Source organism: Staurois parvus, unplaced genomic scaffold (genome assembly GCF_062004578.1).
Source record: "Staurois parvus isolate SC_StPar_1 unplaced genomic scaffold, SC_StPar_1.0 ptg002327l, whole genome shotgun sequence".
Taxonomy (NCBI): domain Eukaryota; kingdom Metazoa; phylum Chordata; class Amphibia; order Anura; family Ranidae; genus Staurois; species Staurois parvus.
The window spans coordinates 2,399-134,822 of NW_028320123.1; the positions used below are offsets into that span (position 1 = coordinate 2,399).

At 55.8% G+C, this 132,424-nt stretch overlaps 3 protein-coding genes across 5 annotated transcripts; 2 read left to right on the forward strand and 1 right to left on the reverse strand.

Moving 5' to 3' along the window:
- Window positions 1-11,090: 11,090 nt before the first annotated feature.
- Window positions 11,091-21,467, reverse strand: AUP1 (AUP1 lipid droplet regulating VLDL assembly factor; the record flags this gene model as incomplete). The annotated part of the gene is made up of 4 exons (XM_089665756.1): window positions 21,386-21,467; window positions 16,542-16,644; window positions 11,733-11,870; window positions 11,091-11,235 (listed from the first exon to the last, which is right to left on the reverse strand). Coding segments are annotated over exons 1-4 (453 nt in total), but the record flags the coding sequence as incomplete, so codon positions are not given.
- A 40,420-nt stretch (window positions 21,468-61,887) lies between these two features.
- On the forward strand, window positions 61,888-96,684 carry DQX1 (DEAQ-box RNA dependent ATPase 1). 2 transcript variants are annotated; one of them, XR_016309343.1, is made up of 13 exons: window positions 61,888-62,088; window positions 62,765-63,045; window positions 64,228-64,421; window positions 67,261-67,639; window positions 67,722-67,964; window positions 68,557-68,653; window positions 75,005-75,163; window positions 75,267-75,458; window positions 76,729-76,851; window positions 83,510-83,694; window positions 85,658-85,839; window positions 89,223-94,327; window positions 94,396-96,684. XR_016309343.1 is itself a non-coding variant. In XM_089665757.1 (12 exons), the coding sequence occupies exons 2-12, from the start codon at window positions 62,770-62,772 to the stop codon at window positions 89,398-89,400; spliced, it is 2,208 nt and encodes a 735-aa protein (XP_089521883.1). In that variant the 5' UTR covers window positions 61,888-62,088; window positions 62,765-62,769; the 3' UTR covers window positions 89,401-96,684. The 2 variants fall into 2 exon arrangements, 1 of the variants encoding a protein (XP_089521883.1); XM_089665757.1 differs by having other exon boundaries at window positions 89,223-96,684.
- A 13,065-nt stretch (window positions 96,685-109,749) lies between these two features.
- Window positions 109,750-119,136, forward strand: LOC149431249 (uncharacterized). 2 transcript variants are annotated; one of them, XM_089665758.1, is made up of 7 exons: window positions 109,750-109,858; window positions 112,283-112,477; window positions 113,594-113,708; window positions 114,144-114,334; window positions 115,151-115,287; window positions 116,364-116,499; window positions 119,046-119,136. In XM_089665758.1, the coding sequence occupies exons 1-7, from the start codon at window positions 109,771-109,773 to the stop codon at window positions 119,054-119,056; spliced, it is 873 nt and encodes a 290-aa protein (XP_089521884.1). In that variant the 5' UTR covers window positions 109,750-109,770; the 3' UTR covers window positions 119,057-119,136. The 2 variants fall into 2 exon arrangements, with proteins under 2 accessions (XP_089521884.1, XP_089521885.1); XM_089665759.1 differs by lacking the exon at window positions 109,750-109,858 and adding an exon at window positions 111,825-112,179.
- The last annotated feature ends 13,288 nt before the right edge of the window (window positions 119,137-132,424 follow it).

Here is a 132,424-nt window from a genome sequence, read left to right on the forward strand (position 1 = left end):
CCAATGACATTTACCACTGAGATCCCAGGGGGCGGACCAAGTACATGAGATCCCAGGGGGCGGGACAAGTACATGAGTTCCCAGGGGGCGGGCCAAGTACATGAGATCCCAGGGGGCGGGCCAAGTACATGAGATCCCATTGTATCCAAGATGGTGTCCGGAGCGGCCACATGATCGCCACCTCTGGCGCCCCTGCTAAATCCAACGCCATCCGGGCGGTAGCGGGCCCCGAAGCCGGAGGTCCTGCCAACACCCTGAAGGGGTGCTGGGCGCCCTCTCCCTCCGGCGGAGCTCCGGCGGCTCGTGGCCTACTGCAGCACCTAAAGCCGCGGTCTTTCCTGCAGGCTGCGACGTACTGAGTCGCCTCCGAAACGCCGCCGCCCCAGTAAGAGGGACGCTACCACCACCCCAGTCGGTACCTACAAATGCCGCAATGACCCGTGACGCCGCCGTTCCGGAGGTCCTGCCGTCACCCAGGAGGGGTACTGGGCCTACCGCGGTCCTCCTTGCCGACCCAAGACGCCACCGTCCCGCGCCAGAAAAAGGGGAACCTACCACCACCCCTACCGGTACCTACAGCCTCCGCCACCACCGCTGAGAGAGCCCCTCCTTCCTACTCCTGTACCGTGAGGAGCCACCACCGCTGAGAGAGCCCCTCCTACTCCTGTACCGTGAGGAGCCACCACCGCTGAGAGAGCCCCTCCTACTCCTGTACCGTGAGGAGCCACCACCGCTGAGAGAGCCCCTCCCTCCTACTCCTGTACCGTGAGGAGCCACCACCGCTGAGAGAGCCCCTCCCTCCTACTCCTGTACCGTGAGGAGCCACCACCGCTGAGAGAGCCCCTCCCTCCTACTCCTGTACCATGAGGAGCCACCACCGCTGAGAGAGCCCCTCCCTCCTACTCCTGTACCATGAGGAGCCACCACCGCTGAGAGAGCCCCTCCCTCCTACTCCTGTACCATGAGGAGCCACCACCGCTGAGAGAGCCCCTCCTTCCTACTCCTGTACCGTGAGGAGCCACCACCGCTGAGAGAGCCCCTCCTACTCCTGTACCGTGAGGAGCCACCACCGCTGAGAGAGCCCCTCCTACTCCTGTACCGTGAGGAGCCACCACCGCTGAGAGAGCCCCTCCCTCCTACTCCTGTACCGTGAGGAGCCACCACCGCTGAGAGAGCCCCTCCCTCCTACTCCTGTACCGTGAGGAGCCACCACCGCTGAGAGAGCCCCTCCCTCCTACTCCTGTACCGTGAGGAGCCACCACCGCTGAGAGAGCCCCTCCCTCCTACTCCTGTACCATGAGGAGCCACCACCGCTGAGAGAGAGCCCCTCCCTCCTACTCCTGTACCGTGAGGAGCCACCACCGCTGAGAGAGAGCCCCTCCCTCCTACTCCTGTACCATGAGGAGCCACCACCGCTGAGAGAGCCCCTCCCTCCTACTCCTGTACCATGAGGAGCCACCACCGCTGAGAGAGCCCCTGCCTCCTACTCCTGTACCGTGAGGAGCCACCACCGCTGAGAGAGCCCCTCCCTCCTACTCCTGTACCATGAGGAGCCACCACCGCTGAGAGAGCCCCTCCCTCCTACTCCTGTACCATGAGGAGCCACCACCGCTGAGAGAGCCCCTCCCTCCTACTCCTGTACCATGAGGAGCCACCACCGCTGAGAGAGCCCCTGCCTCCTACTCCTGTACCGTGAGGAGCCACCACCGCTGAGAGAGCCCCTCCCTCCTACTCCTGTACCGTGAGGAGCCACCACCGCCGGCACTGAGAGGGTACGCCACCAACACGGCTCCCCTGCTCCCCACCGTGCCACACAGCCGCCCCCCCGTGCCCCCCACCACTCAGCCCATCACGTGAGCCTGCCTAGCGGCCTACAACACCCACAGACGCCGGGCCCTACAACACTCACAGACGCCGGGCCCTACAACACCCACAGACGCCGGGCCCTACAACACCCACAGACGCCGGGCCCTACAACACCCACAGACGCCGGGCCCTACAACACCCACAGACGCCGGGCCCTACAACACCCTCAGGCGCCGGACCCTACAACACCCACAGACGCCGGGCCCTACAACACCCTCAGGCGCCGGACCCTACAACACCCACAGACGCCGGGCCCTACAACACCCACAGACGCCGGGCCCTACAACACCCACAGACGCCGGGCCCTACCGCTCCCACGGACGCCGGGCCTCACGGCACCCACAAGCACTGGCCTGCAACACCTACAAGCGCCAGCCCACAGCACCCGCAGATGCCGGGCCCTACTGCACCTACTGACGCCAGCCTACAGACACCGGGCCCTACAGCACCTCCAGACGCCGGCCTACAGACACCGGGCCCTACAGCACCTCCAGACGCCCGGCCCTACAGCACCTCCAGACGCGGGCCCTACAGCACCTCCGACGCCGGGCCCCACAGCACCTCCAGACGCCGGGCCCCACAGCACCTCCAGACGCCAGCCTACAGACACCGGGCCCTACAGCAGCTCCAGACGCCAGCCTACAGACACCGGGCCCTACAACACCTCCAGACGCCCGGCCCTACAGCACCTCCAGACGCGGGCCCTACAGCACCTCCGACGCCGGGCCCCACAGCACCTCCAGACGCCCGGCCCTACAGCACCTCCGACGCCGGGCCCTACAGCACCTCCGACGCCGGGCCCTACAGCACCTCCAGACGTCAGCCTACAGCACCCACAGACTGCTGTGACTAGCCAGCAGCAGATCCAGCTGCCCACCACTCTCCCTCTCCTCCCACAGATGAACTCCTCCGTCACTGCCCCTCCGCATCTATGCACCCCGATGTCAAACCTTTCACCTCCCTCACTTGACCAGCACTCCGCCCACCCTCCTAATATGCCACCTGTACTCCTCTCCTCGTACTCCTCTCCTCCATTCACAAAATCTCCTCCCTCTACCCCCCTACAACAACTATACATCTCCCCCTCACTGCTTCCATCTCCCCACTACACCTCTCACCACCTCCTCCTGATACTCCACTCTCCCACCGACCCACACGCCACCACCAACAGACCCACACGCCACCACCAACAGACCCACACGCTACCACCAACAGACCCACACGCCACCACCAACAGACCCACACGCCCCTGCACATCCCGCTCCCATGCCACCTTCCTCACCCTTCTCCTCCTCCTCACCACCGGGGACATCTCCCCAAACCCTGGTCCTGCACCACCTCACTCACCCACTAGGCACCCTCCTACTCCCACAAACCACCAACCCCCTCAACCCTATACCTGTCCCCCTCCTCCCCGCATCCACCCCTCCTCTCTCGGTTGCACTCCTGAACGCCCGATCGGTTTGCAAGAAGCTCACCGCCATCCATGACCTCTCTATCCCCCACTCCCTCAACCTCCTAGTGGTCACCAAAACCTGGATCCAGCCCACTGACTCCGCCTCCCCTGCGGCACTCTCCTATGGAGGTCTAGTCTGGTCCCATTCACCCAGACCGAGTGGCTGCAGAGGGGGTGGAGTCGGCGTGCTCTTGTCACCGCTGACCACCTTCCAGGTCCTCCCAAACCCCCCCTCTATCCTTCTCCTCCTTTGAGGCCCACTGCATCCGGATCTTCTCCCCCACCCCTCTGAGGATTGCAGTGATCTATCGGCCTCCTGGACCCGTATCCCACTTCCTGGATGACATTCCCGCCTGGCTGCCCTTCTTCCTCTCCTCTGAGCTACCCACCATCATCCTTCAATATCCCCATCAATATCAACAACCCGGCTACATCCCAACTCCTCCTCCTAACCTCTTCTTCTGCCCTCACACAGTCCTCCACCCACACCAATGGGAACCCCCTGGACCTCCTCTCCTGCCCTCACACAGTGCACAGTCCTCCACCCACACCAATTGGAACCCCCTGGACCTCCTCTCCTGCCCTCACACAGTGCACACAGTCCTCCACCCACACCAATGGGAACCCCCTGGACCTCCTCTCTGCCCTCACACAGTGCACACAGTCCTCCACCCACACCAATGGGAACCCCCTGGACCTCCTCTCCTGCCCTCACACAGTGCACAGTCCTCCACCCACACCAATTGGAACCCCCTGGACCTCCTCTCCTGCCCTCACACAGTCCTCCACCCACACCAATGGGAACCCCCTGGACCTCCTCTCCTGCCCTCACACAGTGCACAGTCCTCCACCCACACCAATTGGAACCCCCTGGACCTCGTCTTCTCCCATCTCTGCACCCCCCACAACCACACAAACACCCCTTTCCCTCTCTCTGACCACAACCTCATCACGTTCTCCATCTCCCCGTCCTATAACGCCTCCCCCCCAAACGTCCAACCATCACCAGCCATAACCTCCGCAACCTGAACCCGGCCCCCCTCCACTCTGCAGCTGACCGTCTGTATGACAGTATCCTTCCCCTGTCCTGCCCTGACCTGACCTGACCTGACCTGGCCTGACCTGACCTGGCCTGACCTGACCTGACCTGTCCTGCCCTGACCTGCCCTGCCCTGACCTGACCTGACCTGACCTGCCCTGTCCTGCCCTGACCTGCCCCGACCTGCCCCGACCTGGCCACTACTGTGTGCAATGACTCTGTCAGCTGCCTTAGACTCCCTGGCACCCCTAACCACACGTAGCATCAGACCCCGACCACTCCAACCCTGGCAGACTGACCACACTAAACATCAGACCCCGACCACTCCAACCCTGGCAGACTGACCCCACTAAACATCAGACCCCGACCACTCCAACCCTGGCAGACTGACCCCACTAAACATCAGACCCCGACCGCTTCAACCCTGGCAGACTGACCACACTAAACATCTTACATGACGCAGTCGTGCACTGGAGCGATTATGGCGCAAAACCAGATCGCCTCGAGTGTTCTCCCTCTACAAATCCGCCTTCCTCACCTCCTCCTCCTCCCTCCACACAGCCAAACAAGCCGACTTTGTAACCCTCATCAACACCCTCCCCACCTGTCCCCGCCGGCTCTTCTCCACCTTCAACTCCCTACTCCCCCCCCCCCCACCCCCACCCAGCACCTCACTCACCGCTCCCCCACCCAGCACCTCACTTACCGCTCTCCCCCCCTCACCCCCACCCAGTACCTCACTCACCGCTTCCCGCCCCCACCCCCACCCAGCACCTCACTCACCACTCCCCCACCCAGCACCTCACTTACCGCTCTCCCCCCCCCTCACCCCCACCCAGTACCTCACTCACCACTCCCCCCCCCCTCACCCCCACCCAGCACCTCACTCACCGCCCACGAGATTGCCGATCACTTCCAATATAAGATCGACGCAATCCATAAGGACATCGCCAATGCTCAGCCCACCTCCCCACCTGCCCCCCCCCCCCACCATAACCCCCCCAACACTCTCCTCCTTCAGCCTCGCTACCACTGAGGAGGTCACTAAGGTCTTCTCAGAAGTCCGCCTCACCACCTGCCCCCTGGATCCTGTCCCCTCACAACTCCTCCGGTCACCCTCCCCCTCCATCCTACGCTCCCTCACCCACATCTTCAATCTCTCCCTCTCCACTGGCGCCTTCCCCTCCCCCCTAAAGCACATCACCCCCATACTCAAAAAGCCCTCCCTGGACCCCACCGACCTGAACAACCTCAGACCCATCTCCCTGCCGCCATTTACATCCAAACTCCTCGAGCGCCTCGTCTACAATCACCTGAGCTCCTCCCTCACCGACAACAACCTCCTCGATCCCCTACAGTCCGGCTTCTGTCCCCTACACTCCACCGAAACCGCCCTACACTCCACCGAAACCGCCCTACGCTCCACCGAAACCGCCCTACGCTCCACCGAAACCGCCCTACGCTCCACCGAACCCGCCCTACGCTCCACCGAAACCCCCCTACGCTCCACCGAAACCGCCCTACGCTCCACCGAAACCTCCCTACGCTCCACCGAAACCTCCCTACGCTCCACCAACACCCCCCTACACTCCACCGAAACCCCCCTACACTCCACCGACACCGCCCTACGCTCCACCGACACCGCCCTACGCTCCACCGAAACCGCCCTACGCTCCACCGAAACCGCCCTACGCTCCACCGAACCCTCCCTACGCTCCACCGAAACCTCCCTACGCTCCACCGACACCGCCCTACACTCCACCGAAACCCCCCTACACTCCACCGAAACCCCCCTACACTCCACCGACACCGCCCTACGCTCCACCGACACCGCCCTACGCTCCACCGAAACCGCCCTACGCTCCACCGAAACCGCCCTACGCTCCACCGAAACCGCCCTACGCTCCACCGAAACCGCCCTACGCTCCACCGAAACCGCCCTACGCTCCACCGAACCCTCCCTACGCTCCACCGAACCCTCCCTACGCTCCACCGAACCCGCCCTACGCTCCACCGAAACTGCCCTACGCTCCACCAAACCCCCCCTACGCTCCACCGAACCCCCCCTACGCTCCACCGAAACCGCCCTACGCTCCACCAAACCCCCCCTACGCTCCACCGAACCCCCCCTACGCTTCACCGACACCGCCCTACGCTCCACCGAAACCGCCCTACGCTCCACCGAAACCCCCCTACGCTCCACCGAAACCCCCCTACGCTCCACCGAAACCTCCCTACGCTCCACCGAAACCGCCCCACGCTCCACCGAACCCCCCCTACGCTCCACCGAAACCTCCCTACGCTCCACCGAACCCCCCCTACGCTCCACCGAAACCGCCCTACGCTCCACCGAAACCGCCCTACGCTCCACCGAAACCGCCCTACGCTCCACCGAAACCGCCCTACGCTCCACCGAAACCTCCCTACGCTCCACCGAAACCCCCCTACACTCCACCGACACCGCCCTACGCTCCACCGACACCGCCCTACGCTCCACCGAAACCGCCCTACGCTCCACCGAAACCGCCCTACGCTCCACCGAACCCTCCCTACGCTCCACCGAAACCTCCCTACGCTCCACCGACACCGCCCTACACTCCACCGAAACCCCCCTACACTCCACCGAAACCCCCCTACACTCCACCGAAACCCCCCTACACTCCACCGACACCGCCCTACGCTCCACCGACACCGCCCTACGCTCCACCGAAACCGCCCTACGCTCCACCGAAACCGCCCTACGCTCCACCGAAACCGCCCTACGCTCCACCGAAACCGCCCTACGCTCCACCGAAACCGCCCTACGCTCCACCGAACCCTCCCTACGCTCCACCGAACCCTCCCTACGCTCCACCGAACCCGCCCTACGCTCCACCGAAACTGCCCTACGCTCCACCAAACCCCCCCTACGCTCCACCGAACCCCCCCTACGCTCCACCGAAACCGCCCTACGCTCCACCAAACCCCCCCTACGCTCCACCGAACCCCCCCTACGCTTCACCGACACCGCCCTACGCTCCACCGAAACCGCCCTACGCTCCACCGAAACCCCCCTACGCTCCACCGAAACCCCCCTACGCTCCACCGAAACCTCCCTACGCTCCACCGAAACCGCCCCACGCTCCACCGAACCCCCCCTACGCTCCACCGAAACCTCCCTACGCTCCACCGAACCCCCCCTACGCTCCACCGAAACCGCCCTACGCTCCACCGAAACCGCCCTACGCTCCACCGAAACCTCCCTACGCTCCACCGAAACCTCCCTACGCTCCACCGAACCCGCCCTACGCTCCACCGAACCCGCCCTACGCTCCACCGAAACCGCCCTACGCTCCACCGAAACCGCCCTACGCTCCACCGAAACCGCCCTACGCTCCACCGAAACCGCCCTACGCTCCACCGAAACCGCCCTACGCTCCACCGAAACCGCCCTACGCTCCACCGAAACCGCCCTACGCTCCACCGAAACCTCCCTACGCTCCACCGAAACCGCCCTACGCTCCACCGAAACCGCCCTACGCTCCACCGAAACCTCCCTACGCTCCACCGAAACCTCCCTACGCTCCACCGAAACCGCCCTACGCTCCACCGAAACCGCCCTACGCTCCACCGAAACCGCCCTACGCTCCACCGAAACCTCCCTACGCTCCACCGAAACCTCCCTACGCTCCACCGAAACCGCCCTACGCTCCACCGAAACCGCCCTACGCTCCACCGAAACTGCCCTACGCTCCACCGAACCCGCCCTACGCTCCACCGAAACCGCCCTACGCTCCACCGAAACCTCCCTACGCTCCACCGAAACCCCCCTACGCTCCACCGAAACCTCCCTACGCTCCACCGAAACCGCCCCACGCTCCACCGAACCCCCCCTACGCTCCACCGAAACCTCCCTACGCTCCACCGAACCCCCCCTACGCTCCACCGAAACCGCCCTACGCTTCACTGACACCGCCCTACACTCCACCGACACCGCCCTACGCTCCACCGAAACAGCCCTACACTCCACCGAAACCGCCCTACACTCCACCGAAACTTCCTTACTCAAACTCTCCAACGACCTGCTAACCGCCAAAGCTAATGGCCACTACTCAGTGCTCCTACTCCTTGACCTCTCTGCGGCCTTCCACACAGTCGACCACCCCCTCCTCCTCAAAATACTACACTCCCTCGGAATCAGAGACTCCGCCCTCTCCTGGCTCTCATCCTACCTGTCACAGCGCTCCTCCAGCGTTACCTAAAACACTACCACCTCCCCCTCACTCCCCCTCTCTGTTGGGGTCCCCCAAGGCTCGGTCCTCGGGCCCCTTCTCTTCATCTATACCTCCTCCCTTGGCCAACTCATACACTCTCACGGCTTCAACTACCACCTCTATGCCGACGACACACAAATCTATCTCTCTACCCCCCACCTCACCCCCTCAGTCTCAACCCCCCACCTCACCCCCTCAGTCTCAACCCCCCACCTCACCCCCTCAGTCTCAACCCCCCACCTCACCCCCTCAGTCTCAACCCCCCACCTCACCCCCTCAGTCTCAACCCCCCACCTCACCCCCTCAGTCTCCACCCGAATCACACACCTACTGAGCGACATAGAGTGGATGTCACTCCACTTCCTTAAACTGAACCTTTCCAAAACCGAGCTCCTGGTCTTCCCCCCAGCCTGGACACCACCCCCCCCCCAATCTTTCCATCACGACCAACAACTCCACCATCACTCCCACCCCGCAAGCCAAAGTCCTGGGTGTCACTCTAGACTCAAACCTGTCCTTCCAACCCCATGTCCAATCGTTGGCAAACTCATGCAGGCTCCGCCTCACCCCAGACACCACCAAACAACTCGTACACACCCTCATCATCTCACGCCTGGACTACTGCAACTCCCTCCTCACCGGCCTCCCTCATCGCAGACTATCCCCGCTTCAGTCTATCCTGAACTCAGCGGCCAGACTCATCCACCTCACCAACCGCTCCACTTCTGCCACCCCCCTCCGTCATTCCCTCCACTGGCCTCCACCCCTCTCTGCCAATCTTTCCACTGACCTCCACTCAGTGTCCTCCACCCCCCTCTGCCAATCCCTCCACTGGCCTCCATTCAGTGTCCTCCACCCCCCTCTGCCAATCCCTCCACTGGCCTCCATTCAGTGTCCTCCACCCCCCTCTGCCAATCCCTCCACTGGCCTCCACTCAGTGTCCTCCACCCCCCTCTGTCATTCCCTCCACTGGCCTCCACCCCCCTCTGCCAATCCCTCCACTGGCCTCCACTCAGTGTCCTCCACCCCTCTCTGTCATTCCCTCCACTGACCTCCACTCAGTGTCCTCCACCCCCCTCTGCCAATCCCTCCACTGGCTCCCGATTGCCCAACGCATTAAATTCAAACTACTGACTCTGACCTACAAAGCCATTCATAACTCCGCCCCAAACTACATAACTGACCTGATACCCAAATACCACCCAACCCGTAATCTTCGCTCCTCACAAGACCTCCTTCTCTCTAGTTCCCTGGTCTCCTCCTCCCACGCCCGACTGCAGGACTTCTCCAGGACTTCCCCCATCCTCTGGAACTCCCTACCCCAACCCATCAGATTATCACCTACCCTCCTCTCCTTTAGGCGCACCCTGAAAACCCATCTCTTCAGGGAAGTCTACCCCACCCCCACCTAACAGCCGATCTCCTCCACTCCATCCCCCACAGCCACTTCCTCCTGTACCTCTTCCCCCTCCCTCCTAGATTGTAAGCTCCCAGGATCAGGGCCCTCCCCCCCTCGTGTATTGTATTGTTACTGTATTGTCTCGTGTTCTGTCCCCACTATAATGTACAGCGCTGAGCAAACCTTCTGCCGCCATATAAATCCTGTATAATAATAATCCCAGGGGGCGGGCCAAGTACATGAGATCCCAGGGGGCGGGCCAAGTACATGAGATCCCAGGGGGGCGGCCAAGTACATGAGATCCAAGGGGGCGGACCAAATACATGAGATACCAGGGGGGCGGACCAAATACATGAGATCCCAGGGGGGTGGGCCAAGTACATGAGATCCAAGGGGGCGGAACAAATACATGAGATCCCAGGGGGTGGGCCAAGTACATGAGATCCAAGGGGGCGGACCAAATACATGAGATACCAGGGGGCGGACCAAGTACATGAGATCCCAGGGGGGTGGGCCAAGTACATGAGATCCCAGGGGGGTGGGCCAAGTACATGAGATCCCAGGGGGCGGGCCAAGTACATGAGATCCCAGGGGGCGGGCCAAGTACATGAGATCCCAGGGGGCGGGCCAAGTACATGAGATCCCAGGGGGGCGGACCAAGTACATGAGATCCCAGGGGGGCGGGCCAAGTACATGAGATCCCAGGGGGGCGGGCCAAGTACATGAGATCCCAGGGGGGCGGACCAAGTACATGAGATCCCAGGGGGGTGGGCCAAGTACCTGAGATCCCAGGGGGCGGGCCAAGTACATGAGATCCCAGGGGGCGGGCCAAGTACATGAGATCCCAGGGGGGCGGACCAAGTACATGAGATCCCAGGGGGGCGGGCCAAGTACATGAGATCCCAGGGGGGCGGACCAAGTACATGAGATCCCAGGGGGCGGGCCAAGTACATGAGATCCCAGGGGGCGGGCCAAGTACATGAGATCCCAGGGGGCGGGCCAAGTACATGAGATCCCAGGGGGGCGGGCCAAGTACATGACATCCAATCTTCTATCGCCATCTACAGGAGAACTCACCGAACTGCAGGAGGCCACCAGGCTGAGGGCGTTGTGATCGAAGTGAGTCCTGTGATTGGATACGTATATCTTCACCGACCAATCCGGAGCTCCGTACTGACTGACCACCAATCCCAGCACCGAGCTCATCACCCGGAGGAGGAACCTACAGAGGAGACCAGAGCATCAAGCGGGGAGTCTGAGGGGCGATGGAGAAGCGGGGAGTCTGAGGGGCGATGGAGAAGCGGGGAGTCTGAGGGGCGATGGAGAAGAGGGGAGTCTGAGGGGCGATGGAGAAGCGGGGAGTCTGAGGGGCGATGGAGAAGAGGGGAGTCTGAGGGGAGATGGAGAAGAGGGGAGTCTGGGGGGAGATGGAGAAGCGGGGAGTCTGAGGGGCGATGGAGAAGCGGGGAGTCTGAGGGGCGATGGAGAAGCGGGGAGTCTGAGGGGCGATGGAGAAGCGGGGAGTCTGAGGGGCGATGGAGAAGCGGGGCGATGGAGAAGAGGGGAGTCTGAGGGGAGATGGAGAAGAGGGGAGTCTGGGGGGAGATGGAGAAGCGGGGAGTCTGAGGGGCGATGGAGAAGAGGGGAGTCTGAGGGGCGATGGAGAAGCGGGGAGTCTGAGGGGTGACTTAGTGACCCCCCCCAGAGCGGGCGACTTACCTGCGTATGAGGGACTCCGGGAGGACGCAGCTCACCAAGAAGACATGAGCGCCAATGAAGAGGCGGAGCAAGAAGAGACACAGACCAATGGGAGTGTAGAGGAGGAGGAGAATGCACATCACGGGGTCAGTCGGGAACCTATCAGACAAATGTGGGCGTTACTTCTGTCACCTGACACCTCCCCTCCATATCCACCAATGACTAACACCCCCCATTACGCCACACCCCCTTCTACACCTCCCAAATTACACCACGCCCCCCAACACTACACAACGCCCCTCACTACACCCCCCAAAAACCAAACCCCCCAAATTACACCACGCCCCCCCACACTACACCCCCCCAAATTACACCACGCCCCCCACCCCCACACTACTCCCTCCAAATTACACCACGAACCCCACACTACACCCCCCCCCAAATTACACCACACCCCCCACTACAACCCCCAAATTACACTATGCCCCCCCACACTACACCCCCCAATTTACTTCACGCCCCATTATCACGGATCCCCCACATGCCACGCCCACAGCGACTAGCTAACCGAGGTGCACACGTGGGGCGGTGACTTGGGGGACGAGGGACTAAAGGGGACTGAACTCTGATATATAATCCGTATATAAGATCAGCCGTGATAACCTTCCACAGCTGCACTACCTCTGCCCACCACCGGGGGGAGACTCCACTCCAATCCAGAGGGCTGACCACACCCCGCACTACCTCTGCCCACCACCGGGGGAGACTCCACTCCAATCCAGAGGGCTGACCACACCCCGCACTACCTCTGCCCACCACCGGGGGGAGACTCCACTCCAATCCAGAGGGCTGACCACACCCCGCACTACCTCTGCCCACCACCGGGGGGAGACTCCACTCCAATCCAGAGGGCTGACCACACCCCGCACTACCTCTGCCCACCACCGGGGGGAGACTCCACTCCAATCCAGAGGGCTGACCACACCCCGCACTACCTCTGCCCACCACCGGGGGGAGACTCCACTACAATCCAGAGGGCTGACCACACCCCGCACTACCTCTGCCCACCACCGGGGGGAGACTCCACTCCAATCCAGAGGGCTGACCACACCCCGCACTACCTCTGCCCACCACCGGGGGGAGACTCCACTACAATCCAGAGGGCTGACCACACCCCGCACTACCTCTGCCCACCACCGGGGGGAGACTCCACTACAATCCAGAGGGCTGACCACACCCCGCACTACCTCTGCACACCACCGGGGGGAGACTCCACTACAATCCAGAGGGCTGACCACACCCCGCACTACCTCTGCACACCACCGGGGGGGAGACTCCACTACAATCCAGAGGGCTGACCACACCCCGCACTACCTCTGCCCACCACCGGGGGAGACTCCACTCCAATCCAGCTGGCTGACCACACCCCGCACTACCTCTGCCCACCACCGGGGGGAGACTCCACTACAATCCAGCTGGCTGACCACACACTGGCAGATACAAATCTTACATACAATCTGGTGCACTGATTAGAGGGGAGGAGCAGCTTAGTAATCACACCCTTCTAGGGCCCCTCCAGTTACCTACAGCCAGAACCCCGATGTTATATTATAATACGATCCAATCTAATCTCTCCAATCCAATCCCTCCGATCCAATCCCTCCGATCCAATCCCTCCGGAGATCTGAGCCCGAGCTTAGATACACAGAAGTCACTAATTAATTTTAAGATTTAATTTCCCGAAAGTGGGCGGGGCACAAAATATGTACAAAGTATAGAAAGTTACAGAAATACAAGAAGACACACAAATGACGTCACTATAAAATAAAAGGGAATAAAACGTTTACCGAGATCTATCCTGCGACTGGAGCCAGTCAGAGTCAGCAATCTGTTGGTCGATCGAACCGGCTCCGTACGAATCACAATGTCCGGGTCCTCAATTTATGGGGATATGGACGTAGGCGGGACATTAGTCCTCAACCAATTGACCCTGGGGGGTGTTCCTGTACCCGCCCACAGGATGTTCTGGGTGCTGACCTGCCCAAGTTCAATTGGGCCAAGACTGGCTTGAAATACCAAGTCGGGGATTGGATTTCCGACACCAGTGCATTGGCCCGATCGTGACAGTACCAAACACCATCCGACTGTCGCCACCCAGCGCCACCTAACCATTCCCTGCATTTTCCTGGCCTTCTACCTAACCCACAAATATGGTTTTTATATACAGATGTGACCCACAGAGTGCCCTATCAGAAGGAAGTATTCTCATCTCTCTGCAACTCATATTTTAGCTTTTATGAGGGAAGAAACATTCCCCTCTGATGTCTGGAGACACTTCCTTTAAACCGAAGGTGACAAAACCTCATTAGCACTTCGATGTCACATCCAGGAAGCCGGGCTTTTCAGCTGCTAATTGATGCCTCTGTGTCTGAGCACCTCTGACTCAATACATCCCTAATGACAATGGAATGTCCCTCCAGTTACCATTACATATTGCTACTGATCACATCTTATCTACTCAAATCTGTACATGTATGTCACATGTATGTTACACCCACCCCCACTACACCACACCACAACACCATACTACCACTACACCACAACCCCACTACACCACACCCCCACTACACCACAACACCATACTACACCCCCACTACACCACAACACCACTACACCACACCACAACACCATACTACCACTACACCACACCCCCACTACACCACAACCCCACTACACCACACCCCCACTACACCACAACACCATACTACACCCCCACTACACCACAACACCACTACACCACACCCCCACTACACACTACACCACACCCCCACTACACCACAAGCCCACTACACCACACCCCCACTACACCACAACACCAAACTACACCACACCCCCACTACACCACAACACCAAACTACACCACACCCCCACTACACCACAACACCATACTACCACAACACTATACTACCACTACACCACACCCCCACTACACCACACCACACCCCCACTACACCACAACCCCACTACACCACACCCCCACTACACCACACCCCCACTACACACTACACCACACCCCCACTACACCACACCACAACACCATACTACCACTACACCACACCCCCACTACACACTACACCACACCCCCACTACACCACAACCCCACTACACCACACCCCCACTACACCACACCTCCACTACACACTACACCACACCCCAACTACACCACACCCCCACTACACACTACACCACACCCCCACTACACCACACCCCCACTACACCACACCCCCACTACACACTACACCACACCCCCACTACACCACAACCCCACTACACCACACCCCCACTACACCACACCTCCACTACACACTACACCACACCCCCACTACACCACACCCCCACTACACACTACACCACACCCCCACTACACCACACCCCCACTACACCCTACACCACACCCCCACTACACCACAACCCCACTACACCACACCACAACACCATACTACCACAACACTATACTACCACTACACCACACCCCCACTACACCACACCCCCACTACACCCCCACTACACCACACCCCCACTACACCCCCACTACACCACACCCCCACTACACCACACCCCCACTACACCCCCCCTACACACTACACCACACCCCCTCTACACCACAACCCCACTACACAACACCCCCACTACACCACACCCCCACGACACCACACCCCCACTACACCCCCCCTACACACTACACCACACCCCCTCTACACCACAACCCCACTACACCACACCCCCACTACACCACACCCCCACGACACCCCTCCTACACACTACACCACACCCCCTCTACACCACAACCCCACTACACCACACCCCCACTACACCACACCCCCACTACACCACACCCCCACTACACACTACACCACACCCCCACTACACACTACACCATACTACACCCCCACTACACCACACCCCCACTACACCACACCCCCACTACACACTACACCATACTACACCCCCACTACACACTACACCATACTACACCCCCACTACACACTACACCATACTACACCCCCACTACACACTACACCATACTACACCCCCACTACACACTACACCATACTACACCCCCACTACACACTACACCATACTACACCCCCACTACACCACACCCCCACTACACCACACCCCCTCTACACCACACCCCCTCTACACCACACCCCCTCTACACCACACCCCCTCTACACACTACACCACACCCCCACTACACCACACCCCCACTACACACTACACCATACTACACCCCCACTACACACTACACCATACTACACCCCCACTACACCAGACCCCCACTACACCACACCCCCACTACACCACACCCCCACTACACCACACCCCCTCTACACACTACACCACACCCCCACTACACCACACCCCCACTACACCACACCCCCACTACACACTACACCATACTACACCCCCACTACACACTACACCATACTACACCCCCACTACACCACACCCCCACTACACCACACCCCCACTACACCACACCCCCACTACACCACACCCCCACTACACCCCCACTACACACTACACCACACCATACTACACCCCCACTACACCACACCCCCACTACACCACACCCCCACTACACACTACACCACACCCCCACTACACCCCCACTACACACTACACCACACCATACTACACCCCCCACTACACCACAACCCCACTACACCACACCCCCACTACACCACAACCCCACTACACACTACACCACACCCCCACTACACCACACCCCCACTACACCCCCCCCCATACCCCCGCAGCACTCACCTGTGCAAGTCCAGCATGGTATCCAGGTTGGGTTGCTCCATCCTGACAACACTGACGATGGGGGATGGGATGACGTTCCCAGCGACTACAACCCGGCCGTTATCTGCTCTGTGATAGAGACCAATGAGATGTCAGCTCTGCTTAACCCCGCCCCCTCACCACCTTCCACATCACCATCTTCATCCCCACCCACTACGTCCTCACCCCTCCAATCATGTCCTTCCATCCTCCGCCCCCTACCTCCTTACCCCTCCAATCATGTCCCCCCATCCTCCGCCCACTACCTCCTCACCCCTCCAATCATGTCCCTCCATCCTCCGCCCACTACGTCCTCACCCCTCCAATCATGTCCCTCCATCCTCCGCCCACTACGTCCTCACCCCTCCAATCATGTCCCTCCATCCTCCGCCCACTACCTCCTCACCCCTCCAATCGTGTCCTTCCATCCTCCGCCCACTACCTCCTCACCCCTCCAATCGTGTCCTTCCATCCTCCGCCCACTACCTCCTCACCCCTCCAATCGTGTCCTTCCATCCTCCGCCCACTACGTCCTCACCCCTCCAATCGTGTCCCTCCATCCTCCGCCCACTACGTCCTCACCCCTCCAATCATGTCCCTCCATCCTCCGCCCACTACCTCCTCACCCCTCCAATCATGTCCCTCCATCCTCCGCCCACTACCTCCTCACCCCTCCAATCATGTCCCTCCATCCTCCGCCCACTACCTCCTCACCCCTCCAATCATGTCCCTCCATCCTCCGCCCACTACGTCCTCACCCCTCCAATCGTGTCCCTCCATCCTCCGCCCACTACCTCCTCACCCCTCCAATCATGTCCTTCCATCCTCCGCCCACTACCTCCTCACCCCTCCAATCATGTCCTTCCATCCTCCGCCCACTACCTTCTCACCCCTCCAATCATGTCCTTCCATCCTCCGCCCACTACGTCCTCACCCCTCCAATCATGTCCCTCCATCCTCCGCCCACTACGTCCTCACCCCTCCAATCATGTCCCTCCATCCTCCGCCCACTACGTCCTCACCCCTCCAATCATGTCCTTCCATCCTCCGCCCACTACCTTCTCACCCCTCCAATCATGTCCTTCCATCCTCCGCCCACTACCTTCTCACCCCTCCAATCATGTCCCTCCATCCTCCGCCCACTACCTCCTCACCCCTCCAATCATGTCCCTCCATCCTCCGCCCACTACCTCCTCACCCCTCCAATCATGTCCCTCCATCCTCCGCCCACTACCTCCTCACCCCTCCAATCATGTCCCTCCATCCTCCGCCCACTACGTCCTCACCCCTCCAATCGTGTCCCTCCATCCTCCGCCCACTACCTCCTCACCCCTCCAATCGTGTCCTTCCATCCTCCGCCCACTACCTCCTCACCCCTCCAATCATGTCCTTCCATCCTCCGCCCACTACCTCCTCACCCCTCCAATCATGTCCTTCCATCCTCCGCCCCCTACCTCCTTACCCCTCCAATCATGTCCCTCCATCCTCCGCCCACTACGTCCTCACCCCTCCAATCATGTCCCTCCATCCTCCGCCCACTACGTCCTCACCCCTCCAATCATGTCCCTCCATCCTCCGCCCACTACGTCCTCACCCCTCCAATCGTGTCCTTCCATCCTCCGCCCACTACGTCCTCACCCCTCCAATCATGTCCTTCCATCCTCCGCCCACTACCTCCTCACCCCTCCAATCGTGTCCTTCCATCCTCCGCCCACTACCTCCTCACCCCTCCAATCGTGTCCTTCCATCCTCCGCCCACTACCTCCTCACCCCTCCAATCGTGTCCTTCCATCCTCCGCCCACTACCTCCTCACCCCTCCAATCATGTCCCCCCATCCTCCGCCCACTACCTCCTCACCCCTCCAATCATGTCCCTGCATCCTCCGCCCACTACCTCCTCACCCCTCCAATCATGTCCCTGCATCCTCCGCCCACTACGTCCTCAACCCTCCAATCATGTCCTTCCATCCTCCGCCCACTACGTCCTCACCCCTCCAATCATGTCCCTCCATCCTCCTCCCACTACCTCCTCACCCCTCCAATCATGTCCCTCCATCCTCCGCCCACTACGTCCTCACCCCTCCAATCATGTCCCTCCATCCTCCGCCCACTACGTCCTCACCCCTCCAATCATGTCCCTCCATCCTCCGCCCACTACGTCCTCACCCCTCCAATCGTGTCCCTCCATCCTCCGCCCACTACCTCCTCACCCCTCCAATCGTGTCCTTCCATCCTCAGCCCACTACCTCCTCACCCCTCCAATCGTGTCCTTCCATCCTCCGCCCACTACCTCCTCACCCCTCCAATCATGTCCTTCCATCCTCCGCCCACTACCTCCTCACCCCTCCAATCATGTCCTTCCATCCTCCGCCCACTACCTTCTCACCCCTCCAATCATGTCCTTCCATCCTCCGCCCACTACGTCCTCACCCCTCCAATCATGTCCTTCCATCCTCAGCCCACTACCTCCTCACCCCTCCAATCATGTCCTTCCATCCTCCGCCCACTACCTTCTCACCCCTCCAATCATGTCCTTCCATCCTCCGCCCACTACCTCCTCACCCCTCCAATCATGTCCCTCCATCCTCCGCCCACTACCTCCTCACCCCTCCAATCATGTCCCTCCATCCTCCGCCCACTACCTCCTCACCCCTCCAATCATGTCCCTCCATCCTCCGCCCACTACGTCCTCACCCCTCCAATCATGTCCCTCCATCCTCCGCCCACTACGTCCTCACCCCTCCAATCATGTCCCTCCATCCTCCGCCCACTACGTCCTCACCCCTCCAATCATGTCCCTCCATCCTCCGCCCACTACGTCCTCACCCCTCCAATCATGTCCCTCCATCCTCCGCCCACTACCTCCTCACCCCTCCAATCATGTCCCTCCATCCTCCGCCCACTACCTCCTCACCCCTCCAATCATGTCCCTCCATCCTCCGCCCACTACCTCCTCACCCCTCCAATCATGTCCTTCCATCCTCCTCCCACTACCTCCTCACCCCTCCAATCATGTCCCTCCATCCTCCGCCCACTACGTCCTCACCCCTCCAATCATGTCCCTCCATCCTCCGCCCACTACGTCCTCACCCCTCCAATCGTGTCCTTCCATCCTCCGCCCACTACCTTCTCACCCCTCCAATCGTGTCCTTCCATCCTCCGCCCACTACCTTCTCACCCCTCCAATCATGTCCTTCCATCCTCCGCCCACTACGTCCTCACCCCTCCAATCATGTCCCTCCATCCTCCGCCCACTACCTCCTCACCCCTCCAATCATGTCCCCCCATCCTCCGCCCACTACGTCCTCACCCCTCCAATCATGTCCCTCCGCCCACTACGTCCTCACCCCTCCAATCATGTCCTTCCATCCTCCGCCCACTACCTCCTCACCCCTCCAATCATGTCCTTCCATCCTCCGCCCACTACCTCCTCACCCCTCCAATCATGTCCCCCCATCCTCCGCCCACTACGTCCTCACCCCTCCAATCATGTCCCTCCGCCCACTACGTCCTCACCCCTCCAATCATGTCCCTCCATCCTCCGCCCACTACGTCCTCACCCCTCCAATCATGTCCCTCCATCCTCCGCCCACTACCTCCTCACCCCTCCAATCATGTCCCTCCATCCTCCGCCCACTACCTCCTCACCCCTCCAATCATGTCCCTCCATCCTCCGCCCACTACCTCCTCACCCCTCCAATCGTGTCCTTCCATCCTCCGCCCACTACGTCCTCACCCCTCCAATCATGTCCCTCCATCCTCCGCCCACTACGTCCTCACCCCTCCAATCATGTCCCTCCATCCTCCGCCCACTACGTCCTCACCCCTCCAATCATGTCCTTCCATCCTCCGCCCACTACCTTCTCACCCCTCCAATCATGTCCTTCCATCCTCCGCCCACTACCTTCTCACCCCTCCAATCATGTCCCTCCATCCTCCGCCCACTACCTTCTCACCCCTCCAATCATGTCCTTCCATCCTCCGCCCACTACCTCCTCACCCCTCCAATCATGTCCTTCCATCCTCCGCCCACTACCTTCTCACCCCTCCAATCATGTCCCTCCATCCTCCGCCCACTACGTCCTCACCCCTCCAATCATGTCCCTCCATCCTCCGCCCACTACGTCCTCACCCCTCCAATCATGTCCCTCCATCCTCCGCCCACTACCTCCTCACCCCTCCAATCATGTCCCTCCATCCTCCGCCCACTACGTCCTCACCCCTCCAATCATGTCCCTCCATCCTCCTCCCACTACGTCCTCACCCCTCCAATCATGTCCCTCCATCCTCCGCCCACTACGTCCTCACCCCTCCAATCATGTCCCTCCATCCTCCGCCCACTACGTCCTCACCCCTCCAATCATGTCCCTCCATCCTCCGCCCACTACCTCCTCACCCCTCCAATCATGTCCCTCCCACCTCCTCTCATTGGCTGTCTGCTCTCTCATGTCCCTCCCACCTCCTCTCATTGGCTGTCTGCTCTCTCATGTCCCTCCCACCTCCTCTCATTGGCTGTCTGCTCTCTCATGTCCCTCCCACCTCCTCATTGCCCGGCCCTGAGGGCGGGGTGCAGTGATTACAGTGATATCAGAGCTCCGCTTATAGGTGATCATTTCCCAGCATTCCTCCTGGGTTTCTGGTCAGTCTGTGTGTAGCTCCGCCCATTGGGAGGAGTCATGTGACCAGAGGCTGCACTGCCACACACAGAACAGGGAAGGACTCCGGAGAGAGTGAGACTGTGAGAGAGACACCCCTCCCCCTCCGCACACTGACCGGCCTACCCCTATCCCCCCCTCGGACACCGCTCCTCTCCCCCCCGAGCTCACCTCTCTCCGCTCCGCCATTCTCCTCACTGACGGGACACCCGACGATTGGTTCATCGCACAGCATCATGGGGGCGGAGACCGCCGGCCGCCACTAGAGGCCCAACCCGCCGCCATCTTCTTGGAGACTTTAGATCCGCCCACATCCGTCCTCCGTGAGACACGCCGAGCTCCGCCCTCTGCGCCGCCATCTTCCCGGAGCCTCAGTCTTTGGTATTCCGAGGAGGCGGGGCGATATTGTTGGCGGGAGAGTCTCCTGTGATAGAAGTGATGAGGTTCGGGGCGTACAGGGCTCCTCCCCACGGCGGGTGTGGGGCGTACAGGGCTCCTCCCAACGGCGGGTGGGGTGTACAGGGCTCCTCCCAACGGCGGGTGTGGGGCGTACAGGGCTCCTCCCCACGGCGGGTGTGGGGTTTACAGGGCTCCTCCCAACGGCGGGTGGGGTGTACAGGGCTCCTCCCAGCGGCGGGTGGGGCGTACAGGGCTCCTCCCCATGGCGGGTGTGGGGCGTACAGGGCTCCTCCCCATGACGGGTGTGGGGCGTACAGGACTCTTCATGGCGGGTGTGGGGCGTACAGGACTCCTCATGGTGGGTGTGGGGCGTACAGGGCTCCTCCCCATGGCGTGTGTGTGGCGTACAGGGCTCCTCCCCATGACGGGTGTGGGGCGTACAGGACTCCTCATGGCGGGTGTGGGGCGTACAGGGCTCCTCCCCACGGCAGGTGTGGGGCGTACAGGACTCCTCATGGCGGGTGGGGCGTACAGGGCTCCTCCCCATGGCGGGTGTGGGGCGTACAGGACTCCTCATGGCGGGTGTGGGGCGTACAGGACTCCTCATGGCGGGTGTGGGGCGTACAGGGCTCCCCATGGCTGGTGTGGGGCGTACAGGGCTCCTCCCCACGGTGGGTGTGGTTGTCGGTGAGTTCCTCAGGGATCCCAGATGGACACATAGCGACCTACCTGACGACTTCTGTCACTGGGTGCAAGGGGGTCACCCCAATACTGATCACGGGGGAGGGGGGTAACCTCAATATGATCACGGGGGGAGGGGTCACCCCAATACTGATCATGGGGGGAAGGTTGTCACCCCAATATAGGTCACAGGGAAGGGGGTCACCTCAATACTGATCACGGGGGAGGGGGGTAACCTCAATACTGATCACGGGGGGAGGGGTCACCCCAATACTGATCACGGGGGGAGGGGGGTCACCCCAATACTGATCACGGGGGGAGGGGTCACCGCAATACTGATCACGGGGAGGGGAACACAGTCCTTCGGGACTCCAGCTGCTTCCACCGCCTGGTTTCTCTGGTGACCCCAAAGCTTGTCGGGGTTTCATCAATCACTTTGGACCAGCAGCCCCCCATTTCCCTACTGACCCTTCCAAGGTGGTGTACATGATTTCCCTCCTGGAGAAGCACTTGGGCCTCACCACTGTGGGAGCGACAGGATCCAACTGCAGCCCCTCAGCCTTCCTGCAAGCCTTCCATAAAACCTCCGATGTGCCCGGCAGGACTTCATCTGCAGCAGGAGCTCCTCCGCCTTCGTCAGGGTGGCAGGACTTCATCTGCTGCAGGAGCTCCTCCGCCTTCGTCAGGGTGGCAGGACTTCATCTGCAGCAGGAGCTCCTCCGCCTTCGTCAGGGTGGCAGGACTTCATCTGCTGCAGGAGCTCCTCCGCCTTCGTCAGGGTGGCAGGACTTCATCTGCAGCAGGAGCTCCTCCGCCTTCGTCAGGGTGGCAGGACTTCATCTGCTGCAGGAGCTCCTCCGCCTTCGTCAGGGTGGCAGGACTTCATCTGCTGCAGGAGCTCCTCCGCCTTCGTCAGGGTGGCAGGACTTCATCTGCTGCAGGAGCTCCTCCGCCTTCGTCAGGGTGGCAGGACTTCATCTGCTGCAGGAGCTCCTCCGCCTTCGTCAGGGTGGCAGGACTTCATCTGCTGCAGGAGCTCCTCCGCCTTCGTCAGGGTGGCAGGACTTCATCTGCTGCAGGAGCTCCTCCGCCTTCGTCAGGGTGGCAGGACTTCATCTGCTGCAGGAGCTCCTCTGCTGCAGGACTGTTGGACAATATGCAGTTCAGTTTTGTACCTTGGCTTCAGGACTGGCATGGAATAATGAGGCCCTTTCTGCAACCTACTGGCAGGGTCTAGCAGACCGTATTAAGGACGCACTAGCTGGAAGAACCATACCCACCACCCTGGATGACTTGAATGTCTTAGTATCCAAATCGATGTCCACTTCCAGGAGCGAGATCTGGAAAGGGCTGGTCCACGTCGGCCCCAGTGGGTTCATTTGTTCCTGTTTTCCATAAAGTCCCTGATGAACTTACCTCTGCTACGGTACCGGCATCTGAAGAGCCATCAGTTAGGCCGAACACACCACTCCACAAGAGCCATCAGGTCGCCTAAGATTGGGTCTATGCCTGTGGGGCTGAAGGTCATATAATTAAGTCCTGTTCTGTCCACTCCGGGAAATTCTTGGGTCTAGGTCACTCTGAGGGAGGTGATCTAGACCAGAACCTGAATTCCGTCACCTTCCCTCAATTTATCATACCTGTCTCCATTCATTGGGCCCTGAACTTGTACCAGGTTTCTGCTTATGTGGACTCTGGGGCAGCCGAGAACTTCATTGACCAATCATTGGCTGTTCCTCTTGTCCCCTTGATGCCCCTGTCAGTATCTGCAGTTGATGGCTCCACCTTGGCCTTAGGACCTCTACGGTTCCGGACCTCCTCCATGACTATGCATGTTGGCGCTCTTCATTGTGAGGAAATCTCCTTCCTGATCCTCCATAAGTCTTCTAGTCCCATCATTCTTGGACTTCCATGGTTGCAGAAACACCCAATCTTTGGTTTTCATATTATAGCTACTGTCCCTATGCACCCTACTGTGTCCTCTGTTCCCTGCCCTGCCCCCGTACACCCTACTGTGTCCTCTGTCCTGTCCCCGTACACCCTACTGTGTTCTCTGTTCCCTGCCCTGCCCCCGTACACCCTACTGTGTCCTCTGTCCTGTCCCCGTACACCCTACTGTGTCCCCTGTCCTGTCCCTGTACACCCTACTCTGTCCCCTGTCCTGTCCCCGTACACCCTACTGTGTCCCCTGTCCTGTCCCTGTACACCCTACTGTGTCCTCTGTCCTGTCCCTGTACACCCTACTGTGTCCCCTGTCCTGTCCCTGTACACCCTACTGTGTCCCCTGTCCTGTCCCTGTACACCCTACTGTGTCCCCTGTCCTGTCCCTGTACACCCTACTGTGTCCTCTGTCCTGTCCCTGTACACCCTAATGTGTCCTCTGTCCTGTCCCTGTACACCCTACTGTGTCCTATGTCCCCTGTACTGCCCCTACACACCCTACAGTGCCCTCTGTCCCCTGTACTGCCCCCACCCTACGTGTCCTCTGTCCCCTGTACTGCCCCCATACACCCTACAGTGCCCTCTGTCCCCTGTACTGCCCCCGTACACCCTACAGTGCCCTCTGTCCCCTGTACTGCCCCCATACACCCTACTGTATCCTCTGTCCCCTGTACTGCCCCCATACACCCTAATGTGCCCTCTGTCCCCTGTACTGCCCCCATACACCCTACAGTGCCCTCTGTCCCCTGTACTGCCCCCATACACCCTACAGTGCCCTCTGTCCCCTGTACTGCCCCCATACACCCTACAGTGCCCTCTGTCCCCTGTACTGCCCCCATACACCCTACAGTGCCCTCTGTCCCCTGTACTGCCCCCATACACCCTACAGTGCCCTCTGTCCCCTGTATTACCCCCGTACACCCTACAGTGCCCTCTGTTCCCTGTACTGCCCCCGTACACCCTACAGTGCCCTCTGTCCCCTGTACTGCCCCCGTACACCCTACAGTGCCCTCTGTCCCCTGTACTGCCCCCATACACCCTACAGTGCCCTCTGTCCCCTGTACTGCCCCCATACACCCTACAGTGCCCTCTGTCCCCTGTATTACCCCCGTACACCCTACAGTGCCCTCTGTCCCCTGTACTGCCCCCGTACACCCTACAGTGCCCTCTGTCCCCTGTACTGCCCCCATACACCCTACAGTGCCCTCTGTCCCCTGTACTGCCCCCATACACCCTACAGTGCCCTCTGTCCCCTGTACTGCCCCCATACACCCTACAGTGCCCTCTGTCCCCTGTACTGCCCCCGTACACCCTAATGTGCCCTCTGTCCCCTGTACTGCCCCCGTACACCCTACAGTGCCCTCTGTCCCCTGTACTGCCCCCGTACACCCTACAGTGCCCTCTGTCCCCTGTACTGCCCCCATACACCCTACAGTGCCCTCTGTCCCCTGTACTGCCCCCATACACCCTACAGTGCCCTCTGTCCCCTGTACTGCCCCCATACACCCTACAGTGCCCTCTGTCCCCTGTACTGCCCCCATACACCCTACAGTGCCCTCTGTCCCCTGTACTGCCCCCGTACACCCTACAGTGCCCTCTGTCCCCTGTATTACCCCAGGTTCCTGTTCTGTACAGCCTGTCTTGCCCACCCCTGTGGCTCTCACCAGACCCTTCATCCCGGAGTTTGGTGTTGGCTCCAGCCCAGCCTCCTGTCTTATGTTCTCCTATTACCCTTCTGAGGCAAATGTTTCCAAGAACTTACATCTGGCAGCTTCCAAGTACAAAGTAGCTGCATATTGTGATCACCGGATGAGACCCAAATTCCTCCGGGTGACAAGGCTTGGCTCTCTACCAAGAATATCCATCTATGGGTACCCTCTATGAAATGTGCTCCTCGGTTCATTGGTCCCTTTACCATCCTCCGCCAGGTCAATCCTGTCACTTTCAATCTTCGCCTCCCTTCACATCTGAGAATCCCTAATGTTTCCATGTTTCTCTTCTGAGACCGTATATCATCAACAGGTTTTCCCGTCCTCATCGTCATCCTTCCCCAATGGCGAGTACCAAGGATCAGTATGAAGTCAAGCAAATCTTGGATTCTAAGTTCATCCGAGGGAAGCTCTTGTATCTAATTGACTGGAAGGGATATGGTCCTGAGGACAGGTGTTGGATTCCTCCTACTGATGGTTCTGCACCCTGTCGGGTGGAATTTTTTCATCAGAAGTTTCCCCCTAAGCCTGGTCCTAAACAAGTGGGGAGACCTTGTAAGAGGGGGGGGCGGTACTGTCACAAGTTGGCCTGAAGCCTCCTGTTTGTATTCTTACCTCCTTGCTGCAGGGCTGCTCCTGATCCCTTTCACGTGTGTGGACTGTCTGTGCTCACCTATGGGCGTCATCTGCTGTTCTCTGGGTTTTATATCCTTCCCTTCCATCACTTCCTGTCCCGCCTCCTTGTCTTCCTGCCTATATAAGACATGCTCAGTCTGGCCCACGTTGTCTGAGGAATGTCCTCGTTGTTGGAGGTCCTGTGTGTTGCTACTGCCTGAATCCTACATTGACTACTTGTGTACCGAACCCGGCTTCATTCTCTGACCTTGTTTGTTTTCCACCTGTCCTAGTCTATCGGATTTCCATTTGTCTCCTCCCATTGTACCCTGCTCCTGCAAATGGTTTCCTCATCCTCAGCTGGGTGTACCTAGGGGCCGCGACCTGGTCCCAGCTTGCTGCAAGTCCATCCCCACCATCAGAGGCTCTGGTGAAGAAGCAGACTGGGGCTTAGACTCCGCACCTTGGGGAACCCTGAGTTGGCGGTCTACAAGGGCTCACTACCACAGGTTCATGACATAATGTACAGCAGAGAAAGAGGGATGGCCACAGGACCAATGGGCCAGCCTCTTTGCCCCTTCTCTGTTGGGGGGGCAGGTCTATCACAGTGTGCCAGTGGCTGATGCCAAAAACTAAGCTACACTTAAGGGGGAGCTCTTGGCCTGTCTTGGGGTGACTGTTGCCATGGGGTGACTGTTGCCTTGGAGTGACTTGCTGCCCAGGCACATTGAATGTATGGTTGGAAATACTGGGCTGGCCAGTCCCAAAGGCATGACCTATTACAGCTGGGCTACAAAATGGAAGGGTTATCTCAGACCATTAGGGTGCTAACCACTGAGCTTTGGACTGGGGGGGGGGCGCTACATGGTAGTGGAGGATCTACTTGGACTAAGGATAGTCTACTCCCAAGTCAGAACTGATGGAGAGGCAGGAATAAGACATCTGGGTGAACCACCTTCATACATGGGCTCTGCTGGCAGTATGGTGACCCCTCTCCATACCAGGGTAGCTGGGAGAGATGGCCCCGTACACAAGACCCTTAAAGTGCTATGCATCCATTGGGATGTGAGGTTGGTGACGGCAACCATTGCCTGGAAAGGACCGCCCTCTGTTCGTGGGTAGAGGATTGGCTGGACAGAATCCATGAGAGATGGCCCCGTACACAAGACCCTTAAAGTGCTATGCATCCATTGGGATGTGAGGTTGGTGACGGCAACCATTGCCTGGAAAGGACCGCCCTCTGTGAGTAGAGGATTGCCTGACCAATTTGACATTTTGGGCCACGTGAGTTGGCTGGACAGAATCCATGAGAGATGCACCGTGGTGTGGAACCCGCTCCCAACATGCCGTGGTAAGACTTGTGATCGGACTGACCCAATGGTGGTGGAAGTCTTATCCCCGATCCAACCAATCAGAACTAGCTGCTCCATATAACCCAGGGCTGAAGGTGAAAGGTGGAACCATTGTGCCTGTAAGAGGGTGAGGGGTGGATGTGCATTGTGAGCCCCCATATGTATCTACAACAGCTCCTTCTATACACCCCAATATCTAGAGCAGCTCGCTCTGTACACCCCATATGTATACCAAGTCCCTCCATACACCCCCGTATGTATACCAAGTCCCTCCATACACCCCCGTATGTATACCAAGTCCCTCCATACACCCCCGTATGTATACCAAGTCCCTCCATACACCCCCGTATGTATACCAAGTCTCTCCATACACCCCATATGTATACCAAGTCCCTCCATACACCCCCGTATGTATACCAAGTCCCTCCATACACCCCCGTATGTATACCAAGTCCCTCCATACAACCCCGTATGTATACCAAGTCCCTCCATACACCCCCGTATGTATACCAAGTTCCTCTATACACCCCCGTATGTATACCAAGTCCCTCCATACACCCCATATGTATACCAAGTCCCTCCATACACCCCATATGTATACCAAGTCCCTCCATACACCCCATATGTATACCAAGTCCCTCCATACACCCCATATGTATACCAAGTTCCTCCATACACCCCCGTATGTATACCAAGTCCCTCCATACACCCCCGTATGTATACCAAGTCCCTCCATACACCCCATATGTATACCAAGTCCCTCCATACACCCCATATGTATACCAAGTTCCTCCATACACCCCCGTATCTATACCAAGTCCCTCCATACACCCCATATGTATACCAAGTCCCTCCATACACCCCCGTATGTATACCAAGTCCCTCCATACACCCCCGTATGTATACCAAGTCCCTCCATACACCCCCGTATGTATACCAAGTCCCTCCATACAACCCCGTATCTATACCAAGTCCCTCCATACACCCCCGTATCTATACCAAGTCCCTCCATACACCCCCGTATGTATACCAAGTCCCTCCATACTACCCCGTATGTATACCAAGTCCCTCCATACACCCCCGTATGTATACCAAGTCCCTCCATACTACCCCGTATGTATACCAAGTTCCTCCATACACCCCCGTATGTATACCAAGTCCCTCCATACACCCCATATGTATACCAAGTCCCTCCATACACCCCATATGTATACCAAGTCCCTCCATACACCCCCGTATGTATACCAAGTCTCTCCATACACCCCCGTATCTATACCAAGTCCCTCCATACTACCCCGTATGTATACCAAGTCCCTCCATACTACCCCGTATGTATACCAAGTCCCTCCATACCCCCCCGTATCTATACCAAGTCCCTCCATACACCCCCGTATGTATACCAAGTTCCTCCATACACCCCCGTATGTATACCAAGTCCCTCCATACACCCCCGTATGTATACCAAGTCCCTCCATACACCCCCGTATGTATACCAAGTCCCTCCATACACCCCCGTATGTATACCAAGTCCCTCCATACAACCCCGTATGTATACCAAGTCCCTCCATACACCCCTATATGTATACCAAGTCCCTCCATACACCCCCGTATGTATACCAAGTCCCTCTATACACCCCCGTATGTATACCAAGTCCCTCCATACACCCCCGTATGTATACCAAGTCCCTCTATACACCCCCGTATGTATACCAAGTCTCTCCATACACCCCCGTATCTATACCAAGTCCCTCCATACTACCCCGTATGTATACCAAGTCCCTCCATACTACCCCGTATGTATACCAAGTCCCTCCATACCCCCCCGTATCTATACCAAGTCCCTCCATACACCCCCGTATGTATACCAAGTTCCTCCATACACCCCCGTATGTATACCAAGTCCCTCCATACAACCCCGTATGTATACCAAGTCCCTCCATACACCCCCATATCTATACCAAGTCCCTCCATACTACCCCGTATGTATACCAAGTCCCTCCATACACCCCCGTATGTATACCAAGTCCCTCCATACACCCCGTATGTATACCAAGTCCCTCCATACACCCCGTATGTATACCAAGTCCCTCCATACAACCCTGTATCTATACCAAGTCCCTCCATACAACCCTGTATCTATACCAAGTCCCTCCATACACCCCGTATGTATACCAAGTCCCTCCATACACCCCCGTATCTATACCAAGTCCCTCCATACCCCCCCGTATGTATACCAAGTCCCTCCATACACCCCCGTATGTATACCAAGTCCCTCCATACACCCCCGTATGTATACCAAGTCCCTCCATACACCCCCGTATGTATACCAAGTCCCTCCATACACCCCCGTATGTATACCAAGTCCCTCCATACACCCCCGTATCTATACCAAGTCCCTCCATACACCCCCGTATCTATACCAAGTCCCTCTATACAACCCCGTATGTATACCAAGTCCCTCTATACATCCCAATATCTACAGCAGCGCCCCCCGTACATTCCCATATCTACAGCAGCTCCCTCTGTACACCCCCATATCTATAGCAGCTCCCTCCATACACCCCCATATCTATACCTCTCTGTATTAGGAGGAGAGGTCGGTGTGGGTCTCGATCTCGGTGTATTAGGAGGAGAGGTCGGTGTGGGTCTCGATCTCGGTGTGTCGGGAGGAGAGGTCGGTGTGAGTCTCGATCTCGGTGTGTCGGGAGGAGAGGTCGGTGTGGGTCTCGATCTCTGTGTATTAGGAGGAGAGGTTGGTGTGGGTCTGGATCTCGGTGAGTTTTGAGGAGAAGTCGTGTGGGTCTCGATGTATTAGGAGGAGAGGTCGGTATGGGTCTCGGTGTTTAGGAGGAGAGGTCGGTGTGGGTCTCCATCTCGGTGTAGGAGGAGGAGAGGTCGGTGTGGGTCTCCATCTCGGTGTAGGAGGAGGAGAGGTCGGTGTGGGTCTCCATCTCGGTGTAGGAGGAGGAGAGGTCGGTGTGGGTCTCCATCTCGGTGTGTCAGGAGAGGGTGGTGTGGGTCTCCATCTCGGTGTAGGAGGAGAGGTCGGTGTGGGTCTCCATCTCGGTGTGTCAGGAGAGGTCGGTGTGGGTCTCCGTCTCGGTGTGTCAGGAGAGGGCGGTGTGGGTCTCCATCTCGGTGTTTCAGGAGAGGTCGGTGTGGGTCTCCGTCTCGGTGTGTTAGGAGAGGTCGGTGTGGGTCTCCATCTCGGTGTAGGAGGAGGAGAGGGCGGTGTGGGTCTCCGTCTCGGTGTGTCAGGAGAGGGCGGTGTGGGTCTCCATCTCGGTGTGTTAGGAGAGGTCGGTGTGGGTCTCCATCTCGGTGTGTCAGGAGAGGTCGGTGTGGGTCTCCATCTCGGTGTGTCAGGAGAGGTCGGTGTGGGTCTCCATCTCGGTGTGTCAGGAGAGGTCGGTGTGGGTCTCCATCTCGGTGTGTCAGGAGAGGTCGGTGTGGGTCTCCATCTCGGTGTGTCAGGAGAGGGCGGTGTGGGTCTCCATCTCGGTGTGACAGGAGAGGTCGGTGTGGGTCTCCATCTCGGTGTGTCAGGAGAGGTCGGTGTGGGTCTCCATCTCGGTGTGTCAGGAGAGGTCGGTGTGGGTCTCCATCTCGGTGTGTCAGGAGAGGTCGGTGTGGGTCTCCATCTCGGTGTGACAGGAGAGGTCGGTGTGGGTCTCCATCTCGGTGTAGGAGGAGGAGAGGTCGGTGTGGGTCTCCATCTCGGTGTGACAGGAGAGGGCGGTGTGGGTCTCCATCTCGGTGTAGGAGGAGGAGAGGTCGGTGTGGGTCTCCATCTCGGTGTGTCAGGAGAGGTCGGTGTGGGTCTCCATCTCGGTGTGTCAGGAGAGGTCGGTGTGGGTCTCCATCTCGGTGTGTCAGGAGAGGGCGGTGTGGGTCTCCATCTCGGTGTGTCAGGAGAGGTCGGTGTGGGTCTCCATCTCGGTGTGTCAGGAGAGGTCGGTGTGGGTCTCCATCTCGGTGTGTCAGGAGAGGTCGGTGTGGGTCTCCATCTCGGTGTGTCAGGAGAGGTCGGTGTGGGTCTCCATCTCGGTGTGTCAGGAGAGGTCGGTGTGGGTCTCCATCTCGGTGTGTCAGGAGAGGTCGGTGTGGGTCTCCATCTCGGTGTGTCAGGAGAGGTCGGTGTGGGTCTCCATCTCGGTGTGTCAGGAGAGGTCGGTGTGGGTCTCCATCTCGGTGTGTCAGGAGAGGGCGGTGTGGGTCTCCATCTCGGTGTAGGAGAGGTCGGTGTGGGTCTCCATCTCGGTGTGTCAGGAGAGGTCGGTGTGGGTCTCCATCTCGGTGTGTCAGGAGAGGTCGGTGTGGGTCTCCATCTCGGTGTGTCAGGAGAGGTCGGTGTGGGTCTCCATCTCGGTGTGTCAGGAGAGGTCGGTGTGGGTCTCCATCTCGGTGTGTCAGGAGAGGTCGGTGTGGGTCTCCATCTCGGTGTGTCAGGAGAGGTCGGTGTGGGTCTCCATCTCGGTGTGTCAGGAGAGGTGGGTGGTCTCAGTGCGTAGTCTTTTGTCGCAGAGGATGATAAAGAGATGATTGGTTAGCAGATGAAGTGATCGGGAGATTTCTCGTGTGTTTCGGTTCTTTGGTGGCCATCATTGCAATGTTCTGGATCAGCCTGAAATGAGGAAACAGAATGTCAGAGACATCAGAAACAACATGGGGAGACAGAGAGGCTGATGGGAGTTTTACTCACATGATGGCAGCACATCTGGTGGAGATTCTATGGAACAAAATGAGGAAAATTCAGTCATTGCTTGAAGCTTCCTGTGTATTGTGTATATTCTGGGTTACAAAGTGTGTTTGAGGTCATATTGTGAGGTCACAGAGGAACTTCTGGGATGTAGAATGGTGTGGTCCTCACCTGATGGAATACCTTTACAGTTCTGAGGGAAGCCAGACACAACCCCCGCTGCAGATTTTATGATCTGGGGTAACGGGATGGACAACAGACTCTTCAGATAGCCTGCCAGGAAATCAGACATGAGACATCAGAAGACATTTCTCTAAAGAAGGATTGTTGCCTATTATAAACCTTCTTCTGACCTGACTGAATCGTGAGGTCAATACGAAAGAGACTGAGAAGTCACCCAGTTTAATTGGATAACGGAATTCGCACGGAGCTCATCCCCAATAATGCTGCTCAAATGGACCACTTGAGTCTCACTCAGGGCCACTAAAGAAGTCATGGATTAATCAGATAATGGCATTGACAGAAGTCACCTAGGTCACACCTGGGGTCACCAGAGAAGGCACCTGGGTCACACCTAGGGTCACCAGAGAAGGCACCTGGGTCACATCTAGCTTCACCAGAGAAGGTACCTGGGTCACACCTGGGGTCACCAGAGAAGGCACCTGGGTCACACCTAGCTTCACCAGAGAAGGTACCTGGGTCACACCTAGGGTCACCAGAGAAGGCACCTGGGTCACACCTAGCTTCACCAGAGAAGGCACCTGGGTCACACCTGGGGTCACCAGAGAAGGCACCTGGGTCACACCTAGCTTCACCAGAGAAGGCACCTGGGTCACACCTGGGGTCACCAGAGAAGGCACCTGGGTCACACCTAGCTTCACCAGAGAAGGCACCTGGGTCACACCTGGGGTCACCAGAGAAGGCACCTGGGTCACCAGAGAAGGCACCTGGGTCACACCTAGCTTCACCAGAGAAGGCACCTGGGTCACACCTGGGGTCACCAGAGAAGGCACCTGGGTCACCAGAGAAGGCACCTGGGTCACACCTAGGGTCACCAGAGAAGGCACCTGGGTCACACCTAGGGTCACCAGAGAAGGCACCTGGGTCACACCTAGGGTCACCAGAGAAGGCACCTGGGTCACACCTAGGGTCACCAGAGAAGGCACCTGGGTCACACCTAGCTTCACCAGAGAAGGCACCTGGGTCACACCTAGGGTCACCAGAGAAGGCACCTGGGTCACACCTAGGGTCACCAGAGAAGGCACCTGGGTCACAGCTAGGGTCACCAGAGAAGGCACCTGGGTCACACCTAGCTTCACCAGAGAAGGCACCTGGGTCACACCTAGGGTCACCAGAGAAGGCACCTGGGTCACACTCCATGTTGTACCCATATATTACACCCCATGTTGTACCCATATATTACACCCCATGTTGTACCCATATATTACACCCCATGTTATGTCCATATATTACACCCAGGGGCGGACTGACCATTTGGAAACTCTGGCACTGCCCCCCAAGGGCCCGGGGTCAGTAGGGGGCCCCATGAGATGCCCCTGGTACCTTTTTCTTAGGCTTTTATGAGTTTGGGCAAGGACACAGGGGCCCCCTGATTGCCTATTGCCTGGGGACCCCATGAGTTGTCAGTCCACCCCTGATTACACCCCATGTTATACCCGTATATTACACCCCATCTGTATATTACACACTAGCACTGGTGGTTCTTCCTATGTTACCCCATCCTCACTACAGCTCGCTGGGTAGACCTGGAATTACAACTGCTTTTTACATTGGTGGTCAGTAGCCCTCATTACATTGGTGGTCAGTAGACAGCCCCCATTACATTGCTGGTCAGTAGACAGCCCCCTTTACATTGGTGGTCAGTAGCCCTCATTACATTGCTGGTCAGTAGATAGCCCCCATTACATTGCTGGTCAGTAGACAGCCCCCTTTACATTGGTGGTCAGTAGACAGCCCCCTTTACATTGCTGGTCAGTAGACAGCCCCCATTACATTGGTGGTCAGTAGCCCCCATTACATTGCTGGTCAGTAGACAGCCCCCTTTACATTGGTGGTCAGTAGACAGCCCCCTTTACATTGCTGGTCAGTAGACAGCCCCCTTTACATTGCTGGTCAGTAGACAGCCCCCTTTACATTGCTGGTCAGTAGATAGCCCCCATTACATTGCTGGTCAGTAGACAGCCCCCATTACATTGGTGGTCAGTAGACAGCCATTACATTAGTGGTCAGTAGACAGCCCCCATTACAATGGTGGTCGGCAGACAGCCCCCATTACAATGGTGGTCAGAAGACAGCCCCCATTACAATGGTGGTCAGAAGACAGCCTCCATTACAATGGTGGTCGGCAGACAGCCCTCATTACAATGGTGGTCAGCAGACAGCCCCCATTACAAAGGTGGTCAGTAGACAGCCCCCATTACAAAGGTGGTCAGCAGACAGCCCCCATTACAAAGGTGGTCAGTAGACAGCCCCCATTACAATGGTGGTCAGTAGAGAGCCCCCATTACAAAGGTGGTCAGCAGATAGCCCCCATTACAATGGTGGTCAGTAGGTGGACCCAAATTCCAATGGTGGTCAGTAGATAACCCCAAACTCCAATGGTGGTTAGTAGACAATCCGAAACTCCAATGGTGGTCAGTTGACAGCCCCCATTACACATGTGGTCAGTAGGTAGCCCCAAATTCCAATGCGTGTCAGTAGGTAGCCCCTAGTAAAGACAAGCAACCCTGATGTTGACCAGATCTGTATCCAGTATTCGTGGTACATCATGCTCACACATTGTGTATATCTCTTCCTGAACTCAGTACAATGTCCAGAGATTTGTAACTCACACTCAGTGCCGGTGCAGCAATCCCTCTGTGTCCCTCAATCCCGACTGTGCTCCATCTGTGAGGGTGATATTGGGAGGTGATGGGAGAGACCTGGAGTACTGGAGATAACAGTGCTGTCTGTGGGGAGAAAGAATGAATGGAACAGGTCACCAGTCAACTGATCCCACCCCTGACATTGTACACCTCTGACCTTGGCCATCAGTCACAGAGACCCTGTTGAGGGCACTCTTCCATCCCCCATCTCTCCCCTTCCTGCTCACATCATACACCTCTGACCTTGGCCATCAGTCACAGAGACCCTGTTGAGGGCACTCTTCCATCCCCCATCTTCCCTCTTCTTGGTCACATTGTACACCTCTGACCTTGGCCATCAGTCACAGAAACCCTGTTGAGGGCACTCTTCCATCCCCCATCTCTCCTCTTCCTGGTCACATTGTACACCTCTGACCTTGGCCATCAGTCACAGAAACCCTGTTGAGGACACTCTTCCATCCCCCATCTCTCCTCTTCCTGGTCACATTGTACACCTCTGACCTTGGCCATCAGTCACAGAAACCCTGTTGAGGGCACTCTTCCATCCCCCATCTTCCCTCTTCCTGGTCACATTGTACACCTCTGACCTTGGCCATCAGTCACAGAAACCCTGTTGAGGACACTCTTCCATCCCCCATCTCTCCTCTTCCTGGTCACATTGTACACCTCTGACCTTGGCCATCAGTCACAGAAACCCTGTTGAGGACACTCTTCCATCCCCCATCTCTCCTCTTCCTGGTCACATTGTACACCTCTGACCTTGGCCATCAGTCACAGAAACCCTGTTGAGGGCACTCTTCCATCCCCCATCTTCCCTCTTCTTGGTCACATTGTACACCTCTGACCTTGGCCATCAGTCACAGAAACCCTGTTGAGGACACTCTTCCATCCCCCATCTTCCCCCTTCCTGGTCACATTGTACACCTCTGACCTTGGCCATCAGTCACAGAAACCCTGTTGAGGGCACTCTTCCATCCCCCATCTTCCCTCTTCTTGGTCACATTGTACACCTCTGACCTTGGCCATCAGTCACAGAAACCCTGTTGAGGACACTCTTCCATCCCCCATCTTCCCCCTTCCTGGTCACATTGTACACCTCTGACCTTGGCCATCAGTCACAGAAACCCTGTTGAGGGCACTCTTCCATCCCCCATCTTCCCTCTTCTTGGTCACATTGTACACCTCTGACCTTGGCCATCAGTCACAGAAACCCTGTTGAGGACACTCTTCCATCCCCCATCTTCCCCCTTCCTGGTCACATTGTACACCTCTGACCTTGGCCATCAGTCACAGAAACCCTGTTGAGGACACTCTTCCATCCCCCATCTTCCCCCTTCCTGGTCACATTGTACACCTCTGACCTTGGCCATCAGTCACAGAAACCCTGTTGAGGACACTCTTCCATCCCCCATCTTCCCCCTTCCTGGTCACATTGTACACCTCTGACCTTGGCCATCCTTCACAGAAACTCTGTTGAGGACACTCTTCCATCCCCCATCTTCCTCCTTCCCTTCCTGTTCACATTGTACACCTCTAACTTTGGCCATCCTTCATAGAACCCAGATGGATCGTACTGCAGCTCCTCCCTGACAATCCTTAAAGTCTCAGTAATAAGAACGGTTTCCTCACCACCACCAATCAGATCCAGATATTCCCTGGAAGGTAACAGGTGAAGTCTGAAAGATTTAATCTGGTTGGTGGACAGTTCTTAGAAATTACACTGATATGTGAGGCCAAGGAAATGGTCCAATGAAGGATGATGATGACTGTTAGGACTGACACTTGGATACATAAGCATGCCCATTGGGTCTCCAGGAACTGAAGGGAATGGAGGCAGAAGAAGCCATTGTTTGGATACTTACTGTGACCTAAGGTCTTCCAGGGTCATGGAAGGGTAGTAGGTGTAGAACTGACATCCTGGGTTGCGGGTACAAGAAGCCTCACAATCCTCCCGGCTGCTGACATTGCCAAAGAACAAGACATTTCCTAGAAACTCCACATCATTGTAGTACTGGCTCAAACACCCTTCAGAGAGACAGAGAAGAATAAAAGATGGCCTCCTAGAATCCCCAATCCTTCCCAAACACACCAATACTGGAGTATCTTACAACCCCACAAACATGGAGGTGCTGTCTGGAGGGGTTTGATCCCCTTTTTTTTTATTTGGTCCCAGCTGGGGAGATTCCCTCTCACTTCCTGTCCTGGTGACCACTATCGATGGGGCACATCCTGCCACCAATTTAATTTAAGAAGTAGGAGGAATCTTCCTACTGGGGAGACAGACAAAAGCCTGGGAGAGGACCCAACCATTCCCCTCCCCCGTACGGATGTCCACTTTGAGGTTTCTTTTATCATTACACAACCTTTAGCTCTCGTATTATTTATGAATATAAAACAAAGTTGGGAATTCCACAGAATATTTCAATTGTGATATTTTCATTTTTAAAGCTGGTGAAAGGATTGAAGGTGAGGGACCTGTGAGAGATACCAGCTGGGATAAATGATGGTGAACTTTGGAGGACAGAAGACCTGGGAGACTCTGAAGGATACAGACTCATCCTTACCCCAGATGGAATTCATGAGGGGCCTTGGATCTTTCCTCTGACTACAGCAGATGATGGAGATCCAGGGAAGGGCTTTCTTACGTTTCACATTTTCTGGAGTCTTTGGAATAGAATATCCTGATGTCACCCCCGGAACGGGCTCTGAGTTCGGTGGAGTATCGGTGGTTGAGTTCTTCAGGTAGCAGTCAAAGCTGCAGGAAGAACAGGAAGGAGGTATCAGGAGATTGGTATGAATGTTATTAGGGCAGTCTTCAAGCCAATGTACCCAATGAGATCCTGAAATAGGGAATTTACCCAGAAAGGGGTGAACACCACAACATGAGGGAACTGCTGACCTGGACTGAATGGTCCATGTATAGGCTAAAGGGGAATAAAGGACCTAGCCAAATATAATCATTTCAGGTAATAAGGACATGCCAGCACTGGCCTTCTTCTGACCAATGGAAGCTGCTGGCTATCATGCTGTTCCTCTGGCTTTAGTTTCATCGAATTCACCATCCAAGAACAGGGCTACAGCAGTAAATTCCTATTTATTAGTTCTGGTCAGAACTGAAGATAGAGGACCAGCATGACAACCAGGAAAACAACGTTAGAAGTTATGGCAGCCTACGTATGTATCTAATGGCTGGTTTCCGTTACATGGGACAACAATGTTGGGGTTTCAGAATGAAATGGAGATGACAGAGGACCTCTTTCTGTTGAATGCACATCTGGAGCTCCTTTCTTCCTCCAATTCATGGGTCTCACCTCCGTTCTCCGGTGCTGGAGTCAGTAGAGTGATAGGAGAAGAAGCTGCAATGTGGGTGGTTGGTGCACGCCAGCTGGCAGGAGGTCTCATCTGGAGTCAATATCTCCTCCTGGGAAATCCACCAATGGCAGGAGTGGAGGATCTGCGCCTTGGGGTCCCAAGGACAGGTTAGCCTCATCTACTTACAACACACTACAATGTTCTCTCATACATCAGAGGATGAACATGGCATATATATCTGGAAACAGCCAAATGTCAATCAATTCTCCTGGACATCCACCAGCTATGCTGGGTGCCATGTTGTATGACCCACATTTCTGGTGTAGAGATCCAGAGGTAGGAGAACATTCTAGAAGCCACCTAACTGTGAAATATTGATATCCCACAAGTCACCAGCACTTTGGACGCTCGGTGCGCTCAGCAACCAGCTGGAACTCTTTGTTCTGAAGGTGAACGGATTGTGGTGACAGATGTTCGTGTATCGGCTCTATTTATAGCGTGCGACCGAGCGTGACCGAGCATGACTGAGCACACAGGAAACATGGAGGGTGCAAAGACACTTGGCTACATCTCAACTACCTTCAATCACCTCATCTGAGAAAACACAACTTCCATCTGCTGATGACCACAAAATGTCTCTCGTGGCTATACAGCACCTATAGACGCCTTCACGTCGAATGTTCCAGAATTCCGTCTATGGCACCCTATTCTCCAACGTTCCCTCTATAATGATCACTGTCTGCACCTTATTCTCCAACGTTCCCTCTATAATGATCGCTGTCTGCACCTTATTCTCCAACGTTCCCTCTATAATGATCGATGTCTGCACCTTATTCTCCAACGTTCCCCCTATAATGATCGATGTCTGCACCTTATTCTCCAACGTTCCCTCTATAATGATCGATGTCTGCACCTTATTCTCCAACGTTCCCTCTATAATGATCGCTGTCTGCACCTTATTCTCCAACGTTCCCTCTATAATGATCACTGTCTGCACCTTATTCTCCAACGTTCCCTCTATAATGATCGCTGTCTGCACCTTATTCTCCAACGTTCCCCCTATAATGATCGATGTCTGCACCTTATTCTCCAACGTTCCCTCTATAATGATCACTGTCTGCACCTTATTCTCCAACGTTCCCTCTATAATGATCACTGTCTGCACCTTATTCTCCAACGTTCCCTCTATAATGATGGATGTCTGCACCTTATTCTCCAACGTTCCCCCTATAATGATCGATGTCTGCACCTTATTCTCCAACGTTCCCCCTATAATGATCGATGTCTGCACCTTATTCTCCAACGTTCCCTCTATAATGATATAGTGACCTACACGAAGTTCCGACATTCATTCATTCACCCTACACGAAGTTCCGACATTCATTCACCCTACACGAAGTTCCGACATTCATTCATTCACCCTACACGAAGTTCCGACATTCAATCATTCACCCTACACGAAGTTCCGACATTCATTCATTCACCCTACACGAAGTTTCGACATTCATTCACCCTACACGAAGTTCCAACATTCATTCACCCTACACGAAGTTCCGACATTCATTCATTCACCCTACACGAAGTTCCGACAATCACCCTACATGAAGTTCCGACTCGTGGTTTGGGATATCGGGAAGGATTGTCTTTGAGCTCTAATACCCGCCTTGGCAGAGCGCTGGAAGACTTGCCAGAAAAGGGGACCATTGGCTGAGACACATCTCTCCGCACGAGGAAGCCCAGAGGGAACGGTTCCACCACAACATCACAGAGTCTCCCCAGGAAAGGTAAAGGCTGGACATTGTATGCTGTCCATAGAAGGTCCCTATATAGTAAATAGATGGGACCCATATGAATATACTAGGGGCCCCATGACTGGCCCTTCTCATCATCTCATATTCCCCCCACAGGTCTGCTGAGATCTCCATGACCCTTCATAAGGTGGCCCCAAAATGTGACTTACCGCAGGGCCTCTGTGGTGGGCAGCTCCAGGCAAGGAGGAGGAGGAGAATCAGGAGGAGCATGTTTCTAGAATAGAAAGAGAACCAATCAGGAGACACATAGGGGGTCACCAGAGTCCCATTCTCTGTCTTCACTTTGGCGCCTTGAAAATCGCATGACCTAGCCACATCCGCCATGATGAGAGAGACCACCTCAGCTGGGGCTATGAAATAACGAAGCCCCCTCCATGGTGCTGACCACCTATGGTGCATGGCAGCATTTCTAAACCTTTCATCATTCGGGGCAACCTTTCAGAGTATTCGGAATCTGGGGACCCCCCCCGTGCAACCCCCAAAAGTGTAACCCCCCCATTGTAACCCCTCCATGGAGCTGACCACCTATGGTGCATGGCAGCATTTCTAAACCTTTCATCATTCGGGGCAACCTTTCAGAGTATTCGGAATCTGGGGACCCCCCCGTGCAACCCCCAAAAGTGTAACCCCCCCATTGTAACTCCTCCATGGAGCTGACCACCTATGGTGCATGGCAGCATTTCTAAACCTTTCATCATTCGGGGCAACCTTTCAGAGTATTTGGAATCTGGGGACCCCCCCCCAGTGTAACCCCTCCCCCTCCATGGAGCTGACCACCTATGGTGCATGGCAGCATTTCTAAACCTTTCATCATTTGGGGCAACCTTTCAGAGTATTCTGAATCTGGGGACGCCCCCATGCAACCCCCCCAGTGTAACCCCTCCCCAGTGTAAGATGTAATAAATGTGATAGTGACCTGGCAACGGGAATTCTGAGATGAAGACCAGGAACACAACCAGATGGTGATAGGAACCCCATCACATCAAAGGACCCCCCATCACATCAGAGGTCCTCCCCTGTCACGGATCCCCCACACACCACGCCCACAGCGTCTAGCGAACCGAGGAGCACACGTGCAGCCGTGACTTGGGGTAAGAGGGAATAAAGGGGACTGAACTCTGAATATATAAAACCGTATATAAGATCAGCCGTGATATCCTTCCACAGCCGCACTACCTCTGCCCACCACCGGGGGGAGACTCCACTCCAATCCAGATGGCTGACCACACACTGCAGATACAAATCTTACATACAATCTGGTGCACTGATTAGAGGGGAGGAGCAGCTTAGTAATCACACCCTTCTAGATTCCCTCCAGCTACCTACAGCCAGAACCCTTCCACTGTCCACACCCCCCACACCAGACACAAGTGCAAAGACACTTGGCTACATCTCAACTACCTTCAATCACCTCATCTGAGAAAACACAACTTCCATCTGCTGATGACCACAAAATGTCTCTCGTGGCTATACAGCACCTATAGACGCCTTCACGTCGAATGTTCCAGAATTCCGTCTATGGCACCCTATTCTCCAACGTTCCCTCTATAATGATCGCTGTCTGCACCTTATTCTCCAACGTTCCCTCTATAATGATCGCTGTCTGCACCTTATTCTCCAACGTTCCCTCTATAATGATCGATGTCTGTACCTTATTCTCCAACGTTCCCTCTATAATGATCGATGTCTGCACCTTATTCTCCAACGTTCCCCCTATAATGATCGCTGTCTGCACCTTATTCTCCAACGTTCCCTCTATAATGATCGATGTCTGCACCTTATTCTCCAACGTTCCCTCTATAATGATCGCTGTCTGCACCTTATTCTCCAACGTTCCCTCTATAATGATCGATGTCTGCACCCTATTCTCCAACGTTCCCTCTATAATGATCGATGTCTGCACCTTATTCTCCAACGTTCCCTCTATAATGATCGATGTCTGCACCCTATTCTCCAACGTTCCCTCTATAATGATCGATGTCTGCACCTTATTCTCCAACGTTCCCTCTATAATGATCGATGTCTGCTATCTCTAGGCTCCTCCTACCGATCTCTTCTCTGACTGTCCACCACAAAGTATCATATCTGTCCCCAATGTTCCATATACAGTCCCCTTCCCCCAGTACATGCCCCATGTAGACCCCACCCCCAGTGTCCCAGTATCCAGCCTCTGTCTTCTGGTATCCAATAACCTTGTCCTTTATATCACCCCCCAGTGACCCATCTTCTGTGGGTGTATTCAGTGCCCACTCTCTCACCCCCCAGTGACCCGTCTTCTGTGGGTGTATTCAGTGCCCACTCTCTCACCCCCCAGTGACCCGTCTTCTGTGGGTGTATTCAGTGCCCACTCTCTCACCCCCCAGTGACCCGTCTTCTGTGGGTGTATTCAGTGCCCACTCTCACCCCCAAGTGACCCGTCTTCTGTGGGTGTATTCAGTGCCCACTCTCACCCCCAAGTGACCCGTCTTCTGTGGGTGTATTTAGTGCCCACTTTTTCAGTATATATCCCCCACACAATGTATATATTAAACAAGAGTAGAACCTGAGAAGAGTGACAATGGTTCCTTCATTTTGGGGTTTCTGGCTGAGTGGTCATCACATCTGTGACGAACCGTCCCTTTGTGATGACATTTTGCCCTTTCTGCTCCGGTTTTCTCCCCTCGGTAAGCCGCCTCCCTGTTCTCTCCTCGGTAAGAGGTCTCCCTGTTCTCCCCTCGGTAAGAGGTCTCCCCGTTCTCCCCTCGGTAAGCCGCCTCCCTGTTCTCCCCTCAGTAAGAGGTCTTCCCGTTCTTCCCTCGGTAAGCGGTCTTCCCGTTCTCCCCTCGGTAAGAGGTCTCCCTGTTCTCCCCTCGGTAAGAAGTCTCCCCGTTCTCCCTTCGGTAAGCGGTCTTCCCGTTCTCCCCTCGGTAAGCTGTCTTCCCGTTCTCCCCTCGGTAAGAGGTCTCCCCGTTCTCCCATTGTTAGGTGGTCTTCCCATTCTCCCCTCGGTAAGCGGTCTTCCCATTCTCCCTTCGGTAAGCGGTCTCCCCGTTCTCCCCTCGGTAAGAGGTCTCCCCGTTCTCCCATTGTTAGGTGGTCTTCCCATTCTCCCTTCGGTAAGCGGTCTTCCCGTTCTCCCCTCGGTAAGCGGTCTTCCCGTTCTCCCCTCGGTAAGCGGTCTCCCCGTTCTCCCCTCGGTAAGCCGTCTTCCCGTTCTCCCCTCAGTAAGCCGTCTCCCCGTTCTCCCCTCGGTAAGCGGTCTCCCCATTCTCCCCTCGGTAAGCGGTCTTCCCGTTCTCCCCTCGGTAAGCTGTCTTCCCGTTCTCCCCTCGGTAAGCGGTCTTCCCGTTCTCCCCTCGGTAAGAGGTCTCCCCGTTCTCCCCTCGGTAAGCGGTCTCCCCGTTCTCCCCTCGGTAAGCGGTCTCCCCGTTCTCCCCTCGGTAAGAGGTCTCCCCGTTCTCCCCTCGGTAAGCGGTCTTCCCATTCTCCCCTCGGTAAGCGGTCTCCCCGTTCTCCCCTCGGTAAGCGGTCTTCCCGTTCTCCCCTCGGTAAGCGGCCTTCCCGTTCTCCCCTCGGTAAGCGGCCTTCCCGTTCTCCTCTTGGTAAGCGGCCTTCCCGTTCTCCCCTTGGTAAGCGGCCTTCCCGTTCTCCCCTTGGTAAGCGGCCTTCCCGTTCTCCCCTTGGTAAGCGGTCTTCCCGTTCTCCTCTTGGTAAGCGGTCTTCCCGTTCTCCTCTTGGTAAGCGGTCTTCTCGTTCTCCCCTCGGTAAGCGGTCTCCCCGTTCTCCCCTCAGAAAGCGGTCTTCCCGTTCTCCTCTTGGTAAGCGGTCTTCTCGTTCTCCCCTCGGTAAGCGCTCTACCCGTTCTCCGCTCGGTAAGCGGTCTTCCCGTTCTCCCCTCGGTAAGCGGTCTTCTCGTTCTCCCCTCGGTAAGCGCTCTACCCGTTATCCCCTCGGTAAGCGGTCTTCCCGTTCTCCCCTCGGTAAGCGATCTTCCCGTTCTCCCCTCGGTAAGAGGTCTTCCCGTTCTCCCCTTGGTAAGCGGTCTTCCTGTTCTCCTCTTGGTAAGAGGTCTCCCCGTTCTCCCCTCGGTAAGCGGTCTCCCCGTTCTCCCTTCGGTAAGCGGTCTTCCCATTCTCCCCTCGGTAAGCGTTCTCCCCTTGGTAAGCGGTCTTCCCGTTCTCCTCTTGGTAAGCGGTCTTCCCGTTCTCCTCTTGGTAAGCAGTCTCCCCGTTCTCCCCTCGGTAAGCGGTCTTCCCGTTCTCCCCTCGGTAAGCGGTCTTCTCGTTCTCCCCTCGGTAAGCGGTCTCCCCGTTCTCCCCTCGGTAAGCGGTCTCCCCGTTCTCCCCTCGGTAAGCGGTCTCCCCGTTCTCCCCTCGGTAAGCGGTCTCCCCGTTCTCCCCTCGGTAAAGCTGTATATATTTAGCAGCTGTTATGTAGACAGACATTCTACACTGTTTAGGATAATGGGGATTTGTAGTCTTTCACTTCTATAGAGTTCATACTGTGCTGATTACTGTTGTGTTGTAGAGTTTTGTTGTGGGTGGGGAACCAGGAGCCAGACTGTCTGGTGGGGGTGAAGGGGGCGGGGATCACTGCCAGCATGTGCTGTATATACTGAGCTATGTTCAATAAAGATTCTTTCATTCACCCTACACGAAGTTCCGACATTCATTCACCCTACACGAAGTTCCGACATTCATTCATTCACCCTACACGAAGTTCCGACATTCATTCATCCTACACGAAGTTCCGAATTCATTCACCCTACACGAAGTTCCGACATTCATTCACCCTACACGAAGTTCCGACATTCAATCATTCACCCTACACGAAGTTCCGACATTCATTCACCCTACACGAAGTTCCGACATTCATTCACCCTACACGAAGTTCCGACATTCAATCATTCACCCTACACGAAGTTCCGACATTCATTCACCCTACACGAAGTTCCGACATTCAATCATTCACCCTACACGAAGTTCCGACATTCATTCACCCTACACGAAGTTCCGACATTCACTCACCCTACACGAAGTTCCGACATTCATTCATTCACCCTACACGAAGTTCCGACATTCAATCATTCATCCTACACGAAGTTCCGACATTCATTCATTCACCCTACACGAAGTTCCGACATTCATTCACCCTACACGAAGTTCCGACATTCAATCATTCACCCTACACGAAGTTCCAACATTCATTCATTCACCCTACACGAAGTTCCGACATTCATTCACCCTACACGAAGTTCCGACATTCATTCATTCACCCTACACGAAGTTCCGACATTCATTCACCCTACACGAAGTTCCGACATTCATTCACCCTACACGAAGTTCCGACAATCACCCTACACGAAGTTCCGACATTCATTCACCCTACACGAAGTTCCGACATTCATTCATTCACCCTACATGAAGTTCCGACTCGTGGTTTGGGATATCGGGAAGGATTGTCTTTGAGCTCTAATACCCGCCTTGGCAGAGCGCTGGAAGACTTGCCAGAAAAGGGGACCATTGGCTGAGACACATCTCTCCGCACGAGGAAGCCCAGAGGGAACGGTTCCACCACAACATCACAGAGTCTCCCCAGGAAAGGTAAAGGCTGGACATTGTATGCTGTCCATAGAAGGTCCCTATATAGTAAATAGATGGGACCCATATGAATATACTAGGGGCCCCATGACTGGCCCTTCTCATCATCTCATATTCCCCCCACAGGTCTGCTGAGATCTCCATGACCCTTCATAAGGTGGCCCCAAAATGTGACTTACCGGAGGGCCTCTGTGGTGGGCAGCTCCAGGCAACGAGGAGGAGGAGAATCAGGAGGAGCATGTTTCTAGAATAGAGAGAGAACCAATCAGGAGACACATAGGGGGTCACCAGAGTCCCATTCTCTGTCTTCACTTTGGCGCCTTGAAAATCGCATGACCTAGCCACATCCGCCATGATGAGAGAGACCACCTCAGCTGGGGCTATGAAATAACGAAGCCCCCTCCATGGTGCTGACCACCTATGGTGCATGGCAGCATTTCTAAACCTTTCATCATTCGGGGCAACCTTTCAGAGTATTCGGAATCTGGGGACCCCCCCGTGCAACCCCCAAAAGTGTAACCCCCCCATTGTAACCCCTCCATGGAGCTGACCAGCTATGGTGCATGGCAGCATTTCTAAACCTTTCATCATTCGGGGCAACCTTTCAGAGTATTTGGAATCTGGGGACCCCCCCCAGTGTAACCCCTCCCCCTCCATGGAGCTGACCACCTATGGTGCATGGCAGCATTTCTAAACCTTTCATCACTTGGGGCAACCTTTCAGAGTATTCTGAATCTGGGGACGCCCCCATGCAACCCCCCCAGTGTAACCCCTCCTCAGTGTAAGATGTAATAAATGTGATAGTGACCTGGCAACAAGAATTCTGAGATGAAGACCAGGAACACAACCAGATGGTGATAGGAACCCCATCACATCAAAGGACCCCCCATCACATCAGAGGTCCTCCCCTGTCACGGATCCCCCACACACCACGCCCACAGCGTCTAGCGAACCGAGGAGCACACGTGCAGCCGTGACTTGGGGTAAGAGGGAATAAAGGGGACTGAACTCTGAATATATAAAACCGTATATAAGATCAGCCGTGATATCCTTCCACACCCCGCACTACCTCTGCCCACCACCGGGGGAGACTCCACTCCAATCCAGATGGCTGACCACACCCCGCACTACCTCTGCCCACCACCGGGGGAGACTCCACTCCAATCCAGATGGCTGACCACACCCCGCACTACCTCTGCCCACCACCGGGGGGAGACTCCACTACAATCCAGATGGCTGACCACACACTGCAGATACAAATCTTACATACAATCTGGTGCACTGATTAGAGGGGAGGAGCAGCTTAGTAATCACACCCTTCTAGATTCCCTCCAGCTACCTACAGCCAGAACCCTTCCACTGTCCACACCCCCCACACCAGACACACCCCTCCCCCACACCAGACACACCCCTCCTCCACGCACCCCTCCCCCACACACCACACCCCCGCACCAGACATACCCCTCTCCCACACCAGACACACTACAAAAGGAGAAGTTGTGAAAAGAGATTCACAGGAAAGCGGCTACATTTTGGACAGAATACGATACTCAGAATAATTTCCAAAAATGCTGCTTTATTACACAGTAATAGTAGACAATTCGGGTAATTACCCGGCTCACCATCACCTCAGTATGAGATATCACTGTCACCCCGAAAACCACATCAAGACCGCTCTAAATATGGATGTGCTGCATAGATGACAAATACCCGTCTAATGCATTTGCAGCACCACCACATTGGTTACACTACCAGTAGGAGGGATTTCACAAAATTGTACCATCGTGTATTATGACAACACGCTATGCAAACGGATAATATAGTCACATAATTATTATTATTATTATACAGTATTTATAAAGCCCCCATAGTTGGCTCAGCGCTGTACATTACAGAGGGGGGCAGAACATGTGACAGAACAATACCAATACAATGTGATACATGAGGGGATCGAGGGCCCTGATCCTTGGAGCTTACAATCTAGGAGGGAGGGGATGGTGGTACAGGAGGAGATAGCTGTGGGGGATGGAGTGGTAGGAAGAGTGGAGGAGATCGGTAATTAGCAGGGGGTGGGGTAGGCTTCCCTGAAGAGATGGGTTTTCAGGGTGCGCCTAAAGGAGAGGAGAGTAGGTGATAATCTGATGGGTTGGGGCAGGGAGTTCCAGAGGATGGGTGACACCCTGGAGAAGTCCTGGAGGCGGGCATGGGAGGAGGAGACCAGGGAACTAGAGAGAAGGAGGTCTTGTGAGGAGCGGAGTGTGCGTGTTGGGTGGTACTTGGATATTAGGTCAGTGATGTAGTTCGGGGCAGTATGGTGGACGGCTTTGTACGTCAGTGTTAGGATTTTGAATTTGATCCGTTGTGTAATCGGAAGCCAGTGGAGGGATTGGCAGAGGGGGGTGGAGGACACTGAGTGGAGGCCAGTGGAGGGATTGGCAGAGGGGGGTGGAGGACACTGAATGGAGGCCAGTGGAGGGATTGGCAGAGGGGGGTGGAGGACACTGAGTGGAGGCCAGTGGAGGGATTGGCAGAGGGGGAGGCGGAGATGGAGCGGTTGGAAAGGTGAATGAGTCTGGCAGCCGTATTCAGGATGGACTGAAGCGGGGATAGCCAGCGGCGAGGCAGACCAGTGAGGAGGGAGTTGCAGTAGTCGAGTCGTGATATGATGAGGGAGTGGATGAGCTGTTTAGTGGTTTCTGGGGTTAGGAACGTGCGGATTTTGGCAATGTTGCGGAGGTGGACTCTGCATGTTGCGGAGGCGGAGTCTGCATGTTGCGGAGGCGGAGTCTGCATGTTGTGGAGGTGGAGTCTGCACGAGTTTGTTAGTGATTGGACTTGGGGCTGGAAGGATAGGTTGGAGTCCAGAATGACACCAAGTACTCTGGCCTGCGGGGCGGGTTTGATGGTGGCATTGTTGGATGTGATGGAGAAGTCAATGGGGGGGGGGGTCCGGGCTGGGGGGGGGAAGACAAGAAACTTGGTTTTGGAGAGGTTCAGCTTAAGGAAGTGGAGCGACATCCAGTCTGATATGTCGCTCAGTAGGTTTGTGATTCGGGCGGAGACCGAGGGGGTGAGGTGGGGGGTGGAGACCGAGGAGGTGAGGTGGGGGGCGGAGACCGAGGGGGTGAGGTGGGGGGTGGAGACCGAGGGGGTGAGGTGGGGGGTTGAGAGATAGATTTGTGTGTCGTCGGCATAGAGGTGGTAGTTGAAGCCGTGAGAGTGTATGAGTTGGCCAAGGGAGGAGGTGTAGATGGAGAAGAGAAGAGGCCCGAGGACAGAGCCTTGGGGGACCCCAACAGAGAGGGGGAGTGAGGGGGAGGTGGTAGCATTATAGGTAACGCTGAAAGAGCGTTGTGACAGGTAGGATCAGAGCCGGGGAGGGCGGAGTCTCTGAGGCCGAGGGAGTGTAGTTTTTTGAGGAGGAGGGGGTGGTGGACTGTGTCGAAGGCCGCAGAGAGGTCAAGGAGTAGGAGGACTGAATAGTGGCCATTAGCTTTGGCGGTTAGCAGGTCGTTGGAGAGTTTGAGTCAGGCGGTTTCGGTGGAGTGTAGGGTGGTTTCGGTGGAGTGTAGGGCGGTTTCGGTGGAGTGTATTGCGGTTTCGGTGGAGTGTAGGGCGGTTTCGGTGGAGTGTTGGGCGGTTTTGGTGGAGTGTAGGGCGGTTTCGGTGGAGTGTAGGGCGGTTTCGGTGGAGTGTAGGGCGGTTTCGGTGGAGTGTAGGGGACGGAAGCCGGACTGTAGGGGATCGAGGAGGCTGTTGTCGTTGAGGTGAGAGCATAGGCGGGTGTAGACGAGGCGCTCGGGGAGTTTGGATGTAAATGGGAGCAGGGAGATGGGTCTGAGGTTGTTCGGGTCATTGGGGTCCAGGGAGGGCTTTTTAAGTATGGGGGTGATGTGTGCATGTTTCAGAGGGGAGGGGAAAGTGCCGGAGGAGAGGGAGAGATTGAAGATGTGGGTGAGGGAGCGTAGGATGGAGGGGGAGGGAGGTCGTAGGAGTTGTGAGGGGGCAGGTGATGGGGCGGTCATCAGAGAAGATCTTGGAGACTTCCTCGATGGTAGTAAGGTCAAAGGTGCGGAGTGTTGGGGGGGCTTCAGTATGAGGAATGTAGGGTGGGGTGGAAGTGGAGGTCAGAGCAGTGGTGGGGCTGTGGGAGAGGGGTGATGAGGGGGTAGCTGCGTGAGGGGGAGGGGGGGTTGGAGGGAGTTTGAGCAGCGACGAAGTCCCTGCAGGTTATGTCGAGGGGGAGGGGGGATGAGGGGGTAGCTGTGTGAGAGGGGACGGGTTGAGAGGGCGTGTGAGTTGCGGCAATGTCCTTGCGAATTGTGTCAATCTTGTTTTTGAAGTGATTGGCAATCTCAAGGGCGGTGAGTGAGGTGCTGGGTGGAGGTGGGGGGGGGGGGAGAGCGGTGAGTGAGGTGCTGGGTGGGGGTGGGGAGCAGCGAGTGAGGTGCTGGGTGGAGGTGGGGGTGGAGAGAGTAGAGAGTTGAAGGTGGAGAAGAGTCGGCGAGGATTGGAGGAGAGGGCCTTGATGAGGGTCAGGAAGTAGGCTTGTTTGGCTGCATGGAGGGAGGAGGTGTAGGTGTGGAAGGCAGATTTGTATCGGGTGAAGGCTTGTTGGGATTTGGTTTTGCGCCATAGTCGCTCCAGGGCACGACTGTGTCGTTTGAGGGTTTTGGTGTGATCAGTCTGCCAGGGCTGGAGCGGTCGGGGTCTGATGTTGCGTGTGGTTAAAGGCGCTAGTGAGTCAAGGGCTGTTGACAGCGCGTTGTTATAGGCGGTCATGGCCAAGTCGGGGCAGGACAGGGGGAGGATGCGGTCGTGGAGTTGATCAGCTGCAGAGTGGAGGGGGGCAGGGTTCAGGTTGCGGAGGTTACGGCTGGTAGTAGTGTGACATTTGGAGGGGTAGGCGTTGGAGGACGAGGAGATAGAGAAGGTGATCAGGTTGTGGTCAGAGAGAGGGAAGGGGGTGTTAGTGAGGTTGTGGGGAGCGCAGCGGTTGGAGAAGACAAGGTCCAGGATATTACCGTCGGAGTGGGTGGTGGATTGTATGCACTGTGCAAGTGCAAAGGAGGAGGTTAAGTGGAGGAGATGGGATGTGTCCGGGTTGTCGAGGTTGACAGGGATGTTGAAGTCCCCAAGGATGATGGTGGGTAGCTCAGAGGAGAGAAAGAAGGGTAGCCAGGAGGAGAAGTCATCCAGGAAGCGGGGTATGGATCCAGGAGAAGTCATCCAGGAAGCGGGGTATGGATCCAGGAGAAGTCATCCAGGAAGCGGGGTATGGATCCAGGAGAAGTCATCCAGGAAGCGGGGTATGGATCCAGGAGAAGTCATCCAGGAAGCGGGGTATGGATCCAGGAGAAGTCATCCAGGAAGCGGGGTATGGATCCAGGAGGCCGGTATATCACAGCAATCTTCAGGGGGGTTGGGCAGAATAGTCGGATCTATATAGAGGAATCAGGACCTCCTGCCGGTGACCCCTCTAGTGATAGGATCTATATAGAGGAATCAGGACCTCCTTCCTCCTGCCGGTGACCCCTCTAGTGATAGATCTATATAGAGGAATCAGGACCTCCTTCCTCCTGCCGGTGACCCCTCTAGTGATAGGATCTATATAAGGGAATCAGGACCTCCTTCCTCCTGCCGGTGACCCATCTAGTGACAGGATCTATATAGAGGAATCAGGACCTCCTTCCTCCTGCCGGTGACCCCTCTAGTGATAGATCTATATAGAGGAATCAGGACCTCCTTCCTCCTGCCGGTGACCCCTCTAGTGATAGGATCTATATAAGGGAATCAGGACCTCCTTCCTCCTGCCGGTGACCCATCTAGTGACAGGATCTATATAGAGGAATCAGGACCTCCTTCCTCCTGCCGGTGACCCCTCTAGTGATAGATCTATATAGAGGAATCAGGACCTCCTTCCTCCTGCCGGTGACCCCTCTAGTGATAGGATCTATATAAGGGAATCAGGACCTCCTTCCTCCTGCCGGTGACCCATCTAGTGACAGGATCTATATAGAGGAATCGGGACCTCCTTCCTCCTGCCGGTGACCCCTCTAGTGATAGATCTATATAGAGGAATCAGGACCTCCTTCCTCCTGCCGGTGACCCCTCTAGTGATGCATCCTAGAATTCTATTCACTTTCCCCACTGCCTGACAACACTGTTTGCTCATTCTTCCCCCATACTCGGGGTCCTTGGGCCTCTCCATTCTTCCTCCATACTCGGGGTCCTTGGGCCTCTCCATTCTTCCTCCATACTCGGGGTCCTTGGGCCTCTCCATTCTTCCTCCATACTCTGGGTCCTTGTGCCTCTCCATTCTTCCTCCATACTCGGGGTCCTTGGGCCTCTCCATTCTTCCTCCATACTCGGGGTCCTTGGGCCTCTCCATTCTTCCTCCATACTCGGGGTCCTTGTGCCTCTCCATTCTTCCTCCATCCTCCGGGTCCTTGTGCCTCTCCATTCTTCCTCCATCCTCCGGGTCCTTGGGCCTCTCCATTCTCATCAAAACAGAGGACTTTGGACCACTGAGCCCCAGACCAGGTCTGTTTTTCTTTAGCCCAGGTAAGACGCTTCTGACGTTGTTTGTTGTTCAGGAGCGGCTTGACAAGAGGAATACGACATTTGAAGCCCATGTCCAGGATCCCTCTGTGTGTGGTGGCTCTTGATGCACTGACTCCAGCCTCAGTCCACTCCTTGTGAAAGTCCCCAACACTTTTGAATGGCCTTTTCCTGCCAATCCTCTCCAGGCTGCGGTCATCCCTGCTGCTTGTGCACCTTTTTCTTCCACACTTTTCCCTCCCACATAACTTTCTATTAATGTGCTTTGATACAGCACTTTGGGAACATCCAACTTCTTCTGCAATTCCCTTTTGAGGCTTTCCCTCCTTATGGAGGGTGTCAGGGATGGTGTCAGGTCAGCAGTCTTTCCCTCCTTATGGAGGGTGTCAGTGATGGTGTCAGGTCAGCAGTCTTTCCCTCCTTATGGAGGGTGTCAGTGATGGTGTCAGGTCAGCAGTCTTTCCCATGATTGGGATTCCTACTGAACCCGACTGAGAGACCATTTAAAGGCTCCGGAACCCTTTGCAGGTGTTATGGCTGAATGAGCTGATTAGAGTGGGACACTTTGAGCCGAGATTATTCCACCTTTTCATAATATTCTCATTTTCTGAGATTGTGGATTTGGGGTTTTCATGAGCTGTAAGCCATAATCATCACAATGATGACAAATCACGGCTGGAACTATCTTGCTTTGCATGGAATGAGTCTCATATATTAGTGTCACCTTTTAAGTTGCTGCACTGAAATCAATGAATGAATGAATGAATGCACCAGATTCTCATTTTTCCAGTTTCACCTGTATACTATACAGCAGTGACATCAGCGCTCCCCATACACACCATACAGGAGTGACATCACCGCTCCCCATATACACCATACAGGAGTGACATCACCGCTCCCCATACACACCATACAGGAGTGACATCACCGCTCCCCATATACACCATACAGGAGTGACATCACCGCTCCCCATACACACCATACAGCAGTGACATCAGCGCTCCCCATACACACCATACTGGAGTGACATCACCGCTCCCCATACACACCATACAGGAGTGACATCACCGCTCCCCATACACACCATACAGGAGTGACATCACCGCTCCCCATATACACCATACTGGAGTGACATCACCGCTCCCCATACACACCATACTGGAGTGACATCACCGCTCCCCATACACACCATACAGGAGTGACATCACCGCTCCCCATATACACCATACAGGAGTGACATCACCGCTCCCCATACACACCATACAGGAGTGACATCACCGCTCCCCATACACACCATACTGGAGTGACATCACCGCTCCCCATATACACCATACAGGAGTGACATCACCGCTCCCCATACACACCATACAGGAGTGACATCACCGCTCCCCATACACACCATACTGGAGTGACATCACCGCTCCCCATACACACCATACTGGAGTGACATCACCGCTCCCCATACACACCATACGGGAGTGACATCACACGGTATATAAGGAGCTGTGGCTCTGGAGACGTCAGACATGCGGTGAAGCTCTCGGCCTCCTCGTGTTGTTAGCGTTTCGGTTTGCTGGGTTCTGGAGATCTCAATGTTTGGTTTTCCTGTTGGTGTCTGATCTGTGAATTCTCCTGATCACACGTTACATGGGATGAGTGACACGCTTCATCTTGGAGGTAACCCCGGGGATGACACGCTTCATCTTGGCGGTGACCCCGGGGATGACACGCTTCTTCTTGGCGGTGACCCCGGGGATGACACGCTTCTTCTTGGTGGTGACCCCGGGGATGAGTGACACGCTTCATCTTGGTGGTGACCCCGGGGATGAGTGACACGCTTCATCTTGGCGGTGACCCCGGGGATGACACGCTTCTTCTTGGCGGTGACCCCGGGGATGACACGCTTCTTCTTGGTGGTGACCACGGGGATGACACGCTTCTTCTTGGTGGTGACCCCGGGGATGAGTGACACGCTTCATCTTGGTGGTGACCCCGGGGATGAGTGACACGCTTCATCTTGGCGGTGACCCCGGGGATGACACGCTTCTTCTTGGCGGTGACCCCGGGGATGACACGCTTCTTCTTGGCGGTGACCCCGGGGATGACACGCTTCTTCTTGGCGGTGACCCCGGGGATGACACGCTTCATCTTGGCGGTAACCCCGGGGATGACACGCTTCTTCTTGGCGGTGACCCCGGGGATGACACGCTTCTTCTTGGCGGTGACCCCGGGGATGACACGCTTCATCTTGGCGGTAACCCCGGGAATGACACGCTTCTTCTTGGCGGTGACCCCGGGGATGACACGCTTCTTCTTGGCGGTGACCCCGGGGATGACACGCTTCTTCTTGGCGGTGACCCCGGGGATGACACGCTTCTTCTTGGTGGTGACCCCGGGGATGAGTGACACGCTTCATCTTGGTGGTGACCCCGGGGATGACACGCTTCTTCTTGGCGGTGACCCCAGGGATGACACGCTTCTTCTTGGTGGTGACCCCGGGGATGACACGCTTCTTTTTGGCGGTGACCCCGGGGATGACACGCTTCTTCTTGGCGGTGACCCCGGGAATGACACGCTTCTTCTTGGTGGTGACCACGGGGATGAGTGACACGCTTCAACTTGGTGGTGACCCCGGGGATGAGTGACACGCTTCATCTTGATGGTGACCCCGGGGATGAGTGACACGCTTCATCTTGGCGGTGACCCCGGGGATGACACGCTTCATCTTGGTGGTGACCCCGGGGATGACACGCTTCATCTTGGTGGTGACCCCGGGGATGAGTGACACGCTTCAAATTGGTGGTGACCCCGGGGATGAGTGACACGCTTCATCTTGGTGGTGACCCCGGGGATGAGTGACACGCTTCATCTTGGCGGTGACCCCGGGGATGACACGCTTCTTCTTGGTGGTGACCACGGGGATGACACGCTTCATCTTGGTGGTGACCCCGGGGATGACACGCTTCATCTTGGTGGTGACCCCGGGGATGAGTGACACGCTTCATCTTGGTGGTGACCCCGGGGATGAGTGACACGCTTCATCTTGGCGGTGACCCCGGGGATGACACGCTTCTTCTTGGTGGTGACCACGGGGATGACACGCTTCATCTTGGTGGTGACCCCGGGGATGACACGCTTCTTCTTGGTGGTGACCCCGGGGATGACACGCTTCTTCTTGGTGGTGACCCCGGGGATGACACGCTTCTTCTTGGTGGTGACCCCGGGGATGACACGCTTCTTCTTGGTGGTGACCCCGGGGATGAGTGACACGCTTCATCTTGGTGGTGACCCCGGGGATGAGTGACACGCTTCATCTTGGCGGTGACCCCGGGGATGACACGCTTCTTCTTGGTGGTGACCACGGGGATGACACGCTTCTTCTTGGTGGTGACCCCGGGGATGAGTGACACGCTTCATCTTGGTGGTGACCCCGGGGATGACACACTTCATCTTGGTGGTGACCCCGGGGATGAGTGACACGCTTCATCTTGGTGGTGACCCCGGGGATGACACGCTTCTTCTTGGTGGTGACCCCGGGGATGACACGCTTCTTCTTGGCGGTGACCCCGGGGATGACACGCTTCTTCTTGGCGGTGACCCCGGGGATGACACGCTTCTTCTTGGCGGTGACCCCGGGGATGACACGCTTCATCTTGGCGGTGACCCCGGGGATGACACGCTTCTTCTTGGCGGTGACCCCGGGGATGACACGCTTCATCTTGGCGGTAACGCCGGGGATGACACGCTTCTTCTTGGCGGTGACCCCGGGGATGACACGCTTCTTCTTGGCGGTGACCCCGGGGATGACACGCTTCTTCTTGGCGGTGACCCCGGGGATGACGCGCTTCTTCTTGGTGGTGACCCCGGGGATGACATGCTTCAACTTGGTGGTGACCCCGGGGATGAGTGACACACTTCATCTTGGTGGTGACCCCGGGGATGACACGCTTCTTCTTGGTGGTGACCCCGGGGATGACACGCTTCTTCTTGGTGGTGACCCCGGGGATGAGTGACACGCTTCTTCTTGGTGGTGACCCCGGGGATGAGTGACACGCTTCATCTTGGTGGTGACCCCGGGGATGAGTGACACGCTTCATCTTGGTGGTGACCCCGGGGATGACACGCTTCTTCTTGGTGGTGACCCCGGGGATGACACGCTTCATCTTGGTGGTGACCCCGGGGATGAGTGACACGCTTCATCTTGGTGGTGACCCCGGGGATGACACGCTTCTTCTTGGCGGTGACGCCGGGGATGACACGCTTCATCTTGGTGGTGACCCCGGGGATGACACGCTTCATCTTGGCGGTGACCCCGGGGATGACACGCTTCATCTTGGCGGTGACCCCGGGGATGACACGCTTCATCTTGGTGGTGACCCCGGGGATGAGTGACACGCTTCATCTTGGTGGTGACCCCGGGGATGAGTGACACGCTTCATCTTGGTGGTGACCCCGGGGATGACACGCTTCATCTTGGTGGTGACCCCGGGGATGAGTGACACGCTTCTTCTTGGTGGTGACCCCGGGGATGACACGCTTCTTCTTGGTGGTGACCCCGGGGATGAGTGACACGCTTCATCTTGGTGGTGACCCCGGGGATGAGTGACACGCTTCATCTTGGTGGTGACCCCGGGGATGAGTGACACGCTTCTTCTTGGTGGTGACCCCGGGGATGACACGCTTCATCTTGGTGGTGACCCCGGGGATGAGTGACACGCTTCATCTTGGTGGTGACCCCGGGGATGACACGCTTCTTCTTGGTGGTGACCCCGGGGATGACACGCTTCTTCTTGGTGGTGACCCCGGGGATGAGTGACACGCTTCATCTTGGTGGTGACCCCGGGGATGACACGCTTCTTCTTGGCGGTGACCCCGGGGATGACACGCTTCATCTTGGTGGTGACCCCGGGGATGAGTGACACGCTTCATCTTGGCGGTGACCCCAGGGATGATACGCTTCATCTTGGTGGTGACCCCGGGGATGACACGCTTCTTCTTGGTGGTGACCCCGGGGATGAGTGACACACTTCATCTTGGTGGTGACTACGGGGATGAGTGACACGCTTCATCTTGGCGGTGACCCCGGGGATGACACGCTTCTTCTTGGAGGTGACCCCAGGGATGACACGCTTCTTCTTGGTGGTGACCCCGGGGATGACACGCTTCTTCTTGGTGGTGACCCCGGGGATGACACGCTTCTTCTTGGTGGTGACCCCAGGGATGACACGCTTCTTCTTGGTGGTGACCCCGGGGATGATACGCTTCATCTTGGTGGTGACCCCGGGGATGACACGCTTCATCTTGGTGGTGACCCCGGGGATGACACGCTTCATCTTGGTGGTGACCCCGGGGATGAGTGACACGCTTCATCTTGGTGGTGACCCCGGGGATGACACGCTTCATCTTGGTGGTGACCCCGGGGATGACACGCTTCATCTTGGTGGTGACCCCGGGGATGACACGCTTCTTCTTGGTGGTGACCCCGGGGATGACACGCTTCATCTTGGTGGTGACCCCGGGGATGACACGCTTCATCTTGGTGGTGACCCCGGGAATGACACGCTTCATCTTGGTGGTGACCCCGGGGATGACACGCTTCATCTTGGTGGTGACCCCGGGGATGACACGCTTCATCTTGGTGGTGACCCCGGGGATGACACGCTTCATCTCGGTGGTGACCCCGGGGATGACACGCTTCATCTCGGTGGTGACCCCGGGGATGACACGCTTCATCTCGGTGGTGACCCCGGGGATGACACGCTTCATCTCGGTGGTGACCCCGGGGATGACACGCTTCATCTTGGTGGTGACCCCGGGGATGACACGCTTCATCTCGGTGGTGACCCCGGGGATGACACGCTTCATCTCGGTGGTGACCCCGGGGATGAGTGACACGCTTCATCTCGGTGGTGACCCCGGGGATGAGTGACACGCTTCATCTCGGTGGTGACCCCGGGGATGACACGCTTCATCTTGGTGGTGACTACGGGGATGACACGCTTCATCTCGGTGGTGACCCCGGGGATGACACGCTTCATCTCGGTGGTGACCCCGGGGATGACACGCTTCATCTCGGTGGTGACCCCGGGGATGACACGCTTCATCTCGGTGGTGACCCCGGGGATGACACGCTTCATCTCGGTGGTGACCCCGGGGATGACACGCTTCATCTCGGTGGTGACCCCGGGGATGACACGCTTCATCTCGGTGGTGACCCCGGGGATGACACGCTTCATCTCGGTGGTGACCCCGGGGATGACACGCTTCATCTCGGTGGTGACCCCGGGGATGACACGCTTCATCTCGGTGGTGACCCCGGGGATGACACGCTTCTTCTTGGTGGTGACCCCGGGGATGACACGCTTCATCTTGGTGGTGACCCCGGGGATGACACGCTTCATCTTGGTGGTGACCCCGGGGATGACACGCTTCATCTTGGTGGTGACCCCGGGGATGACACGCTTCATCTCGGTGGTGACCCCGGGGATGACACGCTTCATCTTGGTGGTGACCCCGGGGATGACACGCTTCATCTTGGTGGTGACCCCGGGGATGACACGCTTCATCTTGGCGGTGACCCCGGGGATGACACGCTTCTTCTTGGCGGTGACCCCGGGGATGACACGCTTCTTCTTGGCGGTGACCCCGGGGATGACACGCTTCATCTTGGTGGTGACCACGCTGTTTTCTGTGCAGTTGTTCAGAAATATCAGTGGAGGATCTCAGAGACTCTTCATACAAGCGTCCAATTGGATATCCGGGCCCCTCCTCATATCCGGGCCCCTGATTTTCTCTGAAGACCTCTCCCCTCCCCCAATGACCTGGGTGGGGGTGAGGAGACAGGTGCAGTAGGGTGGTGGGAGAGGAGGGGGACAGGGGCAGTGGGGTGGTGAGGGGGGGGGACAGGGGCAGTGGGGTGGTGAGGGGGGGAGGACAGGGGCAGTGGGGTGGTGAGGGGGGGATGAAGACAGGGGCAGTGGGGTGGTGAGGGGGGGGATGAAGACAGGGGCAGTGGGGTGGTGAGGGGGGGATGAAGACAGGGGCAGTGGGGTGGTGAGGGGGGGGATGAAGACAGGGGCAGTGGGGTGGTGAGGGGGGGATGAAGACAGGGGCAGTGGGGTGGTGAGGGGGGGAGGACAGGGGCAGTGGGGTGGTGAGGGGGGGATGAAGACAGGGGCAGTGGGGTGGTGAGGGGGGGATGAAGACAGGGGCAGTGGGGTGGTGAGGGGGGGAGGACAGGGGCAGTGGGGTGGTGAGGGGGGGATGAAGACAGGGGCAGTGGGGTGGTGAGGGGGGGATGAAGACAGGGGCAGTGGGGTGGTGAGGGGGGGGGGCAGGCACCGTGGGGTGGTGAGGGGGGGGGGGGGCAGGCACAGTGGGGTGGTGAGGGGGGGATAGGGACAGTGGGGTGGTGAGGGGGGGGATAGGGACAGTGGGGTGGTGAGGGGGGGATGAAGACAGGGGCAGTGGGGTGGTGAGGGGGGGGGCAGGCACAGTGGGGTGGTGAGGGGGGGGGGCAGGCACAGTGGGGTGGTGAGGGGGGGAGGACAGGGGCAGTGGGGTGGTGAGGGGGGGGATAGGGACAGTGGGGTGGTGAGGGGGGGATGAAGACAGGGGCAGTGGGGTGGTAGGGGCAGTGGGGTGGTGAGGACAGGGGCAGTGGGGTGGTGGGGGGACAGGGGCAGTGGGGTGGTGAGGGGGAGGGATAGGGACAGTGGGGTGGTGGGGGGGGATAGGGGCAGTGGGGTGGTGAGGGGGGGGGCAGGCACAGTGGGGTGGTGAGGGGAGGGGGGGCAGTCACAGTGGGGTGGTGAGGGGGGGGGCAGGCACAGTGGGGTGGTGAGGGGGGGAGGGCAGGGACAGTGGGGTGGTGAGGGGGGGATGAAGACAGGGGCAGTGGGGTGGTGAGGGGGGGGACATGGGCAGTGGAGTGGTGTGGGGGGGATGAAGACAGGGGCAGTGGGGTGGGGGGGACAGGGGCAGTGGGGTGGTGAGGGGGGGATGAAGACAGGGGCAGTGGGGTGGGGGGGACAGGGGCAGTGGGGTGGTGAGGGGGGGGGACAGGGGCAGTGGGGTGGTGAGGGGGGGGCAGTGGGGTGGTGAGGGGGGACAGGGGCAGTGGGGTGGTGAGGGGGGGGACAGGGGCAGTGGGGTGGTGAGGGGGGGGGGGACAGGGGCAGTGGGGTGGTGAGGGGGGGGCAGTGGGGTGGTGAGGGGGGGGGGATAGGGGCAGTGGGGTGGTGAGGGGGGGGGACAGGGGCAGTGGGGTGGTGAGGGGGGGGCAGTGGGGTGGTGAGGGGGGACAGGGGCAGTGGGGTGGTGAGGGGGGGGACAGGGGCAGTGGGGTGGTGAGGGGGGGGGGGACAGGGGCAGTGGGGTGGTGAGGGGGGGGCAGTGGGGTGGTGAGGGGGGGGGGGATAGGGGCAGTGGGGTGGTGAGGGGGGGGGGCAGGCACAGTGGGGTGGTGAGGGGGGGGGGCAGGCACAGTGGGGTGGTGAGGGGGGGATGAAGACAGGGGCAGTGGGGTGGTGAGGGGGGGGGCATGGGCAGTGGAGTGGTGTGGGGGGGGACAGGGGCAGTGGGGTGGTGAGGGGGGGATGAAGACAGGGGCAGTGGGGTGGTGAGGGGGGGGACATGGGCAGTGGAGTGGTGTGGGGGGGGACAGGGGCAGTGGGGTGGTGAGGGGGGGATGAAGACAGGGGCAGTGGGGTGGTAGGGGCAGTGGGGTGGTGAGGGGGGGGGGCAGGGACAGTGGGGTGGTGAGGGGGGGGGACAGGGGCAGTGGGGTGGGGGGGACAGGGGCAGTGGGGTGGTGAGGGGGGGGGACAGGGGCAGTGGGGTGGTGAGGGGGGGGCAGTGGGGTGGTGAGGGGGGACAGGGGCAGTGGGGTGGTGAGGGGGGGGACAGGGGCAGTGGGGTGGTGAGGGGGGGGGACAGGGACAGTGGGGTGGTGAGGGGGGGATGAAGACAGGAGCAGTGGGGTGGTGAGGGGGGGGCAGTGGGGTGGTGAGGGGGGGAGGACAGGGGCAGTGGGGGGAGGGGGGATGAGTCTCCGGGAAAATGGCGGCCGTATGACGTCACATTTCCCTCCAGTGTATGGACGTTGTGGTGACTGAAGGAAATATTATAAGTAAAGGAAAATGATTTCGGTTAGGGCGGAAGTGTCCATTTGAGGCGGAAGTGGATGGTAGTGAGGGCGGAATTGTTTTTATTGAAGAGTCGGAAGAGAATCTAAGTGAGGGCGGAAGTATCCGACGGAGGAGGCGGAAGTTGGTGTCAGTGAGGGCGGAAGACATGAAGGATCTCTCTGCCACCCAGAAGTGACACCCAGTAAGATGTGTTTATGTTGGGGGAGTCAAGGGGGGCAGAGGGGGAGGGGACAGTACTCTATGCAGCCAAATGTGTGCAGAGCAGCCAATCAGAACAAGGTTGTCATTGCTTAGCCTATAATGTGAGATCTGGTTGGTTGATGGGGAGAAGCTGCAGATGTGTCTGTCCCCCATGTTGGGGCCCCTCTCCTCCCCCTCAGTCCTGTCTGTCCCCCATGTTGGGGCCCCTCTCCTCCCCCCTCAGTCCTGTCTGTCCCCATGTTGGGGCCCCTCTCCTCCCCCTCAGTCCTGTCTGTCCCCCATGTTGGGGCCCCTCTCCTCCCCCTCAGTCCTGTCTGTCCCCCATGTTGGGGCCCCTCTCCTCCCCCTCAGTCCTGTCTGTCCCCCATGTTGGGGCCCCTCTCCTCCCCCCTCAGTCCTGTCTGTCCCCCATGTTGGGGCCCCTCTCCTCCCCCCTCAGTCCTGTCTGTCCTCATGTTGGGGCCCCTCCCCCCTCAGTCCTGTGTCCCCCATGTTGGGGCCCTCTCCTCCCCCCTCAGTCCTGTGTCCCCCATGTTGGGGCCCTCTCCTCCCCCCAAGTCCTGTCTGTCCCTCATGTTGGGGCCCCTCTCCTCCCCCTCAGTAGTAGCCCTGTCTGTCCCCCATGTTGGGGCCCCAGTGACTCTGTTCTCTTGCAGTCAGGATGGAGTCGGTGAAGGGCCCCTCCTTGGAGCGGGATGGTGGAGAGGATGAGGAGGACGTTGTGATCCTGGAGGAGGATGAAGATGACGGGAAGGAGTCTGGAGATCTGGAGCAGAACCCCTTCGATGGTCTCCCCTTCTCCTCGCGGTATTACCACTTCCTGGCCGGGCGCCGCGCTCTGCCGGTTTGGGGGGCCAAATACCAATTCATGGGGAGTCTGCAGAGCCACAACATCGTCCTCATCAGTGGGGAGGCGGGATCAGGGCGGAGCACACAGGTGAGTGTCATAGCTGGGGGAGTGGTCTCATAGCCACCATTCTTCATGTGGGGGGCTCATCCTATCACCTCTTCAACATGTGGGGGGCCCTCATATCCACCCTTCTACATGTGGGGGGCCCTCATATCCGCCCTTCTACATGTGGGGGGCCCTCATATCCACCCTTCTACATGTGGGGGGCCCTCATATCCGCCCTTCTACATGCGGGGGGCTCCTCATATCCACCCTTCTACATGTGGGGGGCTCCTCATATCCACCCTTCTACATGCGGGGGGCTCCTCATATCCACCCTTCTACATGCGGGGGGCTCCTCATATCCACCCTTCTACATGTGGGGGGCCCTCATATCCACCCTTCTACATGCGGGGGGCCCCTCATATCCACCCTTCTACATGCGGGGGGGCCCCCTCATATCCACCCTTCTACATGTGGGGGGCTCCTCATATCCACCCTTCTACATGCGGGGGGCTCCTCATATCCACCCTTCTACATGCGGGGGGCTCCTCATATCCACCCTTCTACATGTGGGGGGCCCTCATATCCACCCTTCTACATGCGGGGGGCCCCTCATATCCGCCCTTCTACATGCGGGGGGCCCCCTCATATCCGCCCTTCTACATGCGGGGGGCCCCTCATATCCGTCCTTCTACATGCGGGGGGCCCCCTCATATCCGCCCTTCTACATGCGGGGGGCCCCTCATATCCGCCCTTCTACATGCGGGGGGCCCCTCATATCCGCCCTTCTACATGCGGGGGGCTCCCTCATATCCGCCCTTCTACATGCGGGGGGCCCCCTCATATCCACCCTTCTACATGCGGGGGGCCCCCTCATATCCGCCCTTCTACATGCGGGGGGCCCCCTCATATCCGCCCTTCTACATGCGGGGGGCCCCTCATATCCACCCTTCTACATGCGGGGGGCCCCTCATATCTGCCCTTCTACATGCGGGGGGCCCCTCATATCTGCCCTTCTACATGCGGGGGGCCCCTCATATCCACCCTTCTACATGTGGGGTGTAGTGAGAAGTCCAGGGGGCTCTCTAGGGGGGTTTGTCTTCCCGTTCAGTATGTGTGGTTGGTGGGCCCCTCTCTCAGTGAACTGTTGTCTAGAGATACAGGGGCCCCATAGCTGCTGAAGGGCCCCCCATGGCGTGTCACGCTCTCCATCTTTGTCCCCCTCAGGTTCCTCAGTGGTGTGCGGAGTTTGCTCTCTCCCAGCAGTACACGGAGGGCGCCGTCATCTGCTCCCAGCCCCATGCCGCTGCCGCCTTCAGCCTGGCCGTCCGATTGGCCGATGAGATGGACCTGAACCTGGGCCATGAGGTGGGCTTCTCTGTCCCTCATGAAGACTGCTCCACCCCCAACACCATACTGAGGTGAGCCGGGGCCCGGGACCCGCACTGACACACATACAATGAGCACACGTCTCACACACAGCTCCCTACATAGCACACGGAATACCATGTATGTAACTTCAGCAAACACAACGGGAGAACTTCCAGGCGTGTGTATCAGAGGATGGAGGGGACCCTCGCCGGTGGTCTCCTGAACCCTGACATGGCTGCAGTGGTTTATGGGAAGTCTTTATTCTTATCAAACATGAGACACTCTTGTTGAAGGGATAATAAATGCAGGTGCAGAGAACACCCAATAGGTGGCTCCCTACTCAACACGATGACATACAGAACACGGGTGCGGAGAGGGGGGTAGTGCTGGGGCGAGGGGGGTAGTGCTGGGGCGGGGGCGGGGGGGGATAGTGTCACTACATAGGACACACACAGGCTGAGAAGTCCTTCCCTCTTCAGTGTCAGTCCTGGCAGTATGAGTCTGCGCTCCCAAGGCTGGTGAATGAGCCTCGCCGTGACCCAGCGTCCCCGACCTCCGGGCCCTGGCCGTGACCCAGCGTCCCCGACCTCCGGGCCCTGGCCGTGACCCAGCGTCCCCGACCTCCGGGCCCTGGCCGTGACCCAGCGTCCCCCCCGACCTCCGGGCCCTCGCCGTGACCCAGCGTCCCCGACCTCCGGGCCCTGGCCGTGACCCAGCGTCCCCGACCTCCGGGCCCTCGCCGTGACCCAGCGTCCCCGACCTCCAGGCCCTCGCCGTGACCCAGCGTCCCCGACCTCCGGGCCCTCGCCGTGACCCAGCGTCCCCAACCCTAACCCTACTGCCATGACCCAGTGGCCCTATCCATACCTCTACAGCCCAGTCCAGTTTTATGCTGCATGGCTGGTTGGCCATGTTAAGTTATGTGGCCATGTACACCCATCCTCCATGTCGGTACGGCGGTCGGTCTGGCTCCTCCCCTCCATGTCGGTACGGCGGTCGGTCTGGCTCCTCCCCTCCATGTCGGTACGGCGGTCGGTCTGGCTCCTCCCCTCCATGTCGGTATGGCGGTCGGTCGGTCTGGCTCCTCCCCTCCATGTCGGTACGGAGGTCGGTCTGGCTCCTCCCCTCCATGTCGGTACGGAGGTCGGTCTGGCTCCTCCCCTCCATGTCGGTACGGCGGTCGGTCTGGCTCCTCCCCTCCATGTCGGTACGGAGGTCGGTCTGGCTCCTCCCCTCCATGTCGGTATGGCGGTCGGTCGGTCTGGCTCCTCCCCTCCATGTCGGTATGGCGGTCGGTCTAGCTCCTCCCCTCCATGTCGGTACGGCGGTCGGTCTGGCTCCTCCCCTCCATGTCGGTACGGCGGTCGGTCTGGCTCCTCCCTTCCATGTCGGTACGGCGGTCGGTCTGGCTCCTCCCCTCCATGTCGGTACGGCGGTCGGTCTGGCTCCTCCCCTCCATGTCGGTACGGCGGTCGGTCTGGCTCCTCCCCTCCATGTCGGTACGGCGGTCGGTCTGGCTCCTCCCCTCCATGTCGGTACGGCGGTCGGTCGGTCTGGCTCCTCCCCTCCATGTCGGTACGGCGGTCGGTCGGTCTGGCTCCTCCCCTCCATGTCGGTACGGCGGTCGGTCGGTCTGGCTCCTCCCCTCCATGTCGGTACGGCGGTCGGTCTTTCTGGCTCCTCCCCTCCATGTCGGTACGGCGGTCGGTCTTTCTGGCTCCTCCCCTCCATGTCGGTACAACGGGCGGTCGGTCCGGCTCCTCCCCTCCATGTCGGTACGGCGGTCGGTCCGGCTCCTCCCCTCCATGTCGGTACGGCGGTCGGTCTGGCTCCTCCCCTCCATGTCGGTACGGCGGTCGGTCTGGCTCCTCCCCTCCATGTCGGTATGGTGGTCGGTCGGTCTGGCTCCTCCCCTCCATGTCGGTACGGAGGTCGGTCTGGCTCCTCCCCTCCATGTCGGTATGGCGGTCGGTCGGTCTGGCTCCTCCCCTCCATGTCGGTACGGCGGTCGGTCTGGCTCCTCCCCTCCATGTTGGTACGGAGGTCGGTCTGGCTCCTCCCCTCCATGTCGGTATGGCGGTCGGTCGGTCTGGCTCCTCCCCTCCATGTCGGTATGGCGGTCGGTCTAGCTCCTCCCCTCCATGTCGGTACGGCGGTCGGTCTGGCTCCTCCCCTCCATGTCGGTACGGCGGTCGGTCTGGCTCCTCCCTTCCATGTCGGTACGGCGGTCGGTCTGGCTCCTCCCCTCCATGTCGGTACGGCGGTCGGTCTGGCTCCTCCCCTCCATGTCGGTACGGCGGTCGGTCTGGCTCCTCCCCTCCATGTCGGTACGGCGGTCGGTCTGGCTCCTCCCCTCCATGTCGGTACGGCGGTCGGTCTGGCTCCTCCCCTCCATGTCGGTACGGCGGTCGGTCTGGCTCCTCCCCTCCATGTCGGTACGGCGGTCGGTCGGTCTGGCTCCTCCCCTCCATGTCGGTACGGCGGTCGGTCTTTCTGGCTCCTCCCCTCCATGTCGGTACAACGGGCGGTCGGTCCGGCTCCTCCCCTCCATGTCGGTACGGCGGTCTGTCCGGCTCCTCCCCTCCATGTCGGTACGGCGGTCTGTCTGGCTCCTCCCCTCCATGTCGGTACGGCGGGAGGTCTGTCTGGCTCCTTCCCTCCGTGTCGGCACGGCGGGCGTTCTGTCTGGCTCCTCCCCTCCGTGTCGGCACGGCGGTCAGTCTGTCTGGCTCCTCCCCTCCGTGTCGGCACGGCGGTCGGTCTGTCTGGCTCCTCCCCTCCGTGTCGGTACGGCGGTCTGTCCGGCTCCTCCCCTCCATGTCGGTACGGCGGTCTGTCTGGCTCCTCCCCTCCATGTTTCTGCCACCTTACACTTTTCCTCTCCTGCAGGTTCTGCTGGGACTCTCTTCTTCTCCAGGAACTGACCTCCAACCCTCTCATGCAGACGGCCAGTGTGGTGATTCTGGATGAGGTAGATGAGCGGACAGTGGCCACCGACCTCCTTCTGGGCCTCCTGAAGGACATCATTCAGCAGAGAGCCGCCCTGCGCCTGGTGGTCATGACCACTCCGGCTCTGCAGCCGCGTCTGCTGGAATTCCTTGGGTCGGGTACGTCCGTGGTGACGGTTCCAGGCCAGGATCACATGCCAAGTGTGGTGTACCGGGCGTCTCCGTCACATGACCAGGTGATGGCGGCTTGTCACATGGTACTGGACATCCACCGAAGGAACGAGACGGGAGAAGTTCTGGTGTTCTTGGCCAGTGAAGAGGTGGGTGTGGTTGTATGATGGAGATTGGGGGGGGGGGTACCCAGATGTCAGAGGGTGACGAATGTCGGCTTGTCCTTCACAGGAGGTACAACGGTGCTCGGCGGCTCTCCTCACCGAATCTGTGTCCCTGAGCCCCAATCTGGGCTCCCTGCTGCCGATGGCTCTTCTCCCCAGTGCTGGGACCTCTATACAGAGCGTGTACGAGGCGTCCCACGCCGAGGCCGACTACCAGCGCCACGTCTTCCTCACCACCGCCGTGGCCGAGCTATCCTTCTCTCTGACCGGCATACGATTCGTCATCGATACCGGGAGCGAGGTGCAATCTGTGAGTATGGAGCCTCATGACACCGCCCATTGTGGGATGAAAGGGACCCTCCCCCGAGGAGATATGGTGACACTGAGACAGTATCACTACAGCTCTCTTCTGTCAGATACAGCGGGGGAGGGGACAGACCTGGGGAGCGGGGACACAGGTCTCCTCTATCAGATGTATAGAGTGGGGGAGGGGACATTGTATACAGCGGGGGAGGGGACATTGCGTCCCCACATAATACAGACCTGGGGAGTGGGGACACAGGTCTCCTCTATCAGATGTATACAGCGGGGGAGGGGACATTGTATACAGCGGGGGAGGGGACATTGCGTCCCCACATAATACAGACCTGGGGAGTGGGGACACAGGTCTCCTCTATCAGATGTATACAGCGGGGGGAGGGGACATTGTATACAGTGGGGGGAGGGGACATTGTATACAGTGGGGGGAGGGGACATTGTATACAGTGGGGGGAGGGGACATTGTATACAGTGGGGGGAGGGGACATTGTATACAGTGGGGGGAGGGGACATTGTATACAGCGGGGGGAGGGGACATTGTATACAGTGGGGGGAGTGACGGTCTCTTCTCTGCCGTCTTCTAGGTGTACAATCCCCGAATTCGTGCCGATTCTCAGGTCCAACGTCTGATCAGTAAATCCAGAGCGGAGATCCGGAGGATGAGAGCACAGGGACCCGATGGTGAGTAAATGATGGGGTGTCCCAGTATGGGGGGGGGGGTGGCCCAGTATGGGGGTGTTCCATGGGTCATCATCATGTGGTGGAGATTGGCATCAGGTCCAGATGTGGCCTTCAGGAGGGATATTCTCTGCTACCCAATGAGAGAATCTTGTCTTCTATATGAGGGCCCCGCAGCCTGGTCTTGTGTACGAGGGCCCCGCTGCTCTTCTATCTGTAGGAGAGCCCCGCAGCCATTAGGCGTTGAGGAATCACCATGACTCTGCTGCCCCTGATGGAAAGTGACGTGTGGATTATCCTCAGTTTGGCTCTGGTGGCCGTGTACCCTGAGCCGCGCCGCCCTGGCCGCGTACCCTGAGCCGCGCCGCCCTGGCCGCGTACCCTGAGCCGCGCCGCCCTGGCCGCGTACCCTGAGCCGCGCCGCCCTGGCCGCGTACCCTGAGCCGCGCCGCCCTGGCCGCGTACCCTGAGCCGCGCCGCCCTGGCCGCGTACCCTGAGCCGCGCCGCCCTGGCCGCGTACCCTGAGCCGCGCCGCCCTGGCCGCGTACCCTGAGCCGCGCCGCCCTGGCCGCGTACCCTGAGCCGCGCCGCCCTGGCCGCGTACCCTGAGCCGCGCCGCCCTGGCCGCGTCGCCCTGGCCGTGTACCCTGAGCCGCGCCGCCCTGGCCGTGTACCCTGAGCCGAGCCGCCCTGGCCGTGTACCCTGAGCCGAGCCGCCCTGGCCGTGTACCCTGAGCCGCACCGCCTTGGCCTTGAGGTACAACATGTTGGATCCTAGAACCATGGGTTAGTCTTCCTGCCCTGGCTTCCAGCTCATGTTCCTCAGGATGTGGTCCGAAGACCACCAAAACCTGCCATTGTGGCATGAGCCCTGACCATCCCCATGGGGGACCTGTCTGTGTTTATGGATCCCATCAATTAGGGATTGGAGGTCTCATCCAAAGCCTTGTACCTTTATCAGCCAGGACCGGACACAGGAATGGGTTCAGAGGCCATGGGTTATATGGCAGTGATGTGACTGGACCCTGGCAGAAGCTTTGCTGGCCCTGTGGCCCAGTGTCCTATAACCCCGCCCACTACTTTTGTGACTGTCCTTAGGCCATGGACGTCTTTTCTTTCTAGAATTTACTACTTTCTACACCAGATCCTCCTACTGACACTGCTATCGGGATCTGCTTATTGCCTTCATGGTTCTCGGCACTTTCTGTATTGATGACCCCGAGTACACCGAGGGAACCAGATCCAGGGACAGCCTGCAACGTCTGCTTCCGGCACCGGATCCTGCGCTCGCCTCGGCACGTAGTGCAAGAGTGTAGTTAGGGGCCAGCTGCATATAGGTCCAGGTCTGTGGGCCTTCCCTATGGCACCCAGACCCTGGGGGCCGTGGGCCTTCCCTATGGCACCCAGACCCTGGGGGCCGTGGGCCTTCCCTATGGCACCCAGACCCTGGGGGCCGTGGGCCTTCCCTATGGCACCCAGACCCTGGGGGCCGTGGGCCTTCCCTATGGCACCCAGACCCTGGGGGCCGTGGGCCTTCCCTATGGCACCCAGACCCTGGGGGCCGTGGGCCTTCCCTATGGCACCCAGACCCTGGGGGCCGTGGGCCTTCCCTATGGCACCCAGACCCTGGGGGCCGTGGGCCTTCCCTATGGCACCCAGACCCTGGGGGCCGTGGGCCTTCCCTATGGCACCCAGACCCTGGGGGCCGTGGGCCTTCCCTATGGCACCCAGACCATGAGGACCCCTTTAAGGATATGCCCACCATGATGGGTGAAGATTGGACCCTGGACAGGACCATGTATGAACATGGACAAGATCAGACAGGGTTTCCCTGGACCCCTTACATTTTTGTCTTACCCTTCCCCTGGGAGATATACTGCATGGCTATGCACACAAATGGACGTGCGGAGGGGACGGGTATACGGGACGTGCGGAGGGGACGGGTATACGGGACGTGCGGAGGGGACGGGTATACGGGACGTGCGGAGGGGACGGGTATACGGGACGTGCGGAGGGGCTCGCAGGGGACGGGTGCGTGGGACCGGCTGGCTCGCAGGGGACGGGTGCGTGGGACCGGCTGGCTCGCAGGGGACGGGTGCGTGGGACCGGCTGGCTCGCAGGGGACGGGTGCGTGGGACCGGCTGGCTCGCAGGGGACGGGTGCGTGGGACCGGCTGGCTCGCAGGGGACGGGTGCGCGGGACCGGCTGGCTCGCAGGGGACGGGTGAGCGGGACCGGCTGGCTCGCAGGGGACGGGTGCGTGGGACCGGCTGGCTCGCAGGGGACGGGTGCGCGGGACCGGCTGGCTCGCAGGGGACGGGTGCGCGGGACCGGCTGGCTCGCAGGGGACGGGTGCGCGGGACCGGCTGGCTCGCAGGGGACGGGTGCGCGGGACCGGCTGGCTCGCAGGGGACGGGTGCGCGGGACCGGCTGGCTCGCAGGGGACGGGTGCGCGGGACCGGCTGGCTCGCAGGGGACGGGTGCGCGGGACCGGCTGGCTCGCAGGGGACGGGTGCGCGGGACCGGCTGGCTCGCAGGGGACGGGTGCGCGGGACCGGCTGGCTCGCAGGGGACGGGTGCGCGGGACCGGCTGGCTCGCAGGGGACGGGTGTAACCTTGTTGTCTCTGTTCGGGGTAATGAGTAACCTTGTTATAGCAGGAAATCTCCTTCTCTGCCCTGATCCTCCCTGTGTGCCGGCCAATCTGTGACTCACCCCGCAATGATAACACCGATCTGATAGTGTGGCGTCACCTCATTTCCTGATTACAGATCACAGTTCATTCCACACATCGCCCTGTACCACGCATCGCCCTTTACACCTCAATATTACGCATGAAAGCCTATAAAGGGCATAGAAGTACAAACCGTAACCACCACCAGAGTTCCATATATAAAATGATCCACAAATCCATGTCTCTCCGGGATGGAACCCCTGTGTTCCTCTTCACTGGTTGGAACCATCCTTCACCTCTTGTGTCTCACCCCCCCCCCTCGTTTGTTCTCACCCCCCCCCTCGTTTGTTCTCACCCCCCCCCCCCTCGTTTGTTCTCACCCCCCCTTGTGATCACATACAGACCTGATCCAGCTCCTAACATCGCTCACCACTGTGTATCGTGTCTTTCCTTTCTTTCCTCTGCTGACAATCTAACATCACTGTTTCCCCACCCTACGTGTTGCGTCATTGGACTTCCTCAGGGGAACAATGGATCAGTTGTTCAGCTCTTGTTTTTTCAATGGCAAAGCTTTATCACATTTTTGCCGGGGTTTTGAATAGGATCTGGTCACTTTTCAGGTGTCTTTCACAAATGGGAATATGGACTACTGCAGTAAATTCACTGTATTTAAAGGGGCCCTCAGCTTCATGTTATCATACAGCCTTTTTGGGTTGAGCATATTGGCGTGGCGTACTTTCCTGCAGACTATGGTACCCCAGGCACCCTCTCCCTACTACTCCGATATTCCCTATGTTGGCACCTTCCATCCCTGCGTTGGATGCCCCCCTTCTTTGTATTCAGGCAGGTTGATTGCTCCCTGCTCTGTAATTATAGACTTCCTTCACCTGGTGGTCTGATAGGAAGTTTCATTCTGAATTCTATACTTGTCCCTCATTCTGTAAATCCTTCGGCTTGGTCCTGCTTACACCATTTCATTTGGGACGTTGCAGGTCCTGGTTGGCATTGCACACCTTCTCCTTATCTCTCCAGACCTTGCACCCTTTGTGCAGACCACATAGAGCTCCTCTTTGTTGCCGATTGAGACTCCTGTAGGACCTTGTGGCCATCCTGAGCCTAGTCTTTTTTAAATAAGAGGGTTCCCTTTCTGGGGATCAAATCCTCCTTCTGTTCCCATCAGCAAAGGTACTTTGGATTCTTTTTCCATGTTGGGTAAGGGTAGCCTGGAAGCCAGTGTTCTCCTTGCCCTTTTTGTTCCTTTGAGACCTTCTAATTTATCCTGTCATGTCTCTTCAGCCAGCGCAATCTCTCACCTTTTTCTCCCTTAGGTGTTCAGGGTCAGAAATAACATCTGTGGCCATGTCCCCCTTGGAACCTGTCCCCATCTTGTGTCCTAAGGTCCTATTTGTTTTCATTCAGACCCAGAAAATATTGATGGAACCAAGCAGGTCTGTCATAGCCTCTTTTCACCAGGAAGACTTGCACATCCCCCATTTTTCCAGTGAAACATCAATTCCTTCACATTGCTGTGGGCTCTCAAGACTGCCAGTTTGTGGACCTATCTTCTGCTGCTCAGCATTCCCCAAGATTGTGGAACATATGGACAAACTGATGTTGAGGGAACAGTCGGCACATGTTCTGATCAATGGTGTAACTCCTACCTGAGACTCCTTCCTTGTTTGCTCTGCAGGATAATATGGAGGGTATTCCAGAGATCCTCATATCAGTGAATTGGACTGGGCAGATGTGGCTCTTCCACCTGCATTCTCCTGGTAGATGCTTAATTGGCTCCTCCATGATCATACGAGTCTTCTGCCTCAGGGACCAGTTTTTCCTTTAACACCATGGATATTGAATCCCTGGTTCTGAGAGACGGGCATCTTTAAATCTGTAATTCCCATGATGCAAAAGGTTCGGAATTCTTCTCACAAGGTCTACTATCACACATGGAAGGCATACCTCAGTTGGTGTGAGAAGAGAAACTTTCATTACCAGGAGATTTCTCCAGGGGAGAAATCCTGGTCTTTCGGGAAATGTCTAGATTTGCATTTGGCTCTTGGCATCAACAAGGGTTAGGTCCCTGAACTTGCCATCTTGTTCAGAGAACGCCAAGTCCCCCATTGTGTAGGACCTTTGTGCAGGGTGTCTCCCATATGGCTTCCCAGTGACTCAATGGGATCTGAATTTGGTTCTCTTGGCACTTCAGAACTCCCCTTTTTGTCCCCAGTGGGGCTATTCCCCTTTTTCCACTCTAACTTACAAGGTTGTGTTCCTCATTGTCGTCACTTCTACAAGGTGATTGTCTGAACTGGTGGCCTTATCGGAAAGAAACCCTTCCAGTCTTGCACAGAGACAAGGTGGTATTAAGGCTCAGGACTTTCTTTCTACCTGGGATGGTTTTGGCCGTTCAACACAACCAGGACATCTTTTTCCGTCTCTCTCTGGCTCCAGTTCATTGAAAGTTTTTCCTCCGTTGTCTGGATGTAGTTTGTGCTGTGCAAGTTTACGTCCCAGCTACTGCTTCCATTAAGACTGACTCTGTCATTCCTGATGGTCCTCGTAAAGGTGAACCTTTCTTTTCAGAGGCAAATCATCATTCAAGCATTTATGGCTTAGGGATTGGATTTGGCGCACTCCACTAAGGATCTGTGGGTGCTTCTGGGAAGTTTTCAGCATCTTCTGTTCACACGTTCTCCACGTTCTACCAGGTGAATTTCCAGACTTCCTTTGATACCAGCTTTAGGTGTACGGTCCTTGAGGTGGATGTCCAGGCCTCCTCTGATACCAGATTTAGGTGTAAGGTCCTTCAGGTGGATGTCCATGCCTCCTCTGATACCAGCTTTGGGTGTAAGGTCCTTCAAGTGGATGTCAAGGCCTCCTCTGATACCAGCTTCAGGTGGATGTCCAGGCCTCCTCTGATACCAGCTTCAGGTGGATGTCCAGGCCTCCTCTGATACCAGCTTCAGGTGGATGTCCAGGCCTCCTCTGATACCAGCTTCAGGTGGATGTCCAGGCCTCCTCTGATACCAGCTTCAGGTGGATGTCCAGGCCTCCTCTGATACCAGCTTCAGGTGGATGTCCAGGCCTCCTCTGATACCAGCTTCAGGTGGATGTCCAGGCCTCCTCTGATACCAGCTTCAGGTGGATGTCCAGGCCTCCTCTGATACCAGCTTCAGGTGGATGTCCAGGCCTCCTCTGATACCAGCTTCAGGTGGATGTCCAGGCCTCCTCTGATACCAGCTTCAGGTGGATGTCCAGGCCTCCTCTGATACCAGCTTCAGGTGGATGTCCAGGCCTCCTCTGATACCAGCTTCAGGTGTAAGGTCCTTCAGGTGGTTGCCCAGGCCTTTTCTGACACCAGGTTTGGGTGTAAGGTCCTCCTTTTGTTGTAGGCCAATTAGTGTTTTGCTGCTGTTGCCCACCCCTCAGTTGGACCAGTTCTTGGATGTACTGACCTTCTCTTAAGTCCTGTACCTCAGTCCTGTTCCTGGAGTCCATTGAGAGCCACAAAACGTGTTTATGATCGTTCTCTTTGTTACTGGCTTGCCAAAGACCTGAAGCATGCTGGGAGTGGGAGTAGGTTGTCCGTGCCCAGATCCTCCTGTAGGTGGCAGTATAACCGACCAGCCACTTCCCAGATTTTCACACGGAGTAGTTGTATGTAATCTCTTTCCTCTCCAGGGGTCTGTTACCGCCTGTATCCTGAGAGCACCTTTGAGAGTCGGATGTTGGAGTTCTCTCCTCCTCGGATTCTTCAGGAAAACTTGAGTCGCATGGTTCTGCTGCTGAAACGATTAGACATCGCTGACCTCGGACAGTGCGACTTTCTGGACCGGCCCGGTAAGAGGGGGCATACTGCCTGGTTAGACCCCCCCTCCCCCTCTCCATACTCTATCACCCCCTCCTCCCCCAGTCATCCTGTAGTTCTCTGTCTCTCCCCCAGCTCCGGAGTTCCTCATGCAGGCTCTTGAAGATCTGGATTATCTGGCTGCACTGGATGACGATGGGAATCTGTCCGAGGTTGGAATTGTGATGTCGGAGTTTCCTCTGGATCCTCAGATCTCCAAGTCTCTCATCGCGGCCTGCGAGTTTCAGTGCGTCAGTGAGATGCTGACATTGGCCGCCATGCTAAGCGGTATGTATGGTGCTATGGGGGGGGGAGGGGGAATTTAGGACTGAACGCTGGCAGAGGACATTTCCTACTGAGGGCGCCACCATCACTACAAACTGCAACCACTGTGCTGATTGCCTGAAGGAGAACGCTTTGTACCGAATGGTGACGGCTGAGAGGAAAGTCTGATGTCATAGTATGGTGGAGGAACCAAGGCGGCAAAGGGTCAGTAGGCGGAGTTATAGAAACTAGAGGGGGGAGGGTAGAGATTAGTGGGCAGGGTTTAAGACGGAAAGGGTTGATATATAGAGCATTGTAGGTGGAGTTAGATATGAGTGGGTGGAGTTATAGGTAACATAGATAAATGGTGAGTCGTAGGTGGAGTTATAAAGATCAGTGGGCGGGGACTTACAGTGAGAAGGAAAGGGTTCATATATACAGCATAGTAGGTGGAGTTATAGATGCCAGTGGGCGGGGTCATAGGTAAAATACAGATCAGAGGCAAGTCGTTAGTGGGTGGGGTTGTAAGAGGGAAAGAAGGAATTCTATACAGTAGAGCTTAGTAGGTGGAGCTGTAGAAATTAATGGGTGGAGTTATAAGTAAAAGATGAATGTATGTGAGTAGTAGTTGGAGTTCAGTGTGAGTGGGTGGAGTTATATAGATTAGTGGGTGGGGTTATAAGAATGGATATATGTGAGTAGAAGGTGGAGTTATCAGTGTGAGTGGGTGGAGTTATATAGATTAGTGGGTGGGGTTATAAGAATGGATATATGTGAGTAGTAGGTGGAGTTATCAGTGTGAGTGGGTGGAGTTATATGGATTAGCGGGTGGGGTTAAAGTAAAGGAGAAATATAACCGGCATGGTAGGTGGAGCTGTAGAATTGAATGGGTGGAGTTGTAAGTGAAAGTTAAGTGACGTGTAGTAGGTGGAGTTATATCTGAGTGGGTGGAGTCCTAAAAAGTAAAGGATAGATGTAGGTGGAGTAACAAAGATGATTGGGGGTTGGGACTATAAGAGGAAAAGGACGATAGTAGGTGGAGTTATTGATGTGAGTGGGTGGAGTTACGTGGTTTGAGTAGTAGGTGGGTGGAGCTATGACACGTATTGTCCGTTTATAGCGGAGTGTACGTTTTGCTGATGTTTCTCTGCATCTTATTTCCAGTCTTGCTCTCTGTGTTGATCCTGGCGCAGTAGGCGGAGTTATAGATCTAGTGGGTGGAGCCTGTAGTGCTGGGCTTGCATGCTGTAGTTTGTCCTTTTTCCCGCTCATTGTCCCCTCTCTCCTGCCGTAGTTGCTCCCCGCTGTTTCCTGCCCCCTCCGCACAGCGAGTCCGTCCTGTGTGCCCGCCGCGACCTGCAACTTCCGGAAGGCGATCACATGACTCTCATCCGTGTGTACGACTACTACAAGGAGAGTGAGTACTGCAGGGATCGAGTGTATGTGGGGATCCCGAGAGCGGGGCCGGTCATTGGAACCCCCCGAGAGCGGGGCCGGTCATTGGAACCCCCCGAGAGCGGGGCCGGTCATTGGAACCCCCCGAGAGCGGGGCCGGTCATTGGAACCCCCCGAGAGCGGGGCCGGTCATTGGAACCCCCCGAGAGCGGGGCCGGTCATTGGAACCCCCCGAGAGCGGGGCCGGTCATTGGAACCCCCCGAGAGCGGGGCCGGTCATTGGAACCCCCCGAGAGCGGGGCCGGTCATTGGAACCCCCCGAGAGCGGGGCCGGTCATTGGAACCCCCCGAGAGCGGGGCCGGTCATTGGAACCCCCCGAGAGCGGGGCCGGTCATTGGAACCCCCCCCCGAGAGCGGGGCCGGTCATTGGAACCCCCCCCCGAGAGCGGGGCCGGTCATTGGAACCCCCCGAGAGCGGGGCCGGTCATTGGAACCCCCCGAGAGCGGGGCCGGTCATTGGAACCCCCCCCCCGAGAGCGGGGCCGGTCATTGGAACCCCCCCCCGAGAGCGGGGCCGGTCATTGGAACCCCCCCCCCGAGAGCGGGGCCGGTCATTGGAACCCCCCCCCCGAGAGCGGGGCCGGTCATTGGAACCCCTCCCCGAGAGCGGGGCCGGTCATTGGAACCCCCCCCCCCGAGAGCGGGGCCGGTCATTGGAACCCCCCCCCCCGAGAGCGGGGCCGGTCATTGGAACCCCCCGAGAGCGGGGCCGGTCATTGGAACCCCCCGAGAGCGGGGCCGGTCATTGGAACCCCCCGAGAGCGGGGCCGGTCATTGGAACCCCCCGAGAGCGGGGCCGGTCATTGGAACCCGAGAGCTGGGCCGGTCATTGGATCCCCCCGAGAGCGGGGCCGGTCATTGGATCCCCCCGAGAGCGGGGCCGGTCATTGGATCCCCCCGAGAGCGGGGCCGGTCATTGGAACCCCCCGAGAGCGGGGCCGGTCATTGGAACCCCCCGAGAGCGGGGCCGGTCATTGGAACCCCCCCGAGAGCGGGGCCGGTCATTGGAACCCCCCCGAGAGCGGGGCCGGTCATTGGAACCCCCCGAGTGCAGGGCCGGTCATTGGAACCCCCCGAGTGCAGGGCCGGTCATTGGAACCCCCCGAGTGCAGGGCCGGTCATTGGAACCCCCCGAGTGCAGGGCCGGTCATTGGAACCCCCCGAGTGCAGGGCCGGTCATTGGAACCCCCCGAGTGCAGGGCCGGTCATTGGAACCCCCCGAGTGCAGGTGCAGGGCCGGTCATTGGACCCCCCGAGTGCAGGTGCAGGGCTGGTCATTGGGTCTCACCCATCACTGTATATACCGATTAGCTCCGTTCCTGGCCCCACCTTCAGTCACATGGGAGGGGCCGGCACTTGTCTGTCAAGCTTGGACCTGTACAGTCATGTGACACAAAGATGTCCGTCTGTCCAGTGATTGTGACTCTCAGCAAACACCGATGTCAGGACTGGGGCCCAAATGATCAATAATTCTCCCCAGGCCCGGGTTGTCAGGATGTATCTCCAACAACATCTCATTTTATTCTCCACCATTGGGGGACACAGGGATTCAGGAACTGTCGGGTTATACTGCGTCCTACTGGACGATTGGACATTGGCAAACAAATTGTGGGCCCGCCCAAGATAACCCCTCCTACTCCCAGCATGCCTCAGTTTGTTATTGGCCTTGAAGGACATTTTTTTTTTTTGTCTTTAAATTTTTTTCCTTCAAGATTCCTGCTGTCTGGATGAGGATTTCCTCAGCGCCGGCGCCGTACCCTGACCCCGCTGGACGGTCTAGCCTGCTGGGCTTTGTGGTGCTTTCCTGACCCCATTCTAAGTAAATTCTAGTAAAGTTCTTTCTGGATTCAGAGTCATGGCGTTGCCTGGCCCGGTGTCTGAAGACTCACTTTGTGGAGAGGTCTAATTGCGGGGAGTTCTGGGGGCTACCTCATTATTGCACCAATGGGTGCCTTTGAATTTCCCTCTGTCCACTGGTTTCAGTCATGCGGTCTCTCGCTTTCCCTTCCTGCTGGTCAGTGTTGAGGAAGCACCATCCCTCCGCAGCTCCTGTGCTCAGGAGCCATGTGGAACTTTGATCCTCGGCCCATTCCTGCTGTCTGCCTAGTGGGACTTGGTCACCTCCAGCTGTCTGACCTTCACCTACCACTGCGGCCTTTCTGCTTACCCTGAGCTGCCTTGTCACAACATGCCTGGTTCTGGACATAGGGGGCAGTCCCACGGTACCAGGTGCCCCTCCCAGCTCACACTCCACTAATGGGTGGAGCCAGAAGTATGCTTCCATGCCGTCTTTGGAGTCCTCCCTGGATGCCTTGGGTGTGGTTGCCTCATCTGCTCTGTTTTCACTTTTGGACTTGATGGGCCAAATAGAACGATGAGCCAATTGTCTACTCTGAGCACACAGACCCAAACGTGTTCCAAGTTCTATCTCTGACCTGCCCGCTCCCCTCTTGGCCTCTGATACAGCGCCTCGTCAGTCCTTACCGAACTAACCTGTGCCTGAGGAGTCACAGTCTTCTGCCATCACCCCCAAGCTAGAGGAGCTTTTGGGTATTTTTAATGTGGGGTTCACCACCTAAATTTAGATGAGATCGGCCTGCCAACCTGTACCAGTCCCCCCCCCCCCCCCAGTCTCAGTTCCTTTTGAGCTCCTGAGACTTTCGAAACCTTTCCAGGACACCCACGGTTTATAGTCCTCCTGTATAGGAAGTGGAAACATCTTGGGAGGATATTTGTTCCTCCTGAACATCTATCGGTCTTGTTCTCCTTGGAGAGCTTTGTAAACAGAAGTAGATCACAGGAAGAATGGGATGTCCTCCAGATATGATCTTCCTTTATTGAGAGAGCATGGACAGTGGCTGTAGAATATCTCAACGCGTTTTGACCATCAGGCCTTCAGTCATGACTGAAACACGTTGGACTGTTTTACAGCCATTGTCCATGCTCTTTCAATAAAGGAAGATCATATTTGGAGGACATCCCGAGTGCCGACCATTCTTCCTGTGATCTACATGCTACAGAGGTGTCAGCAGCCTCAGAGTCTGATCTTCAGGTGGAGCTGTTATGAAGGGAGATAGAAGCGCCTACACACCTGCTTGCATTTGTTCCTAAAAAAGTGGGCTGTCTCCTCTGGGGTTCTGGTAGTGCCCTTCCTTAACAAAGAGTCTGCCATGCTGGCGGAGGATGCGCCTATCACCCAGTACCCCACCGACAGGCAGCTGGACCTACTCTAGAGTAGAGGTCACAGTCCCTTCTGATAGCCTCAGACCAGTCAGTGAAGGTGTGAGAGGTCACAGTCCCTTCTGATAGCCTCAGACCAGTCAGTGAAGGTGTGAGAGGTCACAGTCCCTTCTGATAGCCTCAGACCAGTCAGTGAAGGTGTGAGAGGTCACAGTCCCTTCTGATAGCCTCAGACCAGTCAGTGAAGGTGTGAGAGGTCACAGTCCCTTCTGATAGCCTCAGACCAGTCAGTGAAGGTGTGAGAGGTCACAGTCCCTTCTGATAGCCTCAGACCAGTCAGTGAAGGTGTGAGAGGTCACAGTCCCTTCTGATAGCCTCAGACCAGTCAGTGAAGGTGTGAGAGGTCACAGTCCCTTCTGATAGCCTCAGACCAGTCAGTGGAGGCGTGACAGGTCAAAGTCCCTTCTGATAGCCTCAGACCAGTCAGTGAAGGTGTGAGAGGTCACAGTCCCTTCTGATAGCCTCAGACCAGTCAGTGAAGGTGTGAGAGGTCACAGTCCCTTCTGATAGCCTCAGACCAGTCAGTGAAGGTGTGAGAGGTCACAGTCCCTTCTGATAGCCTCAGACCAGTCAGTGAAGGTGTGAGAGGTCACAGTCCCTTCTGATAGCCTCAGACCAGTCAGTGAAGGTGTGAGAGGTCACAGTCCCTTCTGATAGCCTCAGACCAGTCAGTGAAGGTGTGAGAGGTCACAGTCCCTTCTGATAGCCTCAGACCAGTCAGTGAAGGCGTGAGAGGTCACAGTCCCTTCTGATAGCCTCAGACCAGTCAGTGAAGGTATGACAGGTCAAGTCCCTTCTGATAGCCTCAGACCAGTCAGTGAAGGTGTGAGAGGTCACAGTCCCTTCGGATATACCTTTGCTGACTGGTCTGAGGCTATCAGAAGGGACTTTGACCTGTCATACCTTCACTGACTGGTCTGAGGCTATCGGAAGGGATCTTTGGCACCATGGCAGTTGATCCATTGGTCTTAGGTGTAGCTCTGACTGGAGTGTTGATGGGCGGTTCTCATTTCTGCATGATTCTCGTGTCGGTTCACATGTGGCGAGAGCTTTAGTTAAAGTAATGAGCTGCAGAATCTGCATCTAGGAAGGGCTTACTGTGCATGACCTTGGAGGGGACAGTGTCTTTTTGGGACCACTCTGGATACCATCATTAAGGAGCCACTGGTGTGGCAAGAGCACCCATCTTCCTCAGCCAAAGACGCTTGGGGCTCAGTCCTGGTAGGCTCATCCCTTGCTCGGTTCTCTGCGCATTAAGTTGCCTTGGCTTAACCTATGTGGCCCTAACTTAATCTGCGCACCTTGAGTGTTCATCAAGGTACTGACCTTGGCTAGCTTCACTGGGCTCTTTCCCTTCCCTCAGAAGATACTTCAAATTCTCCGCTCCCGGACTTCAACTCTTCAGTCTAAGAGTCATCCGACACCTTAGTCCAGGAGTCGCTCAACTCTTCATTCTTTGTGAGTTCTGGAGTGGATAGTAGCCTCCATTTGATGCACTCCGGAGCCCTACAGCACAACAATCTGTCATTGTGGGACCAGTTAGTCCAGTGCTTGGACAGAACAATTTGGCACTGAAAACCACGTTTTCTCTGGTCTGGTGGCTCAGTTCCTGTCTTGGGCAGATCTTCACAAGTTCCAGCTTTGCCCACCGTTTGTATGACCGTCATGAACTGGCACGCAGATTTCCTAAGCCAGAAGTGAGACCTAGGGAAATAGTCCCTACACCCCGAGGGAATGGTCCCTACACCCAGATTATTTCAGGACCTGTGTTATAGGTGGCAGATGCTGGATGTGGACCTCCTGGCCTCCAGGTTAAGCAGCAGACAGGACAGGTTTGCTTCCAGGAGCAGGAATCCTCTGGCAGAAGCAATGGATGGTCTGGTGACTTTGTGGGATCTGTAGACCCTGACCTCTTTCCTCCCCACAAATGTCTTCCTCGTCTGTTTTGTAGGATTGAGAAGGATGGCTTTCAGATACTGCTTATAGCTATGGACTGACCCGGGTGGATGTGGGGCTCTGAGCTGATCAGACTCCTGTCAGACTCTCCATGGACTATATCTGATCATCTGGATCTTCTGTCCTGTTTAACCACCCTTCTTCATGGTCCCATCCTTAAAGAGCATTGCTGTCCAGTTTCTGAAGGACAGAGGCATCTCTGCATTGGTGATCACGCCAAGATGCTAGGAAGTGTAGCAAGGTCTATCACCTCACATGTAAGGCATACTTCACTCTAGGTGGGTCTGGATCAGCTTTTGACCCTTAGCACCAAGGGTCAGACCCAGGCCCTTGAGATGTTCTTCCTTAGACCGATGGCTTTGTAGTCTGATTAAGACCTTTGTGCAGGATGTCTCTTGTGTGGCTCCCCTGTCCTTTTTCTTGTGACTCCATGAGATATGAATTGGTTCTCTTGGCACTTCAGAAGCCACATTTTGAACCCCCTTTCCCCTCATACATACAGGGTTACTCACAGGGTTGTGTTTTCCACTGCAAGGCGAGTCTCTGAATGGTCGGTCTTATCATGCAAAGAACCCTTGCCTTACACAAGGACAAGGTGGTGTTGAGGTCCAGAAATTCCTTTTTACCTGAGGCAGATTTGGCTGTGGACCTCAACCAGGACATCTTTCTTGTATCTTTCAGTCTGGCTGTGATTCATCAGGAGATCTCCCGCCATTGCCTGGATGTTGGTTTTCTGTGAGCCTACCTTGGAGCCACTGAGTCTGACTCTTTGTCCTTCCTGATGTTCCTCCAAAAAGTGAACCAGCTTTTCGTTCCACCATCTTTACCTAGTTTAGATAATCATCCAAGCTTGAGGTGTGGAGGATCGGGTCCCAGTTGTCCTGTCAAGGCATGCTCCTCTAGATCTGTGAGCCTTTCTTAGGCTTTTTGACATCAGGCTACTATATCCCAGATATGTGAGGCTTCCACTTGGTCTTCTGTTCACATGTTCTCTAATTTCTACCGGGTGTATGTTTTGGCCTCCCCTGACACCAGCTTCAGGAGTAAGGTCCTTCAGGCAGCTCTTTGAGCTGCAGGCTGTCCCCAGTTTGGGGTCTGGGGGGGGGAGTGCCTGGTCAAGTTGCTTTGGTCCACCCCCTTCATTAGGCTGCTCTGGGTTGCCTGTGTCCCTCAATGGACGAGAAAGAAGAAAATAGGCCATTGGTGGTCCCAAGGTCATCATCCTTTTTTGGAGTCCATAGATGGTCACAGGTCCCCTCCTCAGCTAGTGGGAGGAGTTATCCTGGTCTGGCCTCAGGTTTTTTGTTTGCCTCCTGAAGGCAGCGGTATAACCCAACATTCGCTGAATTGCTGTATCTCTGTAGACTCCCAAGAAATCGATGTTACAGTGAGTGTGGAATTCCCGTGTTTTGTATTTGTGTAGATGGGGACAGTTGGTGTGTCCATGCCGCGATCTGTCCCCGTGCCCTGCACCAGGCTGACCTACTCCGAGAGGAACTGCTGGACACCATGACACGCATCGAACTGCCAGTGACAGCTCCGTCCTTCCCCGACCAGGAGTGCATGCTGAACGTCATCAGGGCCCTGCTGTCCGGAGGCTTCCTCAAGGTGAGGCGAGGAGATCTGTATATCCACCTATATGTCTGATAGAGAGGAGACGGTAGGGTGAGACCATGTCCTCCAGGGGTGCAGAGTATTTCAGGAGAGGAGAGTTATAGAGGAAGGAGAGGAGTCCTCCAGCAGCGCAGAGTATTTCAGGAGAGGAGTTATAGAGGAAGGAGAGGAGTCCTCCAGGGGTGCAGAGTATTTCAGGAGAGGAGTTATAGAGGAAGGAGCGGAGTCCTCCAGGGGTGCAGAGTATTTCAGGAGAGGAGAGTTATAGAGGAAGGAGAGGAGTCCTCCAGCAGTGCAGAGTATTTCAGGAGAGGAGTTATAGAGGAAGGAGCGGAGTCCTCCAGCAGAGCAGAGTATTTCAGGAGAGGAGTTATAGAGGAAGGAGCGGAGTCCTCCAGCAGTGCAGAGTATTTCAGGAGAGGAGAGTTATAGAGGAAGGAGAGGAGTCCTCCAGCAGTGCAGAGTATTTCAGGAGAGGAGAGTTATAGAGGAAGGAGCGGAGTCCTCCAGCAGCGCAGAGTATTTCAGGAGAGGAGAGTTCTAGAGGAAGGAGCGGAGTCCTCCAGCAGCGCAGAGTATTTCAGGAGAGGAGTTATAGAGGAAGGAGAGGAGACCTCGGCAGCGCAGAGTATTTCAGGAGAGGAGAGTTATAGAGGAAGGAGAGGAGTCCTCCAGCAGCGCAGAGTATTTCAGGAGAGGAGTTATAGAGGAAGGGGCGGAGTCCTCCAGCAGCGCAGAGTATTTCAGGAGAGGAGAGTTATAGAGGAAGGAGCGGAGTCCTCCAGCAGAGCAGAGTATTTCAGGAGAGGAGTTATAGAGGAAGGAGAGGAGTCCTCCAGCAGCGCAGAGTATTTCAGGAGAGGAGTTATAGAGGAAGGGGCGGAGTCCTCCAGCAGCGCAGAGTATTTCAGGAGAGGAGTTATAGAGGAAGGAGAGGAGTCCTCCAGCAGTGCAGAGTATTTCAGGAGAGGAGAGTTATAGAGGAAGGAGAGGAGTCCTCCAGCAGTGCAGAGTATTTCAGGAGAGGAGTTATAGAGGAAGGAGAGGAGTCCTCCAGCAGTGCAGAGTATTTCAGGAGAGGAGTTATAGAGGAAGGAGAGGAGTCCTCCAGCAGTGCAGAGTATTTCAGGAGAGGAGAGTTATAGTGGAAGGAGAGGAGTCCTCCAGCAGTGCAGAGTATTTCAGGAGAGGAGTTATAGAGGAAGGAGAGGAGTCCTCCAGCAGAGCAGAGTATTTCAGGAGAGGAGAGTTATAGAGGAAGGAGAGGAGTCCTCCAGCAGTGCAGAGTATTTCAGGAGAGGAGAGTTATAGAGGAAGGAGCGGAGTCCTCCAGCAGTGCAGAGTATTTCAGGAGAGGAGAGTCATAGAGGAAGGAGAGGAGTCCTCCAGCAGTGCAGAGTATTTCAGGAGAGGAGTTATAGAGGAAGGAGAGGAGTCCTCCAGCAGTGCAGAGTATTTCAGGAGAGGAGAGTTATAGAGGAAGGAGAGGAGTCCTCCAGCAGAGCAGAGTATTTCAGGAGAGGAGAGTTATTGAGGAAGGAGCGGAGTCCTCCGGCAGCGCAGAGTATTTCAGGAGAGGAGAGTTATAGAGGAAGGAGAGGAGTCCTCCAGCAGTGCAGAGTATTTCAGGAGAGGAGTTATAGAGGAAGGAGAGGAGTCCTCCAGCAGTGCAGAGTATTTCAGGAGAGGAGAGTTATAGTGGAAGGAGAGGAGTCCTCCAGCAGTGCAGAGTATTTCAGGAGAGGAGTTATAGAGGAAGGAGCGGAGTCCTCCAGCAGTGCAGAGTATTTCAGGAGAGGAGTTATAGAGGAAGGAGAGGAGTCCTCCAGCAGTGCAGAGTATTTCAGGAGAGGAGTTATAGAGGTGGAGGTGGGTTGGTTGTTGTGGTGGTCCTCTGATTTCAGGAGAGTCGGTGGGGTGGTGGTCCTCTGATGATGGGTCTCTGTTCCGGTTGCAGGTTGCTCGGGATGTGGACGGACAGGGGAATTACGTCATGCTCACACACAAGCATGTGGCCCACCTGCACCCCTCCTCTGTGTACTCTGGCTGCTCCCCTCCCCCCACCTGGGTCCTCTATCATGACTTCAGCATCACTCAGGACAACTGTATCAGCGTGGCCACCGAGATCCTTCCTGAAATGTGAGTCCGCCCCCTTCCTCCCGAATGATCCACCCCCTTCCTCCCGAATGATCCGCCCCCTTCCTCCCGAATGATCCGCCCCCTTCCTCCCGAATGATCCGCCCCCTTCCTCCCGAATGATCCGCCCCCCATATGATCCGGCCCCCCTCCCGAATGATCCGCCCCCTTCCTCCCGAATGATCCGCCCCCTTCCTCCCGAATGATCCGCCCCCTTCCTCCCGAATGATCCGCCCCCTTCCTCCCGAATGATCCGCCCCTTCCTCCCGAATGATCCGCCCCCCCCGTATGATCCGCCCCCTTCCTCCCGAATGATCCGCCCCCTTCCTCCCGAATGATCCGCCCCCTTCCTCCCGAATGATCCGCCCCCTTCCTCCCGAATGATCCGCCCCCTTCCCGAATGATCCGCCCCCCGTATGATCCGGCCCCCCTCCCGAATGATCCGCCCCCTTCCTCCCGAATGATCCGCCCCCTTCCCGAATGATCCGCACCCCGTATGATCCGGCCCCCCTCCCGAATGATCCGCCCCCTTCCTCCCGAATGATCCGCCCCCTTCCCGAATGATCCGCCCCCCGTATGATCCGGCCCCCCTCCCGAATGATCCGCCCCCTTCCTCCCGAATGATCCGCCCCCTTCCCGAATGATCCGCACCCCGTATGATCCTGCCCCCCTCCCGAATGATCCTGCCCACTGTGTGGAGGAGTGTGGTCAGGGCGGTTCCTAAAGTTCTGATCTCGGGAACATCCAAGCCCCCCGCTCCAGCCCAGAGTCCCTCCCCTTTCTAGTCACTATTGTCTTCTGGGCCCATTCGCTGGAGGACCTCTCTCTGGCCAGTGTTGGGGCCATTTATGCCGTACTTTCTGGTGGAGCTCATAGCCCCACCCCCTGATAGTGAAGGAGGTAATAGCCCGCCCTCTGATGGTAAACAAGCTCCTAGCCCCGCCTTCTGATGGTAAAGAAGCTCCTAGCCCCGCCCTCTGATGGTAAAGAAGCTCCTAGCCCTGCCCTCTGATGGTAAAGAAGCTCCTAGCCCCGCCTTCTGATGGTAAAGAAGCTCCTAGCCCCGCCCTCTGATGGTAAAGAAGCTTCTAGCCCTGCCCTCTGATGGTAAAGAAGCTCATAGCCCCGCCCTCTGATGGTAAAGAAGCTCATAGCCCCTCCCTCTGATGGTAAAGAAGCTCATAGCCCCTCCCTCTGATGGTAAAGAAGCTCATAGCCCCTCCCTCTGATGGTAAAGAAGCTCATAGCCCCTCCCTCTGATGGTAAAGAAACTCATAGTTCTGCTCTCTGATAGTAAAGAAGCTCATAGCCCTGCCCTCTGATGAAGCCCATAGTCCTGCCCCCTGCTGGTAAAGAAGTCCATAGCCCCGCCCTCTGATGGTAAAGAAGCTCATAGCCCCACCCTTTAATGGTAAAAAAGCTCATAGCCTCGCCCTTTGAGGTGCGCCCTGCAGGTGCAGTGTAATTTAAAGGGGAACTCTGGGGATAGCCAGGGCTTCTACTGACCTCTGGTGATTAGCCAGGGCTTCTCCTGACCTCTGGTGATTAGCCAGGGCTTCTCCTGACCTCTGGTGATTAGCCAGGGCTTCTCCTGACCTCTGGGGGTTAGCCAGGGCTTCTCCTGACCTCTGGTGATTAGCCAGGGCTTCTCCTGACCTCTGGTGATTAGCCAGGGCTTCTCCTGACCTCTGGTGATTAGCCAGGGCTTCTCCTGACCTCTGGGGGTTAGCCAGGGCTTCTCCTGACCTCTGGTGATTAGCCAGGGCTTCTCCTGACCTCTGGTGATTAGCCAGGGCTTCTCCTGACCTCTGGTGATTAGCCAGGGCTTCTCCTGACCTCTGGTGATTAGCCAGGGCTTCTCCTGACCTCTGGGGGTTAGCCAGGGCTTCTCCTGACCTCTGGTGATTAGCCAGGGCTTCTCCTGACCTCTGGTGATTAGCCAGGGCTTCTCCTGACCTCTGGTGATTAGCCAGGGCTTCTCCTGACCTCTGGTGATTAGCCAGGGCTTCTCCTGACCTCTGGGGGTTAGCCAGGGCTTCTCCTGACCTCTGGTGATTAGCCAGGGCTTCTCCTGACCTCTGGTGATTAGCCAGGGCTTCTCCTGACCTCTGGTGATTAGCCAGGGCTTCTCCTGACCTCTGGTGATTAGCCAGGGCTTCTCCTGACCTCTGGGGGTTAGCCAGGGCTTCTCCTGACCTCTGGTGATTAGCCAGGGCTTCTCCTGACCTCTGGGGGTTAGCCAGGGCTTCTCCTGACCTCTGCTGATTAGCCAGGGCTTCTCCTGACCCCTGGTGATTAGCCAGGGCTTCTCCTGACCCCTGGTGATTAGCCAGGGCTTCTCCTGACCCCTGGTGATTAGCCATGGCTTCTCCTGACCCCTGGTGATTAGCCAGGGCTTCTCCTGACCCCTGGTGATTAGCCAGGGCTTCTCCTGACCTCTGGGGTTAGCCAGGGCTTCTCCTGACCTCTGGGGGTTAGCCAGGGCTTCTCCTGACCTCTGGGGGTTAGCCAGGGCTTCTCCTGACCTCTGGGGTTAGCCAGGGCTTCTCCTGACCTCTGGGGTTAGCCAGGGCTTCTCCTGACCTCTGGGGTTAGCCAGGGCTTCTCCTGACCTCTGGGGTTAGCCAGGGCTTCTCCTGACCTCTGGGGTTAGCCAGGGCTTCTCCTGACCTCTGGGGTTAGCCAGGGCTTCTCCTGACCCCTGGTGATTAGCCAGGGCTTCTCCTGACCCCTGGTGATTAGCCAGGGCTTCTCCTGACCCCTGGTGATTAGCCAGGGCTTCTCCTGACCCCTGGTGATAGCCAGGGCTTCTCCTGACCTCTGGGGTTAGCCAGGGCATCTCCTGACCTCTGGGGTTAGCCAGGGCTTCTCCTGACCCCTGGTGATTAGCCAGGGCTTCTCCTGACCCCTGGTGATAGCCAGGGCTTCTCCTGACCTCTGGGGTTAGCCAGGGCATCTCCTGACCTCTGGGGTTAGCCAGGGCATCTCCTGACCTCTGGGGTTAGCCAGGGCTTCTCCTGACCTCTGGGGTTAGCCAGGGCATCTCCTGACCTCTGGTGGTATCCAGCCTGGATATATCTGCCTGGCTTTCCTGCAATCCCATAAGATATTAGGGACCCGGTATTGGGGCGTTGTCTTCCTCCATGGGAATATAGGAGAATGCATTCTGGAAGGTTGTCACCTGAACAGGAAGTAAGGTGAAATATCCCCGATGGGGGCTCCACCCAGAACTGAGAATGTATGCAATAGAGAGACCCTAAGACTGTCCCATTCACATGGTGTAGACTTGGCTGGTGCTTTAGCAGTGGGACCTCGTCCTGCCAACAACCACAGGAGTCCAGGTCCCATAATGCACCCTGACCTCATCTCTTCTCTGCCCCCTGCAGGTTGGTGGAATTTGCCCCTCAATATTACCTGAGTAACCTGCCTGCCGGTGAGAGTCGTGACCTTCTGATGGAGTTGAGGGAGAAGCTGCAGGATGAAGAGAATCATCCGGAACAGAACGAGGAAGAGGATGACCATGACGAGGAGGAGGAGGAGAAGGATTCCTGCTCTCTGCAGTGAGAATGACTCAGGACTTGATGTGCACTTTATCTGCTGAGCCAATGAGAGGGCAGAGCCAATCACTGCTGGCCCTGGGATCTGGTACAGTCTCCACCCTGAACTGTAAAATACCAGATTCGCTGAGCGGCCATGCTTCTCTGCCTGTCATGTAGCTTAGTATGTGCAGCTGGGAACCCATGGGCATTCAGATCATGTGTAGATCATGTGTAGAACACGCAGGAGCTCAGCCAGTAAGCCAATTACAAATATTAATCTATGGCCCATCCCTCATAATCCCCTGGTGCTGCATGTGGTACCCCCCGGGTCACACATACCCCTCCACTGGCAGCAGTTGGGGGTTCCGTGTTTGTTGCGCCTCCTAGGGGGGCACTGTAGATGTGGTACCCCCCGGGTCACACATACCCCTCCACTGGCAGCAGTTGGGGGTTCTGTGTTTGTTGCGCCTCCTAGGGGGGCATTGTAGATGCGGTACCCCCGGGTCACACATACCCCTCCACTGGCAGCAGTTGGGGGTTCCGTGTTTGTTGTGCCTCCTAGGGGGGCATTGTAGATGCGGTACCCCCGGGTCACACATACCCCTCCACTGGCAGCAGTTGGGGGTTCCGTGTTTGTTGCGCCTCCTAGGGGAGCATTGTAGATGCGGTACCCCCGGGTCACACATACCCCTCCACTGGCAGCAGTTGGGGGTTCCGTGTTTGTTGTGCCTCCTAGGGGAGCATTGTAGATGCGGTACCCCCGGGTCACACATACCCCTCCACTGGCAGCAGTTGGGGGTTCTGTGTTTGTTGTGCCTCCTAGGGGGGCATTGTAGATGTGGTACCCCCCGGGTCACACATACCCCTCCACTGGCAGCAGTTGGGGGTTCTGTGTTTGTTGCGCCTCCTAGGGGAGCATTGTAGATGCGGTACCCCCCGGGTCACACATACCCCTCCACTGGAAGGAGTTGGGGGTTCCGTGTTTGTTGCGCCTCCTAGGGGGGCATTGTAGATGCGGTACCCCCGGGTCACACATACCCCTCCACTGGCAGCAGTTGGGGGTTCTGTGTTTGTTGCGCCTCCTAGGGGGGCATTGTAGATGCGGTACCCCCCGGGTCACACATACCCCTCCACTGGCAGCAGTTGGGGGTTCCGTGTTTGTTGCGCCTCCTAGGGGGGCATTGTAGATGCGGTACCCCCAGGTCACACTTACCCCTCCACTGGCAGCAGTTGGGGGTTCTGTGTTTGTTGCGCCTCCTAGGGGGGCATTGTAGATGCGGTACCCTCGGGTCACACATACCCCTCCACTGGCAGCAGTTGGGGGTTCTGTGTTTGTTGCGCCTCCTAGGGGGGCATTGTAGATGCGGTACCCCCGGGTCACACATACCCCTCCACTAGCAGAAGTTGGGGGTTCTGTGTTTGTTGCGCCTCCTAGGGGGGCATTGTAGATGCGGTACCCCCGGGTCACACATACCCCTCCACTGGCAGCAGTTGGGGGTTCTGTGTTTGTTGCGCCTCCTAGGGGGGCATTGTAGATGCGGTACCCCCCGGGTCACACATACCCCTCCACTGGCAGCAGTTGGGGGTTCTGTGTTTGTTGCGCCTCCTAGGGGAGCATTGTAGATGCGGTACCCCCGGGTCACACATACCCCTCCACTGGCAGCAGTTGGGGGTTCTGTGTTTGTTGCGCCTCCTAGGGGAGCATTGTAGATGCGGTACCCCCGGGTCACACATACCCCTCCACTGGCAGCAGTTGGGGGTTCTGTGTTTGTTGCGCCTCCTAGGGGAGCATTGTAGATGCGGTACCCCCGGGTCACACATACCCCTCCACTGGCAGCAGTTGGGGGTTCTGTGTTTGTTGCGCCTCCTAGGGGGGCATTGTAGATGCGGTACCCCCCGGGTCACACATACCCCTCCACTGGCAGCAGTTGGGGGTTCCGTGTTTGTTGCGCCTCCTAGGGGGGCATTGTAGATGTGGTACCCCCCGGGTCACACATACCCCTCCACTAGCAGAAGTTGGGGGTTCTGTGTTTGTTGCGCCTCCTAGGGGAGCATTGTAGATGCGGTACCCCCGGGTCACACATACCCCTCCACTGGCAGCAGTTGGGGGTTCTGTGTTTGTTGCGCCTCCTAGGGGAGCATTGTAGATGCGGTACCCCCGGGTCACACATACCCCTCCACTGGCAGCAGTTGGGGGTTCTGTGTTTGTTGCGCCTCCTAGGGGAGCATTGTAGATGCGGTACCCCCGGGTCACACATACCCCTCCACTGGCAGCAGTTGGGGGTTCTGTGTTTGTTGCGCCTCCTAGGGGGGCATTGTAGATGCGGTACCCCCGGGTCACACATACCCCTCCACTGGCAGCAGTTGGGGGATCTGTGTTTGTTGCGCCTCCTAGGGGAGCATTGTAGATGCGGTACCCCCGGGTCACACATACCCCTCCACTGGCAGCAGTTGGGGGTTCTGTGTTTGTTGCGCCTCCTAGGGGAGCATTGTAGATGCGGTACCCCCGGGTCACACATACCCCTCCACTGGCAGCAGTTGGGGGTTCTGTGTTTGTTGCGCCTCCTAGGGGAGCATTGTAGATGCGGTACTCCCGGGTCACACATACCCCTCCACTGGCAGCAGTTGGGGGTTCTGTGTTTGTTGCGCCTCCTAGGGGAGCATTGTAGATGCCGTACCCCCGGGTCACACATACCCCTCCACTGGCAGCAGTTGGGGGTTCTGTGTTTGTTGCGCCTCCTAGGGGAGCATTGTAGATGCGGTACCCCCGGGTCACACATACCCCTCCACTTGCAGCAGTTGGGGGTTCCGTGTTTGTTGTGCCTCCTATGGGAGTGCTTTAGATTTTTGTTGCACAGTCACTGTAGTATTTGTATGTCACAAGTGGTGTAGATGATGATTTCAAGGAGCTATAGAAATCTCCCCTTTGAGTGGCCTGATTGGAGGGTGCTGCAATGGGTGCGGCTCTCAGGCCTGGGCAAAACACAAACCTCTTCCCTTCCCCCCACTAATCCATTCTGCGTGTTTTTTGTTTTTTTTACCTTACCAAGATATACTCCCATCAGTCCACCATCCTGGTCCCTTGCTGGTGCTGTTTCGGGGGGGGGTAATTGAGCACTACAGTGTGCACCAAGTGGTCCTCAACGGTTCCCCGCCCACTGCAAACTCCTCTTATGGAATCTTAGAGGATATCACTGCTGCATAGCCAACAGGAAGTGTCCATATTACGCAGGCAGTGACATGGACACCCAAAGAAGGACCCCACCTGCTGTATGCAGGAGAGGAGACTCTGGACTGGAGAGTCATGTGACCGGAGCTTTGGGTGAGTAAATGTGTGATGGGGGAGCCTGGAGTTTGGCTTAATATCACCAACCGTTCTTCTCCCTGCTGCACAGTTCTGACACCGCTGGACCGGTGCAATGCAGAAGGGCGCTCGTAGTGACTGCGATGGATAGCACGGTGCAAAGGAGCAGCAAAGGGGGATGTCGGCAGCACCACAAAGTTTGGTGTGAAAGATTTTCTGAAGGATCCATACTGTCCCTTTGGTCAAATAGCCAACATCTCTGAGCCTCTTGGGGCCAGTTAGTGACAAACCCATATAGTCAATGGTAACCCATAGCAACCAACACCCCCCCCCCCAATGTCGTCCTAATCTGCAGAAAACGTGATTGCATATAATATACATATGGAGCCAACCACCCATGTGAGGTATATTAGTGACAGACGCATTTGTTGCATCCATAAGAGGGCGTGCTAAGGTTGGCATCATGTGGGGTAGTTCTATAATAGAAGCTATCAGGTTTCTGCATTCATTTTGGCCACATTATGGTGTCATTGGAGGGGGGGGGGACTATGGCGGTTATCGGTTACCTTTTGGCTGGAAGGAAGGGGGGGCTCGGCAATGTCCCCAAAATGTTGGCATTGTGGCCTCTGTGACGTGCTCTGAATATATCTTCCAAACCCATTTTTGGGGGTACTGGTGGCCTCCCTCTTTGTTTCCCCTCCATACACGAGGCATTCAAGGGACCGATTTTTTTTTTTTTTTTTTTTTTTTTTTTTTCCAAGAAGCTTTTTGTAGCACCAAAAATATTTCAGACTGTTTGACGAACACTCTCAGAATTCTCAGAAAATACTCCAAAATTGTGTGTAGAGTTCTGTGATTACACCCTAATTGGAAGTAAGTCCATCTCCGTCATCCTAGGGGGGATAAATCTGCATAAAATGATAGTATGTCCTCATCTGTTGGGGCCCCTGCACACCAGGATTATACGAGGTGTGTGACACCAGAGGTCTTGGATTAGGCTTCACCTACATGTTCAGACTCCTCCGTAAAGCTGTTTGTCTTGTTTATATATCTGTGGATAATTCAGAGTACAGATTGCAATTAATTATTTTTAAATTAAGATTTTTAGGGGTTGTTTTTATTATTGTAGCACAGTGAGTGTGCGGTATTTTATGTCACAAGTGACCGAATTGGTGTTTTCATACAACTGTAATGTAAATCACCCTCTAAGTGACTTGATTGGAAGGTGCTGCAGTGGGGGTAGATCTCAGGCCTGGCTAGTCATTTCTGTTTGGTGTTAGTTGTAGTGATTGGAAGTTGCTACAGAGGGGGCAGATCTTATCCCTGGACAGTTATTTTGGTTTGATATTCGTTGTAGTGATTTGACTAGGCCTCAGATCTGCCCCCATTGTAGCACCTTCCAATCACTACAATGACCATCAAAACCAAAATGACTGGCCAGGCCTAAGATCTACACCCGCTGCAGCACCTTCCAATCAACACAACTGAGATCAAACAAATGGTTGACTAGCCCTGAGATCTACCCCCATTGAAGCACTTTCTAGTCATTTCTGTTTGATCTTAGTTGGGTTGACTGGAAGGTGCTGCTATGGGTGCAGTTGTCAGGCCTGGTCAGTCATTCCTTTTTGGTTGTTGTAGTGATTGGGAGGTGCTTCAATGGGTGCAGTTGTCAGGCCTGGTCAGTCATTCCTTTTTGGTTGTTGTAGTGATTGGGAGGTGCTGCAATGGGGGCAGATCTCTGGCCAGTCATTTTTGTTTGATGTTGTACTGACTGGAAGGTGCTGCAATGGGCGCAGATCTCAGGCCTGGTCAGTCATTTCTGTTTTATGTTGTAGTGACTGGAAGGTGCTGCAATGGGCGCAGATCTCAGGCCAGGCCAGTCATTTCTGTTTGATGTTGTAGTGACTGGAAGGTGCTGCAATAGGCGCAGATCTCAGGCCAGTCATTTCTGTTTGATGTTGTAGTGACTGGAAGGTGCTGCAATGGGCGCAGATCTGAGGCCAGTCATTTCTGTTTGATGTTGTAGTGACTGGAAGGTGCTGCAATGGGCGCAGATCTCAGGCCAGTCATTTCTGTTTGATGTTGTAGTGACTGGAAGGTGCTGCAATGGGCGCAGATCTGAGGCCAGCCATTTCTGTTTGATGTTAGTTGCCTTCACCGTCAGACACAAATACATCCCGTAGTTTACACAATAGAAGACACTAACCTTGCGGCTGTTCTGCTGGATGGTAATATTTATATGGTTCGCCTGTGAAATGCCAACCGTAGTGAGGATCTCATGGTAATTTCCTTTGGCCTCCAAAGGTTAGATGATTATTTTATGGAAACGAGTTCTCAAAAGATTGGCAGAGCATTGATCTCTGCCGGGGGGGGGGGCAATCATAAGTGTGCTGTCATTGGATTACACCACAGAGAGACCATCTGCTCATCTGTGCATTAAGAGAATTGCAGTTTTTGCCATTTAAACCATAAAAAGTGCCATAACCACCACACTGTCACATGTGTAGTTGGATCGATGAATCTGCAAGTAAGGATGAGATGAATTCCTCATGGGCGGAGCCATTTATTACACACATCTTTGGTTCCTGACCCATTCTGCCCCCCCACATCACCTCTATGCACCATAAGATGTCCTGAAGCTGAAACCTACGTCTGGTGATGACTCCAGAGTCAGGAATTGGTTAGCAGCTCCCAAGAAAACTGGACTCTCATTGGCTGTCATCCTTGAAGTATCGGGCTCAGCCTATTGCTCTTGCTGGGAAATCATTAAGGGGGCGGGGTTTGTAAGATTTTGCAGTAATTGGCATCCTTTTCTTGGAATTGCGAAGGGTTTAAAAATAATTCGATTGATGAAAATCTGAGTTGAATTGTCGGTACTCATCATCCTGATGCTGCTTTGGGTCGATCGCTCTCCTCAGGGCGGGGTACAATGATGTCATTAATTTGTGTGCAATATCGGTTTACGTGTTCTGTGACCAATGTGATTTTATAGTACGGGAGATTTTATTGAGGACGATGATATCCTAGAAATGGGGGTTCGGTCTGGGGCTTTCCAATGACCCTGGAAATGGGGGTTTGGTCGGGGGTGTCCCAATGACCCTGGAAATGGGGGTTTGGTCGGGGGTGTCCCAATGACCCTGGAAATGGGGGTTTGGTCGGGGGTGTCCCAATGACCCTGGAAATGGGGGTTCGGTCCGGGGCGTCCCAATGACCCTGGAAATGGGGGTTTGGTCCGGGGCATCCTAATGACCCTGGAAATAGGGGTTTGGTCGGGGGCTTCCTAATGACCCTGGAAATAGGGGTTTGGTCTGGGGCATCCTAATGACCCTGGAAATAGGGGTTTGGTCTGGGGCGTCCCAATGACCCTGGAAATGGGGGTTTGGTCGGGGGCTTCCTAATGACCCTGGAAATGGGGGTTCGGTCCGGGGTGTCCCAATGACCCTGGAAATGGGGGTTCGGTCCGGGGCGTCCCAATGACCCTGGAAATGGGGGTTCGGTCCGGGGCGTCCCAATGACCCTGGAAATGGGGGTTCGGTCCGGGGCGTCCCAATGACCCTGGAAATGGGGGTTCGGTCCGGGGCGTCCCAATGACCCTGGAAATGGGGGTTCGGTCCGGGGCATCCTAATGACCCTGGAAATAGGGTTTTGGTCTGGGGCTTCCCAATGACCCTGGAAATGGGGGTTCGGGGCGTCCCAATGACCCTGGAAATGGGGGTTCAGTCCAGGGCGTCCCAATGACCCTGGAAATGGGGGTTCGGTCCGGGGCGTCCCAATGACCCTGGAAATGGGGGTTCGGTCCGGGGCGTCCCAATGACCCTGGAAATGGGGGTTCGGTCCGGGGCGTCCCAATGACCCTGGAAATGGGGGTTCGGTCCGGGGCGTCCCAATGACCCTGGAAATGGGGGTTCGGTCCGGGGCATCCTAATGTGCAATAAAATGTACAAAATCTCTGGATTTATCCCTCACAATCTCTGCATGGAAAGAACAATAAACATGCACTACGGACCTCCCGCTGTCTGTGTCTTCTGTGCTTCACATGTCATCTTCATAGGGCGCAGTTTATTCTTCTGCACCATGGCACCGGATCACATGATCCCGGGACTATAGAGGGCGGAGTTTATTCTTCTGCACCATGGCACCGGATCACATGATCCCGGGACTATAGAGGGCGGAGTTTATTCTTCTGCACCATGGCACCGGATCACATGATCCCGGGACTATAGAGGGCGGAGTTTATTCTTCTGCATTATGGCACCGGATCACATGTTCCCGGGACTATAAAGGGCGGAGTTTATCCTTCTGCACTATGAAACCGGATTACATGTTCCCGGGACTATAGAGGGCGGAGTTTATTCTTCTGCACTATGGCACCGGATTACATGTTCCCGGGACTATAGAGGGCGGAGTTTATTCTTCTGCACTATGGCACCGGATTACATGTTCCCGGGACTATAGAGGGCGGAGTTTATTCTTCTGCACTATGGCACCGGATTACATGTTCCCGGGACTATAGAGGGCGGAGTTTATTCTTCTGCATTATGGCACCGGATCACATGTTCCCGGGACTATAGAGGGCGGAGTTTATCCTTCTGCCCTATGGCACCAGATCACATGATCCAGAGACTATAGAGGGCGGAGTTTATTCTTCTGCCCTATGGCACCAGATCACATGATCCAGAGACTATAGAGGGCGGAGTTTATCCTTCTGCCCTATGGCACCAGATCACATGATCCAGAGACTTTGGTAGAACAGTAAGCCACCTGGTTGTAAATGAAGATTAAAGCCATTGATTGGGCCAACAAAGAATGATGAAATGGAAGATATCGGTGATCTGAAAGAAATGCCTGGACCACTATAGAGCCTCAAGTGTGGCCCCTGACCTCTCCAATGATATTCAGTGTTTGATACTGCAGATGTCACGGAGCGGCTCCATATCCATAGGGAGAGGCCGGGCAATACAGAAGAGTTCCTGGGGTTTGCTGAGGGATGCAGGTTTCCTGGAGGTGCTCAAGTTGGACAGGAGGCACTGCATGAGACTGGCTGCTCTGGGGCCACTGGAGATTCAGGGGTCACTGGAAACCTCGGAGATGGTGGTATTGCTGGGGTCTCCGGATGGCTGGTAACCATCACAGGGAACACAAGGGATGGGGAGGCTCGGCCTGGACACAGTGACGTGTTGCTCAAACTCCAAGTATAGAGCCACCTATCCCTTTAAGATGATGCCTGAGCGCTGATTGGTTGTGACACCGGCACTCTGAGAGAATCATGGAGGGGATGGCAGCCCTGCAATGGGAAGATGACCTGCCACTGGATCCGGGAAGAGGTGACAACAGAAAACAGAGTGGAATCATACTGGGGGATGGTAAGAACCCACAGACCTGCTACAAGGACCATATGACGAGGGTGTTAGAGATCCCATTACATATCGGGGCTCCACGCCGCCCCCTTTGTGATCATCGGTCTCACATTTTATATTCCTCTCAGTAATATCCATTTTATAAAAACAAAAAGGATGAAATAAACCAAACCATAAACGAGACGGTGTTGGTCCTGAATAGGAACTGAGGTGAGCCAAATGCCAATGGGCCACAGGGTGGGCAGCCATACATGGATGTAACTTCGGCTGGTTCTCCAGGGACCATCCAAATTTTGACCCATGTATGGGCTGGCTGGTTCTACACAAGTCGATCTATCAATTGACTTGTAACCAACCAACCTGTTGGGTTTTTCCCGGATGGTTAGTCCTGCGGTCTATACCATTGTCTGCCGGCAGGTAAGGCTCCCCGCTGGAAGAACACAATGGCGCTGCAGGAGGGATTTCCTCATTGACTGTGTTGATGGGGAAATCATCATCCAATTTTCTTTCCTTCCACCCATGCTCTTTGGCTAGCCTAAGACACCTTGGTTCCTTGAACAGTCTCAGCTTTGATGAAAGTAGTAAGTGTCTCACCAGCAACATTCTTCTATGAAGCCCTCCATGTCTGCCCTCCTGAGGAGATGAGGATGGGAGAGCTCCTCACAGGCAGTACAGCAGGTCGTAGAGGACCTGCCAAGGAGAGAACCAGGAGCACGTCAATGATGGAAGGACGGTGAACATCGACCCATCTTCACTACGAGGAAGAGCAAATAAATGAGAAATGATACGGTAGGCGTGTCTAAAAACCTCCCCAAATCATTCGTCATTTCTCAGTGGAATGTTTCATCTTCAGCTCAGGGATTGGTCACACAATGTGGGAATACGGGGCCCTCTCAGATGATGGAAATACTCCTAATTCACCCCCCAATCCGGACAGCCATGTGTGTGACCTCAGAGAGAACAGCAAACTAACGTCACAGGAGCAGGAGGCCACCACCACTTTATTGGGACCGGCTGTCTATCCTTAGAGAAGGTCCCCCTGATTGTGGGTGATTGACTGAAAATGGCCAGAGGGGGGCAGTCTTCATCTCACGTCCATTCACCTATAATGATTGTCTATAGCTTGGGGTCAACTTGTGGAAAAATGTTTTGCCCCGTATTGTAGAACAGGGTGTCAAACTCCATTACATCAAGGGCCACATCAGCATTATGGTTGCCCTCAGAGGGCCAATTGTGTCTGTAAGACTAGATGTCCAGAGCACCTCCCCCCCTTACATCAGATGTCAAGAGCCTCCCCCCACCATTAAATGTCAGGAGTCCCCCACCTTTCCTTATATCAAAGTGCACCCCCTTACCTTGTGCTGCTGCCAGGGAGAAGCAGAAAGTGTACGGTCTGGAGGAGAACCAGAGGAGGGCTGGAGTCTGCTGCATGCTGAGATCAGGGGAGGCAGAGAGGTCGGGGTGCTGCGGCTGCACAGAGAGGTGCAGGATCTATAGGAGGTGTTCTGTCCTGCTCTTTTCTGCTAACTGTTGAGACAGGGATGAGGGGGTCAGAGAAGAGTCTCTCTGCAGCTGCACAGAGAAGCGCAGGGTCTGGAGGAGGAGTTCTGTCCTCCTCTCTGCTGAGTCAAGGTGGGGGCAGAGACCAGGGGGTGCTGAAGCTGTAGGAAAGATGCAAGGGCCACATGAAATGTACCTGCAATCCAGATTTGGCCCTTGTGTTTGACACATGTTGTTGAAGATACAATTTCCTTCTCTCCTGAGGGACACGGGTAATCTTGGACAAACAAAAGAACAATCGGCTGGCCCTAATCCCTCTTATTCCCAACATTCCTCACTTTTTGCTGGGGTCCTAGGGGGATGGACATTTTTCTCTGTTCTATTAAGACCAAGCCTATATTTTTTTTCTCCTGAATTACGTTCTATCTCCATGGAGCTGCAGAAGATCCGGACCACACCACACATTACTGGACCCTCAGGCACTGGAGGGCTTTTCAGGCTGGTTCTTCCTAAGTTAGCTGCTGAGGTCTATCCGGATCCCAAGATGTCAGCTTTACCAACGCGCTTGCTTTGTCTCTGAAGACTCACTTCTGTGAGTGGGCCATCACGACCAGCCACCGGGAGCTCTCCTGTATTCTCTAGTCGCTGGGTGCCTTGGAAGGGTTCCACACTGTAGGACTGAGTGCTGATGTTGTTCTGGTGGCTGGAGTCTCTCGTGTATTTCAGACTCTTTCCCACCAGACGGTGTCGAGGAAGCATCTCCCTCCTGCGAGAGCCAGATTTTCAATCCTGTATCTATTCCTACTGCCAGCCCACAGGAACGCCTAACTGAGGTCTTCAGCGATAGGATATCGGGTCGGTCATTGTCTGGATCGGTTCTGGTGTTGCAGAGAATTTTCTATCAAATTATTTTGTTCCCTGAAATGTGGTCACAGATCTGCTGCACCATCAAATCAACTTCTCAATATGCAAATGCGCTGAAGACCAACTGTAAGGCATTAACCTGTATTATGTCCCCGCTAGATAAGATCACATGATCACAGGCCCCTCCCCTACCTGATTCAGGGGTGGCTAAGAACTGAGCACAGTTATTCACATCTGCTGGTCCCATCCAAAATGTGTGGAGTGGTATCTACATCATGTTCTAGAACAGGGGTCACCAAACCTTCTAAGCGAAGGACCAATTACTGCCTTCCAGGCTTTGGGGGGCCAGACTGTGGCCAGCGGGAGTAGAAAATGTCCTGGCATCAGTGGGCATCAACAATGCTCCATCATTGGCTTTAATGGGGGGAAATAAGACCCCATTGGGTATCAGTGCGAAGAATAGTGCCTTCAATTATGTTACTGGGAGGAATGGTGTCACATCATTGGTGTCAGTTGGTGGAATAGATCCCCCGAGGGCCAGATAAAAGCAAACAAAGGGCCACATCTGTCCCCTGGCCACAGTTTGGAGACCACCATTCTATAACCTATTACAAGAGGCCACCAACCCTGTGGAGGTGCTCCCTAGACTGACATCAGAAGTTCTTGAAAATCCCAACTTGTCCTGATGACTCAAAGCAAACTTTCCAACTCCCCCAGCATGCAGGAAGTCCAGTCCCTTGACTCTATTGGACTCCTCCAATGGACGTCTCTATGCCAAGTTATTGGACTCTATGTCTAAATATAGGAGCTCTGCTTCTGGAACCCCCGGGAGTTGCTTGACCTTTAGATACCTCAGATTCTGTGACTCAGCTGGGTCTACCCCGGTGCTCTCCTCCCCTTCCTGTCACCCTTCCCCTGTTTTCCCCTCCTTTGGCTCCTTGTTATACTGTACAGACTCAGATATGGACCTCAGTATGTGATGTCACCGAAGTCCTGTCATCTCCTATCTGAAGATTTTTCTATTACGATGTGAATTCCTCCTGCAGACCTTTGGTGTTCCTGTGTGTCATCGCCTCCATCAGATTAGAGAATGAGGAAGAGGAAGGTCTCCAATGTTATCTGATGAGAGCCGAGCCGCCTGAATCAGAAAAACACCACAGAACGCTTCAAGGAAAATGTCACTTTCATTAGAAATGATGAATATGACTCTGACACAGCCCTTGGTTGTCACATGTCCAAGGGGAACAGGGGAGCCTTGCATGACTAGCCCCCCATAGGTTGTCAGATGTCCAAGGAGAACAGGGGAGCCTTGCATGACTAGCCCCCCATAGGTTGTCAGATGTCCAAGGAGAACAGGGGACCCTTGCATGACTAGCCCCCCATAGGTTGTCAGATGTCCAAGGAGAACAGGGGACCCTTGCATGACTAGCCCCCCATAGGTTGTCAGATGTCCAAGGAGAACAGGGGACCCTTGCATGACTAGCCCCCCATAGGTTGTCAGATGTCCAAGGAGAACAGGGGACCCTTGCATGACTAGCCCCCCCCCCCCCCATAGGGTGTCAGATGTCCAAGGAGAACAGGGGAGCCTTGCATGACTAGCCCCCCATAGGTTGTCAGATGTCCAAGGAGAACGGGAGCCCTTCATGAATAGCCCCCATAGGTTGTCAGATGTCCAAGAACAGGGGAGCCCTTCATGAATAGCCCCCCATAGGTTGTCAGATGTCCAAGTACAGGGGGGCCTTGCATGACTAGCCCCCCATAGGTTGTCAGATGTCTAAGGAGAACAGGGGAGCCTTTCATGACTAGCCCCCCATAGGTTGTCAGATGTCCAAGAACAGGGGAGCCCTTCATGACTAGCCCCCCATAGGTTGTCAGATGTCCAAGAACAGGGGAGCCCTTCATGACTAGCCCCCCATAGGTTGTCAGATGTCCAAGAACAGGGGAGCCCTTCATGACTAGCCCCCCATAGGTTGTCAGATGTCCAAGAACAGGGGAGCCCTTCATGACTAGCCCCCCATAGGTTGTCAGATGTCCATGGAGAACAGGGGAGCCCTTCATGAATAGCCCCCATAGGTTGTCAGATGTCCAATAACAGAGAAGCCCTTCATGAATAGCCCCCATAGGTTGTCAGATGTCCAAGAACAGGGGAGCCCTTCATGAATAGCCCCCCATAGGTTGTCAAATGTCCAAGGAGAACGGGAGCCCTTCATGAATAGCCCCCATAGGTTGTCAGATGTCCAAGAACAGGGGAGCCCTTCATGAATATCCCCCATAGGTTGTCAGATGTCCAAAACAGGGGAGCCATTCATGAATAGCCCCCCATAGGTTGTCAGATGTCCAAAGAGAACAGGGGAGCCCTTCATGAATATCCCCCATAGGTTGTCAGATGTCCAAGGACAACGGGAGCCCTTCATGAATAGCCCCCATAGGTTGTCAGATGTCCATGAACAGGGGAGTCCTTCATGAATAGCCCCCCATAGGTTGTCAGATGTTCAAGGAGAACGGGACCCTTGCATGACTAGCCCCCCATAGGTTGTCAGATGTCCAAGAACAGGGGAGCCCTTCATCAATTAGCCCCCCATAGGTTGTCAGATGTCCAAGAACAGGGGAGCCCTTCATGAATATCCCCCATAGGTTGTCAGATGTCCAAAACGGGAGCCCTTCATGAATAGCCCCCCATAGGTTGTCAGATGTCCAAGGAGAACAGGGGAGCCCTTCATGAATAGCCCCCCATAGGTTGTCAAATGTCCAAGGAGAACGGGAGCCCTTCATGAATAGCCCCCATAGGTTGTCAGATGTCCAAGAACAGGGGAGCCCTTCATGAATATCCCCCATAGGTTGTCAGATGTCCAAAACAGGGGAGCCATTCATGAATAGCCCCCCATAGGTTGTCAGATGTCCAAAGAGAACAGGGGAGCCCTTCATGAATATCCCCCATAGGTTGTCAGATGTCCAAGGACAACGGGAGCCCTTCATGAATAGCCCCCATAGGTTGTCAGATGTCCATGAACAGGGGAGTCCTTCATGAATAGCCCCCCATAGGTTGTCAGATGTCCAAGGAGAACGGGACCCTTGCATGACTAGCCCCCCATAGGTTGTCAGATGTCCAAGAACAGGGGAGCCCTTCATCAATTAGCCCCCCATAGGTTGTCAGATGTCCAAGAACAGGGGAGCCCTTCATGAATAGCCCTCATAGGTTGTCAGATGTCCAAGAACAAGGGAGCCCTTCATGAATAGCCCCCATAGGTTGTCAGGTGTCCAAGGAGAACAGGGGAGCTCTTCATGAATAGCCCCCATAGGTTGTCAGATTTCCATGAGAACAGGGGAGCCCTTCATGAATAGCCCCCATAGATTGTCAGATGTCCAAGGAGAACAGGGGAGCTCTTCACGAACAACCCCCCATAGGATATCAGATGTCCAAGGAGAACAGGGGAGCCCTTCATGAATAGCCCTCATAGGTTCTCAGATTTCCAAGGAGAACAGGAGAGCCCTTCATCAATTAGCCCCCCATAGGTTGTCAGATGTCCAAGGAGAGGATGGGCATCTTTAATGAATAGCCCCCGTCACGTACTTGGATAGTGAGCCTGACGTGAAGAGACAGGTCTCCCGTACAACTCCGGCTCAAGGACCGCTGATGGTGGGACAGCAGCCACAGGGGCACGGTGGGGTATGAGTGCCTGAGATCAGTCCAGTAGTAGCTGGTAGGCAGGTGAGCTTCAGGGCAGGGAGCCGGATCCAGATGCAGCCGTGATGGATGGATGGATCACTGAGGGGTGTGTTTTGAGGATGCAGGGTCAGATGTGCCGGGTTCGGTAGCGATCGGGCAGATCAGGCATAAGCGGCAGGAGGAAGAGTAGTCGGGTCACAGGCCAGGTCAGCAGCAGATCAATCAGACAGGAGCGGAGACAGAAGGGTAATCCAAGGCAAGCAAGTGGTCAGGGCAGGTAGCGGACAAGCGGAGGTCAGAGCAGTTGGACAAGCGGAGGTCAGGGCAGTTGGCGGACAAGCGGAGGACAGGGCAGGTAGCGGACAAGTGGAGATCAGGGCAGGTAGCAGACAAGCGGAGGACAGGGCAGGTAGCGGACAAGCGGAGGACAGGGCAGGTAGCGGACAAGCGGAGGACAGGGCAGGTAGCGGACAAGCAGAGGACAGGGCAGGTAGCGGACAAGCAGGGGACAGGGCAGGTAGCGGACAAGCAGAGGACAGGGCAGGTAGCGGACAAGCAGAGGACAGGGCAGGTAGCGGACAAGCATAGGTCAGGCCAGGTAGGCAAGCGGAGGTCAGGGCAGGTAGGCAAGCGGAGGTCAGGGCAGGTAGACAAGCGGAGGTCAGGCCAGGTAGCGGACAAGCGAAGGTCAGGGCAGGTAGCGGACAAGCGGAGGTCAGGGCAGGTAGGCAAGCGGAGGTCAGGGCAGGTAGCGGACAAGCGGAGGACAGGGCAGGTAGGCAAGCGGAGGTCAGGGCAGGTAGCGGACAAGCGGAGGACAGGGCAGGTAGGCAAGCGGAGGACAGGGCAGGTAGCGGACAAGTGGAGGTCAGGGCAGGTAGACAAGCGGAGGACAGGGCAGGTAGCGGACAAGTGGAGGTCAGGGCAGGTAGACAAGCGGAGGTCAGGGCAGGTAGACAAGCGGAGGTCAGGGCAGGTAGCGGACAAGCAGAGGTCAGGAACAGGCTGGTTTGGTATCGGGAGACAATCCCAGGAATCGGGGAACACAAGCAGGGATAAGACCAAACAGCAATGAGACAACTACTGCAGCCAGTTTAAATATCCCCTTTGGGTCCAGCATTAGTGACAGCCGCGCGCCTGGGTGTGTGAGTGCGCCTGCCTGGGTGTGTGAGTGCGCCTGCCTGGGTGTGTGAGTGCGCCTGCCTGGGTGTGTGAGTCCAAGGAGAACAGACTTTGTCAGAATTTGTGGTTTTTGTGTTCCCCCGCCTCTTGAGGATTGACCACAAGTTCCCAATGGGATGAAGGTCTGGGTGGTCTCCTGGTCATGGACCCTAAACTTCTGAGGTTTTGTTCCCCAAGACACTTAGTTATGACTTCTGCCTTCTGGCGAGGGGCTCCATCATGGTGGAGAAGGCGATGTTTCTCACCAATCTGTCCTTGGATGGGTGGGAGAAGTTGCTCTCGGAGGATGTTTTTGGACCATTCTTCATTCATGGTGGTGTTCTCAGGATGAATTGTGGGTGAGCCCGCCCCCTTGTCTGAGAACCGACCCCACACATGAATGGTCTCAGGAAGCTTCACTGTTGGCAGGACACAGGACTGATGGTGTCGCTCACCCTTTCCTTCTCTGTTTTTTTTCTGGATTCCCCAAACAATCGGAAAGGAGATTCATCAGAAAAGAATGACTTCCCCCCGTCCTCAGCCATCCAATCCCTGGACCTTTTGCAGAATATCCGTCTGTCCCGGATGGTTTTCCTGGAGGTAAGTGGGTTCTTTGCTGCCCTTCCTGACACCAGGCCGTCCTCCGAACATCTCCTCCCAGTGCGTACCGAAGCATCGCCCCTGCCTGCTGCCATTCCTGAGTGAGCTCTGCACTGGTGGTGCCCAATCCCGCAGCTGAATCCACTTTAGGAGACGGTCCTGGCACTTGCTGGACTCTCTTGGGTGCCCTGAAGCCTTCTTCACAACCATTGAACCGCTCTCCTCGGAGTTCTGGATGATCCAATAAATGGTGGATTTAGGTGCAATCTTAGTAGCAGCAATCTCCTTGGCTGGGAATCTGTGGAAAGCAATGATGACCGCATGTGTTTCCTTGCTGGTAACCATGGTTAACAGGGGATCACGTGATCGCTCTTCATACCATTCTGGAGTATGTGCAATTCACGTGATCGCTCTTCATACCATACTGGAGTATGTGCAATTCACGTGATCGCTCTTCATACCATACTGGAGTATGTGCAATTCACGTGATCGCTCTTCATACCATACTGGAGTATGTGCAATTCACGTGATCGCTCTTCATACCATTCTGGAGTATGTGCAATTCACGTGATCGCTCTTCATACCATACTGGAGTATGTGCAATTCACGTGATCGCTCTTCATACCATACTGGAGTATGTGCAATTCACGTGATCGCTCTTCATACCATTCTGGAGTATGTGCAATTCACGTGATCGCTCTTCATACCATACTGGAGTATGTGCAATTCACGTGATCGCTCTTCATACCATACTGGAGTATGTGCAGATTGCCCCCATAAAATCCGGCAGCAGACTTTGTGAAGATGAATATTCGTCATTCTGGAGCCGTTTGCCCGGAGATGGAGGCTTTCCTGGTATGATGACTTTCGGTGAAGTTCCGGATTCTTATCAGATGTGGTCTGCGGTCAGATCCCGGAGACTTCTGTGGTCACATAATCTGCAGTTTTCTGTTCCTATTAATCATCCTTGTCCCACCTACCTCCCACCATCCTTTGTGTCAGAGATCTCCTCCGGGGACAACCCCGGTCCTGGGGACACCAATATAAGACATTGCTAGACCCGGACACCGACATCCAGACCGACCGAGGAGGAAGGTGAGAGGAGCCTGACCACCATACACCGACATCCAGACCGACCGAGGAGGAAGGTGAGAGGAGCCTGACCACCATACACCGACATCCAGACCGACCGACCGAGGAGGAAGGTGAGAGGAGCCTGACCACCATACACCGACATCCAGACCGACCGAGGAGGAAGGTGAGAGGAGCCTGACCACCATACACCGACATCCAGACCGACCGACCGAGGAGGAAGGTGAGAGGAGCCTGACCACCATACACCGACATCCAGACCGACCAACCGAGGAGGAAGGTGAGAGGAGCCTGACCACCATACACCGACATCCAGACCGACCGACCGAGGAGGAAGGTGAGAGGAGCCTGACCACCATACACCGACATCCAGACCGACCGACCGAGGAGGAAGGTGAGAGGAGCCTGACCACCATACACCGACATCCAGACCAACCAAACGAGGAGGAAGGTGAGAGGAGCCTGACCACCATACACCGACATCCAGACCGACCGACCGAGGAGGAAGGTGAGAGGAGCCTGACCACCATACACCGACATCCAGACCGACCAACTGAGGAGGAAGGTGAGAAGAGCCTGACCACCATACACCGACATCCAGACCGACCGAGGAGGAAGGTGAGAAGAGCCTGACCACCATACACCGACATCCAGACCGACCGAGGAGGAAGGTGAGAGGAGCCTGACCACCATACACCGACATCCAGACCGACCGACCGAGGAGGAAGGTGAGAGGAGCCTGACCACCATACACCGACATCCAGACCGACCGAGGAGGAAGGTGAGAGGAGCCTGACCACCATACACCGACATCCAGACCGACCGAGGAGGAAGGTGAGAGGAGCCTGACCACCATACACCGACATCCAGACCGACCGACCGAGGAGGAAGGTGAGAGGAGCCTGACCACCATACACCAACATCCAGACCGACCAACCGAGGAGGAAGGTGAGAGGAGCCTGACCACCATACACCGACATCCAGACCGACCGACCGAGGAGGAAGGTGAGAGGAGCCTGACCACCATACACCGACATCCAGACCGACCAACCGAGGAGGAAGGTGAGAGGAGCCTGACCACCATACACCGACATCCAGACCGACCGAGGAGGAAGGTGAGAGGAGCCTGACCACCATACACCGACATCCAGACCGACCGACCGACCGAGGAGGAAGGTGAGAGGAGCCTGACCACCATACACCGACATCCAGACCGACCGACCGAGGAGGAAGGTGAGAGGAGCCTGACCACCATACACCGACATCCAGACCGACCGACCGAGGAGGAAGGTGAGAGGAGCCTGACCGCCATACACCGACATCCAGACCGACCGAGGAGGAAGGTGAGAGGAGCCTGACCACCATACACCGACATCCAGACTGACCGAGGAGGAAGGTGAGAGGAGCCTGACCACCATACACCGACATCCAGACCGACCGACCGAGGAGGAAGGTGAGAGGAGCCTGACCACCATACACCGACATCCAGACCGACCGACCGAGGAGGAAGGTGAGAGGAGCCTGACCACCATACACCGACATCCAGACCGACCGAGGAGGAAGGTGAGAGGAGCCTGACCACCATACACCGACATCCAGACCGACCGAGGAGGAAGGTGAGAGGAGCCTGACCACCATACACCGACATCTGTCCTGATATACACGGACCGCATGACTATATACACCGCATAGGACACGCTATATACACCACATACACTGGATTGGTGAATGGAGGTGGGGGGATGATAGGTATAGGGATGATGAATTGGTGAATGGAGGGGGGAGGGTAGGTATAGGGATGGTGGATTGGTGAATGGAGGTGGGGGGGAGGGGTAGGTCTAGGGATGATGGATTGGTGTATGGAGGTCGGGAGGGGTAGGCCTGGTGATGGTGGATTTATGAATGGAGGTGGGGGGAGGGGTAGATCTAGGGATGGTGGAGTGGTGAATGGAGGTGGGGGGTAGGCCTAGGGATGGTGGATTGGTGAATAGAGGTGGGAAGGAGGAGTAGGTCTAGGGATGGTGGAGTGGTGAATGGAAGTGGGGGGAGGGTAGGTCTAGCAATGGTGGATTGGTGTAGGGAGGTGGGGAGGGGTGGGTCTAGGGATGTGGAGTGGTGAATGGAGGGGGGAGGGTAGGTCTAGGAATGATGGAGTGGTGAATGGAGGGGGGGAGGGTAGGTATGGGGATGGTGGAGTGGTGAATGGAGGAGGGAGGGTAGGTCTAGGGATGGTGGAGTGGTGAATGGAGGTGGGGGGGTAGGCCTGGGGATGGTGGATTGGTGTATGGAGGTGGGGAGGGGAAGGTCTAGGGATGGTGGATTGGTGAATAGAGGTGGGGAGGAGGAGTAGGTCTAGGGATGGTGGAGTGGTGAATGGAAGTGGGGAGGGGTCGGTCTACGGATGGTGGAGTGGTGAATGGAGGGGGGAGGGTAGGTCTAGGGATGGTGGAGTGGTGAATGGAGGGGGGGGTAGGTCTGGGGATGGTGGAGTGGTGAATGGAGGGGGGGAGGGTAGGTCTGGGGATGGTGGAGTGGTGAATGGAGGGAGGAGGGTAGGCCTGGGGATGGAGTGGTGAATGGAGGGGGGAGGGTAGGTCTAGGGATGATGGAGTGGTGAATGGAGGGGGGAGGGTAGGCCTGGGGATAGTGGAGTGGTGAATGGAGGGGGGAGGGTAGGCCTGGGGATGGAGTGGTGAATGGAGGGGGGAGGGTAGGCCTGGGGATAGTGGAGTGGCGAATGGAGGGGGGAGGGGAGGTCTAGGGATGATGGAGTGGTGAATGGAGGTGGGGGGAGGTCTAGGGGTAGAATGTCATTAGAAATGACTGAGGTTGTCCCCTCTGTGGTTTCAGATGGAGTTCCAGCAGATCCTCTGTGTTTTGTTTTTGGTTTCGGGATTTCCTGGTCCTCAGGCCGTCCCTCAGAGCTGGCCAGAACGCTGTGAGTTATCTCTGGAGGCGGAGTTATCTCTGGAGGCGGAGTTATCTCTGGAGGCGGAGTTACTCCATTCCATTCTTTGTTTTCCTGAGTGAGGAAATATGAGGCTGCAGGAAGAAGTCAGGACAGGCTCTATGGACTCCCCTCCTCCCCAGACAGCAGACCTGAGAGATCCGGGACCTCTGGACTCCCCTCCTCCCCAGACAGCAGACCTGAGAGATCCGGGACCTCTGGACTCCCCTCCTCCCCAGACAGCAGACCTGAGAGATCCGGGACCTCTGGACTCACCTCCTCCCCAGACAGCAGACCTGAGAGATCCGGGACCTCTGGACTCACCTCCTCCCCAGAGAGCAGACCTGAGAGATCCGGGACCTCTGGACTCCCCTCCTCCCCAGACAGCAGACCTGAGAGATCCGGGACCTCTGGACTCCCCTCCTCCCCAGACAGCAGACCTGAGAGATCCGGGACCTCTGGACTCACCTCCTCCCCAGAGAGCAGACCTGAGAGATCCGGGACCTCTGGACTCACCTCCTCCCCAGACAGCAGACCTGAGAGATCCGGGACCTCTGGACTCACCTCCTCCCCAGACAGCAGACCTGGGAGATCCGGGACCTCTGGACTCACCTCCTCCCCAGACAGCAGACCTGAGAGATCCGGGACCTCTGGACTCACCTCCTCCCCAGACAGCAGACCTGAGAGATCCGGGACCTCTGGACTCACCTCCTCCCCAGACAGCAGACCGGGGAGCTCCGGGACCTCTGGACTCACCTCCTCCCCAGACAGCAGACCGGGGAGCTCCGGGACCTCTGGACTCCCCTCCTCCCCAGACAGCAGACCTGAGAGATCCGGGACCTCTGGACTCCCCTCCTCCCCAGACAGCAGACCTGGGAGATCCGGGACCTCTGGACTCACCTCCTCCCCAGACAGCAGACCTGAGAGATCCGGGACCTCTGGACTCACCTCCTCCCCAGACAGCAGACCTGAGAGATCCGGGACCTCTGGACTCACCTCCTCCCCAGACATCAGACCGGGGAGCTCCGGGACCTCTGGACTCACCTCCTCCCCAGACAGCAGACCGGGGAGCTCCGGGACCTCTGGACTCCCCTCCTCCCCAGACAGCAGACCTGAGAGATCCGGGACCTCTGGACTCACCTCCTCCCCAGACAGCAGACCGGGGAGCTCCGGGACCTCTGGACTCACCTCCTCCCCAGACAGCAGACCGGGGAGCTCCGGGACCTCTGGACTCCCCTCCTCCCCAGACTGCAGACCTGAGAGATCCGGGACCTCTGGACTCACCTCCTCCCCAGACAGCAGACCGGGGAGCTCCGGGACCTCTGGACTCACCTCCTCCCCAGACAGCAGACCGGGGAGCTCCGGGACCTCTGGACTCCCCTCCTCCCCAGACAGCAGACCTGAGAGATCCGGGACCTCTGGACTTCTGACTGCTGACCGTATACATTGTATATACACCCCTCCCCCTCTATATACTCCCCTCCCCCTCTATATACACCGATCAACCATGACCTTCTGACTGCTGACCGTATACATTGTAGATACAGGGTGGAAAGACTCACTGATGGAGCTGGGGAGGGAAGACTCATTGATGGAGGTGAAGAGGGAAGGCTCATTGATGGAGGTGGGAAGGGAAGGCTCATTGATGGAGGTGGGAAGGGAAGGCTCATTGATGGAGGTGGGGAGGGAAGGCTCATTGATGGAGGTGAAGAGGGAAGGCTCATTGATGGAGGTGGGAAGGGAAGGCTCATTGATGGAGGTGGGGAGGGAAGACTCATTGATGGAGGTGAAGAGGGAAGGCTCATTGATGGAGGTGGGAAGGGAAGGCTCATTGATGGAGGTGGGGAGGGAAGGCTCATTGATGGAGGTGGGGAGGGAAGGCCCATTGATGGAGGTGGGGAGGGAAAGCCCATTGATGGAGGTGGGGAGGGAAGGCTCATTGATGAAGGTGGGGAGGGAAAGCTGGCCTGTGTAAAAGTCAATGCCAATTCTCACAGAACGGTGTCGGGACACACAGAGCCCGCAGTGTGTTGTGTATGGGGCTGTGTAGTCGCAGACCGGTCAGGGTGTCCACAGCCATAAGTGCCTACAATGGGCACGTGAGATCAGAACTGAACCATGGAGCAATAGTGGGAGGTGTCCTGGTCTGAGGAATCACATCCTATCATGTGGATGGCTGGGTGGGTGGGTGTCACTTACCTGGGGAAGAGATGGTACCAGGGTGCAGTATGAGAAGAAGGCAAGCCGGCGGAGGCCTAGTGGAGTCCAGGCCTTGATGGGTCAGGGCAATACGGGGACCTACTCACTGTCAGGTGGGTGATCATGTGATCGGTGTATATATTCCTTGTCAGTACCATCCTGCATGACGTCCTCTATGGTGTCCCCATTACATGGACCTTCTTCTTCTCCTTCTAGATTATGTCGGGACCAGCGGCAGTGACCTCAACATTACGTGTCCACAAAATTGTAAAACTCCGAAACAGAATGCCCGACCCTACCAGAAAACTCTGCTTCTCAGGAACTTGAACCTCAACTCTGCTGGCAGGAAGTGTTTTGATGCCACCACTTCGACCCAGAGCTCCAGTGTATATGTCCTCATACAAGGGCAGGGTAAGGGCCACAGATCCTCTGCTCTTAATTGTTAGGCTGTTCTAGAGAAATGTAACCCAACAAGTTATGGTGGAGGGGAGACTAATGGAACCAAAAAACCAACTGAACCCGAGCCTGGCATAGTAAAACCTTCTCAAACCAGATTATATACAGAAATGTCTCTCCATAAAGGACTGAATGGAGGAGGGGGACTTCCTCAGGGTCAGGTGACGTGATCTTCCACTGGCCACATTCATTGTATTGTGACACTTCCTCCACGTGCTATGACCAGGCATGATGACTCTTCCTCTGGGTTCTTTAACCAGACATTGTGATCCCCCTCCAGGTCCTCTGACCAGGTATTGTGATCCCCTCCAGGTCCTCTGACCAGGTATTGTGATCCCCCTCCAGGTCCTCTGACCAGGCATTGTGGTCCCCCTTTAGGTCCTCTGACCAGGTATTGTGATCCCCCTACAGTTCCTCAGACCAGGCATTGTGGTCCACCTTTAGGTCCTCTGACCAGGTATTGTGATCCCCCTCCAGGTCCTCTGACCAGGCATTGTGGTCCCCCTTTAGGTCCTCTGACCAGGTATTGTGATCCCCCTACAGTTCCTCAGACCAGGCATTGTGGTCCACCTTTAGGTCCTCTGACCAGGTATTGTGATCTAGATTTAGGTACTCTGACCAGGTATTGTGATCCCCATACAGGTCCTCTGACCAGGCATTGTGATCCTCCCTAGATCCTCTGACCAGGTATTGTGATCCCCTTCCAGGTCCTCTGACCAGACATTGTGACCCTCCTTTAAGTCCTCTGACCAGGTATTGTGATCCCTATTTAGGTCCTCTGACTAGGCATTGTGGTCCCCCTTTAGGTCCTCTCACCAGGTTTTGTGGCCCCCCTTCAGGTCCTCTGACCAGGCATTGTGGTCCCCCTACAGGTCCTCTGACCAGGCATTGCGATCCCCCTACAGGTCCTCTGACCAGGCATTGCGATCCCCCTACAGGTCCTCTGACCAGGCATTGCGATCCCCCTACAGGTCCTCTGACCAGGCATTGTGGCCCCCCTACAGGTCCTCTGACCAGGCATTGTGGCCCCCCTACAGGTCCTCTGACCAGGCATTGTGATTCTTCCTCCAGGTTCTCTTCCCATCAGATGTATGGCGGATTCATACAGCAGCCCCGAACTCCGCTGCTCTATTGAAAATGAATTTGTTTTGATTGGTCCGGTTCTGATCCGAGCGAAGGCTTACAGGTCAGTGTGAATTAGTTGTTTGTTCTGCTGTGGGGGTGAGTGGGCTCTGTGGTGTCATGAGTGTGGGGGGGGGGCTCTGCGGTGCTATGGGGGGGGGGATTGCAGTGCAATAGGTGTGGGGGGGAGGGTTCTGTGGGTGGGGAAGCTCTGCAGTGCCATGAGTGGGGGGGGAGGCTCTGCAGTGTCATGAGTGGGGGGGGGGGGGTCTGTGGTCCTGTGGGCGGGGCTCTGCAGTGCCATGAGTGGGGGGGCTCTGTGGTCTGGGTATTCCTCTGCAGTGTTGGGATTCTGGGCTGAAGGCAGCCCAGAGAAGGGAGAAGGGGGACTCCGGCCACCAAGAGGCACTTTAATTCTTATTGAAATCTCGGTTCTGGTTGGAGTGACCCATTGGGTTCCGCACAGATATCAGACTGATATGATTGGTTGTATTTTTAGGGTGAACATCTCGGAGAACTCCATTTGGGCGCAGAGTCGGCATGAAGAGAATCTTGCCACCTTTACCGTCCCCGTTTCCCCAGCTTTCTGCCCCTACGGGGAACATGCCAACCCCTTCTATGTGTTGGTGGAGGTGATGACGGAGAAAGAGTACTGGAAGGTGGACATGCCCATCTCCATGACCGACACTGGTGAGTCCACTCAGAAACCAACAAATATTTTCTACTTTACCCCCGAAATGTCCTCTTAATTGTTCTCCCCGATATTAATACCCAGTGTATGGTGCCATCTTGTGACTGGGGGTGTTGGTGGGGACTCCCCTCCTACACACAGTGAGCTTCAGATGGCCAGTATTTCTGTTACCTGTCTGGTCCCCTCTATCTGGTTGGTGACCTCTCCCCCCTCCTACCCCACTCCCCCCTCACCTGCTGAGGAACACATGGAGGGACTAAGTCATTGTCAGAAGTGGGTGGAGCCATGAGAGGCCATAGATAACTGTCTCCACCCATCTAATCTCACCAACAGACTGGTCTGTTTTACAGCAGCCCCAAAGGGACATTATGCTGGAAGGAACAAGAAACAAATGGGTGGATCCCAGGACAGGCATGGCAAATAGTCTCCCCTCCACCTCTGGTCTCCTCTAGTTCCCGCTAATTGACTTCCATCCGCCTGAAAGTGAGTCTTCCCCGGAGGGAGCTGGAGAGTTATTAGAAATGGGTGGAGCCATAGATGCCCATCAAAGTCCAAGGATGACATTATAGGGATCACCAGACACAATAGAATGGTAAAACATGTATTGTTCGTACATGGGTGGACTTCCCACCTTAACTAAACCCCTCCCAGAAATGGCCACACAACCTCCACACCCCTCCCCCTTTATGCAGATAAGCCTTCTGAAGTGGAACAATGGCTTCTGGGTAAATGTGGTAAGCGAATGACCAGTTTCCATGAGCCATTGTCCCCATTCGTGATTCCTCATGTGATTCATCTCCATGTCTTTGCTCTAGTGGTCCCTGGAGCTCCAGAGAACCTAAGTGTCAAAGGTGACCAGATCACCTGGAGTTATCCATCTTCCTGGCCGCGCCCGTCCTCCTTCTTCCCGCTGCTCTTCCAAGTCAATGCCAAGAGACGCGATGCTAAGAAGGTGAGTCTCTCCCACCACTCAGGTCTATAGGATGTCCTTGTTTATATATTAATGGAGAGTTCGGGGCCACATAAGGGAGCAAGGAAGAGTTTGCTTTCCTCTGAGTTCAGACATGACTGCCTCTGTTCTGTTTTCGTTTTGGGCGTTTCACCACCAGAAATATCAGTGAATGGATCATCACCAGAAGTACATTTTTATGTTGTGTCTCTCTGATCATTCCTGAAAAGTCACTTACTGAACTGAAGAGGACCCCTAAACATAATGTCCACCCAAACCTTGACTCTGACCTAAACCTTGACCATGGACCCTGAGTCCTGGCCTAAACCTGGACTCCGACCCTGACCTTGAGTGCTGACCTAAACCTCGACCCTGACCCCGAACCCTGACTGTAATTTGACCCTGACCCCCAACCCTGACCCTAAGTGCTGATCTAAACCTTGACCCAGACCCTGAACTCTGACCCCAAGTGCAGACCTAGACCTTCACCCTGATTCTAATCCCTGATCCTACATGCTGACCTAAACATTTACCCTGACCCCAAGCAATGACCCTAAATGCTGACCTAAACATTTACCCTGACTCCGAACCCTGACCCTGGTGCTAACCTAAAACTGACCCTCACCCTGGGTGCAGACCCAGGCCTTGACGCTGACCTTGAACCCTGATCCTGAGTTCTGACCTTAGTGTTGACTCTGATCCTAAACCTTGACCGTGAGTGTTGACCTAAACCTTGACCCTGAACCCTGACCCTAAGTGCTCACCTTGATCTTGACCCCATGCCCTGACCTCGAGTACTGATCTAAACCTTGAGCCTGACCCCGAGCACTAACCTGAATTTTGACCCTGACCAACAAGAGTGATAGATACCATTATGATGATAAATACAAAATATCAAAATCCCCTGGAAGTCATACTAGTGTGGATTTTTATTCCTTCCAATTGTCCAGTCACCGGAGTGTGGGTGCCATATCAGCAGGGTGCAATGTTCCCTGAGTTTGTGGGTCCAGGGTAAGGCCTGACAATTATTGTTGTAGATATTTAGGTATGTGCATCATTCCCAATGTTCCCCTCTTCAGGAGACCCAGACACTGGAGAAGACAACCTACAGCATGCAGAACATCTGGGAATTCCAAGTTCGCTGCCGAGACCTCTACAGCCAATCCTCACCCTGGAGTGCTTGGAGCCAAACCATCTACCCAAGACGGCGGTCAGGTAATGGAAGCACAGCCCAGGCTGCGGCCCATGCCTAGAATGGCAGGATAATTGGGTGGGAGATGGGGGGTGGTGCCGACATTCAGAATATACAGACTGTGATAAGGCAATCTCTGGACATTTCTGGATAAAATCAGCAAGAGAACCGCAGGGGAAGGGGATGTAAGAGGAGGAAATGTGCGGGAATGTAGGGTACAGTGGATGTTGTCAGGGTATGGGGGGTATGGGGGAATACAGAGTACAACAGTGTAGTGGATGCAGAGTATGGGGGTACAGAGAATATAAGAGGAGTTGGTGGGAGGGATGTGGGGGAAGGGGGTTCAGGGGATGTACACGGAGAGGGTGGGAAGGGTGCGAGGGAAGGGGGTTCAGGGGATGTATGTGGAGAGGGTGGGAGGGGTGCGGGGGAAGGGGGTTCAGGGGATGTATGTGGAGAGGGTGGGAGGGGTGCGGGGGAAGGGGGTTCAGGGGATGTATGCGGAGAGGGTGGGAGGGGTGCGAGGGAAGGGGGTTCAGGGGATGTACGCGGAGAGGGTGGGAAGGGTGCGAGGGAAGGGGGTTCAGGGGATGTACGTGGAGAGGGTGGGAGGGGTGCGGGGGAAGGGGGTTCAGGGGATGTATGTGGAGAGGGTGGGAGGGGTGCGGGGGAAGGGGGTTCAGGGGATGTACGCGGAGAGGGTGGGAGGGGTGCGAGGGAAGGGGGTTCAGGGGATGTACGCGGAGAGGGTGGGAGGGGTGCGAGGGAAGGGGGTTCAGGGGATGTACGCGGAGAGGGTGGGAGGGGTGCGAGGGAAGGGGGTTCAGGGGATGTACGCGGAGAGGGTGGGAGGGGTGCGAGGGAAGGGGGTTCAGGGGATGTACGCGGAGAGGGTGGGAGGGGTGCGAGGGAAGGGAGTTCAGGGGATGTACGCGGAGAGGGTGGGAGGGGTGCGAGGGAAGTGGGTTCAGGGGATGTACGCGGAGAGGGTGGGAAGGGTGCGAGGGAAGGGGGTTCAGGGGATGTACGCGGAGAGGGTGGGAGGGGTGCGAGGGAAGGGGGTTCAGGGGATGTACGCGGAGAGGGTGGGAGGGGTGCGAGGGAAGGGAGTTCAGGGGATGTACGCGGAGAGGGTGGGAGGGGTGCGGGGGAAGGGGGTTCATGAGATGGACGTCGAGAGGGTGGGAGGGGTGTAAGCAGAGAGGGCACAGGGGATGAATGTAGTGGGGGTGCAGGGGATGTAAGAGGAGAGGATGGGGGTTGATGCAATGGGAGGGGGTGTGGGGGGATGTAGAAGGATTGGGGGAAGGGTAAAGGGAATGTAGGGTAAAAACTGTGCAGAGTATGTTAGGGGAAACTACACGCTAGCTGCAATTTTTTTGTTTCTAAAATCACATTAGTCAAGGGGCGGAGCTTCTACAAGTGTTCTCCATCTTTCAGGTATATCTGGGTAAGAATGATATCTATAGAGCGTCTTGAGCACTTCAATTTGCAAAGGTTCATAAATAGGTCCCAGACATAAAAATGTACATGAGATATCGGGTCAGCATGGGATGTAATACACGCCTCTGTCCCCTAGATGGAGATATCGGGTCAGTATGGGATGTAATACACGCCTCTGTCCCCTAGATGGAGATATCGGGTCAGTATAGGATGTAATACACGCCTCTGTCCCCTAGATGGAGATATCGGGTCAGCATGGAATGTAATACACGCCTCTGTCCACTAGATGGAGATATCGGGTCAGCATGGGATGTAATACACGCCTCTGTCCACTAGATGGCGATATCGGGTCAGCATGGGATGTAATACACGCCTCTGTCCACTAGATGGCGATATCGGGTCAGCATGGGATGTAATACACGCCTCTGTCCACTAGGTGGAGATATCGGGTCAGCATAGGATGTAATACACGCCTCTGTCCATCAGGTGGAGATATCGGGTCAACATAGGATGTAATACACGCCTCTGTCCATCAGGTGGAGATATCGGGTCAGTATGGGATGTAATACACGCCTCTGTCCCCTAGATGGAGATATCGGGTCAGCATGGGATGTAATACACGCCTCTGTCCATCAGGTGGAGATATCGGGTCAGCATGGGATGTAATACACGCCTCTGTCCACTAGATGGCGATATCGGGTCAGCATGGGATGTAATACACGCCTCTGTCCCCTAGATGGAGATATCGGGTCAGCATGGAATGTAATACACGCCTCTGTCCACTAGATGGAGATATCGGGTCAGCATAGGATGTAATACACACCTCTATCCATCAGGTGGAGATATCGGGTCAGCATAGGATGTAATACACGCCTCTGTCCATCAGGTGGAGATATCGGGTCAGCATAGGATGTAATACACGCCTCTGTCCATCAGGTGGAGATATCGGGTCAGTATGGGATGTAATACATGCCTCTGTCCCCTAGATGGAGATATCGGGTCAGCATGGGATGTAATACACGCCTCTGTCCATCAGGTGGCAGTATTAGACTGGTGTGGGATGTAGCACCACCTATCTGTTGTTCTCCTCATGAGAACTGATGATTGTTTTCCCCTCCCCCTCCAGGATCCTCCTGATTGGACTTGACCCCGGACACCAACCTGCAGACTGATGACATGATGTATGAGACACGCCTATAATAAATGACCTCCAATCACGTGTGTGCCATGTCATTATTATTATAATTAGCTGTACAAGTCCCACCCACGAGGAGGACGGTTCTGTCTACTTCCTGAATATGTGCAAAAGTTTCCTAGCTCCTCCCCCCAAAGAGGTCTCCCTCCTCCAACCTATAAAATTCCAGGGAAATGCCATAGTGATGGAAAATGATGGAGAAGCCTGAGGATCCCTATACTGGGGCCCTTGAGAGAGCAGAGAAGATATTGGGTTAGTATGGGATGTAATACACGCCTCTGTCCACTAGATGGCGATATCGGGTCAGCATGGGATGTAATACACGCCTCTGTCCCCTAGATGGAGATATCGGGTCAGCATGGAATGTAATACACGCCTCTGTCCACTAGATGGAGATATCGGGTCAGCATAGGATGTAATACACGCCTCTGTCCATCAGGTGGAGATATCGGGTCAGCATGGGATGTAATACACGCCTCTGTCCACTAGATGGAGATATCGGGTCAGCATAGGATGTAATACACGCCTCTGTCCATCAGGTGGAGATATCGGGTCAGCATGGGATGTAATACACGCCTCTGTCCATCAGGTGGAGATATCAGGTCAGTATGGGATGTAATACACGCCTCTGTCCATCAGGTGGAGATATCGGGTCAGTATGGGATGTAATACACGCCTCTGTCCATCAGGTGGAGATATCGGGTCAGTATGGGATGTAATACACGCCTCTGTCCATCAGGTGGAGATATCGGGTCAGTATGGGATGTAATACACGCCTCTGTCCCCTAGATGCAATGGGAGGGGGTGTGGGGGGATGTAGAAGGATTGGGGGAAGGGTAAAGGGAATGTAGGGTAAAAACTGTGCAGAGTATGTTAGGGGAAACTACACGCTAGCTGCAGTTTTTTTGTTTCTAAAATCACATTAGTCAAGGGGCGGAGCTTCTACAAGTGTTCTCCATCTTTCAGGTATATCTGGGTAAGAATGATATCTATAGAGCGTCTTGAGCACTTCAATTTGCAAAGGTTCATAAATAGGTCCCAGACATAAAAATGTACATGAGATATCGGGTCAGCATGGGATGTAATACACGCCTCTGTCCACTAGATGGCGATATCGGGTCAGCATGGGATGTAATACACGCCTCTGTCCCCTAGATGGAGATATCGGGTCAGCATGGAATGTAATACACGCCTCTGTCCACTAGATGGAGATATCGGGTCAGCATAGGATGTAATACACGCCTCTGTCCATCAGGTGGAGATATCGGGTCAGCATGGGATGTAATACACGCCTCTGTCCACTAGATGGCGATATCGGGTCAGCATGGGATGTAATACACGCCTCTGTCCCCTAGATGGAGATATCGGGTCAGCATGGAATGTAATACACGCCTCTGTCCACTAGATGGAGATATCGGGTCAGCATAGGATGTAATACACACCTCTGTCCATCAGGTGGAGATATCGGGTCAGCATAGGATGTAATACACGCCTCTGTCCATCAGGTGGAGATATCGGGTCAGTATGGGATGTAATACACGCCTCTGTCCATCAGGTGGAGATATCGGGTCAGTATGGGATGTAATACACGCCTCTGTCCCCTAGATGGAGATATCGGGTCAGCATGGGATGTAATACACGCCTCTGTCCACTAGATGGAGATATCGGGTCAGCATGGGATGTAATACACGCCTCTGTCCACTAGGTGGAGATATCGGGTCAGCATAGGATGTAATACACGCCTCTGTCCATCAGGTGGAGATATCGGGTCAGCATAGGATGTAATACACGCCTCTGTCCATCAGGTGGAGATATCGGGTCAGTATGGGATGTAATACATGCCTCTGTCCCCTAGATGGAGATATCGGGTCAGCATGGGATGTAATACACGCCTCTGTCCATCAGGTGGCAGTATTAGACTGGTGTGGGATGTAGCACCACCTATCTGTTGTTCTCCTCATGAGAACTGATGATTGTTTTCCCCTCCCCCTCCAGGATCCTCCTGATTGGACTTGACCCCGGACACCAACCTGCAGACTGATGACATGATGTATGAGACACGCCTATAATAAATGACCTCCAATCACGTGTGTGCCATGTCATTATTATTATAATTAGCTGTACAAGTCCCACCCACGAGGAGGACGGTTCTGTCTACTTCCTGAATATGTGCAAAAGTTTCCTAGCTCCTCCCCCCAAAGAGGTCTCCCTCCTCCAACCTATAAAATTCCAGGGAAATGCCATAGTGATGGAAAATGATGGAGAAGCCTGAGGATCCCTATACTGGGGCCCTTGAGAGAGCAGAGAAGATATTGGGTTAGTATGGGATGTAATACACGCCTCTGTCCACTAGATGGCGATATCGGGTCAGCATGGGATGTAATACACGCCTCTGTCCATCAGGTGGAGATATCGGGTCAGCATGGGATGTAATACACGCCTCTGTCCACTAGATGGCGATATCGGGTCAGTATGGGATGTAATACACGCCTCTGTCCCCTAGATGGAGATATCGGGTCAGCATAGGATGTAATACACGCCTCTGTCCATCAGGTGGAGATATCGGGTCAGCATGGGATGTAATACACGCCTCTGTCCATCAGGTGGAGATATCGGGTCAGTATGGGATGTAATACACGCCTCTGTCCATCAGGTGGAGATATCGGGTCAGTATGGGATGTAATACACGCCTCTGTCCCCTAGATGCAATGGGAGGGGGTGTGGGGGGATGTAGAAGGATTGGGGGAAGGGTAAAGGGAATGTAGGGTAAAAACTGTGCAGAGTATGTTAGGGGAAACTACACGCTAGCTGCAGTTTTTTTGTTTCTAAAATCACATTAGTCAAGGGGCGGAGCTTCTACAAGTGTTCTCCATCTTTCAGGTATATCTGGGTAAGAATGATATCTATAGAGGGTCTTGAGCACTTCAAATTGCAAAGGTTCATAAATAGGTCCCAGACATAAAAATGTACATGAGATATCGGGTCAGCATGGGATGTAATACACGCCTCTGTCCCCTAGATGGAGATATCGGGTCAGTATGGGATGTAATACACGCCTCTGTCCCCTAGATGGCGATATCGGGTCAGCATGGGATGTAATACACGCCTCTGTCCCCTAGATGGCGATATCGGGTCAGTATGGGATGTAATACACGCCTCTGTCCATCAGGTGGAGATATCGGGTCAGTATGGGATGTAATACACGCCTCTGTCCCCTAGATGGCGATATCGGGTCAGCATGGGATGTAATACACGCCTCTGTCCACTAGATGGCGATATCGGGTCAGCATGGGATGTAATACACGCCTCTGTCCCCTAGATGGAGATATCGGGTCAGCATGGAATGTAATACACGCCTCTGTCCACTAGATGGAGATATCGGGTCAGCATAGGATGTAATACACGCCTCTGTCCATCAGGTGGAGATATCGGGTCAGCATAGGATGTAATACACGCCTCTGTCCATCAGGTGGAGATATCGGGTCAGTATGGGATGTAATACACGCCTCTGTCCATCAGGTGGAGATATCGGGTCAGTATGGGATGTAATACACGCCTCTGTCCCCTAGATGGAGATATCGGGTCAGCATGGGATGTAATACACGCCTCTGTCCATCAGGTGGAGATATCGGGTCAGTATGGGATGTAATACACGCCTCTGTCCCCTAGATGGAGATATCGGGTCAGCATGGGATGTAATACACGCCTCTGTCCATCAGGTGGAGATATCGGGTCAGTATGGGATGTAATACACGCCTCTGTCCCCTAGATGGAGATATCGGGTCAGTATGGGATGTAATACACGCCTCTGTCCACTAGATGGAGATATCGGGTCAGTATGGGATGTAATTCACAGCGCCTCCCTCTGGATGTGGTGGGAATAGTCTCTGTCCCTCTGTAGATGAGTCTCCTCCTGTTATCGGCACAGCGCCCCCCTCTGGACGTGGTGGGAATAGTCTCTGTCCCTCTGTAGATGAGTCTCCTCCTGTTATCGGCACAGCGCCCCCCTCTGGACGTGGTGGGAATAGTCTCTGTCCCTCTGTAGATGAGTCTCCTCCTGTGATCGGCACAGCGCCCCCCTCTGGACGTGGTGGGAATAGTTTGTGTCCCTCTGTAGAGGAGTCTCCTCCTGTTATCGGCACAGCGCCCCCCTCTGGACGTGGTGGGAATAGTCTCTGTCCCTCTGTAGATGAGTCTCCTCCTGTTATCCGCACAGCGCCCCCCTCTGGACGTGGTGGGAATAGTCTCTGTCCCCCTGTAGATGAGTCTCTCCCTGTTCACGGCACAGCGCCCCCCTCTGGACGTGGTGGGAATAGTTTGTGTCCCTCTGTAGATGAGGCTCCTCCTGTGATCGGCACAGCGCCCCCCTCTGGACGTGGTGGGAATAGTCTCTGTCCCCCTGTAGATGAGTCTCTCCCCCGGGCTCCTGGTCTGGGAGGATCAATCATGAGATGAGCTACGTGTTGATTTTTGAAGAAAACTCTCCTCTCCATCAGTCATATTAATCCTCTTTGAATGGTTTCCAGATTGTTTGCTCTGCGGAGTGGGATGCGGCTTGGCTGAGCTCCACCATTAATCTGCACATTATTGACTGCGGAGGGAGAAATCTCACAGACCCAAATCATAGAACTTTCCTTCGAGAATCTCAGGGACAATGATGACACATCTATTTACAGCCAGTCAATGTCCTCCCTCATTCCACGACCCCCAATCCTCCCTCCACGACCCCCCAATCCTCCCTCCACGACCTCCAATCCTCCCTCCACGACCCCCCAATCCTCCATCTACAACCCCCAATCCTCCCTCCATGACCCCCAATCCTCCCTCCCAATCCCCCCTCCACGACCTCCCAATCCTCCATCTATGACCCCCAATCCTCCCTCCACGACCCCCCAATCCTCCCTCCATGACCCCAAATCCTCCCTCCCAATCCCCCCTCCACGACCTCCCAATCCTCCATCTATGACCTCCAATCCTCCCTCCCAATCCTCCCTCCCAATCCCCCCTCCACGACCTCCCAATCCCCCCTCCACAACCTCCCAATCCTCCCTCCACGACCCCCCAATCCTCCCTCTACGACCCCCAATCCTCCCTCCATGACCTCCCAATCCTCCATCCATGACCCCCAATCCTCCCTCCCAATCCCCCCTCCACGACCTCCCAATCCCCCCTCCACGACCTCCCAATCCCCCCTCCACGACCTCCCAATCCTTCATCTATGACCCCCAATCCTCCCTCCCAATCCCCCCTCCACGACCTCCCAATCCTCCATCTATGACCCCCCAATCCTCCCTCCATGACCCCCAATCCTCCCTCCCAATCCCCCCTCCACGACCTCCCAATCCTCCATCTATGACCCCCAATCCTCCCTCCATGACCCCAAATCCTCCCTCCCAATCCCCCCTCCACGACCTCCCAATCCTCCATCTATGACCTCCAATCCTCCCTCCATGACCCCCCAATCCTCCCTCCCAATCCCCCCTCCACGACCCCCCCAATCCTCCCTCCCAATCCCCCCTCCACGACCCCCCAATCCTCCCTCTACGACCCCCAATCCTCCCTCCATGACCTCCCAATCCTCCATCCATGACCCCCAATCCTCCCTCCCAATCCCCCCTCCACGACCTCCCAATCCCCCCTCCATGACCTCCCAATCCCCCCTCCACGACCTCCCAATCCTTCATCTATGACCCCCAATCCTCCCTCCATGACCCCCAATCCTCCCTCCCAATCCCCCCTCCACGACCTCCCAATCCTCCCTCCATGACCCCCAATCCTCCTTCCATGACCCCCCAATCCTCCCTCCATGACCCCCAATCCTCCCTCCCAATCCCCCCTCCACGACCTCCCAATCCTCCATCTATGACCCCCAATCTTCCCTCCATGACCCCCAATCCTCCCTCCCAATCCCCCCTCCACGACCTCCCAATCCTCCCTCCCAATCCCCCCTCCACGACCTCCCAATCCTCCATCTATGACCCCCAATCCTCCCTCCATGACCCCCCAATCCTCCCTCCATGACCCCCAATACGAACTCCCAATCCCCCCTCCACGACCTCCCAATCCCCCCTCCACGACCCCCAATCCTCCCTCCACGACCCCCAATCCTCCCTCCATGACCTCCCAATCCTCCATCTATGACCCCCAATCCTCCATGACCCCCAGCTATCCATCTCCCCAGAAGTCAACCTTCTCTGGTATGTTTAGGGTTAACCTGGGTCAGCAAATCTCCCTGATTGGTCCGAAGCGGACATGACAGAACAAGGTTGATCTCTCACTGGCTGTCTTGCTCATCTGCTGGCTTCAATAGTTAATTAAACCTGGAACAAGACCCGCGGCACATCTGAAAATGCCACCTGCTTGGCCGGCGCGTAGATCTTCTGACATTCTTATTGATCAAACTGGAAGAATCATGTCGGAATGAAAAGGCTCCAGCTCTGCTTAAGGACCACAAAGGTGGCATTTCTGGAAGGTTGATGGGAATAACAGGGGTGGGTGTCCTATATGAGCCTCTAGTGGTGGATGTGAGGTTCTAGGTGATGATCTCCATGTTGGGCTTGGTGATGGGCTTGGTGCAAGTGTTGGTGTTGATCTCCATAATGGTTTGGAACTGGTCATGTTGCTGATATTAATGCTGATTGTTTTGCTGATCTCATTAATGGCTTGGCATTGGTCTTGGTGCCGGTCCTGGTGCTGGTTTCATTGCTGGCCTTGGTTCTGTTCTTGGTGATGGTCTTGGTTGCTGTTATCAGTGTTGGTCTTGGTGCTGATTTCAGTGTTGAACTTGATGCTGAGCTCAGTAATGGTTTGGTATTGGTCTTGGCGCTGGTCTCAAGGCTGATCTTTATGAAGGTCTTGGTGTTGACCACATTAATGGATTGGCACTGGCCTTGGTGCTGGTTTTAATCCTGGCCTTGGTTTTGTTCTTGGTGATGGTCTTGGTTGCTGTTATCAATGTTGGTCTTGGTACTGGTCTCAATGCTGATCTTGATGATGACCTTTGTGCTGATGTTGATGTTTTTCTTGCTGCTGCTCCTGGAGCTGATCTTGGTGATGTCCTTAGTGACGGTCTTGGTGATGGTCACAGGACTAAATTCAGGTGTTGGTTTTGGTATGCTTATTAGTGCTGGTTTTGCTTTTGGTCTCATTGCTGGTCTTGATTTTGTTATTGTAGCTCATAACAGTGCTGGTCTCAGTGCCGATCTTGAGGATGGTCTTGGTGCTCATCTCTGTGCTGATGTTGGTGCTGGTCTGGGAGCTGATCTTGGTGATGACCTACCTGATGGTCTTTGTGCTGGGCTAGGGGCAGAACTCAGATGTTGGTCTTGGTGCTGTTATCAGTATTGGTTTTGGTGCTGATCTTGATGGACTTGGTGCTAGTCTCTGTGCTGATGTTGGTCTTGGTACTGATCTCTGTAATGGGTTGGCGGTGGTCTTAGTGCTGATGTAGTTATGATCTTGGTGGTGGTCTCAATACTGTTCTTGATTTAGTTTTTGGTGACTATGTTTTAGCTCTTAACAGTGCTGATTTTGGTGCTGGCTTCAATGATGGTTTTGGTACTGGTCTCTGTGCTGCTGTTTGGTGTTGGTCGTTGTACTGGTCTAGGACTGATCTTGATGATGACTTTTGTGATGGTCTTTGTGGTGGGCTAAGGGCTGCACACAGATGTTGCTCTTGGTGCTGGTCACAGAGCTGATATTGGTGACGGACTTGGTGCTGGTCTCAGGGATGAGCTCGGTGTTGGTCTTGGTGATGGTCTGTATACTGATGTTGGTATTGGTCTTGGTGCTGTTCTCAGGGATGAGCTTGGTCTTGGTGCTGATTTTGCTGGTGGTCTTGGTGATGGTCTGTATGCTGATGTTGGTATTGGTCTTGGTGCTGGTCTGTATGCTGATGTTGGTATTGGTCTTGGTGCTGGTCTCAGGGATGAGCTCGGTGTTGGTCTTGGTGCTGATTTTGCTGGTGGTCTTGGTGATGGTCTGTATGCTGATGTTGGTATTGGTCTTGCTGCTGGTCTCAGGGATGAGCTCGGTGTTGGTCTTGGTGCTGATTTTGCTGGTGGTCTTGGTGATGGTCTGTATGCTGATGTTGGTATTGGTCTTGGTGCTGGTCTCAGGGATGAGCTTGGTCTCGGTGCTGATTTTGCTGGTGGTCTGTATGCTGATGTTGGTATTGGTCTTTGTCCTGGTCTGGGAGATGATCTCTGTGATGGTCATGGTGCTGCTCTCATGGAAGGAGACTGAGCATGGTGTAGTAGATGAACTGTGATTGGTCACTTTCCAATGTCTCTACATTTACACATCATGATTCCATATATGGTGAAATTAGTTTTCACATCTTTTTTGGCATGTTTTTGCACGCATCTTTTTTTTCAACTAAATTTTTTTTTTCGTTCCTGGAACCTAGATGCTGAAAGGAACACGTGATCTAGTGTAAGTTACATTACCATCTCAAGGTTTGTAGGGTGTGCAGTGTTCCTGGCTGCAGTGCTGGGACCAACCATAGTAAGGAAGATCTGTCTATTAGCACTCATCTAGAAGCACTTCAGAAAGTGTACTGGACCGGTCAGTCCCTAAGCTCTGGACTAGCGGTGGAAGTCCTAGTATGCTTTGATCCAGCCGTTAAAGTCCTAGTAAGCGTTGGGCCAGGGACTGAAATCACAGTAAGTCTAAGAACAGTGGTTGAAGTCCTACAGCAGTGAACTCAAGACCAGCAGCTGAAGTAGTAATAAGCTCCAGATCAGCATTTGAGGTCCTAGTAAACTCCAGACCAGCAGTAAAAGTACTAATATGCTCCAGATTAGTTGTTAAAGTCCTCATAAGATCTAGACTATCGGTTAAAGTTCTAGTAAGCTCGAGGACAGCAGTGGAAGTCCTTGTAAGCTCCAGACCAGAGGTCAAAGTCCCGGTAGACTCCAGACTAGTGGTTGAAGTCCTAGTAATCTCAAGACCACCAGTCAAAATCCTAATAAGCTCCAGAATAGTCGCTGAAGCCCTAGTAGGCTCCAGACCAGCAGCAGAAATACTAGGAAGCTCCACACCAGCAGTCAAATTATAACAAGTTCTGGACTAGTCGCTGAAGTAAGTAAGCTCCAGACCAAAGGTGAAGGTCCTAGTAAGCTCTGGACTAGTGGTTGAGGTCCTAGTAGGTTCCAGAGCAGCAGTTGAAGTCTTAGTAATTTTCATACCAGCAGCTGAAGTCTTCGTAAGCTCTAGATCAATGTTCGAGGTCCTAGTAAGCTCCAGACTAGTGGTTGAAGTCCTAGTAATCTCAGGACCAGCAGCCAAAATCCTAATAAGCTCCAGACTAGTGGTTGAAGTCCTAGCAAGCTCCGGAGCAGAATCTGAAGTCTTAGTAAGGTCCAGACCGTAAAGGTCCTAGTAAGCTCCAGACCAGTTAAAGTCCTGATAAGCTCTGGACTAGTGATCAAAGTCCTAATACGATCTGGTCCAATGCTTAAAGTCCCAGTAAGCTGTGGCCCAACAGCTGAAGTCCTTGTAAGACTAGAAGTCAATGACCTTGTAAGCTCCAGACTAATGGGTGAAGTTCTACAAGATCTGCAGCAGCATTTGAAGTGTAGGGTGCAGGTGAGCCGCCATCTGTAGACCCCAAGGCGTCAGGTTTGTATATATATATATACACTGTGTATGTGATTCGGAGGTCGGGTTGGAGGACTATGAGCATCTACAACCCTCTACAATGCTACCTTCATATTGAGGCTCATTCTGGGTGAAGTTCTGCTTGCTGCAGGTTCTTCACCTTTTACTCACCAGTCCTGCTGCGCTACGCCACCGCCTATGTTGGATGTCCAGCCCTCACACACAGTCCCAAGAAAAATAGGTTGGTGGCCATTGCTGACCATTTCTGAAAATGCGAATTGCCTGGCTGTGCTTGGCTTCGGTGATAATCCAAGGGTGGTCCCAGCAACATCTTCTTCATTCTGGATTGAAGCCAGAGGATTGGCATGACAAGAGGTTTGTGGGGTTTCCTTTCCTGGCAGTGATGGGGTTAAAGCAGGCGGATGGCCTCTGCTCACACGCTGAGGATTTGGCTGATTCGGCAGACGTGATTGATGAGCCACAGATGTGGAGATGTTGCCCATTTCTCACCGTTGTCCTCCCTCCTCCCCCACACACAAATGAATTGCTCCGTCCAGCTCCCAGATCTTCTGTAAATCCCAAATCGGTAAAAACATCAAATCCATCCACGTACTCCACGCACAGCCAGACGACTGCTACCTGGTATAAGGAGAGCTGGGGCCCCTGGTTGTGTCGTATGGTGGATAGACAGCTGTGGCCCCTGGTTGTGTCCTATGGTGGATGGAAATTTGTGGCCCCTGGTTGTGTCCTATGGTGGATGGACAGTCGTGGCCCCTGGTTGTCTCCTTTCGTGGATGGACAGTCGTGGTCCCTGATTGTGTCCTATGGTGGATGGACAGTCGTGTCCCCTGGTTGTGTCCTATGGTGGACAGTCATGTCCCCTGGTTGTGTCCTATGGTGGATGGACAGTCGTGGCCCCTGGTTGTGTCATATGGTGGATGGACAGTTGTGGCCCCTGGTTGTGTCATATGGTGGATGGACAGTTGTGGCCCCATCAGTGTCATATGGTGGACAGTTGTGGCCCCTGGTTGTGTCCTATGGTGGATGGATAGTTGTGGTCCCTGGTTGTGTCCTATGGTGGATGGATAGTTGTGGTCCTGGTTGTGTACTATGGTGGATGGACAGTTGTGGCCCCATCAGTGTCATATGGTGGATATACAGTTGTGGCCCCTGGTTGTGTCCTATGGTGGATGGACAGTTGTGGCCCCTTGTTGTGTCCTATGGTGGATGGACTGTTGTGGCCCCTGGTTGTGTCCTATGGTAGATGGACAGTTGTGGCCCGTGGTTGTGTCCTATTGTGGATGGACAGTTGTGGCCCCTGGTTGTGTCCTATAGTGGATGGACAGTTGTGGCCCCTGGTTGTGTCCTATAGTGGATGGACAGTTGTGGCCCCTGGTTGTGTCCTATTGTGGATGGACAGTTGTGGCCCCTGGTTGTGTCATATGGTGGATGGAGATTTGTGACCCCGTCAGTGTCATATCGTGGACAGTTGTGGCCCCTGGTTGTGTCCTATGGTAGATGAACAGTTGTGGTCCCTGGTTGTGTCCTATGGTAGATGGACAGTTGTGGCCCCGTCAGTGTCATATGGTGGACAGTTGTGGCCCCTGGTTGTGTCCTATGGTGGATGGACAGTTGTGGTCCCTGGTTGTGTCCTATGGTGGATGGACAGTTGTGGTCCTGTCAGTGTCATATGGTGGACAGTTGTGGCCCTGGTTGTGTCCTATGGTGGATGGACAGTTGTGGCCCCATCAGTTTCATATGGTGGATGGACAGTTGTGGCTCCTGGTTGTGTCCTATGGTAGATGGACAGTTGTGGCCCATGGTTGTGTCCTATGGTAGATGGACAGTTGTGGCCCCTGGTTGTGTCCTATGGTGGATGGACAGTTGTGGCCCCTGGTTGTGTCCTATGGTAGATGGACAGTTGTGGCCCCTGGTTGTGTCCTATGGTAGATGGACAGTTGTGGCCCCTGGTTGTGTCCTATGGTAGATGGACAGTTGTGGCCCCTGGTTGTGTCCTATGGTAGATGGACAGTTGTGGCCCCTGGTTGTGTCCTATGGTAGATGGACAGTTGTGGTCCTATGGTGGATGGACAGTTGTGGCCCCTGGTTGTGTCTTATGGTAGATGGACAGTTGTGGCCCTGGTTGTGTCCTATGGTGGATGGACAGTTGTGGCCCCTGGTTGTGTCCTATGGTGGATGGACAGTTGTGGCCCCGTCAGTGTCATATGGTGGACAGTTGTAGCCCCTGGTTGTGTCCTATGGTGGATGGACAGTTGTGGCTCTTTGTTGTGTCCTATTGTGGATGGATAGTTGTGGCCCCTGGTTGTGTCCTATGGTGGATGGATAGTTGTGGCCCCTGGTTGTGTCCTATGGTGGATGGATAGTTGTGGCCCCTGGTTGTGTCCTATGGTGGATGGACAGTTGTGGCCCCTGGTTGTGTCCTATGGTGGATGGACAGTTGTGGCCCCTGGTTGTCATTCATTGGACAGGAAGTGGTGAAGATAGATGCCCAGTTGTGGTCCCTGGTTGTGTCCTATGGTGGGCAGACCGTTGTCACCCTGGAACAGGAAGTGCCTGAAGAAGGCCCTCCATGGTGGGATCAGCTGGGATATACTGAGAGGAGGTGATTGGAGGTTGGGCTGATATGGAGGGAACTTCCTGTCTGTACCCTCCAGTTACCTGCAATGACCCCGGAGGGGGCGGGGCCTGTCCCTACACCTGTACTGGTGGGTGCCCTGCATGGGGCTATAGGCCAGACCACCGCTGTCAGCCATGATGGAAGGTTCTGGGTCATTTCCAGGAAAATCCATATTTCACCTGAGGTGACCCTGGAGGAGTTTGTTTCCAGCCGGAGTATTGGAGGAAGGGAGCTCAGACAGTTCCTATTTCATGTCTGGCTATACAGTGTAGACCTACTTGAACCCGGACATTAGAGGCCCTCCTGCTCCACGGAGCAGACCCAACCAGAAGAACCCACGGAGCAGACCCAACCAGCAGAACCCACGGAGCAGACCCCACGGAGCAGACCCAACCAGCAGAACCCACGGAGCAGACCCAACCAGCAGAACCCACGGAGCAGACCCCACGGAGCAGACCCAACCAGCAGAACCCACGGAGCAGACCCCACGGAGCAGACCCAACCAGCAGAACCCACGGAGCAGACCCCACGGAGCAGACCCAACCAGCAGAACCCACGGAGCAGACCCAACCAGCAGAACCCACGGAGCAGACCCCACGGAGCAGACCCAACCAGCAGAACCCACGGAGCAGACCCAACCAGCAGAACCCACGGAGCAGACCCAACCAGCAGAACCCACGGAGCAGACCCCACGGAGCAGACCCAACCAGCAGAACCCACGGAGCAGACCCCACGGAGCAGACCCAACCAGCAGACCCGACTAGCAGAACCCACGGAGCAGACCCGACTAGCAGAACCCACGGAGCAGACCCAACTAGCAGAACCCACGGAGCAGACCCGACTAGCAGACCCCACGGAACAGACCCGACTAGCAGAACCCACGGAGCAGACCCGACTAGCAGAACCCACGGAGCAGACCCAACTAGCAGAACCCACGGAGCAGACCCAACTAGCAGAACCCACGGAGCAGACCAGACCAGCAGAACCCACGGAGCAGACCCGACCAGCAGAACCCACGGAGCAGACCCGACTAGCAGAACCCACGGAGCAGACCAGACCAGCAGAAACCACG

Excerpts from the sequence above, each read along its gene's own strand:
- LOC149431249 (XM_089665758.1), top strand. The coding sequence starts at position 109,771 with ATGGAGTTCCAGCAGATCCTCTGTGTTTTGTTTTTGGTTTCGGGATTT. Across the intron at positions 114,335-115,150 it reads CATCTCCATGACCGACACTG|TGGTCCCTGGAGCTCCAGAG; the intron begins GTGAGTCCACTC and ends TCTTTGCTCTAG. Across the intron at positions 115,288-116,363 it reads AGAGACGCGATGCTAAGAAG|GAGACCCAGACACTGGAGAA; the intron begins GTGAGTCTCTCC and ends TCCCCTCTTCAG.
- DQX1 (XM_089665757.1), top strand. The coding sequence starts at position 62,770 with ATGGAGTCGGTGAAGGGCCCCTCCTTGGAGCGGGATGGTGGAGAGGAT. Across the intron at positions 68,654-75,004 it reads GAGAGCACAGGGACCCGATG|GGGTCTGTTACCGCCTGTAT; the intron begins GTGAGTAAATGA and ends TTTCCTCTCCAG. Across the intron at positions 75,164-75,266 it reads CGACTTTCTGGACCGGCCCG|CTCCGGAGTTCCTCATGCAG; the intron begins GTAAGAGGGGGC and ends TCTCTCCCCCAG.